We start from the raw sequence: 144,179 nt of genomic DNA, 5'->3' as shown, positions 1-144,179 counted from the left end.
GCGATACAACATGCTCTCTCAGCAGTGAAACGGGAAAGACAAAGGCAGTCACGTTCCTATCTGACGAGTGGACTACCTGTGGGGACTGTGATAAAGCAATCAGTGAGATATAGAAGAAAATAAAAAGCAACTTACCGTATATATCAAGTATAAGCTGACCCAAATATCAGCCAAGGCACCTACTTTTACCACAAAACTGCATTTAAAATGTGCTGAAAAACTCGGCTTCTACACAGTATATATGGTCAGTATTGTTTCGATGGGAAATATCGGACTTGGAGTGGCATGTTTAGCTGGGATCCGTATATAATGGCAGGCTCCTTTCTCTCCCCAGCCCCATTTCTACATGACGAGACTGAACTGGACCACATGGTCAAATGCTCGTGTCAGCAGCCCTTCTTCTTTCAGCGCTCCCTGGACAGTAGTAGAAGTAGTAGGGGGGGGGGACACCCCTGACTTGGGGGGGGTTATCCAATGAAAAAGGACCCAGAATCACCCTGGCAATGACGTGACAGGTTTTGTCTGTTGGGTGGAGGACAGCACATGGAAGAACTGATCCAGGATATCCCCACCCCTAGCACCAAGCCTCAGGGACTTAGGGGAAACAGCTCAATAGGATGGGAGCACAAACTGTGCAGGGCAACAGCTCATGGGCTACAGCCTCAGGTGGATCTGTACTTACATAGACTCCACATACCGACAGTGTCCAGAGTGCTGTGTCATTGGGAAAATGGATGTCATCAGTACAATCGCCTTATACCCCAGGGGGCATGATTGACAATGTTGTGCTTTTTTGTTTCCATGGGTTTTTGTGTTCCTGCCTCTAGCTTGTTTTGTTTTCTCTTTTTTGGTTTGTTTATTTGCTGGTTGGTTTGTTGCTGGTGCTAATGGTCCTATGGGGATTCTATTTTGTCATAACACGATCACCAAAGTAAACCTCAGTCATGCCAACCCCATGGACAAGCAGATGGATTCTGGGCTCCTACTTCACTCTAGCCTCAACTCAAGAACAGTTCTGATAACTTTGTCCCGCTTGATACTCGCCTACATGAAGTGATCACTGAAGATAAGGGTGTGACAGCAAAGTGTGGTGAAGAGAGCAGATGGTGCCCAGCCATCAGAAAGAATAGTGTCTGGGAACCCAGGACAGATGAACCTCTCAGGACCAGTGCTGAGAGTGGCGATACCAGGAGGGTGGAGGGAAGGAGGGGTAGGTGGGGGAACCAATTACAAGGACTACATTATCCCCTCCCTTGGGGATGGACAACAGAAAAGTGGGTAAAGGGAGACATCGGACAGTGTAAGATATGACAAAATAATAATAATTTATAAATTATCAAGGGTTCATGAGGGAGGGCGGAGCGGGGATGGAGGGGAAAAATGAGGAGCTGATACCAAGGGCTCAGGTAGAAAGCAAATGTTTGGAGAGTGATGAAGGCAACAAATGTACAAATGTGCTTGACACAATGGATGGATGTATAGGTTGTGATAAGATTTGTAAGAGCCCCCAGTAAAATGATTTTTTAAAAAAGAATAGTGTCTGAAGTCTGAAAGGCTGTCTTCAAACAAGCAGCCATCTAAGTGAGGCATCAACTAAGTCCACACCAGCCATGTGAGCCAAGGATTGTAAATAATATCATCCAAATCCAAAGGAGGAAACTATCAGAGCTTTAATTCTGCACATCTGATTTCCAGAAGGCTATAAATGACAGGGGAAGCCCAAGATCCATTTGCAGGGTCACCACATCGATTAAACCTTCATCTAATCTCCAAGGGTGGGAACAACCTTGCTCTCAGACAGAGCTTATTGTAAAGTCAATGATGGCAGATGTAATTAGATTAAAAGGTAACACCTTATCATCTGATCTCCCTTTTGACTCATTTTAAAGTTGTTTCCATTTTTAATAAATTCTACTTTCTGTTCAATCAAAGCAGAAGTGTTTCTGTTTTGTGTTGTCGTGGTTGGTGTTTTTCATTTGTTTGTGTTGTGTACCGTTTTCCGTACATGAAATCCAGGACAGGTGATCTACAGGGACAGTAACGGAGTGCGCACGAGTGGCTGGGCTGGAGTGGGGAGCTGACAGCAGTGAGCGTATGAGAAAGAAGAAAGTCTCAGATCCGTGCTGGTGATGATTGCAGAGTTCTTCTCAATGTGACTACAGTATATGATACGTGCATTCTATGTCAATAACACCGTGTTTAAAAGCAAAGGAAAGCTGTCTGTCCTTCCTATCAGTACCAGAATTCTGTTCCTCCTGAGAAGCATCATCAAGGAATCTGGCATGAGTAAACCATGTCTTTGGCGGGGTGCTCTAGAGCAGCAAAAACCAGTGAAGCATGTTACTGGCTTTCTGCCCCCATAGAGTTACAGTCAAGGAAACTCAAAGGGGCAGTTATACCCATAGGATTATTCCTATAGGGTCCCTATGAGTCAGCAGCGACTCAATGGCAGTGAGTTTGGTTTGAGCTTTGATGAATGTAGAGAGAAATTGTGGAGCTTGGCAAGCTCCAAATTCATGAGTCATGAGACAGGCTGAAGACCTCTGGCTGGCTCCCAGGGTGGTAGGGGTAGGTGGGCGAATCTCAGATCTGAAGGCTTGCATCCCACAAAGCCAGGGGCAGGCTAACAGAGGAGGGCAGGGGCGAGTACGCAAGAGCCTCTCTGAACTCTACATTCTGGAGGCAGACCACACCCCCACGGGAACTCCTATTTCAACTGATCGATTGAGCGCCTAAGATCATTCAGTGGATGTGGTTGTATGATATTACATTATGAAAGAGCAATCAGTCCAGGGTCTGTCAAGCCACCGAGGGTCGTAGCCTAGTCAAGCTGACCCATAGGATTAGCCCTCACACCATGACGCTGACCTCAGGTAAAACAGCAAGATCATGGAGCTACAGAGTCCGGCTTTTTCCTACGGAAACACTTGGTAGAGATGAAAGGGGCTTTCCAGAAGGGCAATTGGGAGACACCACACTGAACCTGGAATGACAAGGAAGAGGGTACTCCTGCCTTGTTTTCACCACGGTGCCAATTCACTAGATGTATTTGCCTTCTGGGAGCAGCTGGTCCCCTAGGGAGACTCAATATCTTGGGTTACTCTAAAAGCAGCACTGGGAGGTTAAACACCCAGGCGTTATGCCTCCTCTCGTCCCCCCCCCCCCCCCCTACAGACACTAAAGCCAAAAGACCATCCTACTTGGAGGGAGCCAGAAGGAATGAAAAAAAGTCCTGTTCCTTTTAAAATAAGAAAATGCCAACCGAGCCAGCAGCAGCTCTGGGGGTGGATGCCGGTGCCCTTTGTTTTCATGCAAATTTAAGACAATCATGGTCCCATCCAGAGAAGCCAGGCAGCTGGGACCAGTCTACAGAAATGCACATTTTTACTTTTTCTGCCATGTTTTGCTGATGCAGCAGGATTGGGGATAAGGGATTCCAAACAAACATTTCCAAAGCTCTGGAACCCACGGGGAATCTTACGATTTTCTTTGGAGCGACAAAAAAAAAAAAAAAGAAAGAAAAAGAATTCAGAGTTATTATTTGTTGTTTAAAGGCTTCAAATCTAGAGCCAGAATAATTCAGGATGCTGGCAGGGTTGCAGGGGCAAAGCTCTCTCCCAAGGCTCCGGATCCAGAGAGCCTGCCAGTTCTGCCTGTATGCCCAGGGAGAGATTACGTAAACCTAACACCCCAGGGAGCTTACCAAGCCTGAAAGGACCTGCCTCCTCTTTCAACCAGGTCGGCAGGTCTCTAGACAAAGAAGCATTTTATTGCCTGTAGAACAAGCCGAGGTCACATTCTGTCAGATTAGAAACCATAATCCACCTACCTGCATGGCACAGGTGGCTAAGGAGCAGGCTGCTTTTCAGACTTGCACTGTATTTGGGGTTTCCCTTTCCTCTCCCCATTGCAACTACCACAAAGGTGAGAACACAGGGGATGTGGTCAGGGTTGTACATTTCCGAGCAGGCTAGCACCAGAGCATATGCCCTTAGACTACAGCGTGACCCATGCAGATGGGATTTAGGGAAGTGGCCAGGTAAGGGAAAGGATAAACCGCTGGTTTTTGAAGTAGGTGCTGCAGGGAAGTTGGGGGGCTGCGACATCCTTATTGAGCATCAGGAAGTAGAGTGTGGTGATAAGAAAAGCCATATTAAGCCAATAATGGAAATTGATTGAAGTGTACTTAATGTATGACTTGCAAATGAGGTAACCTTTCAGCCAGGAAGTCAAAATTGTTCCAAAGATGAGACCAAACACCATCGACTGCCACTGAGCCAGTGTCAATCATCCTGACCCTATAGAAGAGATCTGCTCTACGGGGTTTGCCAGGCTGTAATCTTTATGAAGCAGAGGCTTGTCACTCCTTCCTCCTTCAGAGTAGTTGGTGGGTTTGAACCATGTGCTAGTCCAGGCTGACTACAGAAACAAATCCATAGACCGTCATGTGTATAAGAAAGAGATTTATATTAAAAAGTAATTGTATATTAAGAGAACATCCCAGTCCAGGCCAAGTGCATAAATCCGATATTAGCCCATATGTCGGATATCAGTTCAGATTCATGCAACACATTCAATTACACCGAATGCAGGAAGATCATAGGCCAGTGGGTGGAGAGTCTTGTGGATCCAGTGGTGGTGGAAGCATCTCAGTGCTGGCGTGGGTCTCCACGTGGCTCCTCCAGGTTCAGGGCTCTGGCTCCATCAGTGTGTCTCCATGTAGCTTGTCAACAGGAATGTCTCAAAGGGAGAAGAAGCAGTGAGAAGCCATCTGGCCTCCAGTGAGCTGTTTGTCTCCTTCATGCCTCCAAATGAGGTCATCATGCTGCGACCTGATGGACAAGCTAGATTCCACTTCTTCACACAAGTTGACGGGAGGTTATGTAACTGCCACAAATCTCTAACATGTTGGTTAGCAATTCCCTGTCCTCGTACTGCTGCCACAGCCATTAGATGATCTTCAGCAAAACTTTACTTGCATGTGGTATTGTTAGGTCTCTGGAACTGTTTCTCCTGGTTCTTGCTTCTCACACACAGCAGGACACTTTAGCAAATTCAAATGACTATTTTGCGGGAAAGGGAAGTTTTGGGTAATACAGTCTCAGACCGTGCACGTTATCCCTGGAAAAGAGCACAAGGCTGTGGGAGAGTTCGCGACTGAAAATGGTTCAAGCACAAGGGTTGCGTGTTCAGTTGCCCCCCTTCTCCCCACCCCTCTATCCCCCCACCACCAGCTATAAGCTGCTGACCTCTGGTGTGGCTGTTTGAGGGTGCACAGAGGTGAGGTGGAGGTGGAGGTGGAGGTGGACGTGACACTGGTCTGGACATCAGGTGTTCTGCTTCCTGTTCTGTAGGCACAGGCTGAATGGCCTCTTGGGTTTCTTGTCCGTAGCAGAAGAGGGTTGGCCACTTGGCTTTAAAGGTTGTTTCCAACTGGAACAGTTCTTGTGTTATGAAAGTGTTATGAATGCTGGTAGTTTTGAAAGCTCGGACACCCCGCCCAGCAGCAGGGATCCACACCTTGCTGCGGATGTCCTATTTGACCCGCCAGGGAATCTCATTGTGGGTAGAAAGTTGACAGGAAAAGTGGTCGGAAACTGCAGCTTATCTGAATTCCTTTCTTTAACTTTGAGATAAGAATGCCTTTGTTGGAGTCTCAAGCAAGTCTCACATTATGTAACACACTTTTATGAACTCTCCCCTACGGTGTTACATTGAATTTTTCAGCTGCCCTGCTTTGATGCTTTAATTAAATAGGTGACTGGGTAGGGATTTAGACAGATTTCTTTTTCTTTTTTTGTCATCTTCTTGTGGATCCTGACAGGATAATCCCGCGGGTTGTTTGGTCCACAGGGAGACCAGCTCTGTCTCCCAGCAGCCTGACAGCTGGCTATGACTGCTCTGGGAAAACTTAGCTCAGGAGCAGTTTTATGGGGAACAAGTCCCAACCAGCCCGGTCCTTCCATACCTGTCTCCTCCCCACCCCCAAACCCATAACTTATTACAGGGCTGATAGTTTGCTTATTTGTGGAGCAACCTCTAGGACCAGACTCACCCATCATGGACTCTCCCTAGAGAAGGCGACACCTGGGACATCCTAGCCGGTGTACTCCTTGCCCATCTGCTGTTGTTCGTAGCTGTCTTCCAGTTTGCACCCGTCCGCCCGGCGACCCAGCGTGTGGTTGTGCAGACTGCAGCTGCTCCATGGGGCCTGCGAGCCTGTAACTTTTTAGAAGCAGATCGCCTGTTCGACCCGGCTACTTCGCAACTAGTAGCCGAACACAACCATCCGTGCCACTCGGGGCCTCAGTGGTTTTTTCAAGATCGTCTTCGTATCACTTGCTATTTTGTGGAATTCTGTTCCCTGACTGTTGGAAAGAACTGTGGCGCCCCACGTCACACTGAGGGTGTGAGTCTTCAAGCACAAGCGCTCTCCCACTGTCTAACTTCGCTTGCTGAGGGCAGGCGCGAGAGCATCCCGTCAGCCATTTTATAGACATCAGACGGACTAGGACGGATGCATTTGTAGAAAATAAATGAAAAATAAGTGAAAACAAAGCAACATGTTACGTGTTTAGAGGTGTGTTGGCAAAATGTAAGGTTTCATCGCATCCCTGTTCTCTCCGTACGAAGGATTGGAAACGTTTTAAAGGTCACCTTCTGCATGACTTGGTGCTAGGTATTGGGATAGAGAATACAGGAAATGATTCCAGAACCAACAGGGCATATTCTCAAGGCATGTGCCAGTCTAGTGCAGGGTGAGCCACGGGGAGAATAATCACGGACCAGTGCCGTGCCAGAGATGGATGTACACAGCCTTAGGTGAGCACCGCTCTGAGGCCAAGACAGGAGGACTCCCGTTTGATAGAGCACAGGGCCTCGGAGTCTGAGAGGAGACCATTCAGGATGGGTGAAAACCTGGAGCCCTGAAAGGTGGTGTGCAAGGCAAGATTAGGGACCGCAGTGGAGCTTTGCTGATTCGGGGAAGGCAATCGAGGTGGAGGAGGAAAAGGGCTGGCACAAGTGGTTGGGAATGGAACTGGGAAGGGTAGATGGAGCTGTATTGAGGAAATCCTGACACAAACTCATTATGTCAATTCTAAATCATAGTGACCCTCTGGGGCAAGGTCATAAAGCTTCTTTGGATTTCCAATGGCAGACAGCCTCATTTTTCCTCCTGTGGAGCTGCTGATGGGTTTGAACTGCCAACCTTGAGGCTAAAGGACCAACATCTTTCTCACCGTGCTACCAAAACTCTCTATTCAAGAGCCTAGTTAGATTTTTTTAAAAAAAGATTCAAATTAGGCAGACTCTAGACAAGTTAATCTCAGAGGTCCTAGGGTTGCCAATGGTCAGGAGTTCAAATCTACCAGCTGCGCTGCAGAAGAAGGATGAGGCACACTGCTCTGGTAAAGATTTACAGGCTCAGAAACCCTCAGAAGCCATTCTACTTTGCCTTACAGGGTCTCAGTGAGTTGTAATCGATTCTATAGTAGTGGGGGTTTGATGTTGTTGTTTATTTAATAAGCAATCATGCTAAGGTTTCTTTCATCAAGACCAATTATTTCCATCCTGCCTCATATGCTGAAGTTTTGTGATGTCTCCGGATTGCTCAGAGCAAAAGCATCCAGCCATCTGAGCAGCAAGGAAGCACCTCCCTGTTTCCTCTGAGACAGGAATAAAGGGGAGCCTGACGTCCACATGAAGCTTTATGAGGGCCAGAGAACCAGACTAATTATTATATTGTAATGACGATTGTCCTTGGACAAGAACCGAGCACAATTCCTGTGTGATAGGTAACACAATTTTGTTACCTGTCGTAACAGTGGTGAGGGACTTACCAAATTTAATGACAAAGGCATCAACTACTATACAATTTTTACATATGAGCATTCATCCTTAAAGACAAATTGATTATATGGTGAATCAAGAACAAGAGCCAACCTTGCTATTTTTCAAACTTGAGGTAACAGAAGGGATGTTTTTCTTAAATTGTTTAGAGAATCAGTCCCAGAACAGGGTGTTCCGAAATAGGAAATTGCTTGTGGTAGTCAAAGTCTGTTGTACTCTGTGCCATCCTGTGGCTTCGGATTCATTAGCAGCATTATTAATTAACCTGAACTGCTAATTAACCTTGCCTGCTAATTGAAGTTCAGTTGTTCAAACCCACCAGCAGCTCTGCAGTAGAAAGGTGTGGCAGTCTGCTGCCACGGAGATACAGCGATCCTATCGGGAATGCTACTCCAGCTGATGGGATGGAGTGGCTATCGTCAGAATTGACTCCACAGCAGCAGCCTTGGGTATTTGCTGGTTCAGTCTTAACAGAAGTGGGTTACCAGGTTTTTTCTCCCCAAGACTGACTAGGGAGGTGGTCGCATGGACCTTTCGGTTAGCAGCTTATGATAAATTTTCCTGGATTTAAATTTAATATGAACTATACTATACTATATTTAAATTTAATATGAACTATACAAATTTAATATGAACTATACTATACTATATAATGGCATGTTTTAATGAATATAATGTCATCAATGTCTTTGTAGAATGGTTCATAAAGAAACTGAATGATAATCTACTACTTGGGAAGACATTAGGCCACATTTTCTATCCAATTGTATTCCTGTTTTCTAGGGTTCTCCAATTCCTTCATGCTCCCAGGTTCAGCCCACCCAAGGTAACTACATGCTTTTTTAATTAGTTAATTAAGATCATTTTATTGGGGGCTCGTACAACTCTTATCACAACCCATCCATCCATCCATTGTGTCAAGCACATTTGTACATATGTTGCCATCATCATTCTCAAAACATTTGCTCTCCACTTGAGCCCTTGGATCGGTAGATTTTTTTAAGTAGTCCTTCATCAGCCTTGGTACAGAATTAAGACCCGGCTTCTGTTGAGTCCACTCTGATTCACAAAAGATCCTGTGTGCGTCAGAGGAGAACTGTGTTCGGTGGGGTTTCCCACGGCTGCTTTGTCAGATGGCCAGCCCTTTCTTCCTCGGTTTCTTCCTTGGGCTCCCTGGATGAGCTCAAGCCTTCAGCTTCTCAGGTATCAGCAATGTACATGAATCATTTGCATCAACCGAGGACTCTGGGTTACAGAGCAGGTGCCCAGAACTGATTAGACAGGGCTGAGCTGAAGGACAGAGGCAAGCCTGCTTGGCTCGATGAAGTAGTTGTCTGTTCCCAGTTCTTTGCTAATCATGCTGTTTCCAAGCACTTCCTAGGGTGATAAAAGGACCAGAAGAGAATTCTAGAAAATAATGGATGCTTTTCTTATTTCTCCAGCTCTTAGATCCCAAGCGCTGAAAATCTTCAGGGAGAATGAGCCTTCGGATTTCAACAGGGTTTTCCTGAGGAATGTAAGTTAGGTCACAAATGTGGAGATCTCTCCCCTCTACTGTCAGGAGGAAGCATTGTTTGTGCTGTTTCGTGCTGGAAGGGGTGCTTAGGACTCAGCGTGTCTGATCTCTTACACTCACCTGCTTTCCCTATGGCTGGATCCACTTTGATGGAAATGTTGCCAAAGGCCACAGGAACTTTGTTCTCTTCTTTTCACGGCTTGTAAAAACCTGCCCTAATTTCAGCTATCTAATAAGATCTATTTCTGTCATTTCATTAGCTCAAGGCCCTGTACGCAATCGCCTGTTCCAACACACAGCATCGTCTCACACAACGGGCATTTTTATTCATATTGGATTTTGGCTCTTTCTGGGTTGACATCCTGGGACGTTAACGTAGGACATTTTAGCAGTTCTGATTTAGGTTGGAATTAGACTCTTCCTAAAAATGATTGCTGGAAATCTTTGTTTGGTTGGTTCCACTTTTGAACCCTGACATTCATCCAGGCAGATGGGTTTTAAATGGCATCATCATGAGAGAAGAATGAAGAAGGAAAACATGGACCTGGGGAAACCTGTAGAGAAAACTGCTGAAACAGAGCTTGTCTGAACCAGTCCCCAAACTCCCCCTTGGGCCACCTGCTGTCAGGAGTGGGTGTGAGGTGGGGAGGGTGGGAGGAGGAAATGGAGGGAGGCAGATGGTGAAGTAAAAGAGAAATAGCAGCATATTATGGTAAGATCCAGAAAGCATATCAGACTGTAACTGTATACAGTCGCTAATGGAACCGGCTTGTTCTCAGGCTGAAATCACCATCAGCGGGTAATCAGATCTAGTGTTCTGGGGTCTCCCATGACACCGTGATTGTTATAGACCAAACCAAGACAGAATGAGGTGCTTGATTCTCTCCTCTTTCTCTTGTGTCAGGGCTGGCCAGCTTCCCAAGACTTGGGGAGGGTGGGGGAATGGGGCGTGGGGAGGAGAAAGGCTGTGAGTTTTAGACTCTCCTCTAGGGATGGGCCTCGCCTCTCAGATCTCTGCATAGGTCTCTCTTCATATGTGCACTTGATTTTCACTTTCAGAGTGAGCCGACTAAAGCTCTTGAACTTATTAAATTCAGGTGCCTTAGGGAACACCTTGGGTTATTTTTTGATTAGGCAGCAACAGTGGGAATCATGAGCTCAAATTCTTGGGGTGGGCCAGGCATGAATGGTACTATTTTCCTTAGCAAAGGGCAAGGGGGTATTTCAGACAACTGTCATGTAGGTAGGATGATTTTTCTGATTTGTAAAGAAAGAGGAAAGGCAGACATCCAGAGTTTTGAACACATAATATCCTAAAACTGACCATCAGCTTTGAAAGCCTTCACCTGGTTCAAAGTTAAAAAAATAAATCATTAAGAAAAATGTATGTAGGGGGAGGGGGGAAATGAGGAGCTGATACCAAGGACTCAAGTAGAAAGCAAATGTTGGCGGCAACAAATGTACCAATGTGCTCGACACAATGGATGGATGGATTATGATAAGAATTATATGAGGCCCTAGTAAAATGATTTAAAAAAAGAAAGATTGAAAGTAAAAAACAAAACCCAAAACAACAAAAATGTATGCAACTTGGTGATTGTGAAATGTTGGTAGTAGTTTAAGATGTAAAAAATCAACTTGCAGACCCACTATGTAAAGTATCAGCCAAACAATTCTGCAGTTGTTTTCCAAACCTGGAATCCCCAGGCTGAGCTGATGATAATTGGGGGAGGGGAGAAAGGGAAAGGAGAACCCAGTCCTCATACAGGGTCCTTCAAGCTGTGTGTGGCTAAATTATAAGGTAGTAATGAGATCAACAGTAATTTCAACCTCTCAACAAAGTTTCATAGAAACCCAGGAAAACTATGAAAATCCCTGTTCAAGGGAAGGATGGAAACAGCCACATGGCTGGTATTTCATCAAAACTGGGTGAGATAAAGGGCCTTGATCACTCTAAAGTCCATTGCTGTTGAGTGGATCCTGACCCAGGCAACCCCTTGTGTGTCAGAGTAGAACTGTGCTCCACAAAGAAAGGAGAGTTTTCTCTTTTCTTTTTCCACTGAGTTTTCCATGTATTTTTGTTTTTAAAGACACCTTTTATTTGGAATTCTCCGAAATTGAGATATACAGAGTACTTGTACATATGACTACATGAGCTCTTTAAACATAGATGAATGTGTGTTCCTAATTTTTTAACTTCACAATGTACATGCATCCTATATTTATTTTCAATTGTTGATTATTTTATCAAGAACTCTTACAGGGATTATAACATCCTATAGTTCAATCACATCAAGCACTGTTGTACAATTGCTACCACAATCCGTTTCAAAACTCTTCTTTTTTTTTTAATTTTAAATTTTATTTATTTATTTATTTTAAATCATTTTATTGGGGGCTCATTTTTGAATCACCTCCCGTGGACTCAAACTCTCAAACTTTGGAGCAGCAGTCAAGCATATTATCTGTCTTAATACCATATTAAAAACAAAACAAACAAGCAAACAAACAAACAAAAAACCCCACACACGCTGCTGCCAAATCAATCAGATTCATAGGGACCTTTTTTGACAGTAGAGTTGAGTCTCTTCTGAACCCTAGTGGGTTTCCAAAATGGGGCTCCTACAGAGGAGCTGGTAGCCTCAAACTTCTGACCTTGGGGTTAGTAGTCCAACACCTAACTAACCACAATGCCACCGTGACTTCTCACTCTTATTGTCATTGTTAGGTACCACCCAGTTGACCCAACTCATAGTGACCCTATGCACAGCCAAAGAAACCATGGCCTGGCCTTGCACTACCCTCACACTGGTTCCTGTGCTTGAGTCCTTTGTAGCAGCCCCTGTGTCCGTCCGTCTCAGTGAGGACCTTCCTCTATTTCACTGTTCAACTTCACCAAGCATGTGTCCTTCTCCACGGACCAGTCTCTCCTGAAAACATGTCCAAAGTATGAAAGATGAAGTCTTGACATTCTGGTCTCATTATAGATATATAAATTATGCTCTTCAGTGGCTGCATGTTTCAAAACAATCCACCATGCTTATAGTAATTTCTCTGGTAATTGAAGATCGTAACAAGTGGATGGTTGATAAGGAGCACAAAGAGTTAGTAGGTCAGAGAGTATTTAGAGGTCATGCTGAATGATCTTTGCCGGTGGCAAAAGTGTAAGTTTTGTCACCCATCACAAATCATTCTTTAGCTTGAAGGTAAACAAGGGGCCATCTAGCTCAGAAGCAACAAAGCCCACATGGAGGCAGCACACCAGCCTGTGTGACCACGAGGTGTCCAAGGGATCAGGTATCAGGCATCAAAGAACAAAAAAATTGTATCATTGTGAATGAGGGGGAATGCGGAGTGGAGACCCAAAGCCCATCTATAGGCAATTGGACATCCCCTTATGAAAGCGTCGTGGGGAGGAGATGAGCTAGTCAAAGTGCAATGTAGCAACGATAAAAATACAACTTTCCTCTAGTTCCTAAATGCTTCCTCCCCACCCCACCACCACACTATCATGATCCCAATTCTACCTTACAAATCTGGCTATACCAGAGGATGTACACTGGTACAGATAGGAACTGGAAACACAGGGAATCCAGGGCAGATGATCCCTTCAGGACCAGTGCTAAGAGTGGCGATACTGGGAGGGTAGAGGGAAGGTGGGGTAGAAAGGGGGAACCTATTACAAGGATCTACATGTGACCTCCTCCCTGGGGGACGGACAACAGAAAAGTGGGTGAAAGGAGACGTCGGACAGTGCAAGATATGACAAAATAATAATTTAGAAATTATCAAGGGTTCATGAGGGAAGAGGGAGCAGGGAGGGAGGGGAAAATGAGGAGCTGATGCCAGGGACTTAAGTGGAGAGCAAATGTTTTGAGCATGATGAAGGCAATGAATGTGCAAATATGCTTTACACAAGTGATGTATGTATGGATTGTGATAAGAGTTGTATGAGCCCCTAATAAAATGATTAAAAACAACAAAAACACCAAGTCATTCTTTCTTTCCTGCTAACAACATCCCATTCTGTTCAGAGAGATCAGGCAGCTGTGAACTTCAGGGAAAGCGGGTCCCAACCCAGAGGAAGTTGGTTCTGAAGAAATCAAACCAGACAGAGAACGCCCAGTCTCCTTGTCAGAGATTAGTTTAGGGATGGACAAGTTCAGCAATTCTGAGCAATGAGCTTGAGGGAAAGTCAGAATAGGGGACTTTGTAGGGAATTGTCTTTCTGATGACAAGAGATTCAGTAGAGGAAATGGACCCTCCTTTGCGTTTGCTCTTGCTGCCAGTTTGCAACTATGGAATACAAATGTGTGGCTAACGGCAAGATGTCTCTGAAGGTGACAAGTGTACGGGGGAGCCAGCTGAGAGCTTGATAGTGGTATCAGAGGGGTGACAGTTAGGTGCTGCGTGGTGGTTCGAACTCAACAACCCCTCTGTGGAAGAAAAGAACAGGCTCTCTGCCCTCGTATGTTCTACAGCCCAGGAAACCCTATGGGGGAAGTTCCACTGTGGTGCGTAGTGTCCCCATGAGTTGGCTGTGATGCGATAGTACACAACAGTGGCAAGGGAGGAGGACTTACAGTGGATCCGGTGCCCAACAAATGCCCTTTCCTGAGGTAGAGAGCCTGGGGAATCAGACAGTTTTAGATTTCAATCACGAGTCATTGAACTGTAAATGACCTAAATTATCCTGCAAAGGACCTATGGCCCATGGAGTTGCCTATTTGCCAACCCACTGCAGACCCCATTAGGCTCAGTCTACAGCCCCACCTCACCGGAGACTTCCAGTTCTGTGTTTTGGTTTCTGTTTCCCTAACAGCACCACCCAAGTCTCACTTCTATTGACATATTCAATTCTGTTTACCAGGACCAGCTGCTATTGACTCGTGGTGAGCCCATGTGTCTCAGAATAGAATGGTGCTCCCTTTTCTGTGTCTGATTCTTCTGAAGGAGATCTCCAGGCCTTTCTTCTGAGGGCCTCTAGGTAGACTCCACCCTCCAACCTTTTAGGTTAAGAGCCACGTGTGTTAATCATCAGTACCACCCAGTGATTCCGTTCTGCTGGATGTTGGGTGCAGTCAAATCAGTTCTGACTCACGTCGTACCCTGTGTACAACAGAAGGAAACACTGCCTGGTCCTGGCAGCCGCACCATTGTTGCTATGTTCGATCCCGTTGTTGCAGCCAGCTTGATTGTGTTGATTCAGCTCATTGACAGTCTTCCTCTTTTACGCTGCCATTCCACGTTACCAAGCATGATGTCCTTCTCCAGGGACTAGTCTCTCCTGAGAACATGTCCATACACATGAGGTGCAGTGCTGCCAGCCTTGCTTCCCAGAAGCAACCCGCTGTACTTTGTCCAAGACGGATTTATTGGTTCTTTTGGCAGATCATGACACTTTCAATAGTCTTCACCAGCATCCTAATTCAAATCCATCAATTCCTCATAATTGTTATTGTAACTGATTTCCTAGTCCTTTCTATTGAAGTAACCCTTTCCTGTCTCCTCTGTATTCTTCCCACGTCCCTCCCCTGTCCTGGGCAAACAGTTGCTCAGATTGCTTCGGTGAGTGGATGTTGGAAAGGCGAGATTAGAAGCGAAGTTATTCCCATTCTTCACGTCCTTTCACTCAGCCTTGCTTTGGGGATTTTGAAAACCCCATTATTTAGTGAACAGATCTGGTGCCCTAGAATCAACTGGGACATTGCGACATGCCTTTTCCCCCCTCTCTTCTTTGGTTTCTGCTATTTTGATGCATGGAATTTTTTCCCCTCCCTCTTGGCCCACAAAGGACATTTCTTCACCACAGCCAGCCTTTCCCCATGCTCATAATTCAATGTCTCTCAGTCTCTCTTCCCCAGTCTCGACTGCTCACAGCTAACTCTTTTATCTGGTACCTTTGCCTGTCTTTTCTCCAGAGGCCTGTCATTTTTCTGCCACCCTCCCCCAAACATCTGTGGGTGCGCCTGCAATTTCCATGGTCTTCCAGCACTCCCTGACTTAATTCTGGGAAGGAGACATACATTATCACCATCTGCAGAGAGGGAGGGCTTAATCATCACCATTTTCAGCTCCCCACAGAATTGGCTACCAACTCCCCAGTCCACGTGGGAAGCACGGAAATCACTCTGGAAGGATTTCCCTTGTTAAAGTATTAAACAGAAAGATTCTATGTTCTTCCATATAGCTGCAATGTTTACAACAAGGGAAAAAATGCTTTTCTGGCAAAAGTGCACACGCTTGAGAACTTTCTTTAGGCTTGCTTCATTGACAGAGCGGATCAGTGAGAATCAACTAACGAAGAGATCAAAGACCACACACTAGTCTGTGAGAAGAGATACAGCACCTGGGACACAGGGTGCTGTGTTACTGGTTTTGACCTTCAGAATTAACTCTGCCCAGGAATAGAAATCTAAAAGTGCTCTGCTCCCAGAAGGACTTGCCCATTTTCACGGCTCCCTGTTTAAAACAAGCACAGGGAGTGGGGGTTGGGGAGGACCTTTAATCCATGTGCAAGTTTCTAAATGTTACGACTCTTAAAGAAGCCCCGGTGGCATAGTTGGGCTGCTAACCACACGACCAGCAGCGGGCACCCAGCAGGAGAGAGAGATGAGGCTTTCTACCCCACGGAGAGGTCACCACGAGGAATCAGCCTGGACTCGATGGCAAGGATTCTGGTTGGTTTTTGAACACGTTACAGGGCCATTTTATCCTTCTGAGCTGCCGTCAAAATAAGCACCTGCTGCTATCCTACTGCACATTGTGCTGGGCTAGGTGTGTCTCACCTCCTGTGCCGTAGGGAGAGGGCAGGTCTGTTTTGTTGGGAGCGCAGCCTGAGTGAGGAGTGGAGGCGGAGAGGCACCACAACACTTGCTCTATGGGCGCAGTCTTGAAAGCTGTCCCGTGACTAGAGTGGAGCGGCCAAGAGCAGAAGGGACCCCTTCGTGAGGTCCTGTGAGTGGGGAGGCTGAGGCGCTCCAAACTGTGGTGGATGGTGTCCCAATCCTGTGATGGTCGTGAGTGGCACTTAAGTGCACATTGAAAAATTATTAAAATGTCATGTTTTGCTTATCATAAAACAGAACAAACAAACAAAATCCCACGTTCTAGCATTCCTAGCACTGTAGAAGTCCTAATGGGGGCAGAAACTAGTCTACAGAAAATTCTTATAACTGCAAGATGGGGGAAATTGTGAAAAAGGAGAACTTAGTTTTCATCGATGCAGATTCAAAATGATATTTGTCTTCTGTTAGGAATAGTGTGGGGGTGGGGTGGGGGTGGGAGAGGGTAGGATGCAGCAAACACAATTTGTAAAAAGCCCCATCCCCCTTCACCTCCAAAAATATTGAAGATTAGTTAACTTGATATGCCCTGAAATCTTGAGCTCTGATACAAAAGAAGCCTGATAGAATTTTCCTCTTGTTTGGCAATAATCCTAAAACTATATATGACACTACTAATAAAATGTTATGAGGCCCAAAAGGACTCTTTTAAACAATTGACCAATAATTTTTCTTAATGAACATTGCTAGAGGAAGAACTCATTTATCTTTCTATTTTCTTTTTTGAAAAAGATTTCACAAAACTAGTATAATACAGAGTACTCAGACAGAAAAGGCATTTAAAAAAATTCTTAGGTTAAAAAAAATTCTTAGGTATCAATAAGAGTAATTGAAATAGTTATTTTTATTTTCTTATTTTAAAGTCATTTTATTGGGGGCTCATACAACTCTTATCACAATTCATCCATCCATCCATTTGTACATTTGTTGCCATCATCATTCTCAAAACATTTTCTTTCTACTTGAGTCCTTGGTATCAGCTCCTCATTTTTGCCCTTCCTCCCCACCCTCCCCTCCCTCATGAACTCCTAATAATTTATAAATTATTATTATTTTTCATATCTTATACTGTCGGACGTCTTCCTTCACCCACTTTTCTGTTGTCCAACCCTCTGGGAGGGGATTATATGTAGATCCTTGTAATTGGTTCCCTCTTTCTACCCCACCTTCCCTCTACCCTCCTGGTATCGCCACTCTCACCACTGGTCCTGAGGGGTTCATCTGTCCTGGAATCCCTGTGTTTCTAGTTCCTATCTGTACCAGTGTACATCCTCTGGGCTAGCTAGATTTGTAAGGTAGAATGGGATCATGATAGTTGGGGGGAGGAAGCATTCAAACTGGAGGAAAGTTGTATGTTTCATTATAGCTACATTACACCCTGACTGGCTCATCTCCTCCCTGCAGCCCTTCTGTAAGGGTATGTCCAGTTGCCTACAGATGGGCTTTGGGTCTCCATTCCACACTAGCCCTCATTCACAATGATATGATAATTTGTTCTTTGATGCCTGATACCTGATACCTTTGATACCTCATGATCACACAGGCTGGTGCGCTTCCTCCATGTGGGCTTTGTTGCTTCTCAGCAACATGGCTCCTTGGTTATCTTCAAGCCTTTAAGACCCCAGACACTATATCTTTTGATAGCCAGGCACCATCAGCTTTCTTCGCCACATTTGCTTATGCACCCACTTTTGGGAAGGTGAGCATCCTGGAATGTCAGTTTAATAGAAAAAAGTGTTCTTGCATTGAGGGAGTACTTGAGCGGAGGTCCAATGTCCATCTGCTACCTTAATACCAAACCTATACATGTACGCACATAGATCTATCTCCCGATCATCATATGTAAATATATTTACATATGTACATGTCTGTATTTAGCCATCTATAAATGTCCTTTGCCTCCTAGTTCTTTTCTTTATTTTATTCTACTTTCTTCTTGTTCCACTATCATGCATCCTGCTCCTCACCAATTTTGGATCACTTGGTCCCTTGTCCCTGGGTTTGTTAACACTACTTCCTTTCCCCCACCTCCCCCTCTCCCATGTATCCTGCCTATCTTATCTGGATGACCTGCAGAGATAATAATATGCACAAAAGCAAGGCAGAGCAAAACAAAGCAACAAAAGAAAACAAAACAACAACAAAACCAATGACAAAAAAAGAAAAGCCTGTAAATACTTCAAGGTCTGTTTGTTGACCTTCAGGAGTGTTTTCTGGTTGTATCTGATGGAATGCCATGTCCTGGCCCCACAGTCAGTTTTTGGTACTCCTCGGGACTTCCTCACTCTGTTCCCCTTGCTATTGTGTTCCACGCCTTCAGTGTTTTGCCTTGGTGTGGTGGGGTCAGATTGGGTGCAATTCCCACACTGTGTCTCCAGTGTTGTCCTCTGTAGAGCTATGGGTCAGTGAGGGATGTCATGTCTCATAGTGGGGCCAGCCATATGGTCCTCTCTGTGCATTGGCTGCTATGAACCGAGGATGGGCCAGGATGTGCTCTACTCTCTCTTCCTCCCCCTTCATTTGCTCCCGTGTGCTCTGATCAGACATGTCCTTCTCCCTGAGTTGTAGCTTCAGTGCTGTCCTCTGAAGTACATTCTTCTGTGGGGAGGGGCAGCTGTCCACGTAGTTGGGATTAGGGCTGGCCCCTCAGTTATTTTTCTAAATGTTTGTGTTATGTGTGAGCTTTAGAATATCTATAACTTTCCTCCCATCATTCTAAATAAAGATTTCATATCTACTTTTCATTTTAATGTTTTTCCTTAAAGAATTATCCAAATCAATATAAGCTATAGAACCCACAAGTTCTGGATCTGTTCTGATGGGAATTATACAGCCCACAGGCTAACCTATAATGATTATCAGTGGGTATTTGGCATGTCTAGGGAAATATGTCCTGCAACTGAGTACCCTATCATGTGTGTTGCTGTTACATAAAACGAAGCAAATTAAGACCCGAAATAGCAGAAGGAAACAAGTAACTTACCCCCACAAATGATTATGACTCACCTAAATACAGTGTTTATCATTGCCACATGCTTGTTTATACATTTGCTACATATGTATGTTCATAATTTGGCATTATACCATCTGCCTATGTTCTGGTAATTTAATGATGTACTAAAAAACAGTCTCCCCAAATGTCATGTCTTAAAGCAAAGGTAATTTGATTACATCTCATTCACAATATCTCTCCTTATTAGACGGTGATCAATGTGATAAACATTCACCAGGTCTATCAGGCGACAGTGTGACATTACTTGCTGACATCTTAGTTTAAGTAAGAAACTATCGTGGGGAATGGGCAAAAAGGAATTCACGTTCTTAGTGTGCATATTTGAAGCCAAAAACTCCCAGCCAAACCCACTGCTGTTGAATTGATTCTTACTCTTAGTGTCCATCCCTTTAGGACTGAGTAGAACTGGGGCGGGCAAGGCTGTAATGTTTGGGGACAGACTGTCACATCTTTCTCTTGCAGAGCAGCGGGGATTCAGGCCATTGACCTTTTGATTAACAGCTGAGTACTTAACCTTTGCATCACACGATTTTTTATACTAGAAGATAGATCCCTTGAATATCAGGGCATGAGAGAATGGTATGGAACTTGAGGGGGAAATGTTTGTGGTAAGGTACGTTTTTCTATGTTTTTAAAATAACATTTTATTGCCATTGGTCATTTGTTTCCATTAGTTTGTTTCCATTAATCTAGTATCCCTGACTTCTTACATTCTCATCATTGTTTTAAAATAAGTGCTGACCGTTGTGTCTCATATAAGTGATTTTTAAAGGAGCACAAGGCTTGTGGGTAATAGTCATTATTTTGTGAGCTATGATGTTAGAGTGAGTTATGCATTGGGCTGTAAACCACAGAGTTGGCAGTTCAAACACATCAGCTGCTCCAAGAGAGAAAAGAGGTTTTCTGCTCTCGTAAAGATCGACAAGATCAGAGATGCCCTGGGGTAGATCTACTCTGTCCTAAAGGGTCAAACGATGTTGAGATTGACTCAATGGCAACGAGTCTGGTTTTTGGAGGCTGCTGTGTAACTACAAGGTGACTTCATGTATTAGTTTCAGTTCCATGTTTAAAGTACTCAGAGTAGAAGTCTGGTGGAGTTCTCCAGTCTCAACCAATTCAGTAAGTCTGTTCTTAGTTATTTACTTTTAGGATTTTTTTCCTTCCACCGTCTCAGAGTCCAACTACTTCGCTCTGATCAGAATGGTTGGGAGCAGTAGCCGAGCATCATCCAGTTCTTTGGATTAAAGGATAAATGAGCTCATGAGTTATGTAGACTGTTAGAGACTCATTCCTTCCATGAATCTTCAGTTTTCTTTTTCCTCTGGCCAAGACCAAGTGCTGTATCATAGATGGCTACTTGCAAGCTTGTAAGACCCTAGACACTACTCATCAAGCTAGAATATAGACCGTAGCTCTATGTGAACTGATTGAGCTATCCCAGGAGATTATGGCCTTTAAACCCAGCAAACTAATTCTGGAATTGGCTATGTTTTGGTTATGTCTGAAAAGTATCTGTAACTATGCCCTTTATATACTTTGTTATACATATAATTGTATCTCCATAGCTTTAAATGGATGCATATACATATGCAGACATATATACATGTTTAGATAAGATATGCCTATATATACATATATGTTCATACTTTTTTTGTTACTGCAAAATGCTATATGCCATAGCAGTCACCAACAGGTCCTTTTTTCTAGTGTACATTTCAGTGACACTGTTTACCTTCATTAAGCTGTGTGTACTTCACCCTTCTCTGGTGTTACCTTTTCTATCACCAAAAGTAATAAGCAACTAATAGCTAGAGTGAATCCCCATCATACCATTGACCACTAAAGAACCATTAGTTTTCACATCCCCTCAAGCATTTGTTATTTTTGATGCTTTTTATCCTAATGATCCTTTTTAAAAAATCATTTTATTAGGGGCTCATACAACTCTTATCACAATCTAGACATACATCAATTGTGTAAAGCACATCTGTACATTCATTGCCCTCATCATTCTCAAAACATTTGTTCTCCACCTAAGCCCCTGGCATCAGGTCTTCATTTTTTCCCCTCCCTCCCTGCTCCCCCAGTCCCTCATTAATTCTTGATAATTTCTAAATTATTATTTTGTCATGTCTTGCACTGTCCGATGTCTCCCTTCACCCACTTTTCTGCTGTTTGTCCCCCAGGGAGGAGGTCACATGTAGATCCTTGTAATCAGTTCCCCCTCTCCAACCTACCCTCCTTCTACCCTCCCAGTATCGCCACTCACACCACTGGTCCTGAAGGGATCATCTGCCCTGGATTCCCTGTTTTTCCAGTTCCTATCTGTACCAGTGTACATCCTCTGGTCTAGCCAGACTTGCAAAGTAGAATTGGGATCATGATAGTGGGGGTTGGGGGGAAGAGGGGGAAGCATTTAGGAACTAGAAAGAAAGTTGTATTTTTCATCATTGCTACATTGCACCCTGACTGGCTCATCTCCTCACCGAGACCCCTCTGTAAGTGGATGTCCAGTTGCCTGCAGATGGGCTTTGGGTCTCCACTCTGCACCCCCCCCCCCTTATTCACAATGATATGATTTTTTTGTTCTGGGCCTTTGATGTCTGATACCTGATCTCATTGACACCTCATGATCACATAGCCTGGTGTGCTTCTTCCATGTGGGCTTTTTTGCTTCTCAGCCAATTGGCTGCTTGGTTATCTTCAAGCTTTTAAGACCCCAGATGCTATATATTTTGATATCCAGGCATCATCAGCTTTCTTCATCACATTTGCCAATGCACTCATTTTGTCTTCAGTGATCATTTCAGGAAGGTGAGCATCATGAAACGCCACGTTATTAGAACAAAGTGTTTTTGCATTGAGGGAGTACTTGAGTAGAGGCTCAGTATCCATCTGCTACCTTAATACTAAACATATAAATATATGTACATAGATCTATGTCTCTATCATTATATATAAATATATTTACATATGTACATGCCTGTATTTAGACCTCTATAAGTGCCCTTTGCCTCCTAGTTCTTTCCTCTGTTTCCTTTCACTTCAAACAGTTTTTGTCCCTATATAGCCACTTCTTCTGTGCTTCATAAACTGGGAAAACTAACAGAAACAAAAGAACACTAAACAAACCAGAAAGAAAATAATAAGATAAAGATACAAAGTAAAAATAAAGAGTAAGAAAGAAAAGACCACCAGCAATATTAAAACAAGCCAGAGAGAATGTTTTTGTCTTGGAATAAGCAAGAAATATTTAAACCGGGAGCAAATTCAGGTTGGGTCAAGAGGGAGGTCATCTGACCAGGTATCATTTTATACTGTAGGTCCCCTACCCCAGACTCAAGTTTTGGTTTTGTTTTTAGTAAGCAAAAGGGAAGAAATTTATTGGAGCCCATATAGGAAATCCTAGAGGGGCCCAGCATATCCTACTGTGTAGGCATGCCCAGCAAAGTGTCACACCATTCACTGTACCCCCATGTCCCAGAGGGACTCCCCTTGAGCCGAGCCCCAAAGCCCCAGGAGTGGCTGGGGGTGGAGGCATCAAGTTTACAATGATGCCTGGCTATGGCAAAGCTTTTGGAGTTGCTCAACTCTGGCCAGAGGGGACTTTCCAAAGGTGTGCTTCTTCCATGTGACTAGGTGTTCTGCAGAGGGAATTTGGCTCCCATGATCCTTCTTCTACAAATTGGGTGTTCACAATTGAAGCTCTGATACATTTCCCTTCATCATGTTTGGATTTCGTTATTGTCATCTTCGCATCGCACAGACTTGGTGGTTTAGCGGTTATGAGTTGGGGTGTGACCGCATGGTGCCTGTTTCAGAACCACCCGTAGCTCCTTGGGAGAAAGATTGGCTTTTCTACTCGAGTAACTGGTTGCAGTCTCAGAAATCCACAGGGGGTTGCTATGAGTCAGGCTCGACTCCATGGCAGGGAGTTTGTTATTTTGTTTTGTTGTGCTTCCTCCATGTGGACGTAGTTGATGCCTCATCTAGATGGCTATTTGTTTGGGTACAAGCCTCTGAGACCCCAGACACTATTACAACCGATAGCTGGCACCATCTTCTTTCTTCACCACAGCTGCTGTCGCACCCATAGCTTCAATGATCTCTTCATGAAGGTGAGTGTCCAGTTGAGTCATAGGACAAGAACTAACTGTTCTTGGATTAGGGCTAGAAGTAGTGGGAGCTCAGAATCCATCTGTTTGTCTACAGGTTATGACAGGCTGTGACTTTCTTTAGTGGTCCTATTATCATTTTATGACAAAGAGGGAAGAAAAAACCATGATTGATCATCCACTCCCCTTTTACCCCTGGGGTATAAGAAAATTCCATTGATAACACTGATAATTTATCCAATGGCATAGAATTGGAGGTACTGTTGAGAACAGTAGTTTATGTGAGTATAGTCCAGATGCAAATTGCAATCCATGCATTGCTGCTTTGTACAGATTGAATTCTTAAACAACTGAGTTTGGGTTACATTGAACTTGGGGTTGGTACTAGGGGAACATTTCCTGTAATGTTCCTTTACAGGGGCAGATCAGTGCCTATCAGATGAGCACATGTGCCTATCAGATGATCACTACAGAGAGGGCATTGAGACAGTAAATATATGGTGCTTCTGGGTCCCCTTTCATTGGACGCCCACTGAGCCAGGGATTCCAACCAAGGTCCAACAACTGCTATTTCCACCATCTTGGAGTGGCTGTCATTAGCTTCTCTCTCATCAGGGAAGTTCAGTCCTAAGTCCAAAGGCTTTGAGGTAGGGCTCAGTTTGTGCACTTGGGCTTCCACGTAGAGTCCTTCTGGTGAGGCCTTTGATTGGGTTGTCTTTCTATGAAGTTGTACAAATTTACTATATATTTTAGATATTTCATGTTTATCAATCATATTGTTCCCAGAGATTCTTCCTGAGTCAGTAAGCTGTCTCTCTGCTCTTTTGGGAACATCTGTTAAGTATGTAACTCTTTTAAAATTATTTATTTTTAAGTATTTAACTCTTATGGTGCCTCAGTTCCCTATTTTGTTTTCTGTGGCTCATGCATTTGTTGCTATGTTTGATCATCTCTTATTGAAAAAAAAAAAAAGAGGCCCTAAAGCTTTCATCCTATATTCTTCCAAGAACTTTATGGTTTTAGATTTAACATTTAGACAAGGTGCAGATTTTTAAGAAAGGTATATAAAGGGCTGGGGTAAATGTCCCAATAGAATCCAGAACAAACTACTCTAGTGTAAAAGAAAGAAAGAGAAGAAACGCCTCTAGTAACAGTGAATCCAAGGTTTAAATAGTCTGCAACAAGGACGATTATTTCTAAGGGCATGGTCAAGGTGGAGTGCTTCTTCCTGCCAACCAGCCAGTCGGTGTTTAGGACTTTGGAATCAGGCTGGGGTGTGAGATAACAAGAAAAGACTTGGCCGTTGTCCAGTTACAAATAAAACATGTTGGTTGCAATAAGGCCAATGTAGATATTGTCTTAATCTTAACGGAGGGCAAGTATGCAGTTCTGTCAGGGAAACACGAATTTCCCACTAACTTCAAAGGCATTCCTGAGGGCAGGGGAACTAGGGGGTTTATAGTAGGCGTGGCTGGCTCCAGATGGCTGTCCTTTACCGCTTTCAGAGGGGAGGAAAGCACACAGCGGTGTTTGTTACTGTACATTTTCTGCATCGGGATGGCTGCACTTTCATTCCCTCGTTACTATTTTTGAAAATAAAAGTGCTCCAGGAACCCAAGCGGAAAGCGAATTTTGAGAATGATGAGGGCAACGAATGTATAAGTGCGCTTTACACAACTGATGTATGTGTGGATTGTGATAAGAGTTGCATGAGCCCCAATAAAATGATTTAAAAAAATAAAAACATAAAAGTGCTATGGAATTGTTTCCAGTTCCTAGAGAATTCCTGACAACTGTCTTCTTTATGAGGATCTTAATTTAAATACTTGTCTCCATCTACTTTTCCAAATGAATTCAAGCACATTGAGCTTATAGATTTGGACTTCTGTTTGCTCCCACTTCTGAATGATTTTAATGACTACAGGCTAGATACTTAGGAACTCTACAAAGTAGCTGCTCCCCTGAGCATTGCAGAGAATGTTTGTCTTGGTGCTCATGAATGCATTCATCCTGGATTGTTCATGGCGTCTACCTCTCCTCCCACGATCCGAAACAGTATTCTGAACTTTCTGAAGCTATGCGTCTAACTTTTTGCTGTTATTAGATGTTCAGTCCAACTCTAGTTCAGGGACACTTTGTGTAGAACAGTGGCCATGTTTCCGATCTTTATGATCATAAAACCCTGCCCATCTTTACAATCACTGGGACTTCTGAGCCCATTGTTTCAGCTAGCATGTAAATCCAATTATTTTTCCCCCAACAGTTTGATTGGCATGCTATTCTCATATCATACAACCCAATAGTTCAATTATATAAAAAAGAGTTGTATAATCACCACTGCAATCAGTTTCAGGACATTTTCTTCATCATTACTAACTTCCCCTGCCATCCCCCCAAGGCAACATTAATCCAGTTTCTGCCTCTATAGATTGACCTGTCCTAGTAAATTGATCTAAATTTTGCCAGGCCCTCCCCATGATGTCCTTTCTAACAATTGGCCAACACATCCAAAGTAAGCAAGATGAAGTCCCATCTTACTTGCTTCTAAGACATACTACACAACAGGGGATAGTTAAGAACCTGGGCTCTGGAGGCAGACAGAACTTGGCTTAAGTCACAGCGGCTTGTTTAATTACTCAAGTGACCCTGGGAAAACTATGGAAACATCTTAAGTCCTAGTGTCTTCATCTGTAGGCGTGGGAGGCTGAGGATGTTGCCAGTAGTCCTTGCCACCTGCAGGCACTTTGTATAATAAATGACATTTTGAATAGGCATTATTATGATTATGTTCCTCTCTTCTCTCTTTTTAGGCTTGAAGAGCTGCTTTATAGAGCAATAATACTAATAGTGATCATTTATTGCCTTGTGCTAGCACTGGGGTAAGAGCTTTATCTGCATTCTCGAAGATCATCATGACAGGAAGGTTAGGGGGAGAATCCTACTGTACAGCAGAGGAAGCGGAGGATCAGAGGTATAAATTAACTTTCTCAAGGTCATAAAACCAAGGGGCAGAGCTGGGCATTGAACTCCAAAACCAGTGCTTTGCTATGAAGCCGCCCGGAAGCTCATGTATTCCAGTTCAAATCATTGCCTCTGAGGATGAATAAGGCTTGGAGGGCAGCTGTCTCTTGCTCAGGAGTAAAATGAGCACCTACTATTAAGCAGGGAGCCCAGTGGAAACCCTTTTGCTCACAGGGCTCTGTGCCTAGTAACTGCCTTTAAGACGCCCACGACGCTCCACAGGAGAGGAACCCACTGGAACCATAGAGACATGTGACTTGTCCAGGTTCTTACGATAGATATAACTTCAAAAACGCCTGATGGTTTGGGCTTGATATTTCTTGTTGGTTGCTGTGGGGTTGGTTCTGACTCATAACAATTCCATGAGACAGCCTCAAATTGCCCCAGAGTTTTCTTAGCCATAATCTTTATGAAAATAGATGGTCAGGCCTTTCTCCAGTGGAGCGGCTGCATGGGTTTGAACTGCCAACCTTTCATTTAGCAGTTGAGTGCATAATTGTTGTGTCACCAGGGCTCCTTTGACTTTTCTTAGAGATCTTTGGACTCAACTCTGGCTTACCAGTTTTGCATAGAAATGAAATCCCTGGGCCAATCAATCACGCAGAGTACTGATTCTTATGCAAATCTACTCCAGCAGGAACTTTCACTTCTTTCATTTTCCTTCAAAATCTCCCCTCTCCCCCAAACATTTAATCCCAAAGGGAACCTGCATTTAACCACAGTGACCTTCACCTTGGTCATTGCCCCCGGTCAAGGAAAGGAGCCTTGAGTCCTTCATGAGAAAGCAGGCTGTTGGGGTGAGCATACTCTTCCCCCAGTGTCCAAGGTCGATTCTCCTGTAGTGCCCTGCTTCTTGTCATCTGGACTCTGAAGCAACTCTGCCCATGTCCAGAACTCCAGAGTCACACCGAAATAGCACCTGCATCTTCTGGGAGCCATTCTTGCACAAGGACGCACATCATCACAGAAAGACAGAAAAACAACAACAACCAGCAAAGAACTTATCCTTGGAAATTAACCACGCCTACCCAAATGCAGTCTTTCCCTAACAGAGAACATCTTTGTCACTCTCAAAGAGTGTAATTGAGCTCATCTTAGCTATAGCAATACCCCATACCTTCTTTCTTTTTCTTGTTTTGTTTGTTTCATTTTATTTTATTTTTTAATCGTTTTATTCGAGGCTCATACAACTCATCACAATCCATACATAGATCAATTGTGTAAAGTACATTTGTACATTCATTGCCCATCCCACACCTTCTCTCTGGTGGAAAAATAATATCATTTAATTTAATAAGATTCTGTATTATTCTCTCTTTATATCAACCCACGTTTCCACGATACACAAGCCCCACTCTACCACCTGGTTTCCCTCAAATCAAGGAACCATTTCCCCCAGCGCATACACAAATCACTACTTCTTGCAGGACATAACATTCATTCGATTGGCTGTCATTTCCAAGAAGGTTCATAGGATCGCTGGGCTAATTTTGGTCTGTATCCATACCATCAGTACTCTGTGCTTTCCTCCCACAGGAAGACTGGTAATAAAGAAATAGCCCCTGAAAGTCTCCTTGAAATGTGGTTACACCATCGGACAGTGTAAGGCATGGCAGAATAATAATGCTTCATAAATGATCAAGGGTTCCTGAGGGAAGGGGGGTGGGAGGGAGGGGACAAATGAGGAGCTGATACCAAAGGCTCATGTAGAAAGCAAATGTTTTGAGAATCATGAGGTCAATAAATGTACAAATGTGCTTGACACAATGGATGGATGGATGGATTTTTTAAATAAAATGATTTTTAAAAAAGAAAGAAAGAAATGTGGTCCCACCAGGTTTCCTTTGGGGATCAATGCCTTTTTCTTAGGAAACCAACTCCTCTTCTTTTTTTAAATAAAGGTTTGACTCATCTAGATTCTTCAAGTCTAGTGACCACACTATGAAGGAGGAATGGCGTGCCAAGATAGGCAAACACTAAAAAGAGAAAAACAGAAAAGGAAAGGAAAATAAAAACCCGTGAGGTAATAAACCGGATAAAAAGAATTGAATTCTTTAAAATTGATGCCAGGTGAGGAATACCTTGAGGTCTCTTATTACATGCAGAACGTCCTGAAGCTCCCAAAGGAATGCCTCATTGAACAGAGGGTGAATTTCACAGGCCAGTAGGGACTTTGGTTCACCACCCGTTAGCCAGTTTGTCATACTGTGGTGACTCGTGCGTTGCTATGACTCCAGAAGCTATGCGACCGGCATTTCAGATATCAGCAAGGCCATCCGGGTATCTGCAGAGATGATTTCATACTGAGACCAACCTGGAAGGTCTTGGGATCTAAATCTGACAATTAGCCAATGAAAACCTTATCGATCTGAACGTTGTCTTTGGACTTATCCTCAGGAGGCATCAAGTGCTAGCGAAGGACATCGGGTCTGATGAAGTTAGGTCAGTGAGTTTTTGGGAGACCGTCTTGGAGGTGGATTGACATAAGACTGCAAAGATGAATGCTAGTAAGCTGGCAGCAGTAATGATGACATGAATTGGGCAACATAACCTTCTGTTGTACGCAAGGTCACTGTGAGTCAGAGTTGGTGACAGCTAACAAGAGCAACAAAGGAGTTGAAGTAGTTTTGTCAGGTCAAAGTTGTTAGCCAGTGGCCTAAGCTGTCCTGTTGGCAAATGCCTTCTTAATTATAGATGTTATACAAACTCGTTCAGAATCCCCAAGTGGGACAAACAGTTCATGAGCTCCTGATGCTGAACAGAACGGTGGAGGTTCAAGTCCACGTAGAGCACCTTGGAAGAAAGGTCTGCTGATTTGCTTTTGAAAAATCAGCCTGGAAGACACTCTTTTTAAAAATCAAGAAAAATGAAACTCTCAGGAACAGTTCTGCTCTGGCACACAGGGAACTGCCTTGATTCTGAATTGACTGCATTTGGAAACAAAATTTTTCAGTGAGTAAGTGATCGTGTAGAAATTTTAAACTATCTTGTTACAAGTGTTTCCTGTTTCTTCTTCATCCGTGTCTCTTTTCTGTTTTTTTAACTGTGCTCTTGAGGCCAATAGTGAAACACACATTGTCTTCACAAAAGAAGCTCTTTAAGTTGCACAGCAAGGGGAAATAAAGGGCTTGCTACATTGTAACAAGCAGATAACAGCTTTTAATTTCATTAAGATGAATGGGAGAGGAGAGTCATTTTCTTGGATTGTGGTGATGGGTCTGCACCCAGCGTGAGAATCTTTGTTACCCTAAGAATATTGTCAAGAATGTAGACATGAAAAAAAAAATGTAGACATGTTTTTTGTAGGTTTATGTAGCACTGGAATGAGCTTTATGCACTATTTGAGGGCTCCTTACAAAGTTTATGGCAATAACCCATGTTCTTTTGATTCCATTTTCCACAAGCTTTTTGAAGCCCCCGGATACGAATTGAATGGAGTCTGTGTATTTTCTGTAAATCAGCTTAATCCTTTCTTTCGGGCTTTTCAGAGAACTCAGAACTTTGGGGATGTGCAAGGATAGGAGAGTGAATAATCCTTAGAATGACTGGTTTGCAGTGGTTTCGCACTCAGCTGCTAACTGAAGGCTTCGAAGTTCAAACCCACCAGCCGCTCTGTGGGAGACAGACGAGGAAGTCTGCTTCTTTCAAGATGGACCCTCTTGCGAACTCTATTGGGGCAGTTCTATGAGGGTCTATATGGGGCAATTCTACGAAGGTCTATATGGGGCAGTTCTATGAGGTCTATATGGGACAATTTTATGATGGTCTATGTGGGGCAGTTCTAGAGGATCTAGATGCGGCAGTTCTATGCAGGTGTATATGGGGCAATTCTACGAAGGTCTATATGGGGCAGTTCTAGAGGATCTAGATGCGGCAGTTCTATGAGGGTCTGTTGGGGTGCTTCTACAAGGGTCTATATGGAGCAATTTTATGAAGGTCTATATGGGGCAGTTCTAGAGGGTCAAGATGAGCTGAGGTCTAGGCTAGAGCAACAGGTCTCATTGGTTGGGATTATTAGGAGGAGCAGGGAAAGTAGGGAGGAAAGTTCTTCAATTCTCCTGCAATAGACTGAAGGCACAGTAACCGCAACTCTCCATTGGCTGCAACCAGGAACTCGAACGTACCGTCGTGAGGATGGCACAGGACCAGGGAGCGATTCGTTCTGTGGTACACAGGGTTGGGAGAGTCTGTGCAGACACAGCGGCTCCGAAGATCAGGCCACTGTCACCTAACAGCCACCACCCCAAATGGAATCAGAGAGATAGGGTTTGTCTTTTAACATGAAAGAATCCAATTTAAGGGAAAAAACCAAACCAAACCCAAATCCAAACCTTCTTCTTGGGAAATAATTTTCAATGGACAGAAAAGTCCCAAAGAATACATCGGCCATTCTGTCCCACGTGGCTCTTGTCTTTCTCTATAGATGCACAACTGAACTTCTTTAGAATAAGTTGCATATATCATGGCTCCTTCCCCTCACCCCCAAATACTCCAGTATATATTATCAACTTTAGAAAATATAACGGATGAAATGCCGTTACTCAGTTTCAAATCATATACCATTTTTCCCACTTACTCAAGATGTCCTTTATAGAATTTCCTCTCCTCAGTGCATTCTGTTCCTGAGATTGTGTGTTGCAGTTAGTTCTCATGTAGCTGCAGCCTACTTCATTTTGTTTATATACATATTTTTTTCTTTAAAAAAAAACCTTATTGTGATTTAGGTGGTTTATAGAGCAGATCATCACGTTTACATTCAACAATTTATACAACTTTTGTTTCAAACATCCATTTTAGTTCCTTCAATGTATCATCACTTATTTCTCTTCCTTCATTCCCTCCTACCCCTTCCTCCCCCACTTTGCCTTCCTGCTTCCCCCTAACCCTCTGTCCTTGGATAAAAGTTGCCCTTTTGATCTTAAATGATTGATTATTCTAATGAAGGGTGAGTAAGGGTCATAATCTTGGAGGTCCTACCAGTCTCTATTAACAAGCTGTTGTTTTTTAAGTAACATCTTTTATTGTAAATTAAGTGGAGGTTTACATTACAGATCAATTTTGTATTCAGCATTTTAAACTACTAATCAACACCTCCCACCCCACCTCACCCCACCCCACCCCACCCCCACCTCCAATAGTTTACTCTTTATCCACTCATTGGTTTCTCTTTTTCCTCTGATGGACTATTATCTTTTAATCTCACCCCAGGCACCCAGGTAACACCCATCAACAGTCTAGTCCATTGCTTTGTGTTCCCACCTTGATCTACATCCCACAACCCACACCTAATTTCCAAAATCTGTTTCCTTTGGTAGGAATGTTTAAATTGTTTTTCCTCCTTTGTATCAATGGTCTCATATAATATTTGTCCTGTTGAAATGGGCTTATTTCACTCAGCATAATGGTTTCCAAGCCCTTTCATGCCATGGGGTACTTTGTGGCTTTTGTCATTATTTTGTATGCGTAATATTCCACTGTGTGGATGTACCGGAGTTCTTAATCTATTCTTCCACTGATGGGCACTTAGGGTGTCTCCATCTCCTTGCTGTATTGAAGAGTGCCGCACGGAACATGTCCGCTCATATGATGACTACTTCTTTAGAGTAGATACCCAGCATAGGGGTGGCTGATGGTATGGAATTTCGCCTCCCAGTTGTTTGAGGTCGTGCCACCGAGGTTGTGTGAACTATAGCCTACTTTAATCTAGAACAGTTCCACGGACTATCTTTGTATTTTCTGACAGTGATGTTTTTGAAGAACATAGTTCCCTTTTAAAAAATAGATCCGTAAAATGGTTCTGGTGTTAATTTGGTCAGCGGCTCCTTGATGGGTAGATGCAGGTTGTGCATTCCAGCCTGGAGAATGAGTCTTGTCCACGGAACGCTGTATCCCTCCAGCGACATCACATCTGGAGGAACATTGTGCCCATCTCTGGCGATAATGCTGATCAACTAGTTAAGGAGTTGTCCAATATCTACATTACTTGCACTCTATTTTGCACCTTGTAATAAATAAACAAGATGTGGGAAGATATTTTCAAGACATGTAGACATTCTGTTCTTTGTCAACTTTTTAAACTTCGATTTAGCATCCATTAGCACTGTTTAATTGATCCAGTCTTTACTATAAAAGCTGTGAATTGGGTACTTTCCAACTCCAGGCCTGTCTCCACATTCAGCCACTAACCCTCCGCAATTGACTAGTAACTACAGACCCCTCTGCACATCTAGTCGCTGGTTTCTTATTTCTATGGACTTCCAAGATTCATATGTACATGTCTATTTTTGAGCTTAAATGGTCTTAAATTTGGCCAGTAGAAGTCCTTTCAAGTTAACTTCTTTAATTTCCGACACAAAGAAATGCTGAAGCCTCATTTTGTCTCCATCCTGCCTTGGTCATGGGACCAGTCGTTTCTTCAAGGAATCCTGCTGCCTTTCATCGAGGAGCGGCACTAGACTGGACAATAGGTGTCCTCATTGCTACGGGGGCACCCTTTCTGTGGACAGAACGAAACGCACGTGCCTGTATGTACACACAGGCTCGGCTTGGTGGCGGAATGGCTATGCGTTCAGCTGGTAAGCTCAGAAAGATCAGTGGTGGAAACCCCCCAGCTGCTCTGAGGAAGACCAGACTTGATGCTTGATGATCTAATCCCATAAAGATGAGAGTCTGGGGACCTCGATGGGGCAGATTCAGCCACACAGGGTCTTTGTGGGTCAGAATCAACTCAGTGGCACAGAGCAGCAATACCATCTACACACACACACACACACACACACACACACACTTTAGAAACCCCAAGTCCACATCAATATTCTCAATTTATTCCACCCCAAAGCATTTATTTCACCTTTTCTTCCCCATTGAAAATTGAAAATTCTGGCTTTTAAGAAAACAACCCATGTGCTCATTTGCTCAATCGGACAGCAAAACAATGCCTCAGGAATGACCAGGCGGCACTCTTGGAGAACTTGAAAGAGGAAATGTTTATTAGCCTGAGACCCACAGGAACTAGCTTTCCAGCAGATCTGGGCCCTGAATGCTGGGTGGGTGTAGCTTTTATTCATTATCTGCACAAATAAGGTCACAGAAGTGAGCAAGGTCACAGCCGCGGACAAGGCAGGGATTTCTAGTGCAAACAGGGTTGTCAGTAAAGGAGGAATTTCAGGAATGAAGACTTACATGGGTGAGGCAGTGCTTCGGGCTTCTTTTCCCAAGGTTAAAATTCCCTGTTATGATTCTTACACTACAGCACGTATAAAACAATTAGGAACTGCATTGTCTGTGCCACCACAAAAAGCCAGCCATCACAAAATGTTGAACACTATTGATACACCACGCTGCTAAAAGGACAAACCCATCTGTACGGGAAGAAGTACAGCTAGAGTGCTCCTTGGAGGCAAGGGTGGTGAGAGTTTGTCTCATGTACTTGGGACATGTTGTCAGGAGAGGCCAGTCCTTGGAGAAGGACATCATGCTTGGTAAAGTGGAGGGGCAGCGAGGAAGAGGAAGGCCCTTGATGACATGGATGGATACAGTGGCTGCAACCTTGGGCGCAAGCACAGGAACAATTGTGACCAAGGCACAGGACCAGGCAGTGTTTTGTTCTGTTGTGCACAGATAGGGTCAGAGCTGACTGGATGTCGCCTACCAACAACCACCACAAAACCGGCGAAGCTCAGGATGCTTGTTCTTCTGCTTCCACCACCACGAAGACTGAGAAAGATTGTCCAACTCGGTGTTGGTTACTGACTACAGATTACTTGGCTCTCTCTCACGTCTCGTTGTAGTGATTGCTATTGTGATCATGTTAGTTAATTAAAGAGTTGAATAATTTTATTGTGACCATGTTAGTTAATGTAAATAGGCTCACCGATTGTTTTGTTTTTCATCTTAGGTCCTTCTCGTCCCACCCATCTTTGATTTCATTTTGTTTTTTGACTCAGAGCTAAGACTCAGAGATGTGCCACTGTCTCTCTAGTCCTCCTGCCTCCATGCCCCAGATCCCTTGGAGAGAATCAGCTTCATTATTTTCTTTTTCGAAAATAATTTTATTGGGGGCTCATACAGCTCTTATCACAATCCATACAACCATCACTTGTGTCAAGCACTTTTGTACATTTGTTTCCCTCCTCATTCTCAAAACATTTGCTTTCTACTTGAGCCCTTGGTATCAGCTCCTCAGCATCATTGTTTTCGTTTATTCTTTTGTCTCTTTTTTTGGACAGGTACATAGAAAAATATATATTTCCATATTTCTTCTATGCAAGAGGCAGCATTTTTTTGTACTTTGCCTTTTTAAAAAATATTTTAAAATGTTTCCCAGAAGTCATTCTCTTTCAGTTGATTAAAACAATAAATAAATATCAGCAAAGCACTTCCTCATGAGTATATGTCACAGTTTATTTAATCAACGACCTACACTATGCCGGGACATATAGTTTCTAATGTTTTCAGTTGTGAAGAGTGTTTCTTTGAATAACTTAGTATAAACATGTTTTATATACTGTTGGAGTTATAACTTCCGAGTGGATGCTCAGGAGTGGGATTGGTGAGTTGAAGCATAAGTGAAAATGACTTGTGTTGGATATGGGCAAATGCCACTCCAGAGGGTGATACCATCTTGTCCTCTTTTCAACAGTGTGATTTGCCTGTCCCCCTCCCCATCCTGGCCCACATGCTTGCTCGCAGAGTGTAATCACAAGGTTTTGAATGTTTGGTGAGAAATAGTTTCTCTGTGTTGTTTTCATTTGCACTTCTCATATTATGAAACTGGATATTTTCCGCCCAATATGATCGAGCCATTTTTTTTGAGGTAATAGAGATTTTTAAAATGGTTTTATTAGGGGCTCATACAACTCTTATAACAGTCCATACTTACATCAATTGTGTAAAGCATATTTGTACATTCATTGCCCTTATCATTCTCAAAACATTTGCTCTCCACCTGAACCCCTGGCATCAGCTCCTCATTTTCCCCGTCCCTCCCTGCTCCCCCCTCTCTCGTGAACCCTTGATAATTTATAAATTGATATTTTGTCATATCTTGTCCTGTCCGACGTCTGTCTTCATCCACTTTTCTGGTGTCCATCCCCCAGGGAGGAGGTCACATGTAGATCCTTATAATCGGTTCCCCCTTTCCAACCCACTCTCCCTATCCCCTCCCAGTATCGCCACTCACATTACTGGTTCTGAAGGGATCATCTGCCCTGGATGTGTTTCCAGTTCCTATCTGTACCAGTGTACATCCTCTGGTCTAGCCAGATTTGTAAGATCGAATTGGGATCATGATAGAGGGGGAGAAGGAAGCATTTAGGAACTAGAGGACAGGTGTATGTTTCATAATTGCTACATCACATCCTGACTGGCTCGTCTCCTCCCCAAGACCCTTCTGTAAGGGGATGCCCAGTGGCCTACAAGTGGGTTTTGTGTCTTCACTCCTCACTACCCCCTCATTCACTATGATAAGATTTTTTGTTCTGATGATGCATCTTGTGATCTCACAGGCTGGTGTGTTCTTCCATGTGGGCTTTGTTGCTACCGAGCTAGAAGGCCGCTTGTTTACCTTCAAGCCTCTAAGATCCTAGATGCTATATATTTTGATAGCTGGGCACCATCAGTTTCTTCACCACATTTGCTTATTCACCCACTTTGTCTTTAGTGGTAGTGTCGGGAAGGTGAGCATCACAGAATGCCAATTTAATAGAAGAAAGTATTCTTGCATTGAGGGAGTACTTGAGTGGAGGCCCAATGTCCTTCTGCTACCTTAATACTAAACCTATAAATATATGCACATAGATCTATTTATTTCCCCATGCTCATATATAAGTATATGTGCATATGTATATGCCTTTATTTAGACCTCTATAAATGCCCTTTGTCTCCTAGCTCTTTCTTCTATTTCATTTGATTTTTGTCTTGTCCCACTATCATGCTCAGTCTTCATTTGGGTTTTAGTAATTCCTCTTGGTTACATTACCCTTGATCAAGCCCTACCAGGTCTCCTACAATCTCCTCACCACCAATTTGGATTACTTGTTGTTCCCTTGTCCCTGGGTTTGTTAACACCACTACCTTTCCCCCACCTCCTCTTCTCCCATGTCCCCCTGAAAACGCTGGTCCCATTGTCTTCTCCTCCTGATTGTTCATCCAGCCTATCTTATTTAGACAGTCCTGCGGAGTTAATAACATGCACAAAAACAAGACAGAGAAAAAGCAAGCAACAATATATAACAAAACAACAACAACAAACCAATGACAACAAAACAAAACAAAGCACAACAAGAAAGAAAAGCTTGTGGTTAGTTCAAGGACTGTTTGTTGGCCTTTAGGAGTGTTTTCCAGTCCAGTCTGTTGGGGCACCATGCCCTGGCCCCAAAGTCCACCTTCAGCATTCCTTGCTGTTCTGTTGCACCCCCTTAGTGTTTTGCCTCGGTGTGTTGGGATCTGATCACGCACAATTCCCACACTGTGCCTCCGGTGTTGTCCCCTGTAGGGCTATGGGCCAGTGAGGAGGGTAATGTCTCATAGTGGGGTTGGCCATGTGGTCCTCTCTGTGGACTGGCTACTGTAATTGGGAACGTCATCCTCTAGGCCTGGTGGGCTAGGATGTGCTCCACTCTCTCCTCCTCTCCCTTCATCTGCTCCCGTGTGCTCTGATCAGTTATGTCCCTCTCCCGGAGCTGCGATTCAATGCTGTCCTTTGAAATAAATTCTTCTGCAGGGAGTCCACGTAGTAGTTGGGATTGGGGCCGGCCTGTTAGAACTCTCCCGTTTCCCTACTCCACACCGGCATGTTACATTCACATCTTGGAGCACTGGGTTGAAGCCTGGTCCCTCTTTCCCTGTGGAGATATAAACAATATCCCCCCTTGTGTGGGTTAGTGCCCTGTGCCCCCCCCCCCCCATTTCAAGAGCCACTTTTATAAGTCTGAATGTTCTGCAGATGTCTTTTGCCTATCACACTCTGCTCCAGGGGTTCTAAAAACTGCAAAAGTTGTTAATGAGACAGAAATAGCTTTTGGTTTGATTTACATTGGGCCAAAGAAGAAACCAAATTTCCTTTTGTGGATAAGTTTTGGAGTCTCCTCTTCAGGAATTCATAGCCTATGAGCCGCACACTTTCTTTAAAAAAGAATCATTTTATTGGGGGCTTGTACAACTCTTATCACAATCCCTCCCTCCCTCCATCGTGTCAAGATCATGGGTACCTGTGTTGAGCTGCACACTTTCACAGGGGGTCTGAGCCAGAGTTCCTGAGCCGGCAGACCCGAGCTCAAGGACCAGTGTGCAGAGTGCAGCAATTGTTTTTACCTTAACCTTAACCTAGCCTCGGTGTCTCTATCTGTAAGATGAAAATAGCAATAGCATTGAACTCTGATGAGAGTCAAATGACTTGGGATACAAAAGTTTGCACAGTGCCTGGATCATTAAGTGTTTCATAAATGTTAGTTATTCTACAGACTACTTAAGAAAGTAGTCTCAATATATTCTCTGATTTCATCTCAGAAGAATCCTGTTGTATATTCAGTTGAAAAATGAGAACCTGGAACTTAGAAACCTTAGGTGATGTGGTTCAGTCAGAATTGTAATGCACTCATTCATGCATCCCACACACTAAGATTGTATTTCTTGAGGTGCTGCTGTGACTCAGGCACTAGAGCAGCGCTTCTCAATCTGTGGGTCGTGACCCCTTTGGGGGTCAAATGACCCTTTTACAGGGGTTGCCCAATTCATAACAGTAGCAAAATGACAGTTATGAAGTAGCAATGAAAATAATTTTTTAGTTGGGGGGTCACCACAACATGAGGAATTGTATTAAAGGGCCGTGGCATTAGGAAGGTTGAGAACCACTGCACTAGAGATATATGTTGACCAGGAAATATTTTTTGCTCGGGGAGCTAACTCTCTGGTGACAGAAGGAGGAAGTATGGAGAGAGACAATAACAAAGGGACGTTTTCTCTGTTTTGTTCACTATGGCTGTCTTCAGCATCCACAGGAGTGTTGAGCCTCATTTGCTAAATGAAAGAAGGAATATCTGACTGGTAAACGAGGGGCTGGAGACTGAGGCTGAGCCCAAATCATGAAAGGCTTTGTCAAAATATTTGAAAGAGTGGGGGCACTCTGGGGAGCAGAGAAACGACATGATCAGGTGGGGTCGTAAGAGCGTACTCAAGCTCCATCTGCTTGGAGGACCCACTGGAGCAAGGTGGGCAGCAGGAAGTGAGACATCTAGTTGGGGTGTTTCAGGCTTAGATCAAGAAGGAGGCCTTTGGGAAGGTCCTTAGGGGAGGCGAGCTGGAAAAAGATTTTGAAGGTAGAATTGACTTTAGCTGGTATAGAGGGTAATACTGAGGCTTTGAACTGGGTTTTAGAGAGGGAGCGCTACCTAGGGAAAAGGGAAGAAGGCCTTTTAAATGTAGGGATTTGCAACGAGGCTGGGACCAAGCTCATTCTATCATCTGCATGTGCATTTGACTCTTCTATACTCCTTGGGATCAGGAGCTGTGGACCTGGCCAAATCGCTGTACCAGAGGCCTAAGAGATTAACAGTAACTCTTAGAGGAAACAGATACCAGATAGTTGGCCAATTGACCGCCAGCGGGAGAGGGGAGCTTGGGAATCCCCCAGTCCCCTTGGGCTCTCTTTCCCGGAAAAGAATGGAGCACACAGTGGTGTTAACTCCTAATTCTAACTGGGTGTTTATTCTCGACAGCTAATTCTTTAAGAGAAAAACACTCATCTTTCCTTCTCAAGATGCTATCTAGCATAAAGGGGCTTATGCAAACTATATAGTGGTTTCACAAGGAGGGGGGAGGAGAGTCGTTAGTGCCTCGTGTGATGAACGAATGAATAAATTATGTAAAATGGGAAGGGGGAAGCTACAGGGGAGCAACAGGGATTAAAAAGGGGGACTGAAGGCAAGCCACGTGCAGGACACGGGTATTGGAGAGGAGAGATGGCAAGAGAACTAGTTCACTGAGCTGGAGATCGTGGTGGCCCACAGACCAGACCAGCTCTAGGAGGATGTGAGCCTGGCCTCAGGGAGGTGGGGTGTGAAACCGCCACTTCTGGGCACCCCTCAAACCCTCCTGAAGTGTCAGGCCCAGAGCAGCCCGCGGCAGGCAGGCTGGGCGGGGCGGAGTGGGGCCGCCGATGGGCGGAGCCGGGAGGTGGGCGGAGCCGGAGGCGGGGCGTCTGGGGGCGGCGCTAGGACCTGCCGGCCGTCCCGCCGGTTCCCGGGAGGTTGATAAAGCGGCGGCGGCGTTTGACGTCAGTGGGGAGTTAATTTTAAATCGGTACAAGATGGCGGAGGGGGACGAGGCATCGCCGAGCCTGCAGCCGCACGAGAGGCTGCGGCACCGGTGTCGGACGAGCGAGCCGGACACCGGGGTCAACCACGTCTCGTCCACGACCTCGCTAGGTACGGGCTGGCCGGGGAGGCCGCAGGGCCTGGGTCGGGAGAGGGCGCGGGCGGCCCCGGCTCGCGGGCACCGGCGGCGGCGGCGGCGGCGGGCGGCGAGCGGCGGGGTCGTAGTCCTCGGCTCGCGCCACCCTCCGCCCGCCGCCGCCGCCGCCGCCGCGTCTAGCCGCCGGGCCTAGCGCCTGCCGCGCCCCGAGCCCCCGCCGCGTGCGGCCGCAGAGGGCCCCCACAGACCGCGCCTCCCGCAGCTGTCGGGTGAACGGGCGTTCGCGCCCGGCCCGCTCCCAGCCCGCTCGCCGCGTGGCCGCCCCGACCTGAGGGGGCGGCCGTGAGCCGGGAGCGCAGGCCCGGGGCGCGGGGAGGTCGGCGGCGGGGCCGCTCGGTGCGGGCGAGCCTTGGGCACGGCGGCACGGCGCATCACCTGGCGGGCGCTCGCCGCCCTTCGTTCCCGCCCCCGGGCTGGCCGGGGCGAGATGGGGCCCCGGGAGGAGGACGCTGCTTGTGCGCCGCGGGCCGACACCTCGCTGCGGGGTCGAAGCCCGCCGAGCACCCTTCCCGGGGGAACCGCAGCCCTGCAGGCCGAGGTGGTGCCTGGGCGCCCGCGCCTCGCGGCGCCTCGGTTCCCAAGCCCATTGGTGTAGAGCGCGCGGCTGTTGGGGCCGCAAGTTCACGTTTGGTTGTAAAACTGGGGGCTTGAGTGGTTCTCGAGTCCCCGGAGCCGGTAGGTAGTAGGGCCTGAGCGGACCCAAAGTGTGGCGTGAAGTCACCTGATGCCCCTGGTTCCCTGGCTTTGCGGAGCGTGAGCCCTCGCTGTAAGCGTGCAAGGTGCGCCCCTGCCCCCTCAAAGACGGGTTTGCTTTGGCAGCAGGGGTGTGGGTTCCTCTCGCTCATGACACCACTATTTTTAGGAGTTTAGCATTTGATCTTTCACGGCGGTGTGAATTGAGCTCCTGAGATCCCAATTGAGAATTTGGAGGGCACTTAAAGGCATACAGAGGCATATAAAGCGTAGACATTTACTTTGGGTAGGTACTACCATAAGGTGCGCGTCGATGAGAGTTTTTATTAAGTACGCTAAATGCGACCCCTTGTTAGGTTTATCTCTCAATCTGGTTGGGTGAGATTTTCAACATTTTGGTTAAATGCTAACTCGAGGACTTGCATTGCTGGACAGCCTAAACTCGCTGCCGTCGGTGACCCCACGGGACAGAGTGGGACTGCTGCTCCTCTGGGTTTCCCAGACTTTGCAATCCTTATGTCGGGGCGGCAGCATCTCGCCTCCCTCGGATCAGCCGGTGGGTCCCAACTACTATCCTTGGAGTCAGCGGCTCAGCATGCACGTGTTATTGCTAGGAAAAGTTTATATGAAATGTACTTATTAATCATCATTGATAGCCCTGGAAGATGTTGACCATATGTCAGGTTTTTGCTAAAGGATAAGGAAAATGAAATAAAGTTCATCTCATTGTCTGCTATTCAAAGCACGTGCTAGAACTGTTTACAGTGGTAGCACTGCTTACAGCGGGGAAGAGACTTTGGCCTTTGACCTCTGCTCCTTGGAATTCTCCAGTACCTGCTTTGGAATGCTAATGTTTAATTTAGCTCTAGAGCCTTAGAGGAGGGGGTGTGTTCTTCCCACAAGGGAACCATTTTAGATGTATTTCCAGAATGTGTATTTGTCTTATTAACAATAGCATAAATTTATGACTCAGTCATGGCTATGAACATCGTTCAATGAAAAGACAGGAGCCCTTGAGACCGCTGATAAGTAGAGGCTACCTTTTTTAATTTTTAAATCCACAGATTTATCTCTTCTGGTGGTGGTGGTGGTGGTGGTGGTGATGATGGTGGTGGTGATGGCAGTGTATTTGACCTTCACTTCATAGCCATTGCAATCCAATGGTAGTCAGTGACAGCCCTTGCTGATGTGCTCTGAGTCATCTGCTACTGCCTTAAAAAAACAACACAAACCTGTTGGGGCTTGTGCTTATAGTAAGAGTAAACAGGCTGTGAATGAGTAGCCTCTAATTTTGGCTAAGGAGAGAACTGTCTCCCTCTGCGTTCTGGAGAAGTGAAGTTGAGCTGAATTCTGGATCCGGTGGTTTATCCTATAGGAAGATGCTCTGTGTCTCAAGCGAAATGCTTACTGCTTTTAGGAATTTAGGATCTTTATAAAGCACTTTTACATGTTAATGACTTTGTACAGTGATAGGAATCTGGAGATGTGTTTAAGTCTAGTTTAGTATTTCTGAAGTTCTCAAAAATTCTCCAATAAGAGAAAAAGGCCTGCCTTATAGTAAACAAAACTTATAGGGAAAATGAACTTTGAGTAATCATGAGTCTGCCCTTAAGTCAAGTGCACTTTGGTGCTGTGTTGTAACTTTAAAATTAGGTTTTTTAATATCAACAAGTGAAAATGTAAGACCCTTTTCCAAATAATGCTTTTCCCACCTGTGTACTGTAGGTACGCTTCAACTTTAGGGACTGTTAAGAGTAATTGGAAGGATTACCCATTTGTTTGATAATGCTGGGGTTCAGGATGGTTTTCAAATTTCAGGACTTAATTGTAAAACAACTCTTTAAAAATTGCTTATGCTTAACTAGAGGGACTACTTGATACACACAATTGTAAACAAAGTCATTCGGAAGGCTCGCAAAACAAACACAAGCAAACACCACCACCACCAACAAAAATCTAAGGGATTGGAGTTGAATGGACACTTTTGAAAGAAAAAAAAACACGATTTATTGTAGCATAGCTTTATAGAACAAGTGTCCCTTCACCCCTGATGAATGCAAGGAAACAACCTTCTTTCTTAAAGTTTAGTGGTATTCTGATTATTTAACTATTTAGTTTCCCCAAAGCCCAGATGTGACATTTATTTTCTAGAAAAATTTGGGCGTTACTTAACTGAGGAAAATGGATGTGACTGTGTAGAATCGATGAACTTGTGCCTAGAAAGGAGATTGTTACTCAAGCAACTCGCCCTTCCTGGCTTTGCCTCACTGCAGAGCTGGCTTTCTTACGAGCTGTACAATGGATTATCAGAAGAAAGTACTGCACCTAAAACGTGATAGCAACAGTGACAGTGTTTATTGCTTTATAAAGGATTTTGAACATTTCATTTTGATTTTTGATTTGTAAAACCTTACTGAAGGATTTAATGTATTAAAGGAGGGAGTGAACGTGGCTTGCTCATAGCGATGCTGTTACTCAGAGGCTCTCACAGTTCCTCAGCAGACTTGGTAGCTCGAGACTGTCTTGATTTAGAATTTTCACATGTAATTACAGATGATTGGATAAAACTTTGTTGAGTGGAATCTGAAATCATACTAATGAAGAGAAGACAGGGCAGTTAAAAAGTTACGATAGGGAAAATTACTAAGTGGAATAGTAGAAAATTTTAACGTGGGAACAGAAAGGGTAAATGTAAAAAGATGTGAACACTTGGTAAGTAGGACAGTTCTGTCTTAATGACATTGGAAAGTAGGGAGTGTTCTGAAGGGCAAAGCTAAGGTACCAACTTTGCAAAAATGATATTTTAAGTTAACTTAAACTATGCGTATATTTACATTACTAAACTTGGATACAGTTTTGTAAAAATGTATGTAAGCATCCCCTTTTACTATCTGCTCTGGGACAAATGCCTCTAAGGTAGCAGGTAATATCTATTAGATACAAATTTTATGTTTTGAAAGATGATTCATTCTTACATGCTCTATTTTCTCAACGAGGTGTATGCATACACTTCCAATTTTTCAGGTCAGTGGAAGTAAAACCTTGGGGATTCTCATTGCTAATCTACCAGTTTTATAAAAATTATTCAAATAAATTATGCTTCTATGGTTCGGGCTAAAATAACCAGCTAATTAAGTGTCTTGCTGGCCAGGTAACTCTGATAACTTGTTGGTGAAATTGAAACAACCCATGAAAGGTACTTGTTTAGGGGCCGGTACATTTCATCCTTCATGGCTGTAATTGTGAGGACAGTGTTTCTTTAATCATGAAGGCATGGTAAAAACCAAACAGCCCAAATCTTTTGCCATTGTTGATTCCAACTCACAGTGATGCCCCCCCCCCCAAAGGGTTACAGAGTAGAACTGCTCCATAAAATTTTCCTGACTATAGTTTGCTTTTGGCTGCTAAGGAAAGTTTTCAGTTTGAAAATAGGGAAGGGTACTAGCAATCCGCTGTCATACATATTGAAGCCAAGAAAATGATGGAGCATCTCCTAAGGTTGCCATAAATTGGAGTCAATGGCAGCAGCTTGGTTTTGGTTTTGAATCTTCATAGAATCAGATCGCCAGGACTTTCTTCTGTGGTGCTGCTGGGTGGGTTTGAAATGCCAACCTTTTAAGGTTAATATAGCCCATCACAAGCCATTTTCAACATCCAAAAACCCTTGGAGATAAGATGACTTGAAAGCCAAATTCACTGCTGACTCAAAGCTCGACAGAGTGCAAGTACACCATTGAGATTCTGAGACTTTACAATCTCCAAGAATAATCGGTGGGTTCACACATTGTGATATGCTACCAGGGCTCCTTCAGAGGCAAGATCTCACTGCCATGTAGTTGATTCCAACTCCGAAGGACCTTTTAGGGCAGGGTAAATGGTCTTTTGAACTTTCTCAGGTTGTAAACCTTTACAGGTACAGAAAGCATCGTTTTTCTCTTGAAGTGGCTGGTGGGTTCGAACTGCTGACCTTAACGTGTAACCCACTACACTACCAGGGCTCTTTGGAGGCAAAATAGTATAGTGGAACAAGAACAAGGAATCCAAAGACATGAGTGATTGCATTCAAGCCTCTCTGCCCAGAAGCCCTCAAAGGAAAAGGCGATAACCTCTGTTGAGGGAAACAAATGCAAGAACCAGGTGCAAGGGTTTTGTAAAAGGCCAGCTGTCTTTGTAAAAGAGAAGGTGACATGTATGTAAGTGTGTGCCGGTTTGACTACTATTCTATGCAATGTACTTGCCAACAGTCTCTGATGTCCCCATGTGTCCTGTTGTGTCCCTGCCATAACATGGAGAGAGGTTTAGTGGCACCCCTTTAACCTCTGTAAACTGCTGGTAATATGTTCATGATGGTTATTGTGAGTGTGCATTCAGAGCGCTTTAAACCAGGGCCAGAGGTTCAGCTGGTAATAGTTAGTACTGGTAAGACTTTGAACTAGAAAGTAAGTTTTATAAGGTGCAACTTGAAAAGCCTTTTGTTCACTTTTAAGAATATAGAAATATGGGCAACAAATGTACAAATGTGCTTGACACAATGGATGTATGTATGGAGTTGTATGAGCCCCTAATAAAATGATTAAAGAAAAAAATATAAATATGCACTCATGTTCCTCAGCTCATAATTTTAATAAATGGGCATTCTAGAGGGTCATAGGAGTCATTAGGCAATATAATTCTCAATTGAATTGTATACTTTCAATTATAGGAGTTAATGTCTTAAAGGTATGGTATTTTCCAAGTGTATGGTTCATTGGCTTTTCAGTACTTGATGTGCAATGTCTAACTTGGGTCTGCTAAATGTACAGGAATGCCTAAGAAATGATTCATTTGAAACTATAATATAAGTGAATTTCATAAAGAACACTGATAATTTTCCTCCACATGATCATTTATAAGAGGTTCATGGGTAGTGATTAGAAGTACATACTTCAGCTACAAACTTGATTTTGAGATCTGTGTGCTCCTGTGACCTTGTGTATGGACTTGAAATGAGATTTGGAGTCCAGTACTACCTTTGTAACTTTCATTTGGAACATTTTCCCTTCCTGGCTTTCTACTCCTTCAGTGACATTTTTTGAGACATAATATCTTTGAAAATACTTTCAAAATCATCTATGAAAACTTTTAAAATGGAGAGCATTGGCCTGGTAAGAAAGTGCTGCTCTTTCCATATTTGAGTGAATGAAATGTTACAAGCTAGATGGAGGTAATTTCTATCAGAAGGGGAAGGTGTTTGTGAGCGACAAGTTGCAGAGAAATTTTGACAGGAAAAGCGCCCTTGTTCTTTTTGAGAACAGGCACTGCTTTCTTCTAACCAGCATTTTAATTGTAAAATGTATATAACATGAACTGACTAGAACTTGTGTTTATAGTTGAGAGGGAAAATGCTCATGCAGAAAAAAGCTAAATTATTTTGAAAAAAATCATGTTATTGGGGCTCATGCCACTCTTATCACAATCCATCATCCATCCATCGTGTCAAGCACATCTGCACATATGTTGCCCTGATCATTCTCAAAACATTTGCTTTCTACTTGAGCCCTTGGTATCAGCTCCTCATTTTCCCCTTCTCTCCCTGCTCCCCTCTCCCTCATGTACCCTTGATAATTTATAAATTATGATTTTGTCATATCTTACACTGTCTGACTTCTCCCTTCACCCACTTTTCTGTTGTCCATCCCCCAAGGAGGAGGTTATATGTAACTCCTTATAATCAGTTTCCCCTTTCTTCCCCACCTTCCTTCCACCCTCCCAGTATCACCACTCTCACCACTGGTCCTGGAGGAGTCATCTGTTCTGGATTCCCTGTGTCTCCAGTTCCTATCTGTACCAGTGTACACCCTCTGGTCTAGCCAGACTTGCAAGGTAGAATTGGGATCATGATAGTGGGGGATGGGGGAGAAAAGCATTAAAGAACTAGAGGAAAATTATATGTTTCATAATTGCTACATTGCACCCTGACTGGCTCGTCTCCTCCCAACGCTTCTGTAAGGGGATGTCCAGTTGTCTACAGATGAGCTTTGGGTTCCCAATCTGCACTCCCCCTCCTTCACAATGGTATGATTTTTTAATTCTTTGATCCGTGATCCCTTCGACACCTTGTGATCACACAGGCTGGTGTGCTTCTTCCATGCGGGGTTTGTTGCTTCTGAGCTAGATGGCTGTTTGTGTACCTTCAAGCTTTTAAGACCCCAGATGCTATATCTTTTGGTAGCTGTGTACCATCAGCTTTCTTCACCACATTTGCTTATGTACCCATTTGTCTTCAGCGATCTTGTCAGGAAGGTGAGCATCGGGGAGTGCCAATTTAATAGAACAAAGTGTTCTTGCATTGAGGGAATACTTGAGTGGAGGTCCAATGTCCACCAGTTACTTTAATACTAAACCTATAAATATATGCATGGGCCAGGATGTGCTCCACTCTCTCTTCCCTTCCCTTCTATTGCTTCAGTGTGCTCTGATCAGACATACCCTCTCCCTGAGCTGCAGCTTCAGTGCTGTCCTCTAAAGTAAATTCTTCCAGGGGGAAGGGTGAAATACGAAATTCTTAAGTAGTCTAGAAATTCTCCAGAAGGCTGATCCTTGTAGCTGACACCAGATGTCTTGTTACAAGTGGATATTAAGATAGAAACGTACTGCTGTTAAGTTGTAGCGAAACTTACATATAACAGGAGTTTTGATCACAGCTTTAATACGTGTCTTGTGGTAGTTTTTACTTTGACTGAAAAGATACAATTTTTGGTGCCTTGAGTCTCTCCCCAACAGGGAGCAGTGCTTCAGCCACAGAGATGCGCCTGTGGAAGATGGTAAAAAAAAAGAAATTTTTTTGTGTGTAACTTATATCCATATGCCTAGATACAATTTATTGGAAACAATTATTTTTTCCTCTTTTTAAAAAAATAATTTTATTGGGGCTCATACAACTCTTATCACAATCCGTACATACATCAATTGTGTAAAGCACACTTACACATTTGTTGCCCTCATCATTCTTAAAATTCGCTTTCCCTTGGGTTCCTGGAATCAGCCCCTCATTTTCCTTTTTGATAAAAGTTTTTATATGATGAATTTTTATTTTGAATTATGGGTGTGTTACATTTAACAGTTCAAACCACTCATCGACTCTTTCTTTTACCCTGGTGCCCTCTAGCATACTTTTCTTTCCAAGAGCAAATAGATCTGGACAGCTCCTTTGGAAGACACACACAGCAGGGAGAACAGACAAGAAAACAGTGCCGGCAAATAGTAGCTGCTTGCTAACATTTTAATCATTACACTTCACAAATTCACACTTTAACTTTTCCTAAGTTAGCATATTATCATGATTATGGCAATCTGGTTTTTATTGTATATCACGAGCATTGTTCTCATGGTTAAATAACAAGCTCTAACATGATTTTTCAGAAAAAAATGCTGTGTCTTATTTATGTAAACAACCCTTGGGCTATTTTTCTTGTAAATAATGCTTAATGAACATATTGGTAGATTAATCTTGACTGTTAGGACAAGACCTTAGCGATAGATTGCTGGGTTAGATGGCCTATGTGCTTTCCAGACTGAAGATCCACATTGTCAGATCCATTTGGAAAAGTTGCACCCACCTTGTCTCTCTCTCCATTAAACATAGAGTCATTTAAAATACATAGTTGCTAACTCAGGTGAATTGGAGCAGCTTACTGTTTACTTGCTTTTTTCTGGTTGCTGTTGCTGTTGAAATTTTAATATAGTAATCGATAATGTGAATTATTTTTATTAAGTGTTTTTTAATGGTTTTGATGATTTCTCATTTAGTGTTTGTTTCCGTATTTTGTAAAAACTTTGCATACAGGCGACATTTTTTCTTAACTGCTTTTTAATTTTTTTGTGTGCTAATAAGTTTTTCCTTTTTAACTAAGACTGGTTTATATTTTAGAATAAATTTGCAATTTTGAACTTAACGGTATTAGCCTCTTCTAGTTCTTCACATGAGCTGTTCTAGTGCCTTTTTCCATCTTTTTAAATGCTTTGTGATATTGTTTATTCTGACCTTTTTGTCAGAGCAGGCTTAAAGGTAGCTTTCTGTGGCAGTGCCCCCAGAGTGGTAGAAAAGCAAGTTCCTACCACTGCCAACCGTCCATGTCCTTAACTAAGAACATCTGCCATCACTCCAAAGTTAAATGTGAAAAGATACTGTCTTAAACGCAGTTGGCATGTCTTAAGTGTGCAAAGAAAGCAACTACCCTTCTCTGGAAGGTAAAGGAGACTGTGCTCCGACTGGGACTCATTTTCCTTTCATGTGTAGACAGGAGTCAGGCAGGCAGAGGACCATACTTGGGCAGGAACTAGCTTTTCCCCCCGCCTTGATATTATCAGTGGACATATATTAAGTACCTAATTTGATAGGCCTTAATTTCTTAGAATGAATATTGGTTGCTTGGAATAAGTACAGATATAGAAAAGTGTGGAACATATCTCTGGTCAGATCTCTGGTCTAAACTTTTGTGAAGATGAGCAATCAGACCTTTTGCATATTTTTGAATATATATTATACTAAGTTTATTAGTTCAGAAGTAGAAATTACTGTCTGCAACATGCTCAGCTGCTAACAGAAAGGCAACGAGTTCACCCAGAGGCATATTGGAAGAAAGGCCTGGCGATCTACTTCTAAAACCATGGCCATTAAAAACCCCGGGAACACAGTTTTACTGTGACAGATGTGGGGTGTCAAATAGTATCAGAAGCTAAAAAACAAAACAAAAACCAAACCCCAAAACACAGCACTGTAGAAGTAGACTTTCTGGAGGAAGAACTTATTCATTCCAGTGAATGTTTAAAGATAAAAATAGTACTTGGGGGGTTACAACAACGATCTGTTTACAAAATAATTTAAACAGTTGCCAATGCTTTCTAAGAATTTGCGATATAAAAAGATGCTTAATTAGTATTTAAAAGCAATTAGAGAGAGGCTCAGTAAAGATCAGATGGTGCTAAAGTTAAAGTGTATGCTTGAAAAAGAAGCGCCCCAAACAAAAAGAACATCATGTTTTTCGGTATCCAGTGGAGCAAAGCCCCGAGTTAAAACTGGAGATGGACTCTATCCCTTCCCGCTGCATTTGAGCATGTGCACTGACTGACTTGCACCCCAAGGAGAGAAGGGACAAAGGGGGGACATAGTGAGAAGCTGTGGCTTTCTCTCGCTTTTTTCTTCGTTTAGTCACATTTTAATGTAGTGGGAAGGATTTTTATTTGTCTCTGTTTTGGCACCATTCCCTTCTTTTTAAAGACAGCCGCTCTCCTAGTAGGAATTTTGCCTGTGTTGAGCCAAGTCTGGGATTTGGGTGTAATTCTTTTCCTCACGTTCTCCCCTCTCACTCCCTTAAAATATACTGATGTAACTCATCCGAGGGAGGGAGGCGAATAGAGCAAAGTGGAATTTTAGCATCTTATTTCCAGAATCCAGGTAAATACCTTTTTTAGATTTGTCATGAAAAGCCCCGCTCTTAATTTAGACTTGAATCCTTGTTTGTTTATCCTTATGATTCTTTTGAGATCAGCGGATTATCCCATTTTATAGCCTTTCTATGGGCTTAATGTCTCTTAACTTCTCCCAGAGTTAGGTTTTAGCCAAATATTTGCCTAAAACCAGCCTTCTTTGGTGGTGATGGCTTCCTAGATGCCTGATTGGTAAAGCCTTGGAGCTAGTGCCTAAACGTCACAATAGGAAACAGAAATGTACAGTACATTGTCATTCAACAACGAGACATATAGGAAAAGTGAGTGCCTCTTATGAAAAAAGTGGGATGATTTTCTATAACCTGTTGCCTGGTTCTGTGCTAGAGAACAGACCCCAGTTTCAATATTTTTAGAGACTCTTTTATTAAAGACTCTTAAACAGAACAAAGATAACCCCCCAAAACAAGCAAACAGAAACATACTGATAGACAACCATCAAGAGACTATCAGCATGTATCCAGTACAGAAACTGATGGAATGAACTGAGCCAATCATGGGAGTACATTCATTATACAAGGGGACTTCAAAAGTGTGTGGGAACATGGAGTGAAGAGATAATGGAATTTTCCCAAGAATCATTAGAAACCCCTTTGTATATGATTGAGACCAGAGTAAGTCATCACAGGACCAGGACTGGTGGTAGACCTATTCAGCACTGTTGTAAATGGGACTACAGAGCAGTTGGGACTACACAAGTGGGGAGAGGGAGCGCATTGATTGAGATACATAACAATTTCAGGTTACAAAGGTTACAGGATTGGTTCTGGAGCTTTGCTTACCTGGCTATGTAGTGGTCATGATCATAAGACCCAAGTCACAGTCATCAGGACCCCAACCTTAAATTAGGTAATAAACACCCAAGAAGCTGTTTTCCATAAATTGTTATAACTGTGCCAGCCAAGATCACTCATCCTGCCTTTTCCTGTGCTTACCCAGACTTTAAGCACAGCTCACTTCCTCTGGCCATGTAATCAGGAGAGACAGTCCCTGGAAAAGGACATCATGCTTGGTAGAGGGTGGGCTAAAATGAAGAAGACCATCCAGGAAATGGATTCACATAGTGGCTGCAACCATGAGCTCAAACAGAACCACTTCCTGCCTTGAACCTTTCACTGTACTCCCAGGTTCTTCCAGTTGCCTTATATTTGATTTCCCTGTTTTAACTCATTATAGTTCTACTAACATCACTTTGAGTTGATGTCCATAACACATCTTTGATCCTGTCGCTCCTGTGCTCCAGAATATTCACTATCTTCCCCTAGATAAAACACCTAGCCATCCTTATCCTAAAATACTTAAGGTTAGCTCTGCCTGACCTTCAAGGGTCCAGAGACATGTAGTCTTCTATGGAGTGCCTCAGTGGTAACCCTAAACAGTCCAGTATGGCCCTGCTTTTGAATTACTCACACAGCATTTGCTGTTTTGTCCTTTTAGCCTTGTATACAAAGCTCAAGAGCGAAGACAACTATTAATGAATTGCACTCATCCAGTAGAGGTTTTCAGGAGCCCTGGTGGCAGGATGGGTATACGTTGGGCGGTAAGCCACAAGATCTGCAGGTCAAAACTACCAGCCACTCTGGGGGAGAAAGATGAGGCTTTCTACTTCCATATAAAGAGTTTCAGAAACCCAAAGGAGTAGTTCCACCCTGTCTTATGGAGTCATTCTGAGTTGCAGTTTAATTGATGACAGTGAGTAGTTTTTTGGTTTGAGTAGAGATTTTCAGCATTGGAAACACTATATAGGGCCACTATGATTCATTACTGACATGATAGCAGTGGATTCTACCCCAATCCCCTAAATATCTAGCAGAGTCTCCACTCCTTAATTACTAGCTTAAAGTAGGTAGGGTGGGAACCTTGCTATGTATTGGTAGGTGTACTGAGCACTTTACGAGTCATAGAATATGAAACATAATTTTACTGAATATGGGAAAATATAATTTTATGGACTTAAGTTTTAAGAGTTTATAGTTTAAGGGTCATATCTTTGTAGAAACTATGAAAAAAGAAAACTGTTCCCTAAATGTGGTTTTGTGATTTGGTGTGGTCTCACTTTCTGACTATAAATGATTACGTTTTGACAAGGGAATTTTTGGAAAATAGCTGAATGCCAAGATTTGTTACAAAGATGAGAAATAACCCCACCCCCAGCTTTTAACAAATGGTATTTTTTGGTAACTTTTTTCTAGTTTTCTAGAAATCGAGCACATAGGAATTTAGCACTGAGTTTATTCAGTAAGCATGCCCATTTGATAACAAACACCATTGTACACTGAGCATAAAGTTAAGAATTGCAAAGAGCTAGTTATGCATTCGGACATGGGAATTGTTGTGCTTGCAAATTGGTTAATCTGAGCTTTATCAACCTCCTTTACAAAATACGGCTACTCATGACTTAAGGTGATTTTGAAGATTAGAAAAATAATAGATAGTATGAGCACGTAAGAAGCACAGTAAGTAAAAATTTCCCCCCTTCCATAGTAAAAGAAAAAAATCAAAACCAAACTTAGTGCCATCGAGTCCATTCCGACTCATACAGGACAGAGTGGAATTGTCCCTGTGGGTTTCCCAGACTAGTTCTTTGTGGGAGTCGAGAGTGGCGTCTCTCTCCCGAGGTGGCTGGTGGTTTCGAGTTGCGGACCCAATGGTTAGCACCCCAGCTCATAGTCTCCGCACCACAGGGCTCCTGCAGCACAAGGGCAGGGCACATGACAACGGCATGGAGTGCTACCCGAGCACCTCTAACTCGGCGAGGTGGGAGAATGAGAAAGGATCTTTAGTATCAGCCCAAACCATTTCCTATGAGGCAGAGTTCTGACACCTCACCTTCCAATCTTTTTACCAACTCTGACACCAACCTCTATCTCATTCGCACTCCCACTGGGTTTGCTAATTCCTTGCAGTGGCCATATAGAGTTTTCGACCACACTCACAGTGAATTAGAAGTGTAACAAGTTCAGGAACAACTCACTGTACAGTTGTTTGGTCCAGGACCTCATCCTCAGCTAAGCCCACAGGCGCACGGAAAGGCCCCATGGCCCCTGCCCTGCTCAGCGACTGTTACCACTCCTTAATCTCTGAATAAATGGTGAGCCATCCACCTGAAGGCACTGAGCATTTCCACTCCGCCTTGCAGCTCCTGCCTGCTTCCGTAGCCTTTGTTGCCGCAGTTGCTTACTACTTGTGGTCTCTTGCCATCTCTGGCGTCACAGTCCGTGGTCTCCTGGCTTTATGAGGCCCAGCACAGGGCTCTGTCTCCATTCCCGGATGTTCTTTTCATGACGGTAGCAAGATCCCTCTTTCTGATTTGAATTGTCGTGCTGGAGAAGAATATTGAAAGTACCATGGACTGCTCAAAGGACAAACAGGTCTGTATTGTTGGATCTATAAGGCCAGAGTGCTCTTTAGAGGCAAGGAAGGCAAAACTTCGTGATCTTAAGTACTTTGGACATATTTTTAGGAGTGACTAGTCCCTGGAGAAGGCATCGCGTTTGGTAAAGTGGAGGGACGGTGAAAAAGATTTTCAACAAGATGAATCGATCCATGGTTGTATGGGTGGGCTCTGGCCTAGGAACAATGGTGAGGATGGCACAGGGCCATACAGTGTTTCTTTCTTTGTACACAGGGTCGCTGTGGGTCGAAGTTGACTTGCTGGTACCTGACTTCAACAACACAGTATGGCAAAACTGACCAACTCTAATGGTGGGGTTCCAGGATAACTTATTTCCACAGGCTCACCCCACGAATGTGATGTACTTTATTTACATTTGTTAGGAAACATTCTCATGGTGGCCCATAAACAAACACCCACCAACTGTTCAGTAGGAGAAAGATGAGGTTGTCTGCTTCTGTAGAGATTTATATCTTGGAAAGCCTATTTAGGATCACTGTAAATTGGGAATCAATTGATAATTTGATTTGACCCATTTAGGGGTGACAAAAACAATGGTTAGAAGGGCCATATCAAATAATTCATGGCGTAGCAGTGCAACACCTCAAATTATTTCATAAAGTAAATTATTTAGAAGTGATGAGAAGGTTGCTAAATAGATTTTCACTCTCAGGCCACTACTACTTTCAAATCTCTACTTAAATGTCTTAGTAGAAAAGCTTTCTCTGGTTCTTCTTTTCAAAATAGCAACCTCTACTTTATTTCCTTAAGTCTGCCTTATTTTGCTCTGTAGCACTTAACACTAGCTGATGGTCCTGCACTGGCTTCCTATTTCCACACAGTTAGAATATATGCTCTCAAATAGGGCCAAGGTTTGTGTGACCATAGTTTTGTTCACTGCCGAGTCTGTAGTTCCTTAAGCCACATAGTTGGTGGTCAGTGGATATTGAAAGAATAGAGGTTCATGTGCTCCCGCTTTGAGGGCAGTGGTTCCAAAGGTAGTCCTCCTACCCTTTTATCAGAATTGCATTGGTGGCTGTTGGTCTGAGAGTGCTTGGTAAATATGTCGATCTCAGCTCCCTGTGCCTCTTCTGACAGGGCTCGAAGCCATGCACAGGGTTTCCAGCAGCTACTTCCTGCAAAGTGGCAGCCAGTTCCTTTCCGTCTGTCTCTTCTTGATTTGGAAGCCCTTCTGAAACATATTCACTTTGGGTGACCCTGCTGACATTGCAGTACCGGTGACATAGCTTCTAGCATCACAAAAACAGAAGAGTCGCCACAGTACAACAAGCTGACACACAAGTGGTTGGACACTGCATAAGGAAGACTGAAGAAGAATGGATGGGTTTGAATTGGGGTGCTAGTTAGAGATGTTGAAAGTACCATGGACTGCTAAAGGGACAAACAAATGTATCTCGGAAGTGGCACAGCCAGAGTGCTCCTTGGACATGTTGTGAGGAGAGACCAGTTCCTGGAGAAGGACAGACTTGGTTAAGTGGAGGGGCACTTTAAAGGGCCCCCTTAAAAAGAGGAAGATCCTCAAGCAGACGGATTAACACAGTGGCTGCAACATTGGACTCAAGCGTAGGAAAAGTTGTGAGGTTGATATGGGTCTGGGCAGTGTTTTGCTCTGTTGTGCATGGGGGCACTATGGGTTGGAATCAGTTTGATGGGCACCTGACACAACAACAACAATATATCTACCTTGTCACCTGAATCAGCTGCTGGAGGTGGGGTCCAAGCAGCTGTATTCTAGGCCAACTGTGGAACTAACTATAGTATGACTAATTAAATATTGCTGTTAAAACTATGTTGTTGAATTGATGATTAAATTGCAGGTGGACTGATGATTCTGTAACAGGTCTGTTTTTTCTCCTGTTGTCTATCCAGGAAGAGTTCCATATATCTGTAATGATAGTTATTTTGGTTGCCTTAATTGTTGTCCAAATAGTTTAATTTTAAACTTTTTTTTCTTTTAATTTTAAACTTTAAGGACCTAAAAGCCTCAAATAGCAAGTAGTAGTCATATCTCCCAAATATACACTTTCAGCTCACCCTTCATTCTATACTTATTTTTCATTCATAGGAACAAGTGTTGTTAGCTGCTGTTGAGTTGATTCTGACTCGTGACACCCAATGTGGAAGAGTAGACCTGCTCCTCATTGCTTTCTAGACGGTCATCTTTGCAGGGGCCTATGGCCACATCTCTTCTCCCAGAGAGCAACTGGTCGGTTAATCTGCCCATCTTTCCCTTAGCAACCATGTTCTTTGCCATTGCTCCACCAAACACAGCTGTCAAGACAGCGCTGACTCAAACGCATCCTTTTGAACTGGCTGATATTTGGTGATAAACTTTGGGAAGAATACTTTTGAATTTACACATTTATAATCTTTTATATCTTCATCTGTTAAGATAGGGCATGAAAACATTTTTTATTCCTTTAAGTGGGAATTCTGAAAATTCTCTGACATCAGCACTGGTTCCTATGGAAACAGGGTAGTTTTTCAAATGGAAAATATATGAATCTTATAGGAAAAAAACCAACTCTTTGTCTCCTAGTGTAATAGTAATGAAAGAGTCAACATGTCATATGTTCTCATTAAAACATTTTCACCTTGGATCATTTAGAATCTCGTGGCTAGAGGGAATACTCAACAACTGACATTGTTAATAGATTCTTTTTCTGGGGTCTTTACAATTTTAATTTTTATAATTTGCCTTGTTCCAGTTTTGAGAGAGAGGACTTTATAAGTTCTTGATATTTTCCAGGGGCAAATTATTGAATTATAATATTTTCTTAAGAGTATTTGTAACTCGTAGCTTCTTCTCTTTTTCAAAAATGTTTTTTTAATTGATGGACACATTTGGTGCCATTGTCTCTATTCTTATTCCTGACTGTCTGGTAGACAAAGCTCAGTGCTGATTATCCTGCAGAGCAGCTGGGGGGCTTGAGCTGCCAACCTTGCTGTCAGTGAGCAGTCCAACACTTACCAACAGAGCTCCCAGGGCGCCTTTAAGTCTAAAAAGGGAGGGTGGAATTTATTAAACTAGTTACCCCTTGATAAATGACCAAGTTAGTACTTAGCTTGGTAGGAATAAATTTTTATCCTAGTATCAGATAACTTAATGAAAAAAAAATTAAGATACAATGATTTTCTCAATTACTATTAGCATCTGACAAAAGAGCCATGGAACAATAAAATATATTTTTCAGGATTAAAATTAGAATGAATGGAAAAATCAATAGCTGAAATGCCTTGTGTAATTGTGTTAGTTTATAGGGAAAAATGAGCGAAAAATAAATCTAATATCTTGATATGTAGAGTTGTAATTATTATATTTTTGACATATATTTCACATAATATGCCATTTAATTCAGTCATATTAAAACTTGTGCAGACACCACCACAATCAATTTCAGAACTTTTTCTTCACATACTTATTGTTGTTATCTTCTCATTTCCCCTTATGCTCCACTGTCATTCCCCTAGGCAATTATCAGCCCAGTTATTGTCTGCAGAGCTGCTTATCCTGGATACAAAACACAGACAGTAAGAAAACAAGCAAACAAAAAGCAACAACAGCCAATAGCCACTGAAAATCCTATCACCAAACCAGTCCCATTTCCATTGAGTCTGTGTTGCCTCCTGCAGAGAACAAAGTAGAACTGTCCCATACATAGGTTTTCCAAGGTTGTGATCTCTGTGGAAGTAGATAGACTGCCACATCTTTCTCACTTGCAGAGACTGGTGGGTTTGGATTGTCGGTTTTTTGGTTCAATTGCAGGACTCCTTTTTGCTTGAGACTTTACTTTGGATTTGTCATCAGCAGGGACCGATTGCTGAAGGACAGTGTTTAAACGCTCAAGTGGAATGCCAGAGTAAAGGCCAGGGAAACTCAGAATGAGATGGATTGACATAGTGACCACACAGTGGTCTCTAACATGCCAGTGATCATGCTCTGTTCTTCATGAGTCACCAGTGAGTTAGAGTTGATTTACAATAGGCCTCTGGAATGCAGATAGAGCTGATGGTTGTCCATGAAATCTGGCTTCTGGTTTTGGCGATGTGCAACATTGGGATACTGCTCAACTTCCTCCCAGCTTCAGATTTCTCATCTGTAAATGATGGAGTGACACATGTGGTGGTTCCAGTGGCTAGTCATCACCAAGAGTGCCTTTTGTCCCCATTGTCTTGTGTTTGGATTCTCTCTTCCTTTCACCCCCAAGTGGTTTTCTTAGTTTGGTTTCAATAGGTTCATATTGTTACTTACTAAGAGATAGGGTTGAAATATCATAGCGATTAGGAAAAAGCTTTGATAGTAGACTTTAAGTGGTTATATCTTTACAAATCTTGATTCAGATCGGATTGTAAAACTGCCGATAATTTCTTATGCACCATGTGTTCAACATTGACCTTTCCCCCTTCAATTAGAATGACAAAGATTTCGAGTGAGGTAGGTGAAGAAGGTGACTTGAGCATTTCACTCAGTCACTCACTGCGTTTGAGTCATGGCTGTAACTCTTCATTGTCCTGCTGAGCCACTCGTGATTTTAGCACCCCAAACGTGTAATCCACTATACTACCAGGCCTCCTTTTAACATCACTCACATTGACTGACACTAGAAACTACAGAACTTTGAATGAGTGACTTTTACTTCTGTAAAAGATTCTGACCCTTGGTAAGCCTCTGTTTGGAGGTCCAGCAGACTAACTATCAGATTGGAATGAGGGAGTCAAGCAGAGAGTCTCAGCCCCACTCCAGATTTACTGGGTCAAAAATCTGCATTTTAATAAGGTGGCCAGGTGATTCCTGTATGTTAAAGTGTGAGAAACACTCTGTGTAGGAAATAACACTAAATTATGAAGACCTGGCCCAATTGTTTCTCTGTCCAGTTGTATAGTTAACTGTCTTCCATGTCTTTAAAAACATGAGAATTGGGTCACATCCTCTCTAAAGCCCCATGTGCAGTAGATGAGGTTTATTTTTAAGGATAGGTACTAGAATGCAACATCTTCATATGCTTTAAGATTTGGTATGTGTATTTTTCCTTTTTTTTGCACAGCCATGTGTATATTTTTCTTCATTGATTAAACACTTTTCAGATTTAAAAAATACCCCCCTAATAAACAACTTATCTGTAAAGTCGTTTAAGAAAATCACTATTAGTAACTTCATAATAACTTTTTCTTTTTTGCCAAGATTTCTTGGCAGGTTCATACACTGTACTCATTTATAAAGGAGTCACTTTTCACAGTTGCAGGTGCTCAGAACTGTTATTCATGTCTTGAATTTAGATAGGAAGGAACTATTTTAAATAGGATTTGAGCAATGTCAGAATTGATGGACCATCACCGCTTTTCATCACATTGGCGTATCATCATCTTGGGCAATTATCTTTGAAGTGGGCAATACTAATTAGACTTTTTTAGACTTTTTTCCCTGGCCAATATTGAATATGTTGGTTGTCTTGCTTTATTCTCACATTTAATAAATTTTAGTGCTAAGGGGACTAGGGTAGATTTGTTCTTTTAAAAACATGCCTTGTGGAGATATCATTAAGGCAAAATGAAATTCATTGATTTTTAAGAGTCGTGCTGAGTTTGATAACTATGGTTTTGTAGCCGCCACCATAGTCCTGCTAGAGGACATTTCCATCACCTCCAAAAGTTCCTCTGCGCCTCTGGCAGTCAGTTCTCTGCTTCTCTCTCCACACTCAGCACGCAGGCTGCTTTCGGGCACTGTAGCTGTCCATGCTTTAGAATCTCACATAAATTATAAGTTATATGAGAGGGTTATCTCCTTCCCCAAACAACAACAACAAACAACAACAACACGGAATTTGCCCCCAACACTATGTATTTAAATATTTTTACAAAACAACCTTATCACCTTCAAAGTAATCTCCATTACACTTAAAATACATATGTCAAATCTGCGATTCCATTCTTGGAAACTTTTCTCAAACTTATCTGTTTGGATGGCTGACAGCACCTCCCTCATTTTGTTTTTCACCTCTTCCACATAGCACCACTCATACACTTGAGTTTTTCTCACAGCGCTGTCATAAGCTGTGTTCAACATCACAACGGATTCTGCGCCATTTTTCCCAAGCAGGAGACAACATTTTACAGCAGCACGCTGTTCTCTTAAACCGGCCCTCACAAGAAACGAGGTTCTAGTGAAAGTTCTCTCATGAAAAAATTCAGTGACCAGAGAGAGCCTTCCCAGGTGAGGCCACTGGGCACACTAACTCAGGGTACACTAACTGGGTGCACTAACTCAGGGTACCCTAACTCAGGGTACACTAACTGGGTACACTAACTCAGGGTACACTAACTGGGTACACTAACTCAGGGTACACTAACTGGGTATACTAACTCAGGGTACATTAACTGGGCACACTAACTCAGGGTACACTAACTGGGTACACTAACGCAGGGAGTTGCTTGATGCTTGTATGGTATTTTGTGTGTGGTTTGTTTTCACTTATCACAGTGCTTTTTGATTTGTCAAAGTTGTGTGTGTAAGGTGCTTTTTTTTACTCTCCATTGCTAAGTAGTAATTGACCTTGGCTCTCGCTCTTGGCATTGGGCTGCTAACTGTAGGGCCAGCAATTCCAAATGGCCAGCCACTCTTGAGGGAGAGAGATGGCACTTTCTACTGTTTGTAAAGGGTTATAGTTTCAGAAACCCTGTCTTCATCGGATTGTTTGTGAGGAGCCCTGGTGACATAGTGACTAAGTGTTGGGCAGCTAACCACAAGGTCATCAGTTCAAAACGACCTAGCCACTCTGGGAGAGAAAGACAGGCTTTTCGTTCCCGCAAAGAGTCACAACATTGGAAACCCACAGGTGTAGGTTATCCTAGACTCAGCAGTGGTTCTCAGCCTTCCTCATACTGTGACCCTTGAATACAGTTCCTCATGTGGTGGTGACCCCCAACCATAAAATTATTTTTGTTGCTACTTCATAACTGTAATTTTGGTGCTGTTATGAATTGGGTGACCCCTGTGAAAGGGTCGTTTGACCCCTAAGGGGTCATGACCCACAGGTTGAGAACCACTGCCCTAGAGGGTCACTATGAGTTGGAATTGATGGCAAGAGGAATTCATTCTCTAATAAGCAAACATTTAGGAGTCTCCAGTCTGGGGGTGTTATGAATAAGGCTGCTCCAAATACACACATGCAGGTCTTTTTATTATGTTTGGATTTCTCTTAGATGCCTAACATGTCTAACTGCTGGGCTCTTTTGTAAATGTGTGTTTAAGTTTGTTATTGCCACAAAGCTTTTCATGGTGTTTATCATTTTACATTCTCACCATAAATAAATACTCCCCAGTCAGTCTTACTAGTTTTTACATTTTCAGTTTTTGGTGTGCCAGGTGTCTGATGGTGGTGTAGATTTGTGGTTTCCTAACCTACCTTGGTCCTGTGGAGGAAGGCCTCTGGTGGTCCATTGGTTGGGGTGAGCCCTGGCTGCTAATTGAAAGGCCACCTGCTGTTTCCTTGGAGAAGGATGTGCCCTCCTCGGTCCTGATTGACAGCTTGGAAACCCCTGTGGTAATCTGTCCTGCATGGGCGCCACGAGTCACAGTCCACTTGATGGCAATGAGCAGTAGCAATAGTAGTTTTCATGCTGAGAATCTGGTTAGGTTTACTGCCTATTCACAGACATTTGATGTGTCTGTTGAAATCTTTTACCATTTTAAATGAGAGTTGCTTGCATTCTTACTGACTTGGGACCATTCTTTTTATTCTTAATACTGAATTTTGATGAACGATTTTTATATCTATTCATGAGGTGTATGTAGTTTGCTTTCTTTTAATGACTGGTTTTAGTGTCCAGGTAGTAATACTGGCTTCATAAGACAAATTGGTTAATATTCTTTTCTTCTTTTCTAAAAGAGTTTGTGTAGCATTGACATCACTTCTTGAAATATTTGGGGGGAATTCGCTAGTAAACCTAGAGTTTTATTTGTAGGTTTTTAAAAATTGAATTTGGTTTTAAATGTGATTACTTTTACCTTCCCTGCTAGAGAGTGTGCGCTTCCCTTTCAATAGCCAATTTAGGGAGGGCAGTCCCTAGCTACTAGGAGACAGACAAACTGTGCTTCAGAATGTGTTGATGGTGTATGGAATGAGGGCAATCGTGGGATGGGCCCAGCGCTTAGAATCCCCTGGCTTTGTGTATTTTGGAAATTTTCTGAGTCTTCTATGAAATCTTTTTACCCCTTCCAGTCAGCTTAGTGCTGTAGACGGAGAAGAAAGGTTGAGAAGCAGTGCTTGTAGAGTAGCTGCGAGGCGTTTCCTTGTCTCCCTGGCATTGGCATGGACCTTTCTTTGTCCCTAGACCTACTTCACTGCCTGATACACGGTTCTTTGCACCACTTCCCTTGAAACATTAAAAAAAGAACTACTATAGAAAAACCAATAATAAGTATAAGAATGCAAAAATGTTCTAAAATTGTGGTGGTGATTGTACAACTCTTGAATAAGTTTAAACCACTGAGTTATGTGGTAAACTATCAGCAAAACTTAAAAAAATATTATGAAAAATTGCAAACATGCATTTGTGCAAAAGTGAAAACAACATTAAGGCACCCTTGTAGACACAACATCCAGATTAAACGATTGTCATTTATGGCCTCTTAGTTTCATGATTACCCTATAGCTGTCCTGCCAGGTTGTCTTGGAAGTAAGTAACATTTGAAAGTAAATAACACCTCTTTTATATGAACTTTTTGTGTCTAAAAACATAACCACAGAACAATAGAAAAGAACACGTAGGTATCAAATATATGACAGTTAATTTGCCTGAGCAAGGCCTATACCTTACATGTGTTTGGTATATGTATCTCTTAAGTCTCTCTTCCAGAAGGTCATCATTTTACTTCCTGTTTGTTAGTTTAGCAGAATCTTCTGATATTGATTTTGCTGATTGTGTCTCTGTGGTGCTGGTTAATATGTTTATCTTGGTCTCCTATCTCCTTCCCTGGAGTTTGTAGGTTCTCAAGCTTCCTTGGCCTACCATTCGCCTTTCCAAAGAAAACAGTTACTCAGTGTTCCTGGGCAATGGAAAACTTTTGGGCGATAGCCCATAACCCAGGATAAAGTGTAGGTTTCTGCTTTTGCAGCCTTCCCTGGGTCATTCCTGCCCTGTACCCTCTAACCTCCCCCCGGTAGTGCCCATTTTGTAGTAGTTAAATATGGAGTCCCTGGGTGGCACAAATGCGTAAGAGCTTGGGTACTAACCTAAAAGTTGGCAGTTAGAGTCTCTTCATAGCATTTCAGAAGAAAGGCCTGGCAATCTTCCGAAAGCCCACAGCTATTGAAATGCTATGAGCACAAATCTCTTCTGCCACACAAGGGGTTGCCATGGATTAGAATTGCTGGCAACTAGTTTTGTGCTTTGGAATTTGATAAATATGCTTGATCAGATTTAACTTTTAAAAAGATAAAATATATCATGTGTAGTGTTGTATGCCTCAGGAGCTGCAAAATGTCTGATGATCTTTGTGTTATTATTGATGGAGTAAGGGTGTTATAGGTGAAGGCTGACCTACCCATTATAATCTACTTCGTCACTTTTCCACCCATCGTAGTGGCCGTTGTGCATCACTGCCTTCTTAAAATCCCCATTTCTAGGGAGTGGAAACTACCTGGTTTTTGTTTATGGGAGGACCTTTGGTGTTATAAGAAGTTATGGTGGCACTGTAGAGTACGTGCTGGGACTGCAATGTTGGTGGTTCAAATCCACAAGTAGCTTCTCAGAGGCAAGTTGAGGCTGTTGGCTCCTGTGAAGATTTATGGCCTCAGAAACTATATTAGAGTTGCTGTAAGTCAGAAATAATTGACTTAATGTCAGTAGGTTTTACTTTGTTGCTTTCTTTTAGAAATTAGTTGGTTCTGTGTAATAAGTTTTAAGTCAGATTGTGTGTTCTATAGTTATTAATTGGGTTTCTTTTTTTTCCAGAAATCTTTTGAATTCCTTAATATACTTGATCTTAGAAATAAAGGAAATGAAAAACAGATTAATATTTTGCAGACATATTTAAGTATATAAACCAGATGTTTCATATAAGTATGCTATTTTTAATAATTATTTTGTATTTAATGTCAATACATCTTTTCAAAAAAAAATCTCCATGAATTAGATTGACAGAATTGGTTGAAGCTTCTTAGAATCAGGCAAAACAACATATGGAAATCATGATAGCTTCTTTTCTAATATCGAAATTAAGATTCCAAGAGGCATTGGTGCACACTCTGCTCCTGCTTCTCAGAAACCAAACAACCAGACTCGCTGCCATGAAGTCAGTACTGATTCATGGCGACCCTAAAGACCGGGTAAAGCTGCTCCTGGGGGTTTCCAAGACGCCACGATTCAAGGTTTGTGCGAGTAGAAAGTCCGTCTTTCTCCCACAGAGCTAGTGCTTTGGAACTGCTCAGTTAGCAGCCCAAAGCATGATCACCACTATACCACCAGGAGGGTCCTTTGTTGTTTTTTTTAGATCATTTTATTGGGCGCTCGTACAACGCGTATCACAATCCATACATCCATCCACTGTGTCAAGCACATTTGTACATTTGTTGCCATCATTATTCTCAAAACATTTGCTTTCTACTTTAGCCCTTGGTATCAGCTCCTCATTTTTTCTCCTCCCTCCCTGTGCCCCACCCTTTGAACCCTTCATAATTTATAAATTATTATTTTGTCATATCTTACACCATCCAACATCTCCCTTTACCCACTTCTCTGCTACTCGTCCCCCAGGGATGGGGTTATATGTAGATCTTTGAAATCTGTTTCCCCTTTCTACCCAACCTTCCCTGCACCCTCCCGGTATCGCCTCTCTCACCACTGGTCCTGAGGGCTTCACCTGTCCTGAATTCAAGCCCTCTATTTTCATTCTCCCTGATAATCATTTCTATCTATCATATAAATAATACTAGTCAAAAGAAAACAATATAAACGTAGTACAGCTAGATCCTAAACTCAATTCTTAAAAGTCAAGTCTAATCCTTATCTATTTTATCTTAATCCTTGTTTAAACTATTCCAATCCAACATATGGCCTTGGGCCTCTGATAGCATCACACCAGGGCCTTCTGTCAGCCATTTTCAGTAAGCAGCATGGTCTCAGAAATTCAAGGGGTGATTTTGTCCCCGAGCTCAAAATATACATTAATCACATTCATTCATTTTCACCATTTCAAATAGGAATAACCAAAGACAACAAGCAGACAAAATAATCAAAACCTTAATTTCCTAATTTCTGTCCATAAAACAACTCAGTAAACTGCATGGCCATATCTGACCTCTGACTAGCCAAAGAAGAACTACCATGAGTCAGAGGTCAAACAAGCATCCCGTCTCCATCTTTATGATTTGGTTCTCTAGCACCCCACTCTCAAGGTACCATAATGTGTTAGTCCAGGTAGACTAGAGAAACAAAATTCATAGACACTCATGTGTATAAGAAAGAGCTTTATATAAAGAGTTATTGTAGACTAAGAAAACATCCCAGCTTAGTCCACATCAAGTCCATAAGTCCGATATTAGCCCATGTGCCTGATACTAGTTGAGATAGTTAAGGAAGGTTTGTTGTGTTAACCTGACTGATAAACACATGCAGGATTCACTGAAGGGCAGAGAGAGAAATGGCTTGGTGATCCTTGCCTGACTAGTTCTCAGGTCTCTTGCTTTCTGATGGTCAGACCAGAGCCACCTTAGCTAGTTCCCTGCTTCAGCTGGCAAGGCTCACTTCCTGTGAGACATCTCTGAGGACAAGCCACATGGACTTACCCTGCTGCAACCTTGGGTGCTGGAGAAGCTGCATGGAGACCCCTGACAGTGTAAGGTCTCTCTCTCTCTCCAGGCTAGATTCCAATCTCGGTCCTTGGCTCCGCACGAGAAAGAATTCACACTGAAGCCTGGCTCGTGATCCAAGTGTATTTAATGAGAGTTAAAAGAAGCTTCAGGTTTTACGGGGCACCCATAGGATTCCCTTTGACCTTGCGGCCTGGCAGAGACTGCTCAGGGTCATGCAAAGATCTCTCTTCCAAGTTTCCTCCAAAACAAGAGGACCAGACAAACCAAGTCCCCCTCCCTCTTGGTTCCTGCCTTTTCAAGGATTCCCGGGGGAGGCGTGGTTGAGCGACCCCAGGTCGATCCCATTGGCTGAATTGTGTTAACCTGGCCCAGGTGGGCTGATCCAGGTTAACGTCCATCCATCCCCACCAGTGGGAAAATCCAGCTTTGTCCCATGCTGGCTCTCCTGGGCATGCGTCAATGGACATCCCAGTTCCTAGGGTAAGCTACATAACACCAGCACTGAAGTACTTACACCACCACTGGATTCACAGACTTTCTACCCACTGGCCTGTGATCCTCGTGCATTCGGCATCATTGTGTGTTTTGTGAGTTTGAGGAGGACTTTGTAGATCGGTGTCGGATATGTGGCTTAATTCCGACTGATAGGCTTGGATTGGACTGGGTTAAGATGCTTTCTGAATGTACACTTACCTTATATTTAAAATTCTCCCTTATACATATATGAATTTCTGTGGATTTATTTTTCTAGTTGATCTAGATGAACACACCAATCTATAAATTCCTCTTCAGACTCACACAACACATGCAATGACACCAAATGGAGGAAGATCAAAGGTCAGTGGGTAGAAAGTTGTGTAGATCCAGTGGTGGTACTCAGTGCTAGTGTGGGTCTCCATGTGACCCCTCCAGCTCCAGAACTCTGTGTCCATCAGCGTAGCTCCATGTGGCTTGTCAACAGGAATGTCTCACGGGGAGGGTATGTGTCCCACCCTTTAGAAGGAAGGCAAGAGTCCCCAGAATCCTCAGGAAAAGCCATGCCCACATAGAGGCATGATTGCGGATGACCAGATTGACAGGTTAGACCACCCCTTCGCTTAAGCTGACAGATTATGTAATTGCCACAATTATGATGTTACTTATTGGTCCAGTTGTGACGATTTTTACATTGAGTTGCAATCCATATTGAAGGCTGTAATCTTTTATCGTTCTTCATCAACAAGTGCTTCACATTCTCCTCTTTCAGCAAGCCAAGTTATGCAGCCACACAAATTCGTAGGAAATAAACATTTCTAATAGAGGGAACAACAGAGAACAAAGATTCTAAGGTAAAAACCAGGCTTGACCCATTCACTGACTGGTAGAAGGCCAGAATGCTTGGAGTTCTGGGGATGAACGGAGTGTTATAAGAGTAAACCATAGGAACCCCAATAAATGACTTTTTAAAAGGAAAAAAAAAGAGTAAACCAGAGGGAAAGCAGGGAACAGATCACATAATACTGGAAAAGTTTAGGTTTATCTTTTTCCCTCTAGTAGCAGTTAGAAATGAGTTGAAGGTCTTATGTAAAGGAATGTTATTTCAGGAGGGGCGACATAACAGCAATTAAGTGTTATGAATGTGTAAATGAAGGATGAGTTCAGCATTGAGGAAACAGCACTTAAGGTGAGACTTGAGGAATAGGTACGACTTGAGTTCTGTTCTATTTATTTTCCCTATTCTATCCAGGAATTTTCACTGTGATCTTTTTTAGAACAGTTGGTAGTGGGGCGCCATCTAGCTCTTCTGGTCTCAGGACTGTGGAGAGTGATATTTGTGTGGCCTATTAGTCTGTTGGACTAATTATCATTTGTTGTTGTTCTTAGGTGCTATTGAGTCAGTTCCAACCCGTAGAGACCTTATGCACCACAGAATGAAACACTGCCTGATTCTGTGCCATCTCACAATAGTTCAAGACTTGAGTCCATTGTGGAAGCCATAGTGTCAATCCATCTCCTCTTTTTCACTGCCCCTCCACTTTACCAAACTTGAAGGCCTTTCCCAGGGATGGGTCTTTAGCACATTTAAAATAACTACTGTTGATTTTGTTATATTATACAGGTAAAGGCACCTTGTGGTGCAGAAGTAAAGGTTCTAATACTCTTCACATGTTAAAATAAGGTAGCTGTTTATCTTTGAAGAGATTAAAAAGTCCATCAGTGCAGTGTTAATCACCTTTGTGAATAGTGGTGATGTGCATAACATTTTGTTGCATTGTTGTTTGACAGCCTCTCACCTGGCAGAGGAGGGACAGTCACTGCATTAAACACTGTAGACATGGAAGGGTCCCCATGATTGGGAACTGGCACTGAGCAGTCAAGTTCACGGAGGGTCTCTTAATCAGATTTTTATGTGGGAGAGAATAAGGTTCATTTGAGTAACTTGTTACCAGGGAACAAGCATTTGCAGGCCAGGAAGCCAGACCAACTACATGTCTTCTGAAGATGTGTTTTCAAAAGCACCCACTCATTGTCTTTCAGTGGATCTCACTGTTCCTAGTGACTCTGGAGAATCACTCCATAGGGTTTCTGAGTCTCTAAATCAACGGTTCTTAATCTGTGAGTCGGCGATCCCTTTGGGGGTCGAATGACCCTTTCCCAGGGGTTGCCCAGTTTATACCAGTAGCAAAATGACAGTGATGAAGTAGCAACAAGAATAATTTTATGGTTTGGCGGTGGAGTCACCACAACCCGAGGACCTGTGTGAAAGGGTGGCAGCCTGAGGAAGGTTGAGGACCACTCCTTCAGAGCAGACAGGCACATCTTTCTCCCTCAGAGCAGCTGGGAGGTGTTTGACCCCCCAACAGCACCAGGACCCATTTTTAAAAGGACAAATCCTTAAACGTTGGACATTTGCTTTTTCCTAGACATGGGACAATTTCCATTTTTCTGTAAATGTAATTCCATAAAGTAAATATAACTCCATGAATGTTATTCGGTAAATTTATCTCTGCAAAGTTACCTTATTGTATTTTATGTGGCGGTGAACAAAGGAAGGGCATACATGGTTGTTCTTGGGGACTATATAATCTCGAGGGTGGTAGTTAGGGATGTTGGTGAGAAAGAGCTGCAGGGCAAGATCAAAGGGAGTACAGTAACTCCCACATTATTGTGTTCTCTGCTCTACTTTAATTAAAACAAAAACATGAAAAATCCAAACCCACTACCAGTCAGTTGATCGTAATTCTTAGCGACCCTTTATGGTGTTTCAAGACTGTGAGATTTGTACCTTGGCAGACAATCTCATCTTCACCCCACAGAGCTGCTAGTGCAGTTAGCAGCTTTATTGAAATGAGAACTACTAGATGAGCATGATTTTATGCCCCCCACCCCCCATCCCCCATCGTGTACATACTAGCAAACTTTGTTTACCCAATAAATCAGTGCTCAAGAATCAGGTACTGGTCACATTTGGTTATTTCGACTTAATTGAAATAAAGGCAGTGTTTGAAATTGCTGTTTATCTGTGTACCTAGTGTGAAAGCTTACCAGCATTCTTGGTGTTTAGCTAGAGAGGACCTGAAAACTCCAGTTTTTTTTTTTGAAGCTCTTCTTAAATGATTGCTAATAGGGGTGAAAATGCTTTAGTTGTCCTTCAGGAAAAGTCTATAAGGCAAGAACTAAGCTAACCTGTTTCTCTCTTTTATTCTAGGTGAGAATTATGAAGATGATGACCTAGTAAATTCTGATAAGGTTATGAAGAAACCATGTCCAGTGCAGATTGTACTTGCTCATGAAGATGACCATAAATTTGAACTTGATGAAAAAGCCTTGGAGAACCTATTGCTGCAGGAACACATACGAGAGCTTAACATAGTAGTTGTTACCGTGGCGGGAGCTTTTCGTAAAGGGAAATCATTTCTACTGGACTTCATGCTTAGATATATGTATAACAAGGTGAATAGTGTCTTTTATAAGTTGAACTCAATTTAAAACAGAAAACTACCAACCCTATTTAAAACAAATTCGTAGTTTTATAGAACTGTGATTCTCTATTTGGGCCTTTGATTCTTCATTTTCGTATTTCCTTGGTATCCATAGTTCACGTTAATGAATGTGATCGACCTGTCTGTTGCGGGTATTACAGCTCTAACCCTAGGCACCCGAGTGCCCCTGTAGCTCTCTGAACTACTGTTCATCTTCTCTCACTTTGCTATTGCCTCCCAGCTTTCCCTTCCAATTCAGCTGTGCAGCGAGTGAGAATAGACTGGTAGAGTCCTTTGTAAACGTGTATCTCAGTTCCTCAAATAAGTCACTTTCTATGGTTTGCCATTACTCTGGTCTTCCATGATTGCCGAGTTTCATCTCGTTCCGCTGTACTTCACAGGCGTACTATCATTTTCCCCCATGGGTAGACTGCACTGTTAATTAAGAGTAACAGTAAGCTTTTATGGAACTCTTTCTTGGCTGATCTTTTCATAGGAGGCCTTTCTTGATTTACAAGATGATGTTATATCCTACAAATGCTCAGGCATAGGCGGTGTTAATTTAGTTGCTGAAGGAGCCTTGGTGGTGCTGTGGGATTAGAGCATCTAGCTAAGCGATGGTTTGTGGTTCAAATCCAACCACTACTCTGTGGGAGAAAGATGAGGCTATCAAATTTCTATAAAGATTGACCCCATACAGAATCACTACCCGGTGAGCTAGTGGGTTTGAATTTTAGTTGCTTATTTTTCCTATGTTGGCTGATCTATCAGGGTTTGGTTTTATGTTTAATTAAAAAATGTGGAAGTTTACACAGCAAAATTACGTTCCTGTTAACAAATTTTCTACAAATTGCACCGTGATATTTGTTACCACTTACACAATGTTTCAGCATTCTCATTTTTCCAATTTTTGTTGGTTCTGTTTGCATTGATCTAGCTTACTTTGTCTTCCTTGCGTTTGTTATTTTCCTGTTTGGGTGAATGAATGTTGAGAGCATTTCTTTGCAAAGAGTTGATTGTTAAAAGCAGCGCGTTACCACTGGTGATTTTGTTCATTCTACAAGCCAATCTGCTGTATGACTGAGGTGACTTCTAGGAATAGCTTCAGTTCAGTTTTGAAAGGGTGCTGAAGGGGATCTTCTAGTCTGCTGGTCCAGTAAGCTTTGCCTCTGTTCGGAATTTGAATTTTGTTCATTCCGTTTTCCTCCTGTTTCATTCAGGACCTTCTAGTATGACCCTGGCCAGTACAATTAGTAGTGGTAGCCAAGCACCATGTAGCCCTTCTTATCTCAGGCAGGAAGAGGCCGTGGTGTGTGTGGGCTACTAGCCCTGTGGACTCGCCTCTCCTTTCAGCCTTTGGATTCTGCTGTTCTCTTTGCTTCAGATGAGCACAGACCAATAGGTGTGTTTGAGGTGGCTACTTGCAAGCTACTGAGACCCCAACCTTTTAAGACCAAACTAGAATTTAGAACATTAATGTTATGAACTATGTTATATACCAATTAAAGGAGTCATAAAGTCCTGTGAGACTTTAACCCTAGTCCTAAGCCCTTTAACCAAGTAAACCAATCCTACAGTGTATTGGGATAGTTCTAGAAAGTCTCTTTTACTATGCCCCCTGTGCGCTGTGTAACATACATGCATATAGATGCCATAACTATCACATCTCCATCACATATAACAATAATTGGCACCTGGTTGCGTAGTGGGGTATGCATTGGGCTACAAACTTGCCAGCCCAGCGTTTTAAAAACTCCAGTGTGCCACGCAGGAGAAAGATGTGGCTTTCTCCGCCAGTAAACATCTTGGAAAACCCCTGACAGTTCTACTCTTTTCTATAGCTTTGCTGTGAGTTGGAATCAACTTAAAGAGTAGGCATTTATTATCTATTTTGGTCAATTTATTTACACTTTTCTATATGCATTTTCACATTTTGATGATACCAGCCAATTAATGGTTATTTCCTTCCTCCTTATTGACTTTTGTCATCCTCCCAGGAAAAAGCAAGTAATTTTATCACTTGAATCAGAATGTTTTACTATCAGCTGAAAGCTGGGTTGAGAGAGTGCAGGTTTTGATAGGGACAAGAAGCTATTGTACATTTTGGAGTGGAGCATGTAGGGAAGGTCGTTTGCAGAAGTATCTAATTGTTTAAACACCTGCCATGGTGCTCGCTTTTAAAATTTTTGTATAAATCTGGAGCTGATGGTGCTGTCTTGAGATAAGTAATAATGTAAACATTTCCAACAATTCCAGGAAGTGCTTCAGGGAGTTTTTTACTTCGGGATCCTTTCAGGCATGCTCAAGTGAGCCAAAGGATCAAAGACATAGATCGTATTAAATGGGTTGTTTTACATGTTTTGGCTGTTGTATAAGATAGAGTACTTTAAGATTTTCCATTTAAACTTTATTATTTCCCTGAGTTTTACAACCTAAATCTAGAAATGTAATATTAGCATTCGAATCTTTTAAGAAAACCCTCCATCTCTAAAGATGATAGAGTCTCTGTAATTTGAACTGCTGTACCTCCTTAGGTTCGCCTGTATGCATTGTGTAGCTCTGTGTTTCAGCTGTTCACTGCAAGTGCATCAGGTTCTAAGTAGGTCACAGACAGAAGAATGTTAGAAGAGGAAGCATAGAGCTCTGGTTCAGGAAACGTGTAAGTTTCACCTCAGGTGCCATTTCTTTTTCCATCTCAGATCAATTAGTGATATCTGCTGATTGGAATCTCTGATTCAGTAGAACTTCCCCTTTCTTGGGAGGGATACTTAAACCATGGAAAGGTGATGATGGCTTGATGGTCTGAGTGTATGGTCCTAGTCAATGGCTTCTGAATTGGGGAAATAATATCTGTCCTTATTAATTTTAACTCATAAAATGACCATGTAGAGGTCTTTATAAAAATCACCATATTTGCCTGTTTTTGGATAATATGCCTCTGCTTATTCTGGCTTTAGTGGTGCTTTGTGCTTTTCCTAGGAGATGAAAATAAGTAAGGAGAATGCTTTGTCTGCAAGGAACCCCTGGTGGCATTAAGTGCTCAACTGAGCACGGTGGTTTGGACTCACCCAGAAGAGGCTTGGCATCGATCTCCGAAAGGTCACAGCCTTGAAAACCCCATGGCACCTAGCCCTAGTCTGTACTCCTGGGTCACCTGCCATAAGCCAGGATAACCTCCCTGGTAGCTAACAACAGGGAGGCCTTTAAGGGGGTGCTAGCTGAAAGAATGCATGTCCTCTGTATTTACCTGAGACAATCTTTGTAGATATGCACTTCACCGAAGGAGCTAAGCGTCTGTGTAAACATTTTAATAAATCATGTAGAAATAGATGCATGTTTTCATTAGTAAAAGAAGTATACCATTGGGTAGAATGTGAACTCGTTCTGTTAGATAAAGACAGAACATCAGTAGCTGCATCCTTAAAACTTAGACTATCCTGCTATGTTAGCCAAACATCCAAATTATCGGAGATATTTTGATATATAGCTCTCACTTTCTTATAAATAAACAGCTTTTTCTATAGTTTGTTTTTAAACTTTTTTTGTAGTTCTTTTTTTTAACATTAGGGGCTCATACAACTCTTATCACAATCTATACATATACATAAATCAATTGTGTAAAGCACATCTGTACATTATTGCCCTCATCATTTTCGAAGCATTTGCTCTCCACTTAAGCCCTTTGCATCAGGTCCTCTTTTTTTCCCCTTCCCTCCCCGCTTCCCTCTCCCTCATGAGCCCTTGATAATTTATAAATTATTATTTTGTCATATCTTGGCCTATCCGGCATCTCCCTTCACCCCCTTTTCTGTTGTCTGTTCCCCAGGGAGGAGGTCACATGTAGATCCATGTAATTGGTTCCCCCTTTCCAACCCACTCACTCTCTACTCTCCTAGTATCGCCCCTCACACCCCTGGTCCTGAAAGTATCATCCACCCTGGATTCCCTGTGCCTCCAGCTCCCATATGCACCAGTGTACAACCTCTGCCCTATCCAGCCCTGCAAGGTAGAATTCGGCTCATGGTAGTGGGGGTGGGGGCAGGAAGCATTTAGGAACTGGAGGAAAGCTGTATTCTTCATTGGTGCTACATCGCACCGTGACTGACTCATCTCCTCCCCTAGACCCCTCTGTGAGGGGATCTTCAGTGGCTGACAAATGGGCTTTGGGTCTCCACTCTGCACTTCCCCCTTCATTCACTATGGTAAGATTTTTTTTTTGTTGTTGTTTTTTGATGATGCCTTATACCTGATCCCTTTGACACCTCGTGATCACACAGGCTGGTGTGCGTCTTCCATGTGGGCTTTGTTGCTTCTGGGCTAGATGGCCGCTTGTTCACCTTCAAGCCTTTAAGACCCCAGACACTATCTCTTTTGATAGCCGGGCACCATCAGCTTTGTTCGCCACATTTGCTTATGCACCCGTTTGTCCTCGGTGATCGTATCATGGAGGTGTGCAGCCAATGATAAGATTTGTTGTTCTTTGATGCCTGATTTTAAGCTTTTTATTAAGAAAATTGTTAGGGTTTTTAAAACTTTATATATGGCAGGTATGTTGAGCTGGGCTATCTAGAGAAACAAAACCTGCGACACGCATATATGTATAGGAAACACAAAAACACCAGTATGTATAAGAAAGAACTTTATATCAGGAAATACTTTGATATGAAGAAGGTACCTCAGCCCAGTCCAACTCCAGCCCATGAGTCCTCTAAAGACTCACAGAAGTGAAGGCTGAGGACATAGCAACGTGGAGTGAGAAACGGAGACGCAAGATCCAGGGGACGTGCCAGTGTGGTGCTACCTCGGGCTGCCCCTGGGGTCCAGAAAAGGGAGAAGGGCTGAAGGAGAGCAATTCTTCCTGTCTCTCTCGTAAAAAGGCCGTACCCCCAAGGAGGCGGCCTCAGGCTCCCACCTGTTTGACAGGTTGGTTCCACCCTTACCTCCACAGTGGAACCAAGTTTTCAAAAATCCAAATACCACAGGAGGATCGAAAGTAGTCTGTTGTAAATGAGAGATGAACTAAAGTTTTTTTCTAGGGTAAAATTTTTCCCTGCCGTTATCAGATTATAGCAGTGGGTAAGATTTGTAATATGAAATATAGGCTATGGGATTTTCACTAGCATTGCTAATATTTTGAATTCATAAGAAGCATTTTGAATTTATAAGGATATCCCTTAGGACATTCATCGTGACTGCCAGTTATGTATGAAGTATTCAACAGATGTGCGAAGAAGAATGTGGCATCACGATTAAAGGAAAATTCACGAACAGATCTGCGGAATGCAAATGATACAACCTTGCTTCCTGGAAGCAAAGCAGAGTGGAAGCACTCGGTGATGAAGATCAAAGACGATAGCTTTAGTGTGGACCACACCTCAGTGTAAAGAAGACAAGAATCTTCATAACTGGTTCAGTAGAACACATGAATGGAGAAAAGGCCGAGGTTGCCAGGATATCATTTTACTCGATTCCCCCATCAGAGCTCAGGAAAGCAACAGTTAGGAAATCAACGGACACGTGTTGGGCAAATCTGCCTGCGCCAGACCTCTTTGAAGTGTTACAGAGTCAACTAGAGAACTGGGTTGGGCTGACCCAAACCATGGTATTTCAAAAACCTTCAGATGCATGTGAAAGCTGGACAGTGCGTATGGAAGACTGAAGGATTGGTGTCTGAATTGTGCGTGGATGAAGGACATTGAATATATCTTGGACTGCCAGGAGAACAAACAAATGTGTCTTGGGAAAAGTAAAACCTGAATAGTTCTTCATAGAGGTGAGGATGGTGAGACTTTGTCTCACGTACTTTGGGCACGTTATCAGGAAGGACTAGTTCTTGGAAAAGGACCATCATGCTTGGTAAAAGTATGGCATCAGTGAGAAAGAGGAAGATCTTCAAGGAGATAGATTGCACAGAGGCCGCAGCAGTGGGTTCAAACATAACAGCTGTGGGTGCGACAAGACACGGACACTGCTTCATTCTGTTGTGCGTACAGTTCAAGTTTGTTGGTCTACCCAATAATTTGTAAGTAGAATATTTATTACTTGGAAAAGTCACTCTTGAAAGGTATGCAATTGAATAAATGTAGAAACTTATGTGTGCACTGAAGGTGCGTTATATGAGTTTTTAAAAGTAACATTTGTGTTTCATATGTAAAAGTAGTGAGTTACCCAAATAGGAGCTATGCATATGTGAAGCCTTACAGTTGGTAATGAGAGAATTGATGGGGTGGACTTTTAGCCTCTGAAATACACTGTTTCCACCCCCTTTTCTAACACTGACTTAGGATGGTTGAGGTAATACCGAAAAGTGCACAAACCTGAAACGAACCCGACCCACGGTAACATTTTATATATGCACCCATTTACTTATACATACTGCAAACACTCGAGTGGAAGCCGCCCCAAATGTCAGCCGAGGCACCTAATTTTACCACAAAAACTGCATTAAAAATGTGCTGGAAAACTCAGCTTATACATGAATATATACCATGTGTATGTTTATATACATACACTGCTTCATATATATGTACACTGCTCATATATAAATTTCCCTTGTGCACCCTCCTAGTTAATTTCTGTTCCTAAAAAATAACTGATACACTGACATCTCTCATTACAGTTTAGTTTTATTTCTTCTTGAACTTGATATTAATGGAATTGTATCTTACATGTTCCGTGTAATGGCTTAATTTGTTAAACCTGTGAGAATACCCATGATTTTGCATGCTATAGTAGTTCATGGTTTTTGTTAGCTTAATATTCCATGTATTATTATACTACATTGTATTTAGCCATCTTTGGATATTTGCTCTAATTTTGTAATTTTTATGCAGAGGATTTTGTGAATTACCATCCTTCCAAAACTAAAGTAGATTACTCCAATGTTAGAAAAATGTTGCTACACATTGTTAAATCTAGCTATTGTAAAAGTACTTTTATTTCCAATAAGCAGTTCAGGAAGCCAAAAGTTAAGTATAATTTTATTGAATTATACTGTGTAAAACACAGTGCTTGCAGTATAGTGAGCTCTAAGAATTGGTAAGCATTATTATTGAATTCTAAATAAGGATTCTAAATTTTCTAAAGTTGTTTCTACTCTTGTATTATTTCCTCTGTTTTCCCCTGTGTTTTAAATGTCATTATGAAAAATGTTAAAGACGCATAAAAGTAGACAGTGATGTAGTGAATATGCATTCACTGCCTTCCTTGTGCATTGCTTTGAAATAGATCATAGACGTTATCATTTCTTTTATAACTACTTTTGCGTGTATCATTTAAAGATAAGCAATTTTTGTGTCCAATTTGTTGAAATGAGTGTATAGAGTTGCCCCATCTGGATTTGCTGATTGCATTTCATCAGTATAGTTTTATTTGTTGCTCTGTTATATGAATTTCTTGTAAATTGGTGGTTGAAAGGGGTACTCCCCCAATAAAATGATTTTTTTTAAAAAGAAAGGGGGACCAAGAGTATTTTGGAGGTAAGATTTATATTCTTCCTTATCTCAAATTAGGGAAGGATGGAGGCATATTATCTCTTAAGGTACTAGATTTTAATTTTTATAGAATTCCATCTACTCTGATTACTCAGCATTCACCGGACGTTATCTCACTCAGTACTCCCAGTCAACCTGTGCAGTAATATCAGTATTTTCACTTCAGAGCAGAAGAAAAGCTGAAAGTGGCCAGGCGGAGAGCCCAGACCCAGGCAGTTTGATTCTAAAGCCTTTGTTCTAAAAACTGAAAAATGAGCTTTAGCCATTTTTTTCTGCCTTTGTAGTGTGTAAGGTATAAGTACTTTACTGAATTCTTCTCCCCCCCTCCTTTTTTTTTGGGGGGGGGCTCTTACAGACATTTGAGCAATTAGTTCAAGCATGATTGTACAACTGTTGCCACCATCATTTTCAAAAGATTTTCTTTCTAATTGCATTCTTTGGTATCAACTCCCTTTTGAATTATTCTTTTTTCAAGATGTTTTCAAAAGAATGTTTGCTTTAGAAGTTGAAAGAGGCCATCAGGAGCTGGTGCACACAGGAACTTTATGTGGTCCACTGGTGCTTCACAGGCGCTCTGCTTACTGGCGAAAGCATTGCCGCCTGGTTCCAGCGCTCATTTGTTGCTAAAGACCTTGTAAGGGAAGTGATTGTTTATAGGATTTCATTCTTTACTACTTATAGGCCTTCTCCCATATATGCAACTTGCCAAAAGTCCAGATATCTCAGAATTTGCCTGCTGGAATGTTGAACTTGATTTTACTTTCTCCTCTGAGGCTGTCTGAGATGTAAGACTCGTGGAAAATGTATGAATCCATGAAGAAAAAAAGTGACTTGTTTAATGTTCTTTCCAAGCAAGAAAAGTATCTGCAGAAAGAACAATATTTTAAAATGCTTTGTCCTAGAGTGTACATATATAATAAAGGATTTTATACTAAAATCTTTTAGTATAACCAATAAATTCAAGAAGTACGTACTTAAAAAAACAAAATAAGTTATGTCTAAGATTTACCCATGTTGTAGCATGTCAATAGTTGCTTACTTTTTATTGCTGAGTGATAGGCCATGAGTGAATATATCACAAGTTATTTACTCATTCTCCTGTTGCTAGATAGACAAAGACAATTTCTAGTTCTTGTTTATTCTGAGTAAAGCTGCTGTTTACCTTGTCCAGGTGTGGCGTGGCACTTATTTCTGTTGGACCACAGGGCACATAAATACTGATTTGATTGTAGTAGGTGCTGCCGAATGTTCTTTCCACAAGGCTTATCGTGCTATTCCACCAGCAGTGTGAGAGATTTGCAGCTCTATATCTTGTCAACACTTAGTATTGTCTTTTAATGTTAGCCATTTTAATAGAAGTACATTTTATTCATTTCTAATCATATGCTATGCAAGTTTGTTTGCTTTTAAAATTTAGTTCTTGATTTTAATATAAGTTTTGCTTATTCATGTAGCTTATAACTGTAACTGAATTTGCTTTTATATCTCACTTACTAAAATGAAACATCATATGTAACTTATAACAAGTTGTTGAAATTTAAAATTTTGTATTAAGAGTCCATACAGAAATAATTTGTGGTTTTGTGCCCATACACCTTACCCACAACTGTAAGCATATATGGACTAATTTTTTTCTGGTAACACACAGGATTTTGTTTTCCCTGAGATTTTGGTTTCTGGATTGAGACTTGATTTTTTTGTTATTTCATGTGTTGCTTACTGTAATTTCAATTGTATTTTCCTACTATAATTGTAAATAATTTCAATTTTTCAGTGGAAAAACCATTTGTGGGTATAAAGTTGTTTGTTCATTATATTCTTTTGAAATTGTTTTAACAACCATGGAATTAGTAGTGATGAGTCCTCTGGTTAGTCGTTTGTGTTTTCTCCTTTTTTTCCTTGAGTAGTTTGGCTTTATATGCATTAATGCTAGACACTTCTATTGTAGTGCTGCTTTCCCAGCCGGTCTACAGTAAGTTTATGTTTTCATTTAGTGTAGTGTTTTTGTTGTTTTTTTTCAGTTTCTCTTTAGACTTCTTTTACCAATAATACTATTTCGAAGTTTGTTCATTCTCCAAAGGTTATATTTTCCAGCTCTTTTTGTCACTCATTTCTAGTTGAAGTTCATTGTGGTCTGAAGGTCTACTTTGTATTTCTATTTTTGGTAAATCTGTTGGGTTTCCTGTGTAGCAGGTGGTGTGGTTCGGTGAATCCTCTATGAAACTTTGATAAGACTGTTTTGCTGTTGGATGACATTCTGTCAACCCCAATCAGAGTGACCTGTTTGGTGATTGTCTCCTCACTGACCCTGTGCCTGCTGGATCTGCTGTGTATTGGTAGAGGGATGCTGAAGCCCTCTACTGGAATAGTGGATTTGACACTTTCTTCTAATTCTTTCAGTTGGCCTCATTTGTTTTGACACTGTTTTCATATGTTGGGAGGTAGGGATTTTTACATCTTTTTGGACAGACTTGATCTCTTTTATTGTGTAATGCCTCACTTTGTTCCTGATTTTTAAGGTTTTTAAGTTTTTTGTGTGTCATAATTTTGTTTCCTACCATTTAGAGTAGGTCAAACTCCTACAGAGTGGCTGGTGGTTTTGAACTACCGACTTTGCGGTTACAGCCTTAAGTGGAATCACTAAGGCTCCTATTTAGAATAGGTAAGGGATCTTTATTATTGACAATTATATTATACAAGTCTAGGCAAAGGCTTGTAAGATATATCATATATACTTGATATACATCCCAAGCCAACTTGAGTATCAGCCGAGGCACCTAAGTTTACCACACAAACGGCATGAAAAATGTGCTGGGAAACTCGGTTTATACTCGAGTATGTACGGTATTCCAGTTTCATTTTTAGTTTATTTCAGTGAAGAAATAAGATTAGTTTTGGAATTTTGAGTTTTGAGGTTTTTTTGGCTTTGGGATTTTGGGCCCACATAGAGGTCGTGGTAATAGTGAATGGTACTGGCAGTGGTTTTTGAGTTTTAATGTTTGCTTTCAGAGCTACTCGGGAGGAGACAGGACACTGTTATCCTCTAGGCTCCCTCTCGGAGCCATTTGACTGAATGCCCCGTAAGAACAGGGAGGTTACTGCCCGTCCCCTCTGTGTCCTTTTCACTCAGACCACTGGCTGGCACATATGAAAACTGTATTTAGTACAGTAAAGAAATGACGATCCTTAAGTTTCACAAATTAGATTATCTAGGTTTTGTGATTTACCTTTCTTTCCCCCTTTTATTGACAGATTTATTCTCTTAGCATAGCCATTATGTGATAAATTAAGAAGAGATGATCTGTAATGTAGTAGATTGATTTTTTATGAAATGCTATTCAGTTTTTTAAAACTTACAGTGAATTAGTTAATTGTTACAGAGCACATAATAACAATTCACATAAATTTTGTTTTTCAAATTCATTGACTGCAACCCTCTCAAAGCACGCTCACATATCCTCCTTTCTCCCTTTATTTCCTATTTCCCTACTTCCTTCTCTCCTTACCCTCTGAACTTTGTCCTTAAGTAAATGCTGTCCTTTTGATCTCAAGTGGCTGAATATTCTAACCTGGAGGTGAGTGACTATGGGCCATCGTCTTGGAGATTCTATTAGGCTCTCTAGAGGCTAGTAAGCCTAATCTCCTCTATGATGAAATATCAATTCTTATTAAAGTTGCCAGGCTAGCTATCTTGAATGCCTACCACAAGTCAGGTACTATTCTATTTGCTTGGGATGTTTACAACACTAAAATACTTAAGTGTTTATAAACAAACAATACTCATGTGGAAATTATAAACCACACCCAGAAGTAGAGGGAATAGAATAATAAATCTTTATGAACCTACCGATATTTTGTTTTTTTGTTTGATTTTTGGCAGAGGGCGGGGTGGAATATTTTAAAGTAAATCCTCAAGATAATTCTTTCACCCTAAATACCTGAGTGACCGAGGGTGGAGGGAAGGTGGGGTAGAAAGGGGTAAACCGATCACAAGGCTGTACATATAAACCCCTCCCTGGGGGACGGACAATAGAAAAGTGGGTGAAGGGAGATGACAGCCAGTGTAAGACATGACAAGATAATAACAATTTATAAATTACTAAGGGTTTGTTAGGGAGGGGGCTGGGAGGGAGGGGAAATCTGAGGAGCTGATACCAAGGGCTCAAGTAGAAAGACAGTGGCTTGAAAATGATGATGCAACAAATGTACAAACATGCTTGACACGGTGGGTGGGTGGGTGGATGGAGGGATGTGTGGATTGGGATCAGCGTAGTACGAGCCCCCAGTAAAATGATTCAAAACAAAACACGCAAGTACAGTATCATTCCACACGCCACTGGATCGATTCTGACTCTCCTGATGACCTCATGTTTGTCAGAGTAGAACTGGGAGCTTTCGGTGGATGCTTTTTCAGAAGTAGACTGCAAGACCTTTCTCTGTTGTCTGGAAGGTTGCAGGTTCAAGTCTACCAAAAGGTTGTTGTAACATATTATGTTACCAGTATAACATCAAACATCCTTCTCTGTCAAGATTTAGTGATGTCTTAATATAGAACTCTGTTCAGAGTTCCTTGTGAAAAAGTCTTATTCACATTTGGGATATTTGAATCAGATTCCACACAAACCTTGTCATTTTTAAAGGCGATGTTCTTTTAAAAAGAACATTCAGGCAGTGTGAGACGATTTAGTTTAAGCTAGTATAAGCCTTTCCACGAGATCCATGTGTTTTGTCAGCCAGTCTTTGGAATTTAGTTGTACATGTCTGTATAGGAGATGTCACAGTTTTCTACACTTTCTCATTTACAAATGTAGGGAATGTTTTCATAAGTGGAAAATAAATGTAAAGGACTTCAGTTTTCTAGAAGCTTAGAGTGTAAAAATGTGACCAGATTCAAGAAGGATCAGTTTGCTGTATAGCAAAGGTCCCTAGACACAATTCGGAACCTACTCTTGTAAGGACTATTTGTATAAAGTTACAAAGTACATTTCATCTAGCTATTAAACAAGGGGTGGTTTCTTAAGTCTCTTTTAGTTCTTAATTTACATTTATGCTTGACCATAACAGGATTCCCCAAGTTGGATTGGCGGACACAATGAGCCCTTGACTGGCTTTACGTGGCGAGGAGGTTGTGAAAGAGAAACAACAGGCATACAAGTGTGGAGTGAAGTGTTTGTCATCGACAGACCTGATGGGACAAAGGTGAGACTCTGTTGACACCTGCTTGCTGTTTTTGGTCCCTTGTTCCTTCACTTCTTTTCTTGCATTAGAAATAAAAATGACACAGACTTTTAATATCAGACAACTCAAATACATACTGGTTATTATGCAAGAATATCTGAGATATTTAATATATAGAATCATTTTCTGTACTTTACTTAATTTGGTATCAGTGATAATTGTCTTTGATGTTTACTGTCATTTTGAGTGAATGCTTTGCTTAATATTTTCAGGTGGCTGTGCTGCTGATGGATACCCAGGGTGCTTTTGATAGCCAGTCAACTATTAAAGACTGCGCCACAGTGTTTGCTCTGAGCACCATGACCAGCTCTGTCCAGGTGAGACACAGGACGGCTTGGGGTGCTCATTTCACACAACCCCAGTATCTTTGCCTGGCCTCAGATGCCTTTTAATGGAAGGAAAAAAGAAATAACACTTAAAAGAGTTAATAATTTATTTTCTATGGGTCATATATACGTTTCTTTGCTGGCTGTTTTTGCTTGCACTGTGAGACTGTATACTGTTGTTGGAGTTTTTTTTTTTACAGTGATTTCCAAGGAAGTAATAGACCAAGAGCTGAACTGCCTTGTTTTTCATCACAAAATCTTTTTCCTTTTTTAAAGAAAATTATGAAACCCTTGGGGAACTGGGGGTGGAGAGTAGATTATGTTTTAGGCCGCTAACCACAAACTTGGAAGTCTGTTTATCTTCTTAATGTCTCTAACCCGTGGTATTCAATTATGTAAACTAATGGTGGTAGAGACACAAGAATGAATTCCTGTTTAACCTAACAAGCCTTAGTGGTGCCATTCTGGTTACGAGTTGGGCTGCGATCTGCAAAGTCTTCCGTTCGAAACCACCAGCTGCTCCACAGGAGAAACACGGGGGCGCTCTCAGAACTCACAGGGAAGTTTCTACCCTGTCTTAAAGGGTTGCTACGAGTTGGCACTGACTCGATGGCAGTGAGTTTGTTTGGGGGTTTTTTTGGAGTGAGGCTCTGTAATAGAGTAAGGCTTTCTAGCTCCTGTTGATATGTTTTTCACAGAATTCACTTCTGTTCTGTGCCCTTCTAGTCTCCTTAAGTGAGGCTATCTCTGAGAGGACTTCAAAAAGTCTGTAGAAAAATTCTGTTATCTCTTAGTTCCATTTTTCCATGAACTTTGTGAAGGCCACTTGTTTCTGTATCATTTAGAATGATTTAAGGAATTAAATCACCACATGTCATATTGTATTTCTTTACTTGCTCTTTCCCGAGGTCCTTTCTGGTTGATACTTCTCTGCTCAAAAGTAAATTATTGTAGTACTGGTGAAGTAGAATTAGAAGCAATTAAAACACACACCAAGGGGAGGGGAAGAGAAGATTGATTGATTTTTGAGGAGTGGTTTCACACAGTTGTAAGGACTGAGAAGTTCATAATATATCCAGTGATAGGCTATAAATTCTGGCAGCCCTAAACAGTCTTAAGGCAGAATTCTGCTTGATTGGAACCTTTAGTTTTTGTTCTTCAGGCTTTCAGCTAGCTTGCATAAAGGCAATGTTCATTGTGGAGATTATTCTACTTATAGTCAGTTGAGTCTACTTTGGACTTCTGAGACTGAGTCTTCTGGGAGCAGACAGCATCCCATCTTCTGCAGAGTTGTAGCTAGTACTTTTAAAAAGTCAGCTGACCTTACAATTGGTCCACACAGGGCTATTCCTTGTCTTATTTGGGGTTCCCCTGTTTACGCATTTATACGCTATTTCTTGGCAGAGGAAACAGGAGCTTGTCCATCCATTTCTGCCTGGGTCACCATCTGAAGACCTGACTCAGGACTGATCTGATGAATGGACCTTCCCTCAGTTCCCTGTCCTTAAGGATCACTAGTCCTCCATTGTCTACTTTAGTCCAAGTGTCTCAGAAAGCCTTCTAAAACAGGGCCAGAGTGCCCCCTGCTGTTTCCTTCAGCGACCACAGGCGGCAGCCAATGTTTGCTGGCATGTGTTTTAGGCTGATACATAGGCTTCCTTCATTAAAAAGAAAATGATATAACTGAGTAGTAACTTTTATACACTTGATATTTATGCCTGCTATTTTGTAGGCCTCACATGCATAGAGTCGTGATTTTCTACATCGTGTACAACCCCTTTCCTCTCTTACTCTTATCCTGAATGTTGTTAAGGTAAAATGAGCAAATCCTTCCCATGGGCAACTGGGTAAAATACCGACTTAGTAATTCCTTAAGTAAAATTATACACCATCTCTGTATTCAAAATAAACACTGATAAGCAAAATAAAATTTCTTTTAACAGATATATAATTTGTCCCAGAATATTCAAGAAGATGACCTTCAACACTTGCAAGTATGTTTGTCTCAATATTATATGCCAACGTATTCAAACTGAATTCCTACCTTATAGAGAAATTATACCTAGAAGCCTGTAGTGCTCTAACAAGACCGACTGTTACATGATTTTAAATAAGATACATTTCAGTTTAACCCAGTGTTTAAAAAGTCATCTGCTTGGTTTTTAAATGCTTTTATAGACTCTGATATAGGGTAGTTTTGAAAATGTGTTTTAAAATTGTCTTTGGGGTAACTTTTAAATAATTTGATTTAATAGTTATTTACAGAATACGGCAGGCTCGCAATGGAAGAAATATATCAGAAACCATTTCAGGTAAATAAGTATTTTATCTTTTCTCCCCGAGATTACCTATTAGAACTTGTCCAGCAACCCTATCTTATTAGAAAGTTGTTTGCAACCTCATGTTGTAATGTTGGAGATACTGTACGAGGGTAGTAACAAGCCGCCTCTGGTGACAAATGTAGTGGAGTTGAAACTGATAATGTCATCACCAACTGAGCACTAGGCGACCTGCTAGATAGGCTAAGGAATCTAAATGGATTCTTACTTCGTTTCACTGTGATTAATGCGATATTATTTTTCTTAACTAGATGTTTAATTTTAAGATGAAAGATAGTGGAGAATTGAAGACAGGCATGCCAAAGTCCTTACACATGCTAAGCTACTGTTAAATACTCTAATTATTTTGTGTGTGCGGTGTACGATTTTGAGTCAGCGCAGCCCCACAGGACGGAGGAGAACTGCCCCGAGGGCTTCCCACGCCGTGAGTGGGCGCTGCCCCCCAGGAATGGCGGTGCATTAGGATGGTCTCTGTGGTTAGCAGCTGAGCAGGTAGCCACAGGGCTAGCCAGTTAGCCTGCTATTCCTTCTGTTTTCGGACCATTGTGGATCCCCAAGCCGACTTCTGTTTTGTCTTCCTTTCGGTAGATTAAAACTCCCACCATCTGATTTCAGATAGCTTATTGTTGGAAGGAAGTGCAAATTACATGTTAACATTAGTGTCATTTGGCCGCTTGCCCTGATAGGGTGAATGGCTACCCTTTTTGCCTTATCTGTGTGTAAAGTTCTTCCTGGATGGTAGCATCGTTGGTGGTGACTGTTAGCATTGTTTCTGCCCCATTCTCTCTGTCTGTCTGTCTGGCTCATTCAGTCACTTTATTAACTACTTAGGTCGGGCTTCACTCTGTATGTACCAGGGGTAGGGAACTATTTTTCTAGCAAGGGCAATTTTGGATGTTTATACCATCACTTGAGGGCCCTGCTCGTCCAACATTTAATTCACTCACCCACAATGTGGTGACTGGACCAGCTGCTCTTTGGTGAAGGGTTTGATATTACCAGCATAGATCGACAATTTTGAGGGCCTCATACGGCCCTTGGAGCAGAATTTCCCACCCCTGGTGCACAGGGATGAAATAGACTGTTTAGATTATACTAATATTTCTTAATTGGGGGTGCATTTCCCTACACAAAGGAACAATGTCTGGATATGTTTTCATTGTCACAGCTGGAGGAGAGGGCTTGTGATTGGCATCTGGTTCTAAAATGCCAAAAGTGTTGTCAACACCCTACAATCCACAGGACAGTCACTCACAACTATGACTTCTCTGGCTCCAAATGAGAAGAGTATTGAGTTTAGAAACCTGAGGATGGATGACTCAAAAGCCTGCGGAAAGGGTCCCATTGACACCCAGTCTGTGATCAATCTAAAATTAGTTCTCTGGAGTTTGATATTCAAGTTACATGATCTTGATTTCAGAATTATCGTGTATATGCCACAATATGACTTATTCCCTTAAAACTTATTCCCTGTGGTGAACCCTGATTTAAACTTGGCAAAGTTTTGAATGGAGGCGATTACTTGGTCTGGGGCTGGGAGTGTGGTTGATTGAGGTAGCTTCTTGACACGAGAGACCTGAGTGGTGCTAACCAAGTGGCCTGGTACTTTTGACAATGATTATATAGGTAAGAGAGGAGTTAGTCATTAAAATTGTGATTTTTCACGTATGTAAGAAATTATTTGTACTTTTGTATGTAGACATTGATGTTTTTGGTTCGAGATTGGAGCTATCCTTATGAGCATTCATATGGCTTGGAAGGTGGGAATCAATTCCTGGAGAAGAGATTGCAGGTAAGCCCGTGTTTGCTGAAGAGAAAAGCGGAAGCCCCCAGCGAGGAGAAGGGCGGGTTTCCTGAACTGCTTCCTGGATTAGTACTCCCTCTGTTTCCCTGTAATAAATTGTTCCAAGTTATCACAAGTCGCTCTGTGCGTACTGAAAACGGTTTAAACTTCTGCCAAAGAGGGCAGAGTCCTCGAACCACGATAAAAAAGATGCTTTGTCCAGAACCAGCTGCCTGTCAGTGAGTCGGTGTGGACAACTATTCCAAGGATGATCCTTCGAAAGGAACATGCTATTTGACCTGCTTACCCAGATCGCTTGCTTGTCTCTTTTGGCCCAGCTGAGCTGAGGAACATTTGCAACAGGTTGGACACTGCACAGATGATGTGAGAACTGCTCTCAGTGGAATGCTGTCTCATAGCTTATAGAGCCAGAAAGGAGATCCTAAACATCTCTTTTTATATGTTAAGAAACTAGAAAGTGCCCTATGATGGGTTTCAGAAGGAAGCAGAACCAATGAAGTGTGTACGCACATACACGCACACATACACGTTTATCTCAAGGAAATGACTTGGACTGTAGAGGCAGACAAGTTCTAAGTATGCAGGTTAGATGTGAGGTTGGAGACCTGACGCACGTACCTTCAGGGCCCCATGAATCCAAGATCAGATGGCAGGCTGCAGCTGATGATTTCCAGGATCAGCAGGCAGACTTCTGGCTCAGTTACAAAGAATCAGATGAATGATCCAGATCAAGCAAAAAGCAAACAAGCCTTTCCAGCTTACCCACCTATATTGGAAGCAGGCCACACCCCTGAGGAGACTCCATTTCCAGTGTTGAACTGCTCTTCACAGTTTTCTCCTTCAGAGTAGCTGGTGGTTTGAAATTGTTGGCCTTGTGGGTAGTAGCCCAGTGTGTGACCTACCCCCAGGCTCCTGTGAAAGGCATTTCTAGACCCTGTTATTGGAGGTCATTTTGATCATCAGGGTGTTCTCTCCTGGATTCAGAAGAAATTTAACACAGATTACATCAGGGATACTAGCCAAACTTGGCATTCAGAATCAGACACTTTTAAGGTAAGAAGGTTTTTGGTAAATCTTTTTAAAGAAACAGCTTCTCATTGATTTTTTTCCCAGTGTTCCCCCCTCCCCCCATATAATTTATTTCTGCCTTGATCCTTGTGATCTCTTTCCTTCCTTATTTGGAGGAATTGTGGTGATGTCCTCGTTCCAGTTTGGAGGTGTTGTGTTAGGTATTCATTTTAGCTTTCTCCTCTTTTTTGCGTGTGTGTTTTGATAGCTATAGATGATTGCTTTCACTGTGTCCCAAAGGTTTCCTTCCTTCCCTCCCTCCATAGGTTTTGATTTGTTGTGTTATTTTCATTTGTCTCAAGGAAGTTTTAAATTCCATCCTTTATTTGCTTTATTACCTAGTCATTTTTGAGTACTATATTGTTCAACCTACATGTGTTTGTCTTTGTGTTTCTGTTCATTTTACTGTTGATTTCTAATTTTGTAGCTTTGTGGTTTGAGATTGATTGTAGGATCCAATTTTTCTGAATGTGTTGTGGCCTAGTATGTGGTTTTTTTCTTGAGAATGTTTTGCGTGTATTGGAGAAGAACATTCTGTATAGGTCTATGAGATTGTTTTCATTGATTATGTTATTGAGCTTTCTTGTGTCCTTGAATTTTTTCTGGACATTCTGTTTTTCCGTGAGAGTGGTGTCTTAAAGGCTCCTGTTACTGTTTATTGTTGATGTAAGATAGGAAGGATTTTTTTAGCTTTATCTAGAAGTGATAAATATATAATTAAAACTGCTTAGGTCTTAAGTGTCCAACTTGATGAATTTACACAAACTGAATCTAACCTTTGTAGCCAGCATGCCGAGGCTGCCACCTCTATTCACTCATCTCTGCCCCCATTTCTAGTGGACTGTTGGTCTGTACTAGCCATTAGATGCCATCGTGGCGCTGTCTGGTAACTATTGTACTATACTAACCACAAAGTCAGCTGCTCAAATCCTCCAGTTGCTAGAAAGCGGAAGATGAGGCTGTCTCCTCTCATAAAAAATTTCAGCCTTGACACAATGGATTGTGATGAGTTGTATAAGCCCCCATAAAATGATTCAAAAACATTTTTTTTTCAGCCTCAGAAACCCTGAATAGGGTTGCTATGAGTTAGAATCGAATCGATGGCCTAAGGTTGGTTTCTCAACCATTTGACGGGAGCTAAAAATACTATGGCTAGAAGAGCTATATTATTTGTACTGCACTGCCTAATCTTTTTGTTTGTAAGCATACTGGTACTTTCGTACTGGCCAGTGCAAATTCTAAAGGTATTTACTGGCTTGTAAGCTAACAGCACTTGTTACTTGTTATTCATGTGGTAACTATTATATTACAGTTAATTATTACTTGTATATTTTGGTTTCCCAAAGAGTTTACTTAAGAAAAAACATCTTTTCTGGTTTAATAAAAATGGAGTCTGAAGGATTTCATTTTATTTGGATCCACAATCCTCACTCATGGAAGCAACAGCCAAGATGTCAAATGATGTGTTGCACTAAACATGTCTGCTGCAAGAGAGCTATTTTAAATATTACAAAGCAAAGGTGTCACTTTGAGGACTAAAGTGTATGGTAACCCAAGCCACGGTGTATTCAGTGGCGTCACATGCATGTGAAAGCTGGACAGCGAACAAGGAGGTGTAGAGAATTGCTGCATTTGAATTGTGATGCTGAGGAAGAATACAGAAATTATCAGATCGTCAGAAGGGTGGACAAATCTGTCTTGGATGAAATACATCCAGAATGTTCCAGAGGTGCAAAGATGGCAAGAGTTCATCTCATGAACCTTGGACATGCTATTCCGAGGGACTCGATCTTGGACTGGAGAAGGACATTGTTCTTGATAACAGAGGTCAGCGTAAAAGAGGCAGGCCCTCACGGAGATGGACTGACATTGGTTACAGTAGAAGCTCAAACAACAGTGACTGACTATCACACAGCACCTTGCCTGCTTCCTTCTGTTGTACCGAGGGCTGCCACTTGATGGCACTTAACCTTGACCTCTGATCAAAAATTACAACAAGAAATTGGCTATAAATAAGTGTTTTTTGGTCAACATTTATTTATTGCCAATCTGTTATCAGAAAAGATACTTGAGTAGCATCTGAGTTAAGTATGTGTGCTTGTGTGGGTGTGTGCGCCCAGTTTTATGTTTTCCCCCTTGTGTTTGCATCTTTCCCCTTTATCTTTGCCTTCAGGTGAAACAGAATCAGCATGAAGAGCTACAGAACGTAAGGAAGCACATTCACAATTGCTTCTCGAATCTCCAGTGCTTCCTTTTGCCGCATCCTGGCCGTGAAGTTGCAACCAGCCGCACTTTTGATGGCAGTTTAAAAGGTGGGGATTCACACTTGTTACATTCAGAACTTGCATGTGGGAGACTGGAAGTTTTTTAATGCATAATTATTCTAATTTTCCACCTTCCTTCTGGCAGACATTTGGAAGTATTGTTATTGAGGGGACTGTCAAGCTCTGGGTTATCGTTCTGTTGTTATTTTGTTAGTTTTTATTGCTGCTGCCTCTCAGTGTTAACCTACTTCATGGTGCGTTTTGTCACACAGCACTGCCGTTCCAAAAGGTACCGTAAAGGCTGGGACGGTTCTTGTCACTGTGTCACCTAGTTTCAGACTATTAAAGCACCCGCTCTTCATGGCACAGCTGCGTGTAGATGGCTTTAATATTTCACTCTTAGCCCAGTGGGTTTTGATTTGTAAAGATTTTTGGCCTTCGCTTCATAATCTTGCTTTGAAACGGAAAACAGAAATATGAAGTTTTCTTTCAGTTCTACGTAAAGAGAATAAATGCCACATACTGATAGTACAATTTAACTATCAGAGCTTTATAGTTTATTGCATGAACTTCATTGTTTTCTTTTAAAAGACCCCAAAAATGATTAGCAATTTAATGTATTGGTACGATCAGGTTTACATATTTCTATTTCAGGTGGATAGTATAATTTTTGTTGTGAGTGTATATTTTAGGAATATTTTTATCATGATGGCAAAAAGCTTAAGGATTGGTGAAACTACTGTATGGAAAGAAAATAAAGTCTTGAGGTAAAATACAATCTCATGAATTGCTTGCCTTTTGTAAAGAATATTGTAGTTATGAATATAAAATTTGGGAGTTCAGTTTGTTTCTTTTTTGTTTTTTAACCTTGGAGAATTATTAGGGGATGAAAGACTTGGCTCTGTAAGCTTTAGGGGAGATTATTTTAGTGTTTCCTAGGAAATGTAGCATGTTTGGAGCTTTGTGGGTATCTACTTAAAGCAATAGGTACTGTGAGCTGCTATTTCTCGAAACAGATGTTCTGTACTCTCATCAGCGAGAGATTCCTTCCTTGTGTTGTCGCTGTTGTTGACTGATACTTAGACTAATTTTTTGTCCACTAGATATTGATGAAGACTTTAAACGAGAACTTCAAAATCTGGTTCCATTACTGCTTGCCCCTGAAAATTTGGTAGAAAAAGAGATAAATGGAGTTAAAGTCTCTTGTAGAGCTCTTGTAGAATACTTTAAGGTAGGCAAACTAAAATGGCTAATTTACGTTTGAAGCGTAACCTGCAGCTATTTCATCTGCATGTACAAAAAATTTCTTACCTTCATCTTAAAGTAAGAATAATCTGTAGTTTTTCTGCCTGGACTTAGATTTGTCAATATTTTAATATTACAGCAGACTATTTGCATCACGTACACAGTCATTTTTGCGGTTGGCATACTTCTACAGTTTTGGTGTGGCAAGGAGAGCCACTGATCATATTATAATACCACTCTGCCATTTGCCATAAAGGCATTGAGAACTTAAGTCAAGGCTTGTTAACGGTTAAAGTGAATTATACATACCGTATATACTCGAGTACAAGCCAAATTTTTCAGCATATTTTAAATGCAGTTTTGTGGTAAAATTAGGTGCCTCCGCTGATATTTGTGTCAGCTATACTCAAGTATATACAGTAGTTTGTTTTCTTTCTACCTTTTCTCTTCAGTATTTATAGCTTTGGGCTAATCGTATCTGGCAGAGCGTGAACATGGGAAAAGGTTGTATTCGTAGTTATAGCTAGGTGGAAGGGGGGTGGAGTAGACTATAAGTAAGAGTGTAATTGTGCTCACCTGATGGGAACTAGCTGATTGATCACTTTCATCTTGTCTGTATTAAGCTAATTAGTCTTGAGCCGATAGGAAGCTGACCGGAAGCCGTCTGCCCGGCTCACTGTAAGCTGCCATCCTCCTCTGCTGCTTAAGCCACTCGTTAGGGGCTTTATTCTTTTCTTTGAGCTGAAACATAAAAACTGAAGTTAGAGTAAAAATTGAGCTAAACAAATACTTCTAACACATTTATTTGAAATATTGAAGGAAGCCAGATGGTGCCTTTTGATAGGTAGATGACATTTACACACACATTTGCACTCGGTGGGGGAGGGGTCCTTCACTGTGAGATGTTAGAATTCTATCCAGAAGCATTTCTCTAAGAGGTTATTTAGCAACATGTGCATTTTTGGATAGGGTTAATTTAATTTGAATGTAAAAATAGTGTGCATAGTTGGAAGCGGCATTTCCTCTTAATGGTGTAAATTATTCCTATACTTAATGATTTTCTTTCTTTGGACCTACAGAGCCAAAGTACGTAGCCCACCGATATAAGGAAACTTTCCCTTTTCTTTCATTGTAGGCTTACATTAAAATTTATCAAGGAGAGGAGCTTCCACACCCAATGTCCATGCTTCAGGTAGTGTATGTGTGTGTTGCATTCATGTACTCACACGTATCTAGGGTTCTGTAGTTTTATGTGCCCATGATGCTCTGCAGACAGCATATTAAGGTTTATAGGAGCCCACTCTGGCTGTCTCCTGCTGCTACTAGATGGAATGACCAGGTGAAGACTGGGAGATGGCGGAGTGGGCTGCAACAGTAATTGAGAGAGGGCAGTTGTGGGAGGGAAGCAAAAGGAAGCGAGTAGGGAGTGGCCAGAGTCACCCAATCCACCTGTTGCTCCACACATGGCTGAGCAGCAGAAGCAACCCAGGCCTTAGGTTCACTGCTCACCAAACAAAAATCTGAGGGCCCATGTCCAGCATCATGCCCTCTGCCTCACCTGGATCTGCTCTCTTATTCAGTGCTTTGAGACTCTGGGTTTGAAGTTTTCAAAACCATTAGGGGAAAATAACAAAAGGAGAGCTACCTTTTCTTTTAAAAAAAAATTAATATTTTTGGTATGAAACCAGTGACGCCTATGCGTTTGGACCTTGCCTGAACAGATGTTGAGCAGTGCATACCTGTACGTGCTTTCTCTCTTGACTTTAGAGAGAGCAGACGGAGCCAAGTGAACGGGGAGTGGAGCCTTGGCCTCCCCGCTCTAGTTCTGCTTTACATGTAAACACGTTTCAGACAATACATGTTTTAGATTGTAGACTTCTATGATATTTTGCAACTAGATTGCATACTTCACACGCGCACAAGCTTGGTGCCTTCTCTGCAGATGCTCAAAGTATACCAAATCCTTTTGCAAAGGTGGCTTAACAAAGAAGGGCATCTCTGAGCCAAGTTTTCGTTTTCTGAGTCTGACAAGGAATGGTGTTTGGAATGAGGTGCGTATTAATGATTTACAAGTGTTTTTCAAATAAGCACAATTTTTTAAAATTAAAAAACAAGTATTCTTTTGGGACAATGCTGTTTTAATGTGGCTTATACCAGACTTTTAAAGATTTGTCATTCATGAAGACTGTGCTTTAAAGCTCAATAGAATGACAGGAGTTTAGACTGCACGACTGACCTACAAGTGGAGCCTGTCAATAAATGCTATACCTTAAAAAAAAAAAAGATTTGTCATTTTTGGCAATTTTCTAGTTTTATGGTGCATAATCTAAATTTCTAGTAAAGCTCACACTGTTCGCGTTTGTGTGCCTTTGAAAGTGTCTTTTATATGGTACTAAGGAGTCCAGCTTTAAGGTGGACAGTTGAAGTCCACCGGCCAGTCTAGGAGAGGAAGACGAGACTGCCGCTCCCATAAAGACGGAAGGCCTTGGGGGCCTTAGATAGGGTTTTTATCGTTCAGAAGCAAGCCAGTGGCAGTATATTAATTGGATATGGTTGATTGTGAGAAAGATAACTTTAAAAATTTCTTTTTTTGCATCTAGAGATAGTGTATTTTACATACACCCAGTGTAACATGGACCTTGCATTAGGAAGTAGCCTCATTAGTAGTAATTATTATATACTTTATGTTGGCATTTTCATGCATAGGAAAGGAAAATGAATTGATTCCCCCTCCCATACTTGCTACGTTTACATATTTATTCTGCTAATCATAATCTATAGATTCATTGAATTTTGTGTGTGTTACATTTTATTTTCTAGGCAACAGCTGAAGCTAATAATCTTGCCGCAGTAGCAGGAGCAAAAGATAGCTATAGCAAAGCCATGGAAGAGGTTTGTAATTAAATTTTAACTAGACATTAGAGTGAGGTGTCCCGTTTTTGGTGTTGAAAGTAATGGAACGAATCTGTCCTCCTTATATGATGTCACGAGGCCTGATAGTGCATTGGGTATATGCCCCGCTGCGAATTGAGACATCTGTGGTTCCAGTCCGCCAGCCACTCTGCAGGAGAAAGAGGTGGCAGGCAGTCTGCTTCAGTCAAAATCGAAGACTGAGGTTTTCCACTGGTTGTGTCATGGCCAATGCAGTGACTCTGGAAGAGCCGCACATTTGGGTACAGACAGAATGACAGATTGAAGCTGTGCAGTGAGCCTTTTCAGCAGCGTGCTGCAGGACATTGCCAGGGCTGGGGAGAGTGGCACACTGGCTGAAGCAGCATGGTCAGGTAGCTGCCAGCTTTGAGCTGCACTCAGCCGGTTAAAAGATGTGTTTGCCGTGCACTGCCCACATGCCCTTGCCTTTCTAAGAAAGATTTAGGTTCCTAGCATAGTTTCAAGTTAACTCACCTTTAAAAAATTCAAGTCCATTCCGAAGTTGCTTCATTGGTCATGACTAAACTGGTCCAAATTGGTTCTAAGTCCTGTTGGAAACTGTATGGGGCAATACTACTCTGTCCTATATTGGGGCCCTATGAGTTGAAATCAACTCAATTGCCAACAAATTTTTAAAAATATATGTCATATTATCTGTTGTCAGGTCAATTCTGACTAATCCAGTGCGTAGGACAGTGACAAGCTGGCCGTAAGGGTTCCCTGGGCTAGAAGCTGTACAGACATAGCTGCCACATTTTCCTCAACCGGAGCAGCTGGCGGCTTCCAACCTCTCACCTTTGTGGTTAGCAGTCCATTGTTTTGTCTGCTGGACCAAGAGGTCTTCTTACTGTCACATGGAGAATGCCCTGCTGTGTTTTCATTATCTTTACTAGATTTCCAAAGAATTTACACAGCTAGAATGTAGCATAAAGGCAAGGTATGACGTAAACGATTGAATTATTTCCTGACTCAGGATTCCGAGTGTTGCTTTTCATAGTTCTTTGATGTCAGTCGTATTAGTTTAAGGCTAGTAACAGTTTCTATGCTGTGCTTGCTCACCCCGATATGAAAATACTTGGGTCGCGTGTTATATTTTCCCCACTCTCTTTTCAACACTCTTGGTATGTTGTATTGGTGGGCTAAATGATGTAATCAGAGACAGCGTGCAGCGTAGATTTTTATTTTCTCCAGTCTTTACTGCTACTAGTCACATTTGGAAAATTACTTTACCTGATTTAGTTAAACATATAAGGAATACACAGAATATGATTGTGCCTGCAAAAAAGCAAAGTAACTTTATAGAGCTAAAAATAAGTGTAAATAGGGAAGTTGTCTCAAGTGGTACTTATTTCTAACCTGGTATCTGCTCTGCTGTAATCCTCTCTATCCAGATATGTGGTGGGGACAAGCCTTACATTGCACCTTCAGATCTGGAGCGAAAACACTTGGATCTCAAGGAAATGGCGATTAAACAGTTTCGTTCTGTCAAAAAAATGGGTGGAAATGACTTCTGCCTTAATTATCAGAACAAGCTTGAGGCCGAAATTGAAGAAACCTATGCAAATTTTTTAAAGCACAACGATGGCAAAAATATCTTCCAGGCTGCTCGTACCCCTGCCACACTGCTTGCGGTCGTGTTTGCTATGCATGTAATCTCAGGACTGATGGGCTTCGTTGGCTTGTCCTCGATAGCCATCCTGTGCAACCTGGTCATGGGCTTATCACTGATAACTCTTTCTGGTTGGGTATATGTTAAATACTCTGGGGAGTTCAGAGAAGTTGGAATAATGATCGATCAGATTGCTGCAACACTATGGGAACAGGTTGGTATCTTCCCATTCTGTTTTTCTGTCACTAATCTCATCTTCCCTGTATTTTTTTCCTTTCAGCAGTATTTGCACTTTTAACTTTTCTTTTATGTGAGGAATAACAAAAGGATGATTTCTGTTTTGTTTGGATGTATACGCTAAAGGTAGAGTCTGAATTGCGTTTTTGTGTGTGTGCCCTTTAGATCCGTAACTCTAATGTATTTTGTTTAGTTTAAATTGGTAATATCCTTTGAATAACTTCCCGGTTGTAGGCATGATCATACCTTGCAGTGGACAGGCCAGAGTCTCCAAAGGTCATGAAGGTAAGGCAAAGAAGCTTTGAGTATTCAGCACACAGGAAAGCAAAAGAAGTTTCCTACAAGTACTGTAGAGAAGCAGTGCAATCTCATTGTCCAGGAAAAACCATAGACAGATCTGTGCCAACTTTTATGAAGTCATCTGATGTGCTACCAGAATGATCCTTACAGGGATTTCTTAAAACTGTCGAGTTTGGCTTCTGGGCTTTGGAAATACTAATGAAGAAGCAAAGCTTCACAAGTAGAGAACAACTTCAGTAATGCTCTTTTACCTCAAACCCGTATTTAAAGTCAGGCTGTGCATTCTTTCCCTGGCAAGTGTCTACTGAGGAAGCCATATATCTATCTGCCAGCTCTGCTGGAATTGCTTGCATGCGGAACATTCCAATTAAGGATACTCACAAGACAGTGTGAGATGCTTGACCATCAGCAAGGACCAGAGTGGAAGCCAAAATTATTCCTTTGTACAGTAAGGTAGCATTTTCAGATCTAGGCTATGAAAACTCATGCTTGGCTGTAAATTGAAAGACCAGACAAGTAAACCATATTTTGAAGAAAGTCTGTTTGATGTTGACTTTTGTTGTAATAATAACATTGGTTTATAAAACGACCCACTGTGTTTATTTAAATTTTGTTTTATCGAGAAAGGCTCTCCATTAAGATCTGATTTGGAAGTGCACTTGTGGGGACATACAATGGCAATTTGTTTAAATTTTAATCTATTGATAAAACTCAAATGTTCTTTGATATCTCCAAAAAGAAGATGGTTAAAAACTATCACAGCCTCTTTTAAAAAGCATTATTTACTTGAACGTTTGGGCTCCTCGTTTTCTATACCACGACTTTCAATGTTTATGCAGCGGATTCTTTTGAAAACTATCCTTCTCTGCACAAGGTTGGTTCTAGAATTTTAGGTGCCATTGTTACAAAAGACGGAGCAATGCAACTATAAACGTCTTGTCAGTATTGTTGACGTCAGGTGGTCACTAGTCAGAAACACTGCTGTGTCAGCAAACCTTGTCTAAAATTTCTGCCTTTCTCTTTTCCTTTGCTTCAGAGGAGTCCCAGGAAGGTGAGGAACCTGCAAATCTCACATTTTGTAGCCTTAAACTCTTTAACCGGGAGGCCCTCTAAGCCACTCTCCTAACGAATCACTCCATGTTTTAGGTGTTTTCCAAACTGTTTGAAGTCACTAGACGTCGAATGAGTCATCGTGCTCTCTCATCAGCACAGCGACAGAGACTGTCATCCCACAATAACAAGAAGAAAAATTAGACAGTATTTTTAACTTTTTTTCTCTATCTGAAGTGTCCCCACTTACACATGTAGGACAATAAGCAGGACCGTCTGGGCCGGTCTGCGTAAATGCTGTGTGCATACCAGCTCTGGCGCTGCACAGAGGGTATGGAATTGCACATCCATCTCATCGGAGTTGTAAATGGCTTGACTAGGTGGAAAGTAGCGTTTGTTGTGTTATAAATGGTCTAACTGCATTATTTGTAGCACCATAACTTTTGGGAGAAGCATCTTTTTTATTTTCCACATTTCTGGTTATTTTCTTCATTGCTTTGACTTGAATTTTTATATCTATTTTTATATGTACCTTTTTTTTACCTCATGCTTTTTGTTTGTTTTGCACATTTCTCATGCCACAGGTATTCAAGCCCCTGGGTGATAATTTGATGAAGGAAAACATAAAGCAGTCTGTAACTCAGTCTATCAAAGCAGGCCTGACTGACCAGTCTCAGCAAGACAGATTAAAGGCAGACTGACAGTTCATCTCCCTCCTCTTGGACTCTGCTCCCTCTTTTTTTTTTTTCCATGCTTGCTGTACAATGAGAACTCAAATAATAAACCAAAGTTTACAATCAACTGTAGAAGTAGTTTATAGTCGAACTGGCATCACAGACGGCCGCCACAGAGTGTGAAAATGGTTGGTTTTTAAGCATTCTTTTCATTGGCTCCTAAGACATGAGACTGGCTGCGAAGCATTGGTTATCCTGCACATTTGTGCCATGGTTAATTCTCTCCCCTGTCCCCTTTTCTTTTTAGTTAATCTAATGTTAGTGAAATTTGTCTCATGTCAAAGGATATTTCAGGGAAATATGTTAAGAAATATATTTAGCGTCTAATACTGTGTCCCATTGGAATTCTTAGTTTTTAGAGAAGTTATGAATCACTGTATTAAGAATTGGATTAGAGTGACAATGAAGCCTTTCTTGAACCACCACATTAAAAGTATCTATTGCTTTACTGCCTTCAGTCCCAGTATTATGTCAGTGCATGTAACGGAAACTTCACGGAAATTACGTGATACCTGATGTTGCTAAGAAAGTGATTCTGAGGTGTACATTTGTCTTGCCTTTTAACATTTATAACCCTTCCCTAAAAGGAAATGCTTATCTGGGCAACTGAACTGCCTTTTTTTGCAGTTTAGCCTTCATGTACATAAAAATGCCATTAATTTAATTGGGGGAGAAATTCCATCCAAAAATGTTGCCTACAGCTTTGAGTTGAATTGAAAGTGTCTACATTGTGTTGCTTTTTTCCTTTTTCTTTTTGTTCCTTTTAAAAAAATCACAGATAGGGCATGTATATGAATTATAAATATATAAATACAATTTTGTATCAAAAGTTTTGTAGTTTCTGGCAAAATCTGGTTCTGTGGTAGGCTAATAAGTACAGTCCCCGTGAAGGAATGTTTGTGGCTCATGTCAGTGTGTGAATGCATAGGCAATTTAAAGTTTTGATAAATTTGTGATATTTATCTTCTGTGAGTATTGCACTCTCACCCCCCAGCCCTCCAAGGGAATTCAATCGGAATGTTTGTTGTGAAACTTTGTCCTCTGTTGCATTTTAAAGTTAATTCCTGTAATTTATTTTCAGTACATAATTAAAAAATTTGTTGTATATATATAAATGAAACCTGTGATTATTTTTTAAGAACTCATTGAAGTGTGTGTGCCACTACATAAACCATATTACTTTATACTGCAAAGAGCATGAACAGGAAGCAGCCAGTGAACCGCTAAGGTATTGCCCCTGGAAGCCGAGCCTACCACAGCTTCAATCTCAATCTCTCTGTCTCTCTCTCTCTCTCGCCCCCTCGCCCCCCTCGCCCCCTCGCCCCCTCCTGATTAGCCTAGGTGTAGCTGGGGTTTTGGGTTATTTTTCCTTTTTATTTTTTAAATGTGGTATATGTAAGGCTAATATCTTTTTGTAATACGTTTTGTAGCCTTTCCAAACACCTATTATTTACAGCACCTAGTTTGGTTTTAAAATGAACATTCAGAAGTTCCTTTGCACGTGTGATATCTTTTTCCCTCCTTCAAATCCTATTTTTCTATGGATTGTTGTATTGTTTCCATCTATATTCAATTGCTTCCAACTCACCTGTTCTTAAACATAAACACTTCACCTCAAGTGTCTCTCTTATTTCTTCTGTCACTCTGTTTTATGAATGCTGTGGACTGTGTATGAATTTTAAACAAGTTTGTTATATAGCAATTCTGAAACGAAAGACTTTATGTAGCTTATTTTCCATTTTAAAACAAAAGAGTTGTGAGATCTAGGCCACTGGATTTCTTAGTATTTCTTGTTGGAAAGAGTCTTTCCCAATGAAGATTACATTATGTAAAGGCTATCAAGAAAGCATTTGGGTTTCAGCTGGAAGACCCTGGCGTTTGTTAAGCAAGAAGAAATAAAAAAGATTAAAGACCAACTCAGTATTGTTGACTCAAATAACTTTGGCGTTAGTGTTCTTTTCCTGTGCCGCGTTCTTGAAAGTGATCTAGATGATTCCTCACGGCCATCGTATCGGTTCTGCCTCCGAGGCCCTGCAGGACTGCCCCTCTGGGTTTCCGAGACTAAATCTTCTAAAGCTTTTTTTACCCACGTTGTGGGTGTGGGGTGTAAACTACTGGTCACTGCATAACCCGCTATGCCACCAGAGCTCCTGTATTACACACATGGGTTTTTACAGTGATGAAAACAACAACCAGACTCACTGCCACCGAGTCCGTGCTGACCCATAGCATAGCACCTGCTCTGGGTGTCTGTGGCTGTAACTAACTGTTCACGGGAGTAGAACACCCAGTCTTGTCCAGTGGAGCTGATTGTGGCTTCGAAATGCCGGCCCTGAGGATCTCAGCCCAATGTATAACCACTATACTTTCAGGACACTGTCCTTGGTGATAACACTTCTTTTTCTGATTAAGATGCAAAACTCACAACCATTTGCTTTTGTGGAAGGAACAATTACATAATTGTGAGCTATTGTTGAGTCTTACCAGTCAGTTTTTCATGAGGATAGCTAGTCATTGTTTCACTATATTGTTATGCTTGTCGAGTTCAGCAGCAACATTTCATGTCCGAGGGCCTGTGAGATCTCTGACCTGGGCTTGCTTTCACTGATGTTCACAGTTGAGCTAGGCAGGCTCGGGACTTCTCCCCTGCTTTAACTTGAAGGCTGCAGGTCTTCATTGCTTTGTTAAGGGTTTTTTTAAAAATGTAAAAAACTGCCAATGAGTCCATTCCACCTCATAGTAAACCTATGTAGGGTTTCTGAGACTACATCTCTATGGGAGCCAACAGCCCCATTTCTCGGAGGGGATGGTGAAATGGAACCAACTGGGTTGTGGTTAACAGCCTGGCACTTCACCCACAGCACACAAGAGCTGCCAGCTCGCTCCTAGGCTTCCCGAGAGAGCTGTTGCACCTGCTGGTGCGGGTTGCTTGGGTGAACGCACACACCCGTTTGATTTCCCGACTTTCTGCCATGACTTGAGTTCCCACACGCAGACTAGAAGTGATCTCTGCGTATTGTGTTTTTCTATTTGCTTAAAAGTTGTGATGACAAAAATTGGCCTGCAGAGCTGACAGCTGTGATTTTTAGCAGCCATCTCCCCAGACCAGGTCTAAACCAATCAAAGCACAGTTACTAGCATGTCTTCTGGAACCTCTCCCATGGAAAGAACTTCACGACACCTGCAGTTGGCTCCTGGGTGAACAAAGCTACAGTGGGGCTTTCTCAAATAAGATGAGTGGCTTAGATCGACTCTTAGTAATTTCTTGGCAGAAGTGGTGGACTCTTGGCATTGAAGCTGAGAGATGGCACTACCCTGACAGACTTTAGGCCAATACAAATTCTGCCTGGTTTGTGATTTCAGCTCTTCAGCGCCAAAGAGCATTTGATGAAAGGTTAGAAGCGGGAGCCACGCAGCCTTGGTTAAAGCTCAGCGAGACGCACATTTCAGTGTGTGCCATCCTCAAAACAGGCTTGCTAGGTAATTGGGAAGTCAGAATGGTCTCCACCCTCTCATACTTCACAACCCAGGACTGCTACACACCGCTGGAGATTTGGATTGGCTTGATAGTTTGGATACAGATGACCAATGTTCCAAACTCACGAGTGCAAGCCCTGTCCAGGTGCATCTGAGGCCTGGGAAAGTGCAGAACATGTTGATACTGGAGCAAGGGGAAAGCTACTCCTATTGTCACTTAAAAAGCAAGTCATGAACCGGCAAGAGGTGAACATTTTCCTGCACTTACGTTAGTTTTTTTTTTTCTCACTTACGTAAGTTTTAGTGGTACGTAATTCACTTTTCACACCATTGAGTCACAGGACGGGTTGTGCTATCAACACATTCCGTTTCAGAACACTTTCTTCTTGTTCCCCCTTCGGCTTTTCTTTCCCACCCCCTTCCAGTATCTCTTCCCATGCCCCTGGGTCGGTGGTTCTCACCCTCCCTAATGCTGCGACCCTTTAATACAGTTCTCATGGTGTGACCACCCCAACCATAAAATTCCCATTGCTACTTCACATTTTGTTACTGTTAAGAATCTGGCAACCCCTGTGAACGGGTTGCTCAACCCTCAAGGGTTTGGGACCCAAACGTTGAGAACCGCTGCCTTAGCACAATGTGGATGGCAGCAGCTGAATGGTCTCCCTTCCCCCATTCTGAGGAACTGACCCCAGCGGAGCTCAGGTCTTCTCTGTCAAAGTTGTTTTTACAATGTGCATGTAAGGGGATAATGCGGTTCGTGGGCACTAGGCAAGCTCTCTACCTGGTTTCTTGGGAGGCCAGGTGAAAGAATACTTGCCCTGAGAGCAGAAGCCTACCTTTGCCATTGGGCAACCTGTATTTTATAGTAGTGGACTCATATGATATTTGTGCTTTTGTGTTTGACTAGCTTAATTCCCCATCATGGTTTTCAGGTTGGCCCATGTCGTGAAGTATTTCATGGTGTCATTGCTGTGTTTGGGGATGCACAATGGTCTATTGTGTGTGTGTCCCAGAGCCTCTAGCGATTCTGCTGTTTGCTATTGTGAACTGTGCCACCATCTGTTTGTGCTTTGTCTCTTCTATGAGTATATGCCCAGCAGAGGTCTTGCTGGGTTATATGGTATTTGTGTTGCCATATTAGTTTAGATAGCATCATTATCGATTTTGACGATGGCTGTACATATTTACCAGCTGTGTATAAGAGTTCCAATTGCTCTGCACCCTCTCCAGCATTTATTGTTCTGTTTGTGGGGTTTTTGGTTTTGTTTTTTTTTTTTTGAACTTGACTATTGCTGAGGTTATAAGGAGATATCTCATTTGTTTTGGTTTGCATTTCCCAGATGGCTAGTGATCATGAGCACTTCCTCTTGTATTAGCCATTCCACAGTTACCCCTTGTGAATTGTCTATTCGTGTCCTTTGTCCACCTTTCAATTGGACTGTGTTTTTCCTATTGAGATGTTGCAGAGTTCTAGATGAGCAATTATTCCCTTATGTCATTTCTAAAGATTCCCACCCCTCCCCCCATCTGTGGGTTCTTGATTTACTCTTTTGATCAAGTCTTTTGATGTGCATAAGTGTTCTATTTTTAATAGGTCTCATTCATATATTTTGTCTTCTACTGTGTGTATGTCTTTTATTTGGTAGTCTTTATGTGCCATGCAAAAGGGCCCGTGAGTTTGTCCCAATTTTCTCATTGATGACCCTTATAGTTCTGGGGTTTACATTTAGATCTCTAATCCATCTTGAAAAGGAGAAAAGATCAAAGTGAATGTCAGAAGAGAATCTGAGTATTGCTCTTAATCGTAGAATAGCTAAGGCAAATGGAATAAATGACCACATCAAAGAGCTGAGCAGAAAGTTTCAAGGTAATGAAATACGCACAGCCTTGGAGTTAGAAAACCAATAAAGAAGAACACGCCCAGCAGATCGGAAACTGAAAGAACTGCTGGAAACAATTCAAGCATCAAGTTGCAACTTTGAAAGATTCTGTTGGGCAAAATAATGAATGACACAGGAAGCGTTCAACGAAGAAGGAAAGAATACACAGCATCACTGTACCAAAAAGAGCTAGTTGACATTGCCCGTTTCCAGAGGGAGCAGATGAGCAAGAACCAATCGTACTGAAAGGAGAAATTCAAGCTGCACCGGAAGCATTAGCCAAAAACAAGGCTCCCAGAGTTAATGGAATGCCAATTGAAATGTTTCAACAAACTGATGAAGCACTAGAAGGACTTGAAGTTTGATAAAAAGTCACTTGGTTAACTTACTGGAAGAGATTATTATTTGTACCCATTCCAGAGAAAGGTGACCCAACAATGCTCAAATTATAGAATAATATTGATATCATATGCAAGTAAAATTTTGCTGAAGATCATACCCCAATGAGTCTAGCTGTACATTGACAGGGACCTGCTAGAGGTCTAGGCTTGATTCAGAAGAGGATGTGGGACAAGGGATATTATTGCTGATGTCAGATGGATCTTGGATGAAAATAGAGGATACCAGGAAAATGTTTACTTGTGTTTCATTAACTATGACATTTGTGTGAATCAGAACAAACTGGATAATCTTGAGAAGAATGGGAACTCTAGAACACTTTATTGTGCTTACATGGAGCCTGTACATGGGTCAAGATGCAGTTATGAGAAGCGAACAAGGGAATACTGCATGGTTTAAAATCTGGAAAGACCAGTTGGGTTAGATATGAAATTAATAATAATTTATATCAAGGGGTCACGAGCGGGGGAAATGGGACGGAGGGTAAAAAGGAGCTGATATCAATGGCAACATGTGTACAAATATGCTTGATATACAATCAATTTATGGCTTGTAATAATTGTAAAAGACCCAATAACAGGATCTTTAGGGAAAAAAATCAGGAAAGGTGTCAGTTGTACTCACATACTTACTCAATCAGTATTCTTTAAAAATAATCAGAAAAGCTGGATTACATGAAGAAGAATGTAGCATCAGGACAGGAGGATGGCTCCCCTCTCCCCAAATAGCTTGCAATATGCAGATTATACAATTTTGCTTGCTGAAAATGAGTGTAAGCACTTGCAGATGAAGATAAAGGATTGTAGCCTTCAATATAGATTACAACTCCCAATATAAAGAAAACCAAAATCCTCACAACTGGACCAATAGATAACATCATGATAAATCGAAGAAGATTGAAGTTGTCAAGGATTTAGTTTTGTTTGAATCCAAGATGAGTGGTCATGGAAGTAGCAAGAGGTCAAAGTTGACTTCATGCTTTGAGTTGGGTAAATCTGCATAAGACCTCTTTAGAGTATTGAAAACAAGAATGTTACTTGGAGGACTAAAGTGACTATCCAAGCCATGATATTTTCAATCACTCATATGCATGTGTAAGTTGGACATTGAATAAGGAAGACTGAAGAGGAATCTATACTGAATTATTGTGCGGATGAAGAATATTGAAAGTACCATGAACTGCCAAAAGACCCAACAAATTTGTCATGGAAGAAGTACACCAAGAATGCCCTGGACTGTGAAGAAAGCTGATGGTGCCCAGCTATCAAAAGATATAGCGTCTGGGGTCTTACAGGCTTAAAGGTAAACAATCAGCCATCTAGCTCAGAAGCAACAAAGCCCACATGGAAGCACACTAGCCTGTGTGATCATGAGGTGTCGAAGGGATCAGGTATCAGGCATCATCAGAACAAAAAAATCATATCATTGTGAATGGGGGAGTATGGAGTGGAGACCCAAAGCCCATCTGTAGGCAATTGGAAATGCCCTTACGGAAGGGTCTCAGGGAAGAGACAAGCCAGCCAGGGTGCAGTGTAGCACCGATGAAACACAACTTTTCTCTAGTTCCTAAATGCTTCCTCCTCCCTCCCCACTATCATGATCCCAATTCTCCCTTACAAATCTGGCTAGACCAGAGGATGTACATTGGTACAGATAGGAACTGGAAATAGAAAATCCAGGCGGCTGATCCCTTCAGGACCAGTGGTGAGAGTGGTGATACTGGGAGAGTGGAGGGAGGGTGGGGTGGAATGGGGGAACTGATTACAAGGATCTACATATAACCTCCTCGGGGGAAGGGACAACAGAAAAGTGGGTGAAGGGAGACGTCAGTGTAAGATATGACAAAATAATTGATGAATTATCAAGGTTTCATTAGGCAGTGGGGAGGGGGAGCGGGGAAGGAGGGGGGGAAATCAGCTGATGCCAGGGGCTTAAGTGGAGAGCGGATGTTTTGAGAATGATGAGGGCAATGAATGTACAAATGTGCTTTACACAATTGATGTATGTATGGATTGTGATAAGAGTTGTATGTGCCCCTAAGGGTTTAAAAAAATAAAAGAATGCGCTATACTTTGGACATGCTATGAGGAGAGATCAGTGCCTAGAAAATGACTTCTTACTTGGTAAAGGACAGGGTTATTGAAAAAGAACACCTTCAATGAGATGAACTGGCACAATGGTAGCAGTAATGGCCTCAAACATAACAATTGTGAGAATGGAGAAGAGCTAGGCAGTCTTGTTCTGTCGTACACAGGGTTACCTAGCTCATCGCACTACTAGGGTTCAATCATGCATATTAATTTTTGCTAGAGATTTATAGCAAGGTTTGTAGCATCTTCTCAACTAGATGTTATGGAGGAGTCTGCGTTTCCTCTAGGAATCTTTCCTACTCTCTGGAGATAGTCTCCAATTTCTCACTCTCTTAAGTATTTCCAACCATCTCATATGCACGTGGAAGCTGGACAATCAAGGAAGATTAAAATAGAATCAATACATTTGAATTATGGTGTTAATGAATATGTTATGGACTACTAAATGAACAAACAAGCACAGCCAGAATGCTTCTTAGGAATGAGGATGGTGAGACTTCATGATGTATGTAGCATTCTATATCAGAGAATGCTTGTCCATGTCTGTACTAACTGATTTCCCTCAGTCTGAAATGCCTCCTTTTTTTTTCCTGCCTGCCTAATGTGGATCTATTTTCTCCATAGTCAAAGAAGTCACACCATTTTGATATATCCCTTGAGTATGATTCTATAGCAATAATCTGTATTACATCTGTTGTCTTTAGTTATGTAATTTTTAGGGTTGTTGTACAGATTTGGATTGTACTGACTCCTCAGGGAAACCCAAGTTTCTTCAGAGCAGGTACATAGGTATTTCAATATTGAAAGGGAAGACCTAACTGACTTCTTTCCATATTCAACAAACTTATCTCTGATGAAGATATCTGCCATCCTGTCCTTACCTATACTAGTTCTTGGGTAACGAAGGGTGGTCGTGGGAGGTTATTTAGGAGTTTCATGGGGGAGAGGAATGAAAGACGACAGAAATCTCTGGTTTCTCAATAAGTTTTCACTTTGGAAATGCATGATTTTTTTCTTTTTTTAAACCAAGTGGTTTCTAGAAACTTTCTAAACTTTTTTTTTTAGTCATTTTATTAGGGGATCGTACAACTCATCACAATTCATACATGCATTCATTGTGTCAAGCACATTTATATGTTTGTTGCCATCATCCTCAAAACATTTGCTTTCTACTTGAGCCCTTGGTATCAGCTCCCCATTTTCCCCTCCATTCCCAGTCCCCTCCCTTACAAACCTTTGGTAATTTGTAAATACTTCTTTTGTCATGTCTTACACTGTTCTACGTCTCCCTCCACCCACTTTTCTGTTGTCCATCATCCAGGGAGGGGGTTATATGTAGATCCTTGTGATCTGTTCCCCCTTTCTACCCTACATTTCTCTTCCCCTCCTGGTATCACTACTCTCATTATTGGTTTTGAGGGGTTTTTCTGTCCTGGATTCCCTGTGTTTCTGTTGTTATCTGCACCTGTGTACATCCTCTGGTCTAGCCAGACTTGTAAGGTAGAATTGGGGTCATGACAGTGGGGGTGGGGAAGGAAGCATTAGAGAACTAGAGGAAAGTTGTATGTTTCATCGTTGCTTATACTGCACCCCGACTGGCTTGTCTCTTCCCTGCAACCCTTCTGTAAGGGAGAGTCCAGTTGCCTACAGATGGGCTTTGGGTCTACACTCTGCACTCCCCATCACTCACAATTATGATTTTTTTTTGTTCTGATGATGTCTGATACCTGATCCCATCGACACCTCATGATCACACAGGCTGGTGTGCTTCTTCCATGTGGGCTTTGTTGCTTCTCAGCTAGATAGTTGCTTGTTTATCTTCAAGCGTTTAAGACCCCAGATGCTATATCTTTTGATAGCTGGTCATCATCAGCTCTCTTTACCACATTTGCTTAGGCACCCATTTGCCTTAAGTGATCATGTCAGGAAGGTGAGCATCTTGGAATACCAGTTTAATAGAACAAAGTGTTCTTGCATTGAGGGAATACTTGAGTAGAGGCCCAATGTCCATCTGCTACCTTAATACGAAACCTATAAATGTATGCACATAGATCTATTTACCCATTGTCATATAAAAATATATGTACATATGTACATGCCTGTATTTAGACCTCTATAAATGCCCTTTGCCTCCTAGGTCTTTCATCTATTTCCTTTTATTTTCCTCTTGTCCCACCATCATGCTCAGCCTTCACCTAAACTCTTGTCAACACCATTTTGAAAATCTACCCATTTTGCTTATCCTTAACTCTACCTATTATAACAGTATTATTGGCTCAGTACACTGAAGGATTAGAGGACACCTGAGTTTACGTGGCTGACCATGCCATGTTCAATTGGCACCCATTCCTTTTTGAATATGTCTCATGAGAGCATAGGAAGGTTTTTGGCTTAGGCTTGTAGACTCTCAGTACTATGCACACATGCCTATGTAAGGAGGCAGCTCATTTTGGAGTGTCTACTATAGTCTATGGGTATTATGCTACATATGGGGACACAGTGGTGAAGCTCATGCACAATTCCTTTTACCATGGTCTTTAATTTTAAGTAAAATATGTTTGATGCCAACATACACCAAATATGGCCCTATCTCCAGCTCTAAATTAAGAAACCCTGTCATTTACTTAGCATACAGCAGGGGGCAGATAAAGACCATCTTTCAAACTCAGCTGTGGCAACAGTGCATTTCCAGTGTAGTGGATTAGTTCTGCTTCTGAAGAAAGCTCACTGCTTATCTGACTTTGAAGATCCTTGGTGTCCAGCAGGAGCAAAGCCAAACTGCAAGGGCATTTCATCTTTCAGAGTATTTTTTTCTGCAATCGTTGCTAGGGGAACTTGCTAAGTCAATACATTTTCTGAATCTTAAAAACAAATACAAACACCGCCCCCCGCCCCAAGACTGTTAAATGAATATTCCACATATATTAAGTTTTGTTTAGATGTTGACTTAAATTCACCCACTGCAGCATTTTTAATGTTGCTAAGAGGATGAATAAAAAGCCTAACACATCTCATTAGCAACTCTTGTCTCGATGTCTGCAGCAGTACACCTTCTTAAATTCTTAGTCTTTGATAATTGAATCAGGGGACACTTTCAGAGATACGGAGAAAGCAAATGCATAGATGTGTGTGTTGCATGTTATCACGAGAATCATGCCAGTGTGGTAGTTGGCATGGCACGAGATAGGAAAGGACCAGGGACCCTCAAATTTGGGGCTTTGAAAATGCTGTCCAATATGGTAAGTGGATCAAAGTCCCTGGATGTGCAAATAGTTACTGTGCCCCGCTGCTTACTGAAAATGTAGATTGAAGTCTACTTGGAGGTAGCTCAGAAGAAAGGTTTGGTGAGCTACTTAATAAAAATCAGACATGGTGCTATATATGTTCTTAAAAACCAACAAACCAGAACCCCCTAAGACCAGCAGTTCTCAACTGTGGGCTGTGACCCCTTTGGAGTTCAGATGACCTTTTCACAGGGGTGTCGCCCGATTCATAACAGTAGCAAACGTACAGTGATGAAGTAGCAACGAAAATAATTTTATGGTGGGGGGGGCGATCACCACACATGAGGACCTGTGTGAAAGGTTTGTGGCATGAGGCAGATGGAGCACCGCTGCCCTCAGACCTCTGGAGCACAGTTGTACTCTGGCATGCAAGGTGTTTCCATTGACTTGGACAGATTTGATGACAAGTGGAATCCAAATTCATTCCCATTCCTCTGACTCCAAAGGGGGCCCTTATTTGTTAAACTCTATATTTTCTTACTAATACGTTAGAATTCGATTATATTTAAAATATTAGTTCAATTTTATCGTGCTACAGCCATGCTTGTTTAAAAAAGACAAAACAACCCCTTTTTACTGCGAATTAGGTGAACCTTTAACAGAGCAGATAAATCCGTTTTACATTCAACAGTTCATACACACTTTATTTCAGCTCATCCTTTCAATGTACCATCCTTTATCCCACTTCCTCCTCGTGCTTCTTATTCCCATTCCTCCTCTTTTCTAATCCTCTGAATGTGTCCTTGGGTAAATGCTTTCCTTTTGGTCTTAAAGGGTTGATTATTCTCATGTGATGAGTTCATTTGTTAGTCTGGGTACTGTAGGGAAACAAATCCACTGAAACTCATGTATAAGAGAGGATTTACTATAAAGGTTAAGTGCACATCAAGAAAACATCCCAATCCAGTGCTGCCCAAGCCCACAAGTCCAACATTAGCCTATATGTTCGACACCAATCCACAAGGTCCTCCTCCATCTCACAAAACACATGTAATGATGCCGACTGCAGGAGGAAAGCTGAGTCAGTGAATGTGTAAGCATCTCAGTGCTGGCAGGGGTCTCCAAATGGCTGCTCCAGCATCCAGGGCTGCATGGGGGTAGGTCCATGCAGCTTCTCAGAGATGTCTTGCAGGAAGTGAAGCCTTGCCAATTGAAGCAGGGAACTGGCTAAGGCAGCTGCACCCCGGTCAGACCATCAGAAAGCAAGAGACCCGAGAACTAGAAAGGTGAAGCTCACTGAGCCATTTATCCCTCTGCTCTTCAATTAACCCCACATGTGTTTATTGGCCAGGTTGGCACAGTAAACTAACTACCTCAGTTCAGTTTCAGATTAAAGGATAAGGGTTGTAGGCTTGAGGTGGGTGGGAAGGGGTCCCACTGGTCTCTAGTCAACCACTAAGCCTGGTTTCCATAGATATTCATGGGTACACTCCTACTGTTCCATAATTGTTTAGCCTGGGCTTCCATCCAAAGGAGCCTTGGTGGCACAGTGGTTACATGTTTGGTTTTGATCAGCAAGGTCTGCAGTTTGAAACCACCAGCCACTTCGTGGAAAAAAGACGAGGCTTTGTACTCCCGTTAATGGGCAGTTCTGCTCTATAGGGTCACTGTGAGTCAGCATCAAGTCAATGGCAGTGAGAGAGAGACCTACCCAAGGATGTACTAGTAGATCACTGTTATTGCAGGATATTGTGTATAACAGAATTTGCCTCTGTTGCCTTTAATTCTTGCAAACCTCAAACCTCCCAGTTTGTTGTACTGTGGTGATAGAAGCAATGTCACTGAAACCTCAAATCTTAGCGGGATCACACAAGGTGAACAGGTTTCAACAGCGCTTTCAAAATAATACCAGACCATGAAGAAGAAATAGTCAATCCATTTATGAGAGTAGCCAAAGCAAATGAAAGAAATGGTGATGTAAAAAGGTTGACCAGAAACTTTTCAAAGGCAGCTCAAGAGACAAAGTATGCTAATGAAATGTGCAAACACCCGGGGTTAGAATACCAAAAAGGAGGAACACACACGTGTCTTCAGCTCAAGGAACTAAAGGGAAAATTTCAAGTCTTGAGATGCAATGTTGAAAGATTCTTTGGGTGAAATATTAAATGATTCAGGAAGAATCAAAAGAAGATGGAAAGAATACAGAGCCACTGTACCACAAATAACCAGTCAACATTAAACCATTTCAAGAGATGGCTTATGATTAAAAACCCAAGTTATTGAAGGAAGAAGTTCAAGCTTTACTGAAGGCATCAACCAAAAATAAGGTTGCCGAGTTTTATGGAATCCCAATCAAAGTGCTTCAGCAAGTGGAGGAAGCACTAGAAGCATTCACTCGCCTATGCTAAGAAGGTTGGAAGACAACGACCTCGTCAAATGAATGGAAGAGATCAATTCTTATATCCATTCCAAAGAAAAGTGACCCAAGATAGTGCAGAAATTATAGAATAACAACATTAATATCCCTTGCAAGTAAAGTTTTGCTGGAAATCATCCAACAGTGTCATAGGAGTACATCAGCAGGGAGTTGCAGAAAATCAGGTAGGATTCAGAAGAGGACACGGCACAAGTGTTGTCATTGCTGAGGTCAGCTGGATCTCGGCTGAAATTAGCGAACACCAAGAAATGTTTAGTTGCGTTTCATTGGCTGTGTACAGGCATTTGACTGTGTGGCTCATAACAAATGGTGGATAAAAGAATGGAAATACCAGAACACTTCATTATGTTTATACCAAACCTGTACATGGAGCAAGAGTCCATCATTAGAAAAGAGCAGGGGGATACTGTGTGGTTTAAAGTCAGGAAAGGTGTGTCCTCTCCCCATACTTAACTCAATATGTATGTTGATCAAATAATCAGAGAAGCTGGATTATATGAAGAAGAATAAAGCATCAGGATTGGCGGAAGGTTTTTAAACAGCCTGAGATAGAGGACACAACCTTACTTGCTGGAAGTGAAGAAGACATGAAGCATTTGCTGATGAAGTTAATGGATCACAGCCTTAAATATGGATTATAACTCAATGTAAAGAAAGCGAAGCTAAAATCTTCATAACTGGATCAATAGCTAATATAATAATAAATGGAGAAAAGATAGAAGCTGTCAAGGATTTCATCTTGCTTGGCTCCACAATCAATGCTTATGGAAGCAGCAGTCAAGAGATCAACTGCTGCATTGCATTGGGTACATTTTGCTTCTTTCGTGTTAAAGAGCAAAGACATCACTTTGAGGACCAAGGTGCACCTGACTCAGCCATGGTATTTTCAATCACTTCATATGCATGTGCAGGTTGGACATGGAGTAAGGAAGACTGAGAAGAATCAATGCATTTAAATTATCATGCTGGCAAAGAATATGTCTGTACCATGGACTGCCAAAAGAACAAACAAATCTGTCTTAAGAGGAAGTACAGCCAGAATGCTCCTTAGAAGTCCAGATAGTGAGACGCGTCTCACATACTTTGGACATGTTATCAGGAGAGAGAACATGTCACTGGAAAAGGACATTATGAATGGTGAGATCAAAGGGCACTGAAAAAGAGGAAGACTCAAGGAGATAGATTACTAAATGACCGCAACAATGGGCTCAAATCTAGCAGGAATTGTGAGGATTATGCAGGACGGGGCAGTGCTTGTTCTGTTGTACATTTGGGGTGCTGTGTTTTGAAACAGATCCAAAGGCACCTAAGCACAGTAGCATCCATTAATGACTCACCCTTTTTTTCTTCTAAATTGGCGACTATTCAAGAATGTCTGTTTTGTGTGAAAACCTTTTCCTGACTTTTTTTTATAAGAGGGCTCTCAGGCAATATTTGTCATTTTGTGATCGGCTCACTTCACTCAATACTTCTAGGTTTATCTGTGTTATAGTCTTTTACAGACACATCACTATTCTTTAATGTTGCCTAGATTCCATTGTGCATATATATCAAAGTTTATTTATCTACTCTCATGGATGGGTAGGAAGGTTATTTTTTGCTATAGTGAACAGCACTGTGATGAATATGGGTGCACATCTGTCTATCAAACCAGTACATCGTGTTACCCCCCCCCCCCACTATTTTGAATTTTGATACACATTTTCTCCCAGTTTGTTCACGATTTTCTATTATGACCCCAATCAGAATGTTTAGCAGTGTTGTCATTGTTAGGTGCCATCGAGTCGGTTCTGACTCACAGCGACCCTCTGTGCAACGGACCCTCTGCACAACGGAAGGAAACCCTGCCAGGTCCTGCATCGTCTTCAACATTGCTCCTAGGTTTGAGCCCATTGTTGCAGCCCCTGCGTTCCCCCATCTTGTTGAGGGCTTTCCTCTTTTTGCTGCCCCTCCACCATTTACCACCATGCCCCTCCACCAAGGATGTGGTCCTTCTACAAGGACTGATTTGACACTAGGCTCAAAGTACTTGACACAAAGTCTTTCCACCCTTGTCTTCAGGAGCACTCTGGCAGTGGTCACCAGGTCTTAGGCTAGTGGAGGCTGTGGTCCATATGGGACATTAGTCCTTTGGACCAATTATTTTTTTGAGTCTTTGATTTTCTTCACGTTCCTCTGCTTCAGACAAGAAGAGACAGATAGTGTCTGTCATCTTAGATGCCCATTTCCAAGCTTTACAAACACAGTCTCTACTCACGCAAGTTGGCTATAGATCATGTTCTTTGTGGACAATTACCTAGACGTTCTGCAAGACTACGGTCCTAAACCACTAAGCCCAGAGCCTCTATCCATCAAGTATTTGGTCATGGTTGAAGATGTTTTCATACCTTTTCCTGCTGTCTGCTCCACTACACAAGGATATATTTGCAGCACACATTACAGATATGTACATAGAAAAATAGTAGAACTCTGATACTCGACTGCATCAGTACTCGACATAACAGGGTTTCGATAAGAAATGATGAGAAAATTTTCATCGGAGCTCAAACAAAAAACATCGGAGTCCAACCCAACGCATGTGAATTTTGTAAACAAAAGCAGTTCGTGTTTCAGTCACTCGGCGTTAATTGGCATTGTTAGTACACGTTGTTTAAACTGTTTGCAGCTGTGTTCCAAGCGTTTTGTTATAATTTTCTTAGTTTTTGTGGCTTTTTGTACTGCTTTTAGATTAAAATAAACCCATAGTTCCTAAAAAAAGAGTTTTTTAAAAAAAGAATAAAAAAAAAAAGAATCATCATGATAAAGAACCAATTAACTGTGTTATCAATATTGTTCATGATATAGTATGCCCTTTTACAAAAGAGGATACGCCAACAGCAGAACACATTAGACAGATTTTTTTTTTTTATATAGAAAGCCAGCCAGGTTCTAGAGAAAAAAACAAAGAAGGGGAAAAAAACAAACCTCCTGAAAAGTGGCTACCAGTTGATTTTATGGAAGGGACTCCCTTCCAAACAATGACTCTCTCTCCATCCCTCCTCTCCACATCCGTGTCCACAGATCCAGGTCCTCAACAGGTTCAAGGTATGGGCCATACTATAGTTGTTTTTTTTAAAAAAAACTTTAATCTTGTGTTGCTTATTTAAATTTTATGATTTAACTCTGAACTTATTTACTTTGAACTTTCTGTGCCATGTTTTGTGTAAAAAGGCAAGGTTAGGGTGATCGAGAACGGCTTAATCTGTTTTCAGTTATTTCTTTTGGGAAAAATGGATTCGGAACTCGACAGCATCGCATCTTGGCGCTCCTTCTAGACTGGATTAGCGTCGAGGGCCGGTTCTGCTGTAGTGCTACAATGACCACGGTCATGAAGTCAAGTTTCAGAGCTGAAATTTACGATGAAATAGTTTTATCTGATAAAATTTAATTTTGTTGATTTGCCCACGATTTCACTTAATCAAAATAATTTGTGACTGTAATTTTCACATGATAACTTTCTCAAATTTTAGTCATCTGAAACTTTCTTTTCAATTGAAGATTATGAAATTATAGCTATGTGGAGAAATTTTCTTTTTTCTCAGAAGACACATGCTAAGGTTGACACATGTTGATGGCTCCCTGCCAGGTCACACCTGAGTTGGCTGTGTAGTCGAGATTCAGATTTAGATTCAGATCTCAGGCATTCTCTTCTAGCTGTAGTTTCTCCAGTATGACAGTAAGTAGGCAAAGGACAGGGCTAGAGAGAGCACCTGTGACATTATCCCAGAGGTGTTTCGTGTTGGCAAAAATGATGACATGAACATTCTTTAGGTGAAATTATTTAGCGATTTACACATTCACCAAACAGTACTATGGTTTTGTTCTCGGTCAGTTGTTTTATTTACACGGGTACTTGGAAGACTCCGAGAGCTCTGCATTGTCATTAAGATGCACAGTGAAGATGATGGAGCACGGTCCTAGAGAAGGAGCCACAGAGGCTGGGTCTACTCCGCCTTTACCAACCACGCAATCATTTCGTGTTTAATGAGCAGCCCTGGTGAGGTCATGGATTACCCTTTGAGTTCTAGCAAGGTGAGCAGTTTGAACTGAAGAGCTACTCTTTGGGAGAAAGATGAGACTTTCTGTTCCCCAAATATGTACAGCCTCAGGCACGTGAAAGAGGTAGTTCTATTCTGCCTTATGTGGTCACTGTGAGTTAGAATTGACTTGGTGACAGTGAGGTTTTTGTGTGTGGGGGACGGGTCTTGTATCCAACACAGGAGGTACATAGTTTCTTTCTTTCTTTTCCCCCCTGTAGTTTCTGTAACTGTGGAATTGTGCTTCCATTGTTGTGACCTTCCCCTAACCTATGAATTTAGCTGCTCTCTCTATAAAAGATGCATCTACTCTATAAAAAGATACACCTTCACTGCTTCCTCTTAGCACTTTTTTAAGGACTTACCATGTGGCCTCCCAAGTATTAAACGAACCTCTGCTAGGCTTTGAACATTTGCTAATAGAGATTTTATACCAGGTAGACTTGGGCTCAAAGTGCACCTAAATTGAGCATATTATTTACTCTCTGTCTCTTTACTTCATAAAACAAGTGAGGGGGGGGGCGGTGGCGGGGGTGGGGAGGAAGCATTAAAGCACTATAGGAAAGTTGTATGCTTCATCGTTGCTATACTGCACCCTGACTGGCTCCCCTCCTCCCCGCAACCCTTATGTAAGGGGGTGTCCAGTTGCCTACAGATGGGCTTTGGGTCTCCACTCTGCACTCCCCTTCATTTACAATCATGTAATTTTTTGTTCTTTGATGCCTAATACCTGATCCGATGGACACTGTGATCACACGGGCTGGTGTGCTTCTTCCATGTAGGCTTTGTTGCTTCCCTGCACAATGGCTGCTTGTTTACCTTCAAGCATTTAAGACCCCAGATGCTATATCTTTTGATAGCAAGGCACCATCAGCTTTCTTCACCACATTTGCTTATGCACCCATTTGTCTTCAGCGATCATGTCGGGAAGGTGAGCATCATGGAATGCCATGTTATTAGAATAAAGTGTTCTTACATTGAGGGAGTACTTGAGTAGAGGCCCAATGCCACATCTTTATCCCTGGGAGCAGCTGGTGGTTCCAGTGCTATCAGAACTTCTTATCTAATGCTAACATATCTGTTTTTGTCGCACTTTAGGAACCTAGCTCTCTCCACTGGGAACACAAGCTCTAGAGAAGGATTTTTCCTCTGTTGTCTGTGGAGAAAAATCCTTGTTTCTTTAGCTTCTGCTTCCTGTTTCCTGATATCTCTGTGTGCTTTGCCATCTATTTACTTTACCCTGTCTCTAGCTCCTGTGCGTGTGTGCTTTGATAACAATTTTCTATGGCCAGTTATATTGGGATTAGCATTTCATGTCATCAATCTTATATTCAACGTTTTAAACCACAAATCAATGCCCCAGACAGTTTACCTTTCCATCACTCCTGGATTTCTTTAACTTCTCTAATGGACTACCATCTTCCATTTCATCCAAGTTACTCAATGTAGAATCGAGTCTAATTCTTTCTCTTTCCTCTCTCCTGACCTACAGTCTCCAAAGGCTGTTCCTTTCGGTGTGAAAGTCTTCATCTTCTGCCACCCCCACCCCAGATTGTTGTTGTTGTTGTTGTTAGGTGCCGTGGAATCTGTTTCCATTCATATCAATACTATGCACAGCAGAACAAAATACCACCTGGCCTTGCTCCATTCTCAGGATTATTTGTATGTTTGAGCCCATTGTTGCAGTCACTGTTTTAATCCATCTTGTCAAGGGCCTCTTTTTCACAGCCCCTCTACTTTACCAAACATGATATCTTCCTCCAGGGACTGGTCTCTCCTGCTAACATGTCCCAAGTATGTGAGACAAAAATCTCACCTTCCGTGCCTCTTAGAAGTGTGCTGGCTATACTTCCCTGACAGATTTATTCGTTCTTTGGGCAGTCTATGGCGCTTTCAATATTCTGCACCAGCACCACAATTTAATGCATTGATTCTTCTTCAATTTTCCTTACTCAATGCATGTTCATTCATTGCATTCAATTTTCACATGCATATAAGCTGATTTAAAAACCATGGCTTGGGTCAGGCGCGCTTAGTCCTCAAAGTAACCTCCTTACTTTTCAAAACGTTAAAGAGGGCTTGTGCAGCAGATTTACCCACTGCAATGCATTGTTTGGTTTCTTGATTGATGAGCTCCTGAGTATTGATTTTGGTGGGCTCAAGCAAGACCGAATCCTGGATGACATCAATCTTTTCTTCTATTGGCCCAGGTGTGAGTGTTGTGGTTTCCTCTACAGATTGAATAAGAACGGTGAGAAGATACAACTCTGAAGCAAACCTTTCTTGATTTTAACCATGCCGTATTCCCTTGCTGTTTGCATAACTGCCTTTTGATCCATGTACAGGTTCGGCATGGGCACAGTGAGATGTTCTGAAATTCCCATTCTTCTCAAGGCTCTCCATGGTTTGTTATGATCCACATAGTTGAATCCCCTTGCATAGTCAAGAAAACACAAGTAAACATCTTTTTAGTATTCCCTGCTTTTAGCCAAGATCCATCTGGTACCAGCAATAATATCCCTTGTTCTAAGTTCTCTTCTGAATCCAGCCTGAACTTCTGGCAGCTCCCTATCAATGTACTGCTGCAACTGTTGTTAGATGATCTTCAGCAACATTTTACTTGCACGTGATGTCAATGATATTGCTCTATAATTTGAGAATTCGGTTTGGTGACCTTTCTTTGGGAATGGGTACACATATGAATTGCTTATCGTCAGATGACCAAATAGGCGTCTACCAAATTTCCTGGCATAGATGAGTGAAAGCTTTCAGTGATTGCTTCAATAGCTTGTTGAAACATTTCAATTAGAATTCCATCAATTCTCACAGCCTTGTTTTTGGCTAATGCTTTCAGCGCAGCTTGGACTTCTTCCTTCAGTATTGTTGGTTCTTGCTTATATACTACTTCTTGAAATGGTTGAATGTCAACTAGATCTTTTTGGTACAGTGATTCTGTGTATACTTTCCATCTTCTCTTATGCTTTCTGCATCATTTAATCTTTTGCCCACAAAATCTTTCAATATTGCATCACTCCTGTGTCATTCAATATTTTGTCCATAGAATCTTTCAATATTGCAGCTCAAAAATTGATTTTTTTCTTTAATTCTTTCAGTTTAATATTTGCTGAGCAGGTTCTTCCTTTTTGGTTTTCTAACTCTAGGTCTTTGCACATCTCATTATATTTTGTTTTGTCTTCTCAAGCGGTGAGGTAGTTAAGGTTTATTGTGCCAACCTGGCCAATAAACACATGTGGGATTAATTGAAGGGCAGAGAGTTAAATGGCTTGGTGAGCCTCACCTTTCTGGTTCTCTGGTTTCTTGTTCTCTGATGGTCAGACCAATGTGTGACTGCCTTAGCTGGCAAGACTCATTTTCTGCAAGACATCCCCAAGGAGAAGCCACATGGACCTACCCCAATGCAGCCTTGGGTGCTGGAGCATCTGCGTGGAGACCCCTGCCAGTGCTGAGATGCTTACACGTTAACTGATTTGGCTTTCCTCCTGCAGTCAGCACCATTGTGGTGTGTTTTGTGAGATTGAGGACTATGTAGATTGGCGTCGGACATATGAGCTAATGTTGGACTTGTGGGCTTGGACAACACTGAGTTGGGATGCGTTCTTAATGTACACTTAAATATAAAACTCTCTCATATACATGTAGATATGAGTTTCTGTGGATCTGTTTCTCCAGTCTACCTAGACTAACACAAGCTGCCTTTTGTAATTTTCTGGTCCACACTTTTTACATCATCATTTCTTCCAGTTGCCCTGGAAACCACAGGCAACCACCAAACTAAACCAAACTCACTGTCTTCAAATCAACGCTAACTCATGATGACCCTAGAGGCCAGAGTCGAACTGCCCTAGGGAGTTCCAGAGACTGTAACTCTTTACAGGAGCCAACCGCCCGTCTTTCTCCCTCAGAGCAGCTGGCGATTCGCCTGCTACAGCACCAACATGTTGGGGTCTCCTGGTTCCTGGACCAGTGCTCACTCTTTTCAGCATGTGGTAAACCCTCTCCACTCAGTATGTACTTGTGATACCTTGACTGAAACTCATCCACTGAAAGACATGTTTAGAAACATGACTTGATTATCACCTCAACATTTGTTGTGGCCACATTCAAGACAGCTTGAAATCCTTCAAGGCGAAGGAGACCGGTAGAAGGGGAAGATCAGGAGGAGGAGTTAAGGACTTGTTATCATTTTTCCTGGGGATGGAGAAACTGGGACTCAGAAGGCTAGTTCATGTGACAGTGTTGTCTGACTCATAGTGGGGAAAAGAAAAATATGTCAAGGAAGAAATCACTTAGTCCCTCACTTAGCAAATCCTTCGTGTTCAAAGGTCATACAAAAGGCAGGGCAGATCCTCTTACTGTTGCAGGTCTTCTGTAGTACAATCCTCAGAACTTGAGATTCTACCACAAGCAGACCCACCTGTGAAGATACCATTGCGTGAGTGTCCCCAGGTGACAGAAACAGCCCCAGGTCAGGGACATGAATTGGTCTAGGGAAAGGGCTTGGGAGGAAGTCAGGGCAGGTGGACATTTTACCATTCTTTCCCTTGCCCTTCCCCAGAGGCTTTCCCACTTTTCTGCTGCCAGATAAGAGGTGTGGGCCAAGCCAGGTGGACACTAGTCACGTAGAATCACACGGTTCTTAGAGTGTCCACTCATCACATTTCCTACTAGGAGGAGAAATACCAGTTTCTTGAGAGTCAGCTCAGCGCATCTCTTGCTCTTGCCTTCATTTTCTTGAGGCATGGGATCACTTTTTTGTTATGACAGAAATACAGTAGAAATAAAGAAAATATTTAAGAAAATGAATGCTGGGGATATGATGATGAATAGCAACTGGCACTGGGCTTCAGTGTTGGGAAGACAATAGGATTGGGGAGACCCAGAAGAAGGTATCCACTTCTCATTGCTGGCCTCTGGTTGTCATGGGGTGTCGAGTATTTCACTTTTTCTAATTCTAAGGAAAAGCTTGGAATTGGAATCAGAAAATGTTCTGATTTTAAACTGTTGGTAAATTTCGCCAAAGTACAAAGTGTAACCAAGAAAATGCAATTGGGTTTGAGGTTAATCAATTTATGACTTCCGAGCTACTTAACTCTTGAAAAGAAATTGCTTCTAGACATTTTTCAGCTCTTGATATTTAGCTTTCAGTATTCTTCCTTGAAATCCTAATCATGAGAAAACATCAAGCAGACAAATCCAAATGGAGAGGCTTTCTACCAGGCCTCTGGCCAGTACCCTCTAAAGCATCAAGATTGTGATAAATAAGGGAAGTTGAGAAGCTGTCACAGTTTGGAAGGCTCAGGAGACATGGGGACTAAATACTCTGAGGGATCTGGAGAGGGAACTTGGAACAATAAAAGGGCCAGTAGTGGAAAAACTGGTGAAATCTGAATCAAGTCTCAGAGCTTAGCCAATGATAATGCGTCAGTGTTCATTTCTGTTTGGACAAATGTACCATGGTTATGCAAGATGTCAACATAACAGTGGAAACAGAATGACGCTTATATGGGAAATCTCTGTACTAACTTTGCAACTTTCCTGTTAGCTTAACTTTCTTTTCTTTCTTTAAAAAAATCATTTTATTGGGAGCTCTTATAGATATCATAACATTCTACAGTTCAATCACATCAAGCAATATTGAACAATTGCTACCACAATCTATTTCAGATCATTTTCTTTCTTCTTGAACTCCCTGATATTAGATCCCCTTTATCCCCTCACTCCTCACCCTACCTCCCAGGAACACTTATTATTATCTTTTTTGCCAAATCTTACACCATTTAATATATCCATTCACATAAAATTCTGTGGTTCGCTCCCATCGAGTTGGGTTATACAGTCATCAATGATATCAGCTCTCCCTTACCTCCTTTACCCACCCCTCTACGCACCACCACCCCCATGTCCTGTTCCCTCAAGGAACCATTACTCCTGTAACTGTTTCTGAAGGGTCATCTATCTTGGCTTTCATGTACACAACTATCTTAACTATACAAATGAACTGACACAAGTCTAACATGATTAATGAGGCAAAACAAAATCATAATAGTAACAGAAAAGTGGGTGCAGGGAGACATCAGATAGTGTAAGATTTGACAAAATAATAACATAAATTATCAAGGGTTCATGTGGGAGTGGGGAGGGAGGGGGAAAATGATGAGCTGGTACTAAGGGCTCAAGTAGAAAGCAAATGTTTTGAGAATGATGAGGGCAACAAATGTACAAATGTGCTTGACACAATGGATGGATAAATGGATTGTGATAAAAGTTGTACGAGCCTCCAATAAAATGATAAAAATAATCCATAATAGTAATGAGTGGAAATATTAAAGAACTAGAGGATAGTTATGTGTTTCATTAGTGCTATACCTCACCCTGGATTTATTGTCCTTCTGCATGATCCTACGGAGAGGGTCTTTCCAGGTGGGTTTTGGGTCTCCACTACATCCACACTCCTTCACATTGATTTGTTTTTCAACTTCTGGTACTTCTTCCCAATGACATCTCATGATCACACAGGCTGGTGGGCTTCTTCCAGGTGGGGTTCATTGCTTCCTTGCTAGATGGCTGCTTGTTTGACTACAAGATTTTAAGACCCCAGACACTATATCTCTTAATAGCTGGGCACCATCAGTTTTCTTCACATTTGCTTATGCACCCATTCTGTCTTCAGTGATCGTGTCAGGAAGTGAGTATCATTCAATGCCCCATTATTAGAACAAGCCGTTCTTGTACTGAAGTAAGATTTAAGTAGAGGCCCAAAGTCCATCGGGTAAGCTTAACTTTCTGACAAAATTATATATATATATATATATATATATATATGATATATATGACTCTTTTAACCTGGAGATAACCTTCCCCTAATATAGTTCTGAGAGGAAAATCAGATAGGTGTCACAGCAAATGCTTCCCACCAGTGTTTTTCTTCTCACCTCTGAAGCATCTTAGCCAGTGTTGAGTTCTGTGGAAATTCCCTTGTGATCCAGTGCGTCGATGGCTCCGAAAACGGGCTTGCCGTTCATTCCAGAAGCACGCAGGTGCTCACGGTGACTTCACACAATGGTGTCTCTCTTGGTATTCGCAAGGGGTGGTCTGTTTAATGGCTTCCCAGACGACTGCCTTACCCACTTTGACTAGCCACTGGTGGCTGGGCTCAGTCTTTGAGATTCACAAGCAGAGTTTTAGGTTAATTTTGAGGTCTGAGACTTTGCCCCAAGACATGGTGGTTTGATGTGGTAGCCTGCTGAATTCTGAACCGCCGAATCATTTTCTAAAGGGCTTTTGGCTTTGAGTGGCAGAGACCCTTGAGGACCCAAGCAGACCCCCTCTCTTTTCTAAACATTCCTGTCATGAAGAACATCGGAGAGGCGGGGAAAGAAGCAACCAACCGCAGTATCTGTCGCCAGAAGAAAGGAAGGGGCTGGCATGGGAGGAAAACCTTTGCAATATCTTCTCATGCCTCTGCAGGATTAAATTTCTTCAAATTTGTGGCCCCTCTGAGTCCACGAGCATCCTATCACTGTCGTCTTCCCAGACAATTCATCCTCCTGGAAGAGCTGGCTTCTCCTGACAGGATCCAATCAAGTGAGCATGAATCACAGTGCGTTTGGGTTCTTTCCACGAGCAGCGTGGAGAGCCGTTAGCTGAAGTTGTTTGGAAAGGGTTGAGGCTCAGATTGCTCTGGTCTGCCGTGCCGGGTTACGGTTACCAAACGGCTCAGTGGGCTGAGCCACCACATTTCTCATAACGAGAGGTTGCTTATTGTACCACTGAACCAACACACGGTCCCGCGCGCCTTTACACCAGATCAGATCAAGAGTCTTTTCGAGCTGAATTAAGTTCTGAAGGAAAAGTAACACACGTGCGCCCAGTCAGTGCTTGGTTTACAGCTTGGCTGGTAAAGAAAACTCTTGCCAATCTCTGCCCTCCATCTGCAGGGTCCAAGGAACTTCCCAGTCTCTAATGCCAGCTTCTGGTGTGTGGCCTAGGAGCCCTGGTGGCGCCTTTAGGCGGGCACGTGGCTGATGGTTTGAGCCCACCTTCAGCTCTGTGGGTGAAAAGACCTAGTGATTTGGTCCCATACAGATTACAGCCCAGGAAACCCTACGGGTAGTTCTACTTTGTCACGCAGGGGTGCCGGTGAGCTGGGACAGACAGCACACAACAAAGACTACGTGGAGCTGGCCCATTGGGCTCATTCCTTTTGGTGAAGACTTTGTCAAGAGGAATCTGTGAAAATGTTAGAACCGCTACTATTTGCCAGCATTGCTCTAAGAGGAACCCTCTTCCTTTGGTCTTTCTCCCCAATATCCCTTCCGTGGGGGCAAGCCCCCTGTCCTTCAAGGGGCCACCAGGCCCAGAACTCTGTGCACTTGGCCATGAGGGAGCCTGTGTCCAGTGTAGATGGATACACTTCTTGGTACTTTATCATTCTGACTACAGTGTGTGGTTCAGGGACCTAGGTCAGAGCTGTAGGGAATTTTTTTTTTAAAGAACTAGCAGTAAAAAAGTATCTTAATTTATGTTGGCTGGAGGGATAAGAATGTAAGCTGCCAAAGGCTCTACAGAAATCTACTGGAGCCAATAAAGTAAAAAAGAGGTAAGGATCGATAGGAGATAGGAAGAGAAGAGTTCACAAGGCCTTGAAATTGGATTTCAGGTCCTGGAAAGGAGCGGGGAGGGAGGGGAAAAAATGGGAGGACCTGGTGCCAGGGGCTTAAGTGGAGAGCAACTGTTTTGAGAATGATGAGGGCCATGAATGTACAAATGTGCTTTACACAATTGATGCATGTATGGATTGTGATAAGAACCGTATGAGCCCCTAATAAAACGATTAAATAAAAAAAGAAAGCTGTAAAATAAAAATAGATGGAAGCTCCAGTATCTTCCCCCAAAAGCCCTGTTTCAACCAGGTTAAGTCGTAGTGGATTTCTACTCCTCAAAAGAAACTGCGTTCTGACTGGCACAACGTCCCTGGCTTGGTCGTCTAAGGCGTTTCCCAGCATCTTTGCTGCTCAGGCAGGAGGGGGTCAGCCTCTCCACTCTGCCTTGGCCTCCCACGTCGGAGCTTAGGGCTGGGCAGTGGTTCCACACGCTGGGAACGGGAAGGAGCTAAGTGAGGAACTCATCTTAATGAAAGAGAGTGAAATAAAATCCCACTGGCCCAGAAGAACAGAATTCAGAGAGAAGTACGGACTGTTCCTTTTGCATGTTTATTGGTTTTGCTTTTGGGTCTTTCCAGGGAAGTTGTTTATTTTATTTATCTTCAATTTTCTTTTTTATAAATCATTGTATTGGGGCTCATACAACTCTTATCACAATCCACACATACATCACTTGTGTAAAGCACACTTATACATTCGTTGCCCTCATCATTCTCAAAACTCATTTTCCGCTTGGGTTCCTGGAATCAACTCCTTTTCCTTTCCCCTCTCCCCCTCCCTCATGAACCCTTTATACTTTATAAGCTATTATTTTATCGTATCTTACACTGCCAAGCGTCTCCCTTCACCCACTTTTCTATTACCCACCCCCCAGGGAGGAGGTTATATGTAGATCCTTGTGATCGGTTCCCCCTTTCCACTCCCCCCTTCCCTCCCGGTATCGCCACTCTCACTGCTGGTCCTGAGGGGTTCATCTGTCCTAGATTCCCTGTGTTTCCAGTTCCCATCTTTACCGCTGTGCATCCTCTGGTCTCACCAGGTTTGCAAGGTAGAATTGGGATCATGATAGTTGTGGGGGAGGAAGCGTTTAAGAACTAGAGGAAGGTTGTGAGTTTCATGATTGCTACACTGAACCCTGAGCGACTCATCACCACCCCACTACCCCCCTGTAAGGGATGTCCAGTTGTCTACAGATGGGCATTGGGTCCCCATCATGCACTTCCCTCATTCACGATGATGTGATTCCTCCCCGGTCCAGTTTGTTGCTTGAAATCTGGTCCCCTCGACCCTTCATGATCACCCATGTTGGTGTGCTGCTTCCATGTGGGCTTTGTTGCTTCTGGGGTAGATGGCCGCTTGTTTGTCTTCAAGCTTTTAAGACCCCAGACGCTATATCTTTTGATAGCTGGGCACCATCAGCTTTCTTCCCCACCTTCGCTTATGCACACGTTTGTCTTCAGCGATCATGTTGGGAAGGTGTGTATCATGGAATGACCATTTAGGTGAGCAAGGTGCTCTTGTATTGAGGGAGTGCGCATGAGGAGGCCCAATGTCCATCTGCTACCCTACTACTGAACCTATAAATAGATGCACATAGGTCTATTTCCCCCATGATCATAAATATACATATGTACATATCTGTATTTAGGCCTCTATGTATGCCCTTTGCCTCTTTTTTTAAAAGAAAGGGTTCTGAAGTGGGTGAAGGGAGACATCAGACGGTAAGATATGAAAAATAATAATTTATAAATAATCAAGAGTTCATGAGGGAGGGGGAAGGGGGTAGAAGGGGGAAAATGAGGAACTGATGCCAGAGGCTTAAGTGGAGAGCAAATGTTTTGAGAATGATGATGGCAATGAATGTACAAATGTGCTTGACACAATGGATGTATGTATGGATTGTGATAAGAGTTTGGATGAGCCTCCAAATAAAATGATATTTAAAAAAAGGGTTCTGCTGAAAGAGCTGACTGCACAAACATTCATTGGATTAGAAGGTTTCTTTCTTTCTTTTTTTTAAGTCATTTTATCGGGGTCTCATACAACTCCCATCACAATGCATACATCCATCCATGGTGAGTCAAGCACATTTGTACATTTGTTGCCCTCATCATTCCCAAACATTTGCTTTCTACTTAAGCCCTTGGTATCAGCTTCTCATTTCCCCCTCCTCCCTACACCCCTCCCTCATGAACCCTCAATAATTTATAAATTATTATTTTTCTTTCTGTAATCTTTATTGGATTAGAAGGTTCTTAACTGACTCTTCAATTCCAACTTTCTTTATTCTATTATCCCACTTTCTTAATCACCTGGTTTGGGCATGTGCCATGTTAGCAGCCTGAGAACTTGCTGTGTTCATGGGAAGTGCAGAGTCAGGACAGAGAAAGGCTCACACCTGGGAACTCACAGTGGCCTCATGTCCTGGATACCCACCTTTGCAGTCCCGTGCTGCCATGAGTCTGAGAATAAGGGAACTCCTTTGGAATGTCTGCCTCCGCTCGCTACCCAGTCCCACCTTGCAGTGTGCAGCATGCTCCAGATGAGTCAGGAGTATCTGTGTGGGAGTGTGGAGTGGGCTATGATTTGTGGACCCTGGAACAAACCCAGCAGAAATGTGGCCTTTTGCCATGTGTAGGAGTTGTGAATCCTGAGATCCTAGGTACTGAGGTTTTGGGGGATTTGCACCCAGAGGATGATGGGAAAGCACCTGGGAGTGGAGGATAATAAACTCCCTCATGGTTTTCCTGGCTCTTAGAGACTGGCTTTCAATTATAACTAATCCAGGATTAGTTCAAAGCTGAGCAACTGCCCCTGGAATCCTACAGCTGGGAAGAGCAGCCCACCTGACTTTCAGTCTCACAAGCGTGACTGCCTTCATTATATAGGAGGGCCATCCTGAAAACACAACTGGAAAAGATTTGTCAAACCAACATAGAAATGACAACTCCACATACTTATACTTACTGAGTTATGTGCAGGTATTTTAACAAAGCATGGTGTGCATATCATGGAAAACTTACAAGTTTATGCTGGAACAGTTTATTGAGCACCTAATATGCCTATGGTATCCCTATTGTTAGTTGTGATCAAGTCAGTTCCAACGCCTAGCAATCAACCCCAAGTGTAATAGAATGAAACACTGCCTGATCCTGCACCATCTTCACAATCATCCCTATATTTGAACCCACTGGTGTAGCCACTGTCGGTCTATCTCGTGGAGGAGTGGTCTCACTTTCACTGTCCTTCTCCAGGGACTGGTCCTTCCTGGCAACATGTCCAAAGTATGTTAGCGAAGTCTCACGGTCCTTATTTCTTTCTTTTTTTCTTTTTTTTAAACAATTTATTGGGGCTCATACAATTCTTATCACAGTTCATACATATACATACATCAATTGTATAAAGCACATCTGTACAGTCTTTGCCCTAATCATTTTTTTCTCCTCTTTTCTTTTTTTACATTTTATTAGGGACTCATACAACTCTTATCACAATCCATACATATACATAGATCAATTGTATAAAGCACATCCATACATTCCCTGCCCCAATCATTCTCAAGGCATTTGCTCTCCAATTAAGCCCCTTGCATCAGGTCCTCTTTTTTTCCCCCTCCCTCCCCTTTCCCCCCTCCCTCACGGTCCTTATTTCTAAGGAGCATTCTGGTTGTACTGCGTGAAACATAGATTTGTTGGTTCCTCTCACAGCCAAGAGTATCTTCAATAGTTTTGCCACGGCCATCATTTAAATGCATCACTTCTTCTCCGGTCTTCCATATTCATTGTCCAACTTTAACATGTATATGAAGTAGTTAAAAATACAATGGCATTACAAGGATCATCATATAACCTCCTCCCTGGGGCTTGGACAACATAAAAAGTGGGTGAAGGGAAATGTCGGACAGTGTAAGATATGGCAAAATAATAATTTATAAAATATCAAGGGTTCATGAGGGAGGGGGAAGTGGAGAGGGAGGGGGGGGAATGAGGAGCTGATACCAAGGGCTCAAGTAGAAAGCAAATGTTTTGAGAATGATGATGGCAAGAAACGTGCAAATGTGCTTGACACAATGGATGGATGCATGTATTGTGATAAGAGTTGTATGAGCCCCCAATAAAATGATTCTAAGAAAATATGAAGATGAATTAAAAAATACAATGGCTTGTATCAGGTGTATCTTAGTCCTTAGAAGGGTATTTTGCTTTCTAACTCTTTAAGTAGGGCTTGTGCAGCAGGTTTGTCCAATGCAATACATGCTTTGAGTTCTTGACTGCTGCTTCCAAGGGCACTGATTGTGGACCCAAGTAAAATGAAATTTTTGACAACTCCAGTCTTTTCTTCATTTATAATGAGGTTGGTTCTAGGACCAGTTGTGAGGACTTTGGTTTTCTTACATTGATCTTTGCTCAGTAAGTTCTTTAAGTAGACTTGGCTTCCAAGAATCAAGGTTGTGTAATCTGCATACAGTACAGCTATACAGGTTGTTTATGAACCTTCCTCCAATTTTGATGCCATGGTCTTCTTCATGTAGTGCAGCTTCTTGGATTACTGGCTCAGCATATAGATCGAATGAAACTGTAAATCCTAGACCTAAGCATGGTGAGAGGATACCACCCAATACATATCTCTCCTCGTGTGAAACCATACGCAATTTCCTTGTTCTGTTTGAACACCTCATGGTCTAGGTTCCACATAAGCACAATGAAGTATTCTGGAATTTCTATTCTTTGCAATGTTATCCTTTGCTAGTTATGATCCACACAGGGGAATGTCTTTTCACAGTTGATAACATACAAATAAATAGCTTTCTGGTATTCTTTGCTTTTAGCCAAGATCTGTCTGATGTCAGCAATGATATCCCTTGTACCATGTCCTTTTCTGAATCCAGCTTGCATTTCTGTTAGCTCCTTTTTGATGTACTGCTGCACCTATTGTTGAATAATCTTCAGTAAAACTTTACTTGCTTGTCATATTAATATTTTTGTTTGATAATTATCACATTCTGTTGGATCACCTTTCTTAAAATAGACACAAATATTAAACTCTTCCAGCGAGGGAAGTAACATGAGTAAAAATTAATATGATTGTATTTCTTAAAATACAATTGCTTTCAACTTGTGTCAAAGCAAGGTCTAGTTTGAATGGAAAGCACAGCCTCCTGGGATCATTAGCGTCCCTACTTACTCAGGTAGATGTGTAATTAATGCTGTGTACTAGCAAAGCGTGGTGGTAAGCATGCACAGTATTATATTTATATTTTGCTTATATAATTTATATGTAGTATTTATTCAATTATAAAGGCAATTAACAGTTTTGAACATTTAAGAATTAAGGGAATATAGTTCCATAAATCCTTCCTTCTTAAGACATTTATTGTAGGAGTCCTGGTGGTGTAGTGCTTACTCATTAGGCTGCGACCTGATGGTTGGCAGTTTGAAACCACCAGCAGCTCCATGGGGGCTTTCCATTTCTATAATCAGTTACAGTCTTAGAAAGCTACCTGGGTTTGACTCGATGGCAGTGAGTTTGTTTTGAAGACATTGATTAGAAGAGAACTCATAGCCAACTGTAATCTGCCTGGAAAAACTGTGGTGAAAGTATTGATTGTGAGCACTGAATCTATTTAACGGTAAAGCCTAGAGGAAAGCAAATGCGGAGGTTATTTGCACTGACAATATGAAAACGATATGACTAACACAAGTTGCAAAGGGTAGAAATAAAGAAGGTGAGACATTATGAGAGTGCTTATTTCTTCTTAATTAGTGTATTACAGCTGAGACTGGAAAAACTGTGGTCCATAGGCTACCAGTTTTCTGAACTGAAGGTTCATTTTTTGGCACACAACCACACATTACTTTTCAAAGTATCCCTGACGGCTTCCTGCTACAATGGCAGAGTTGAATAGTTGTAATAAATACCCTCTTTCTATTCCTGTAAACTGCTACAGTGTCAGAAACCTACAAGGGGTCACTATGGGTCAGCATTGACTCGATGGCCTTGAGTTTTAAGTATGACTTGATAGCAGTGAATTTTTGTAAGGTGTTAGATCAAGTTGAATTTACAAAAAAAGCAGCCAAAAGGAAATATAAACATATTATTGAAGGAAGCATATACATAAAAACATAGCACAGAGTTTATACAGTAAAATTCATCCAAATCCAATAAAAAGAAAAACATAGCATAATATATGACAGGAACATTTCTTATATAAATGAAAGAAGTCTATAACCCTACATCCATCATAAAACAAAACTCAACCTTGTCTTACAACAGAACACAACTAAAATACAGAAGTCAGGAAGTTTGATTATAAAAGGACAACAATATGTGAAGCAGAAAGAGATCAGAGTGTATGATAATGTCACCAAGGTGAATTCAGGCCATAAAACATTATGTGAGGTGTTTTTTAAAAGTACATTGTTATTGATGCATGAAATTCACAATGAAGAAGTATCAATTTTGAATACTCTGGGCATAAAAACAGCATTCAAAATTTCAAGCAAAAATATAGAATATTTAAGAATAAGTAAGAAAAATAATATTAATAACAGACCATTTAAATTTATATATGCAGATCTATGAAAGAATAAGTCGACACTAGTAGAGAAGGAAATGGACATTCTAATTCATGATGAAGTTAAAGAGTTGAAAATTTGAAAATTTCAAAGGACAGCTCAAAATCAAATATTATGATTAAATGAAAGAGCTAGAGTTAGAAAACCAAAAAGGAAGAACATGTTCACTACATCTGAAACTGAAAGAACTGAAGAAAAATTCAAGCCTCAAGTTACAATAGTTCTAGGTTCTATGGGCAAAATACTGAATGATGCAGGAAGCATCCATATACAAAAAAGGAAAGAATTTACAGTCACTATATCCAAAAGAACTAGTCTACATTCCAACATTTCAGTAGGTGGCGAGTGTGCTGAAGGAAGAAGTCCAAGCTGCATCGGAAGCATTAGGCAAGACAAGGCTCCAGCAATTGATGGAATTCCAATGGAATGTTTCAGCAGCTGACGAAGCACTGGGCGCGCTACTCGTCTATGCCAGGCAATATGGAAGACACCCGCCTGGCAGAGTTCCGTATATATGTACCCATTCCAAAGAGAAGTGACTCCACAGAGTTTGGTGACACTCACCCAACACCAGTTGCAGCCGTTGTTGCATTGACAGGAAGTTGCCAGAGGTCCAGGCGGATTCAAAGAGGACGTGGAACAAGCGACATCACTGCTGATGTCAAAGGGCTGTTGGGTGAAAGCAGAGGCTAATAGAAAGGCGTTGACTCGTGTTTTACTGACTATGTTTGGGCATTTGACCACGTGGACAGTAACAAACTATGGATAGGCTTGTAAAAAATGGGAATCCCCGAACACTATATTGTGCTTCTGCGGAATCTGCACATGGATCAAGAGGGAGGTAGGGGAGCAGAGCAAGAGCGTACTGCACGGTTTGTCATTTAATACGGCCTGGATATCTTTCCAGCCCCTGACAAATAGATATATCTGGAAAGTAAAATGATCTTTTAAAATGATAGTGTTTAATTTTGGGGGGGAGTGAAGTTGCAAATGACATTTACAAATGGCATCTGTATCCCATTCCAGATCACAATTAGTGACATGTAAAAGAAATTGCATTACTACTTCATATGAGGGGCTATCAATACCACATCCATCACCAGTGACGAGGTCCTCAATGCTGACAGACAATTCAGCTCAAAATCTGCTATCTAGACCAACTGCTGGCCACCTACGGTTGTAGGTTGGATCCCAAGGGAGTTCAATGGTGAGAAAGGGGTTTGTGCAAATGATTTCCTGGGGAATGTTCGCAGCAGCAGTCCCTGAAAGGGCATGGCAAAGCAGAATGGCTGCGAAGGAAGTTGAACTGTGATACCATTGCAAGAAGAACTTCATCTCACACAGAGATCTGAAGGTGGAGTGGCCCTTCCGAGATGTTCTAAGTGAAGACGTGGCCCAAGGCTTTGTATTTCTGCGTCAACTGCTCCCTCATTGCTACCTCCACGGAGGCCCTGCACTTTTTAATTTGACGGTTCCCTTTGACTGAGGGCGATTGCTGGGGTGTAGTGGAGTGATTCAGCAGCAAACTATCAGTTGGTCACACGCTTGGGAACCAGGGGATGAGTACTTTGATCCTAAGGGTAAAGGGAGGGGTTTGAGTAGCACCCCCCACCCCCAGCATCCACTACCAACATAGCAATCCTATGTGCTGTCCACCAGGCGTCCAGGGACGTTGATCGTGGCTGCACATCAGAGGACGTCTTTTGCTACTTCACCGTCCACTGCATTTGAGGGCAGTTATGAGACTTTTCTACCAGATCTTCGGAAAAGATTGAAAAAACAAACAAAGCCAACATACAGCAAACCATGCTGTTTCAGTCTCTCTAGAAACAAATAGTAGCTTACTCAGCTCAAGAACAGAAAAAAAGGAGATACAGATGGAAAGATAAGCAGAGAGATCGAGAGGCACAGGCAGGCAAGCAAAGAGACACAGAGACAGAAGGAACAAAGATCAGCAGGCAGCCAGGGAAAAGCCATATGCAGGCTAGGCATCCTGTCTCACTGAGGCTCCCTCTTGGATGGGAAAGACTTGGCTGGTCTGACTCCCAGAAGCAGAACACTGACTTCGGAAGCACCTCACAGCTGGCACTCTTATTTGCGAGACCTGGTCTAAGGCCCCTCCTTTCCAAGGACGTGGAAACTTGTAAGTTTTGCTCTGAAAAACCTCCTGTATCTTTGAGATGCTGTGATATATGGTTTCTGTTCGACTCGGCTATTTTTAGCTCCTAGTTAACTGGAGAGCTAATTCTTGCTGAGAATCCTGTTTTGCAGGATTCTCTTGTCTTATTTTTATTTCCACAAGAATTCCCTGTCCCCAGGCCATCCACGCCACTCCCTAAACAGGAAGACAAAGCAAACAGCCGGTGCCCTCACATGCAGGCTTCGACAACGTGTTCAGCAATATGTTCCCTGTCAGCGCTGCTAAAATCGGCTTGAGAGGTTCCTCCGGTGGGTCTTGAGCGAGTATGGTTTACCAAAGGTCCAACGAGACCACTCTCTCTTCCAGCTCTTTCTGGGTCTCAGTTCAGGGGTGCGAAGAATCTTTTCTTGGACAGGGTGAGATGCTCAGGCACCTTCTTTGATCTGAAGCCAGCAGCAAGCCCGACAATTTGTCTGAACACATCCCGAGTGTGCCACCTTTTTGACGCCCATGCCACGGTGACGTGCTGCAGGTGCACTGGGGACGGGCTCATGGAAGCCAATTAGAGGGCCCTGTGGCAGCTGCTCTGACAGCCCCTGAGGTGATCTTTTTCACTTCAGCCCTGGGGCCAGGGGGATTGATGTTTTTACTTGCACAAAGATCCAGGGTACCATTAGCACTTCAGGTGGATGAGATAGGAACGAGTCTTCCTGCTCTGCCCATGCTGTCCTCACAGAAACAACCTGTCCCACATCCCACATAACTTTCTAATGTTCCGTCACAAATCCATTGCAGTTATTTGAACCTAGATCCCAACCTCAGTTTCCACACACACATAAACATTTTTAGAGACATGCTGTTAAAGTACACTGAGTTTTCCAGGAAAGCAAGAACTTTATTCATCACTGGATTGTTTCTATCTTCAAGTGACAACAGCCTGACTTTCTATTTCTATATCCAATTACAAGTGTTGCTGTTCATTTACATTATTGTATTCCTCAACAATAGATCAGCGAGGAAGTAAGTCTGTGTAATGGTAATATTGAACAAATAGCACACTTTGACTAATACCTGGAATGTATGTTCATAAGGTGATCTTTTTAAAAAACATTTTATTAGGGGCTCACACAACTCTTATCACAGTCCATACATACACATACATCAATTGTATAAAGCACATCTGTACATTCTTTGCCCTCATCATTTTGAAAGCATTTGCTCTCCACTTAAGCCCTTTGCATCAGGTCTTCTTTTTTTTCTTCTTTCACTCCCCGCTCTCCCCTCCCTCATAACCCCTTGATAATTTATAGATTATTATTTTGTCTTATCCTATCCGGCGTCTCCCTTCACCCCCTTCTCTGTTGTCTGTCCCCCAGGGAGGAGGTCACATGTAGATCCGTGTAATCAGTTCCCCCTTTCCAAACCATTCACCCTCTACTCTCCCAGTATTGACCCTCACCCCCTGGTTCTGAAGGTATCATCCACCCTGGATTCCCTGTGCCTCCAGCTCCTATATGCGCCAGTGTACAACCTCTGCTCTATCCAGACTTGCAAGGTAGAATTCGGATCATGGTAGTTGGGGGGGAGGAAGCATCCAGGATCTGGGGGAAAGCTGTATTCTTCATCGGTGCTACATCGCACCCTGACCGACTCATCTCCTCCCCTAGACCCCTCTGTGAGGGGATCTCCAGTGGCCGACAAATGGGCTTTGGGTCTCCACTCTGCACTTCCCCCTTCATTCACTATGGTAAGGTTTTTGTTTTGTTTTTTGATGATGCCTTATCCCTGATCCCTTTGGCACCTCGTGATCGCACAGGCTGGTGTGCTTCTTCCATGTGGGCTTTGTTGCTTCTGAACAAGATGGCCGCTTGTTCACCTTCAAGCCTTTAAGACCCCACACACTATCTCTTTTGATAACCGGGCACCATCAGCTTTCTTCGCCACATTTGCTTATGCACCGTTTGTCCTCAGTGATCATATCATGGAGGTGTGCAGCCAATGATATGATTTTTTGTTCTTTGATGCCTGATAACTGATCCCTTCGGGACCACGTGATCACATAGGCTGGTGTGTTCTTCCATGTGGGCTTTGTTGCTTCTGATCTAGATGGCCGCTTGTTTACCTTCAAGCCTTTAAGACCCCAGATACTATCTCTTTTGATAGCCGGGCACCATCAGCTTTCTTCACCACATTTACTTGTTCACCACTTTGGCTTCAGCAGTTGTGTCAGGAGGGTGAGCATCATAGAATGCCAATTTAATAGAAGAAAATATTCATGTGTTGAGGGAGTGCTTGAGTAGAGGCCCAAGGTCCTTCCACCACCTTAATATTAAACCTATAAATATAGACACATAGATCTATTTCCACATCCTCATATATATATTTGCATGTACATGTCTTTGTCTAGACCTCTATAAATGCCCTTTGACTCCTAGCTCTTTCCTCTATTTCCCTTGACTTTCCTCCTGCCCCACTATCATGCTCCGTCCCCACCTGGGTTACAGCTATACCTCTTCTTTACGTTACCTTACCCTTGATCATTCCCTACCAGGCCTGCCACTCCCCCCGCACCACCAATTTGGATCCCATGTTGCTCCCTTGTCCCTGGGTTTGTTAACATCACTTCATAAGGTGATCTTATAACAGACTGATGATCAACTAAGTAGGCTGTATTACTCAAAAGGCTGATTGCTTGCACCTGAATATCTCAAACAGGAGTGCTATAAATCTATCCAAAATCCCTAGATGTTTTAATTTTATTTTTCTGTTATGATGACAATCTAAGAAAAAAAATTAAGTGATGATAACACACAATTTATGCCCATGCTTGTAGTTTTGCTTTGATAATTTTGCAACCAATCAGAACAATAAACAAGGTGTTACCATAGAATCCCTTGATTGCGTGGTGTTTTTGGATATGGAAGAAGTGCATGGTGATGGTTCCTGGCCACCACTATTCATGGCTCAGTACAGGATCACATTAGAAACTACTGGATAGACTGGGAGAAAAGCATGGAACAGAACTAAAAATCATAAAGTGAGACCAGGCTTACTTGGTTGATAAGAGTTGGTGGGATCCCCAACCTTACCCTTACCCTTCAGATCTGGAACTGAACTAACCTCTGTGTTTAAATGAGCAGCCACTTACGATAAAAAGGTGGCGTTTACCCAAGGACAAAGTTCAGAAGGGTTAGGAAAGAAGGAAGAATTGAAACATGAAATACAAGGAGGAAGTGGAATAAACGGTGGTACATTGTGGAGACTGCTAGGGATGAATTGAATCAGAATGTGTATGAATTGTTCAATGTAGAACCATGATCCGCTCTGTAAACCTTCACCTAATTCACTCACACAGAGTTTGATGGTGGATGTTAGTTTGGGACCACTAGTTTAGATTTTGTCTACCTGAAGTCAGTTCTTACCAAGCTGATTCTGACTCATGGTCACACCATATGTGTGTGTGTCAGAATGGAACTGAAACCCATAGTGTTTGCAGAGGTTGATCTTCCGGAAGTAGATCACCAAGCGTTTGATCGAAGGTGTCTCTGGATGTACTTAAACCTCCAACCTTTCAGTAGCAGTCGAATGTGTTAACTATTGGCACCATTCAGAGAATTGCCCACCTTAGAGGAATCTTGTTTCAGAATAACTGGCATCAGAGCTTCCTGAAGCCCAAGGGCAAGTAGTTTCTTAGTGGAATTGTGCTCAAATACATGGAAGGAGCTGCAAAAGGTTTGGGGGAACCTCCATGAGCTTTTAGTTCTGATAGCTGATAACCTTTTTGAAGCCCCATCCTACGCTCCCGATCTCGCCATGTATTTATTTTCTCTTTCTTTTTTGGGATTTTAAAAGCCAAGATTTACAGTCTTGAAAAACCTACGGAGCAATTCTACTTTGTCCTATGGGGTCACAATGAGTTGGAATTGGCTCAATGGGGGCAGTGGGTTCTTTAATCCAGACCATCTAATGTGATCCTTTTCACAACAGTCGGTATTGGTAGCAGGTACCACTCAGTTCTTCTAGTCTTAGTATTGTAGGTATTGATGTTTTTATGGTCCATTAGTTGATCGATTCTAAACCAATGGATTCACTCTTACTCATTTCCATCAAATCGACTCATAGTGACCCCCCCCCATGGGTTTCCAAGACTATAACTATATATGGGAGTAGTCTTTTTCCTAGGGAACTGCTTGTGGTTTGGAACTGCCAACCATGCGGATTGCAGCCTACTGCATAACCACTACACCACCTGGGCTCCAAATTTACAGTTTAGCACCATTTTATGATAAACAACCTCAATGTTCTCCAAGTACATGGTCCTGATCCTCTAGGTCCAGAAACGCATCCCCTCAAAGCATTTGGTTGTGTTCAGGAAATTTTCATAACTTTGCTCTCTATATGTTCTCTACCTGAGGGAGAAGTAGCCTACACAATGAGCTGATAACCACAAGGTTAGATGTTTGAAACCACCATTGGCTCTTTGGGAGCAAGATGAGGCTCTACTCCAGTAAAGATGTAAGGTTTATGAAACCCAAAAGGGCACTTCTAACTCTGTCTTATACAGTCACTATGGATTGGAATTGACTTATGACCATGAGTTTTTGTTTGATGCTCCACCACATTCATGTATATAATTTGCAGCAAAGGCTAATACACATTAGACCATTATTGCAGGATTGAGGAACCCTGGTGGCATAATGGGTATGCGTTGGGCTGCTATCTGCAAGGTCAGCAGTTCATAACTACCAGCCTCTCTAAGAGAGAAAGATGAGGCTTTCTACTTATTGTGGTTTTGATTTGCATTTTTCATTGGCTAATGATCGTTTTATCATATGTTTGTTGGGCACTTGAATGTCTTCTTTGGTGAAGTATATGTTCATACCCTCAGTTCATTTAAAAATTGGGTTAGTTATCTTTTTCTCCATAAATTTCAGAGATTAGTCCCTTGTCTCATATGTCATGACCTTTTTATTTTAAACTAGTCTACCAATTCTCTTCTGCCTTTTTTTTTTTTTGGTGAAATATTTTGACACACATCTCACTGCCTTCACTTTGATTCCAATTCATAGTGACCCTATAGAGGGTTTCTGAGGCTATGCATCTTTATGAGGGGAGAGAACTTTATCCTCCTCTGTGGGTTGGTTGCTAGCTTGGAACCGCTGACCTTTTGCTTATCTAACAGAGTCACTTGGGTTCCTTGATGTACATAAATGCCTAATTTTAGAGGTCTCAGTCATTTAGTTTGTCTTTTGCTGTTTATGTGCTTTTCATTATGTTTGATAGTGTATTTATGCCACCTATTAAGACCCTTCAGTCACTGCCATCAAGTGGATTCTGACTCATAGGGACCTCGCAGGACAGGGAAGAAGAGCTCCTGTGAGTTTCTGAGCCCGTCACTCTTCAGGAGGGTAGAAAGCCTGTTTTCTCTCCAAGGAACAGCTGGTGGTTTCAAACTGCTGACTCTGAGGTTAGTAGAAAGATGTTCTTTCTACCCCATAAAGAATGACTGTCGCAGAACCCACAGAGGTGATTCTATTCTAGCCCATGGGTTGTTGTGAGCGAGCACGGCTCCAAGACAATGAGTTTGCTTTTTTTATTAGGGTCTTTAAGTTTGTCCTTATGTTGTCATTGATGAACTTTAAAATTCTAGTTATAAAGACCTCATTTAGGTATTTGATCCATCTCGAGTTTGTTTTTGTATATGATGCGAGATAGGAGTCCTTCATTTTTCTGAAAATAGATGTCCAGTTGTGACAACACCATTTGTTAAAAAGAGTATCTCTTCCTCATTTAATATGTTCAGATTTTTGTCAAAGATTAGCTGTCAGTAGGTCGATGGATTTACATCTGAATTCTCAACTCTGTTCCATTGGTCTATGTATGTATCAATATCAGGTGGCTTTGAGATTGAGTAGTGAGATAACTCCTACTTTGTTCTTTTTTAGTAATACTTTGCTTATCTGGTCTCTCTTTCTTTTTCCGTATAAAGTAGGTGACTAGTTTTTCTCCCTCTTTAAAGAATTGTACTGGAATTGGGATCAGGCTTGACTTTAGTCTGTAGATCACTTTGGGTAGTACACACATTTTCACAATGCTAAGTTTCCCTATCCAAGAGCAGGGTATATTGTTCTATTTATGTAGGCTTCTTTTGGTTTCTTGTAATAATGCTGTGTGATTTTCTTTTTACAGGTTCTTTAGATTTTCAGCTTATACTTATTCCTAAGTATTAATTTTTGTTGTCGTTTATTGTAAATGGTGTTGTTTTCCTGATAACCCATTCAGAGACCTCTTTGTTAGTATAAATGAATCTAGAGTTTACAGAGTTTGTTAATATTGTACCTTGCCACTTTTTTGAATCTCCCAATTAGTTCCAGTCATTTTTTCTTTTGTTGAGTCTTTGAGGTTTTCTTTTTCAAGAACAGTTTGATTGACACTTCATCCACATGTCATAAAGCTCAATAATTCAATCATCTCAAGAAGGGTTGTATAATTATCACCATAATCCATTCCAGAGCATTTTCGTCTTCCTGTGCTCGTTTTTTGCATGCACTTATTATTATTTTTTAATTGTGACAAACATACACATAACAAAACATTCTCCAACTCCACAGCTTCTTAAGTCAGTAGTATTGATTATACTCTTCATGTTGTACAACCATTATTGATATCCTTTTCCAAATTATTCTACCACAATGAACTCAATGCCCCCAAGCATCAACATTCTCCTTCACCCCTGGTAACCATTGGTCACATTTGGCTTCTTTCTTTTAGTAGTTTTCTTGATATAGTACTCACATATCATACATTTCCATAGTTAAATTGCTTTTACAAATAATTGTATATTCACCATCACAATCAGTTCTAATGCTCCCTCCGCCCTTTTGCATTCATTGTTTGCTTCCCAAATTCCATTTCTCCCCTCCCCCAGACCTACCAGCTCCCAATAAACCACTGCATTAGTTATTGTCTCTATGTATCCACTCCTTCTGTGCTTCACAAACTGGGAAACCCAATGGAAATAGTAAAAACAAAACCGAGCAAAGCAGCAATAAGAAAATAGTAATATAGAGATAAAAATAAAGAGTAAGAAAGAAAAGACCACTGTTAATATTTTAAAATCCAGAGAAGAAATTTCTGTCATGGAATAAGTGAGAAATATTTGAGCCTAGAACAAATTCAGGTTGGATCAGGAGGGAGGTCAACTGACCAAGTATCATATTATACCATGGTTCCATCCACCATAACCAAGCTTACAATAATCTCTGTCTGATAGCAAAGCTTCTTGAGTCATCTTTGTGATTTCCTATGTATAGAATCATACCATAAGCTCATGCATAGAGCTAAACTAAACCCACTGCCACTGGGTTGATTTTGATGGTCAGACTTTCCCCAAACCAAACATACTGCCATGGAGTCCATTTTTGACTCATAGAGACCCCACAGGACAGAGTAGAGCTGCCCTTTTGGGGTTTTGAATCCTTTAAATCTTTGCAGAAATAGACTCGTCTTTCAGCCATTGAGTGGCTGCTGAGTTAGAATCACTGATGTTGGGCTAACAGCTTAATGTTAAACCCACTGTGCCATCCAACCTCCTTAGTAACCTGGGGTTTCTGAGGCTCTAACTCTGTATAGGAGCAGATCATCTCATCTGTCTCTCAGGGAGCGGCTGTTTGGGTTGAACTGCCCACTTTGAGGCTAGCAGCCCAACGCTTACCTGACAGCATTGCTCGGGCTCCCTAGGGTCACACAGCTTCTTTGCCGATTCGAAAACCACTAATTCAGATTGTTGATGTACTTAGTTCTAGTCCAAGCTCTGCCACTTAGAAGCTATGCAACCTTGGCCAAAACCTATTTACTAAAACTTGTCAAAATTAGTTTTCATTTATCTTTTGTTTAAAAATGGACACATAATATTAACTGTCTGTGGATTATTTGAGCCACTTCATATGAAGACCTTAGCACAGTGCCTAGCATGTAAGCTCTTAACACCTGGGGCGTTGCTCTTTGAAATGACTTTTTCCTCTGGACATCCTGGTGTCTGGTGTTTATGAGAAAATAGAATATTGCAAAAGTTACCTTTGTGAAGGTTTTTTTTATGTTTAAATGGAAAATATAAGGGAGCTTTTCTATATAATTATGAACAGAAGGGATTACAGTAGTTTTAGGGGAGGCAGCTGCTTTATGTTCTTTAAATGGGGGAGAAGCACCCAAAATTACAAATAATCAACTACTTCTCTACCACTGGCAAGCAGTACCCAAGAGAGACAAGATGGGAGAGGTGCTGTGACAGGGAGGAGGCCCTTGGGGCTACATATGTCTCACACGGGAAAAGGCAGGGGCTCTGGGTGATGGGACGGGCTGCTCTCAGTCGTTCAGCACCATCTGATGAGCTCCTCATAGTTGACACAGCCACTGCTGTCCTTGTGCCCTGCCACAACATCTCTACTTCTTCATCTGTCACATTCTCACCCAATGTGACAAGCACATGCTGGATTTCAGCCCCCATGACGGTGCTGTGCTTCCCTTCCCGGCCTTCAAGGTCATCCTCCTGGGTGCCCTGGTCCTTGCTCTTGGCCGCAGTCTGCAGCCTGGGCAGGAAGTGCTCAAAATCCAGCATGTTTACATTCTTCTCACCACTCTTGGGGTTCCCCAGGACCCAGAGCAGCTCGGCGTTGGTGGGGTTCTGGCCCAGGGCCTTCAGCACGTCCCCACACTGGCTGTGCAGGATCTTGTCATCACCTGTTCGGTCGAACACCTGGGAGGCTTCCTTGAACTCCACGGTCAGCTCCTCGGTGAAGTCGCCCATCTTGACCACTCAGGCTTTGGGACTTTTTCCTATAGTAATGGCCACCACTCCTGTTTTATAACTGGAAAAAGGTAATGGTAAAGAAGCGGTTAATCAGTGGTGGCCATGTTGGCTTGTATCTTCGCTGGAACTTCTAGCCGCCAGTCACCTCAGTGGAGATGATCCTGATTATCATCAGATCATTGTCCTGGGTCACCCCAATACAACATACTTTGGAATATCATGCTTGAGAAACACATACGACGTGATGAAGGAAAGAAAAAAGAAGGATGTCAGAGAAGACGTGCACAAAGCGAGAGACAGATAATGTTCCTCGGAATTCAGGGTCAAGCAACATAATGTCCTCAGAAACCGGGACTCCGGGAAACGCTGAGTTAAAATCTTGGCCACCAGTAACAGTGGCCTTGCCCAGCAGGGCTCATTGAGCTAGCTCAGGTCCTAGCCGGTCCGCAGCTCAGTGAGCCTGCATGGGCCTTGACTGAGTGGTCCTTCACCCAGGCGCTGGAGGAGCCAGGCTGCCCGTTCCCACTCGTGAGCACCCCTGCGATATGGAAGTCCTGGAGAAACCAAAGGAGGAAGAAGAAGTATTCCCATGGGGCCTTTCGCCACACAGCATCAGGGCTGGAGACAACCCGAGGTTCAGGGAACTGTCATGTATCACTGCCAGTGAAGTAAGATGGAAACCGCTGTCCTTGCCAGGAACTTGCAAACACCACGGGAGACGCCAGCTTGCTGTGTAGATCTAATGGAAGAGAAAGTGCTCCCGCTGCTTAGAGCACAGCCAAAGCACGATGCTGGCACCCACTCGCCTGGAACCAACAAAGACACACTCACCGGGTTTGGCTCCTTTCCCGGCAACGCTACACCTGAAGCTGCAGAAGTCAGTCACGCGAGGCTGGCCTGCTGGGGCCAGCTGGGAAGCACACCGGTGGCCCCTGCAGAGGACCGGGAATGCCCCTCCCCCCTGATGTCCCCTCACACACGCCCACACATACTTTCTGGGAATGCCCATGTATGACATGGTTGATCTGTTCTCGTCTTGTTTCTGGGAACCATTTTTTGTATGGAGGCTACTGAGCCAGGAGAATGATTCTGTACCCCTTTGGAGCTGCCTTGTGGCCAATTCAACAATATTTAGTTGGCAATCATATTCGGAGGGTCCGCTAATTTTCACACTCTGTGACGCAAACACTTAAGGACACAATTACTAATTTCGTGGTGGTCTGATCTCACGTGGAGGAGAGGAAGAGACTCCTGGTGATCTGCTTCCAGAGTTAGAGCCTGAGACCCTCAGGGCGCAGTTCAACTCTGCACGCGTGCGTTGCCATGAGTTAGCACAGACTTGGCAGAAACGGCACTGCTCGCTCGTTGGTTGGTGCTGGGTTTTGGAGGAGCGACGATGGAGACTGGATTTTTCTTTTCTTTGTATTATTCACCAAGCAGAGATTGCGGCCTGGGCAAAGAGGAGACAGAAGACCTGGGTTGGCTTCTGACTCTGGCAAGTCATCATGGGAGAGTCACTCATGACCTCTAGGCCTTAGTTTCCTCGTGGATGTAATCAATGATCGGAATACCTTACCACGTACCTTACCTACTTCTGATACAGTTCGCTCACAAGTCTGTGATCTCAGATGGAATTGCGAGTAACTAGAAGAATCTTGTTTCTGTGTTCTCAGAAAAGTCTGGCTGCCTGCTTCTCCCTTTGTTATTATTCTGTGGTAGTTGATGTATACGACAGAATGCAAGTGTCAGACAGGTATGTGATGAAGGGCAATGCCAAGAGGAACGCCTGTGACCCTGCCTTGCCATCAATAACACTGTCTTCACTGGTTGACATCCCTCTCCACCATCCTATGCATTTCTATAGAGGGAACTAGCTTTCTGAAATTTGTTTTTATAACCTTCTCATTTGAAAAGATAATCTAGCACACACACTCACATATATAGCATTGTACTATTTAATTTTGCTTGCTTTATAAAAACAGTAGTATAATATATGCAGTCTTCTACTACGTTTTTTTTCACTCAATATTATGCTTCTAAGATCCATCGTACTGGGGTGGCTTTCTTGTTGTTATGATGCAGGAAGACACGCCACTGGTGTTTCCAATACCATCTGGACCACCCATTGTGGACAGGTGGACATTTCAGATGACGCCATGGTAGAAAGAAGGACCTGATGACCCACTTCTAAAACAAATGGACCAGTGACAGCCTTTTAAGTAGTGGAGCATTGTCTGATACAGTACTGGAAGATGGTTCAACAGATAAAGGCAATGCTGTAAGCATTCACTCACCCATTCCAAGAATTACGGGAGGCTGTTATCTGGTCAATGGCCTGGAAGAGATCCATATTTATGTCCATTCCAAAGAAAGGTGATCCAATAGAATGAAGAAGTAATCAAACAGTATCATAAATATGCACACCTTAAGTGGAGAGCAAATGCCTTGAGAATGATTGGGGCAGGGAATGTATGGATGTGCTTTATACAATTGATGTATGTATATGTATGGATTGTGGTAAGAGTTGTTTGAGTCCCTAATAAAATG

General features: G+C 42.1%; 1 protein-coding gene and 1 pseudogene across 3 annotated transcripts; one reads left to right on the top strand and one right to left on the bottom strand.

Annotated features, from left to right (window-relative positions):
* Positions 1-39,608: 39,608 nt before the first annotated feature.
* On the top strand, positions 39,609-97,905 carry ATL2 (atlastin GTPase 2). 3 transcript variants are annotated; one of them, XM_075535203.1, is made up of 14 exons: positions 39,609-39,785; positions 68,927-69,171; positions 81,758-81,892; positions 82,144-82,248; positions 84,201-84,251; positions 84,513-84,569; positions 86,296-86,388; positions 89,642-89,780; positions 90,836-90,963; positions 92,113-92,169; positions 93,798-93,869; positions 95,300-95,731; positions 97,091-97,105; positions 97,201-97,650. In XM_075535203.1, exons 1-14 carry the CDS (start codon positions 39,668-39,670, stop codon positions 97,306-97,308), a joined length of 1,755 nt encoding a protein of 584 aa, XP_075391318.1. In that variant the 5' UTR covers positions 39,609-39,667; the 3' UTR covers positions 97,309-97,650. The 3 variants fall into 3 exon arrangements, with proteins under 3 accessions (XP_075391318.1, XP_075391316.1, XP_075391317.1); XM_075535201.1 differs by lacking the exons at positions 97,091-97,105; positions 97,201-97,650 and adding an exon at positions 97,689-97,905 and having other exon boundaries at positions 39,613-39,785; XM_075535202.1 differs by lacking the exons at positions 68,927-69,171; positions 97,091-97,105; positions 97,201-97,650 and adding an exon at positions 97,689-97,905 and having other exon boundaries at positions 39,638-39,785.
* Positions 97,906-141,101: 43,196 nt separating this feature from the next.
* On the bottom strand, positions 141,102-141,629 carry LOC142430698 (myosin light polypeptide 6 pseudogene; annotated as a pseudogene).
* Positions 141,630-144,179: the final 2,550 nt, after the last annotated feature.

The sequence above is a fragment of the Tenrec ecaudatus genome, chromosome 17 (assembly GCF_050624435.1).
Source record: "Tenrec ecaudatus isolate mTenEca1 chromosome 17, mTenEca1.hap1, whole genome shotgun sequence".
Lineage (NCBI taxonomy): Eukaryota > Metazoa > Chordata > Mammalia > Afrosoricida > Tenrecidae > Tenrec > Tenrec ecaudatus.
Note: the sequence above shows the minus strand (reverse complement) of the source record. Positions and strands in the feature narration are given on the sequence as shown.

Excerpts from the sequence above, each read along its gene's own strand:
- ATL2 (XM_075535203.1), top strand. The coding sequence starts at position 39,668 with ATGGCGGAGGGGGACGAGGCATCGCCGAGCCTGCAGCCGCACGAGAGG. Across the intron at positions 81,893-82,143 it reads ACAGACCTGATGGGACAAAG|GTGGCTGTGCTGCTGATGGA; the intron begins GTGAGACTCTGT and ends TAATATTTTCAG. Across the intron at positions 89,781-90,835 it reads TTTTGATGGCAGTTTAAAAG|ATATTGATGAAGACTTTAAA; the intron begins GTGGGGATTCAC and ends TTTGTCCACTAG.